This window comes from Dasypus novemcinctus, chromosome 6 (genome assembly GCF_030445035.2).
Source record: "Dasypus novemcinctus isolate mDasNov1 chromosome 6, mDasNov1.1.hap2, whole genome shotgun sequence".
Lineage (NCBI taxonomy): Eukaryota > Metazoa > Chordata > Mammalia > Cingulata > Dasypodidae > Dasypus > Dasypus novemcinctus.
Genome location: NC_080678.1, coordinates 123,247,898 through 123,392,076, shown reverse-complemented (window position 1 = coordinate 123,392,076; position 144,179 = coordinate 123,247,898). Strand labels below are relative to the sequence as shown.

At 38.3% G+C, this 144,179-nt stretch overlaps 1 protein-coding gene across 2 annotated transcripts; it reads left to right on the top strand.

The window, feature by feature from the left end:
* The first annotated feature begins 26,001 nt into the window (after positions 1 to 26,001).
* Positions 26,002 to 126,168, top strand: LOC105746989 (zinc finger protein 705F-like). Of its 2 annotated transcripts, XM_071215942.1 has the most exons (6): positions 26,002 to 26,094; positions 53,800 to 53,901; positions 55,625 to 55,751; positions 56,566 to 56,643; positions 118,610 to 118,719; positions 121,789 to 126,168. In XM_071215942.1, exons 2-5 carry the CDS (start codon positions 53,899 to 53,901, stop codon positions 118,681 to 118,683), a joined length of 282 nt encoding a protein of 93 aa, XP_071072043.1. In that variant the 5' UTR covers positions 26,002 to 26,094; positions 53,800 to 53,898; the 3' UTR covers positions 118,684 to 118,719; positions 121,789 to 126,168. The 2 variants fall into 2 exon arrangements, 1 of the variants encoding a protein (XP_071072043.1); XR_009186278.2 differs by lacking the exons at positions 26,002 to 26,094; positions 118,610 to 118,719; positions 121,789 to 126,168 and adding an exon at positions 57,155 to 57,246.
* Positions 126,169 to 144,179: the final 18,011 nt, after the last annotated feature.

Below are 144,179 nucleotides of genomic sequence, written 5' to 3'. Positions count from 1 at the left end.
GGGGATTTGGAAGTTTTTGGTCATTATTTCTGCAAACAGACTTTCTGCTTCTTTTTCATTCTCTTCTCCACTGATAATGCTTATATTTGTGCATTTCATGTTGTTATTCAATTTTCTGAGACACTGTTCCATTTTTTCCATTCTAGTCTCTTTCTTTTCTCATATCTTTTCCAGTTTAGATTATCTGTCTATGAAATCATTAATTCTGTCTTCAAGCAATCCAAATCTGCTCTTATATGCCTCTAAAATATTTTTAATCTCATTTATTGTATCCTTCATTCCCATAAGATCGATTAATTTTCTTTGCGGGCTTTCAAATTGTTCTTTATGCTCACCCAGTGTCTTCTTAATGCCCTTTATTTCTTTAGTTATAAATTTCTTAAATTCTTTGAAGTTATTAAGGAGAGTCGTGTGATTATGAACAATTGTCCTAAATCCTGCATCTCTTTGGTATATTTGGTTTGTTTCTTTGGGTGGGCCATCTTTTCCTGTTTCCTAGTATGGCTAGTAACATTTTGCTGATGTCTAGGCTTCTGAATATATTGGTGAATTTACTCTGATGGCCAGTTTCTATATCTTGCCTTTATTTCATAGGTCTTTTTTGATAAATGGTTCAACAGTTCTTTAAAATTTGCCAGCCTAAATGATCCAAATCATGCCAGGAACTTGCTAATGATTTGCAGAATTTCTCTCAGGAGTTAGGGCACAAAGAAACCCAAAATTAGTTTTTTCCATGCAGTTTCCAGACTGGCCAGGAGTTGGTGTTCATCAACACACCTTTCCGTGGATGTGTTTCACTCTGCTTTCCTTTATTTTCATCTGGCCAGAGCTGACGTTCAAACTGGTCCTGTTGGTCGAATTCACTGAAGAGAAGCCCCCTGACTTCCCCTCTCTCTTTCCTTGTAACAGCTTACAGGGAGCAAGATGTCTGTTCCCTTCTCAGTTGGCTGCAGTGAGCCTGGGGTTTTATCCCAGCTTAATTTATTTGGGATGTGGAGGGGGATTCCTTCCCAGTCACTGTATGAGTTTGGTGACTCAGGTTTCTTGATTTGAGTTGTTCTCTCTGTTCCTCAACCTCCTGGGAGTTGTGTATAGAGCTTTCCTGATCTGCTGACACCCAAAGCAGATCCCTTAGACAGATTTAGGTCTTTCCCCATTTTTTTGTGAGAGAGTGAAGAATTGCCTGCCTACATAGACACCAACTTCCAAGAACTCTTCACTTTATTTTTAATCCCAGCCTTCCTCCAAAGATTTCAGGCTCTGTGTCCACATAGAACCAGTATGTCTTGTTCCCTGCTGTATCTCCGGGACTTTGAATATTTCCTGTTACAAATAATGAGCTGTTAAGTACTTATTTAGTTAATTAATTAGGTAGCATTTCAGTCATCCTTCTTAATGGACTCATCTCTTCATTTTCCAGGATTTTAACTTTTTAATTATCTTCTAAGTCCAATCAAGTAGATGAGAATGCATCTCATTGAATGAAACCCTGATTATGTTTATTATCTGCAGTCTTTGCATTCAGGGATTGCTCCCTGAAATGCATCACTCATTGGATTTATTAAATGTTAAAAGGGAATACAAATAGAGATTGCATTTTGCCATAAATAAGCCAAACAGTGCCGAATTTTGGGAAAAGAGCAGAGTGGCTTTTCTGTGGAACTGGCCTCAGAATTGAGTAGACCTCAATATCCACTCTTAGGTTTAGGTTTTGCATTCTTTGTAATTCCCCAAACTATGAGATGTGAACTGGTCTTCCCCATTACTATTTATAAATACTGTCAATTTTCATACATTGGTTCTATCGAAGTATTACCTTAAAATATTTAAATTTTATTAGTACGTGATTTTTACTTCTCCAGTTATTCAATTATCTTACCAATTAAGGCCATACTTTTTCAGTGAGCCACAATTAGTTGACTTATCCTCACCTCCTCAGTGAACTCTTGTATAGCTTACATCTTCTGCATTTACAGGTACTGCCTTTGGACCCTCCTTACCTCCATTTCAATGAAACCACAGAAAGTCCCTTCTCCTTATAAGATTCCTCAACAAATTCCCTGATTTCCACCTTCCATCATCCATTTCTGTCCTGGTCTCCTAGGTCACAACACTCTTGAATTTTTTTCTGGCCCCATTTTACATATTTTCAAGCTATTTCTGAAACATTGTTGAAACTCATTAGAACACAGTTCCAGCCATTCTTTTACTTTAATCATTTGACCTAGGAAACATCTTCCACTTATTTGACTTATTTATCATCTCTGGTTATAGAACGTACAATTTCCTGTCCAATACAACTGAGTTCCATACCTGAAAATATATTCTGCCCTGATATTCTCATTGTTTTATCATCAGTTACTTAGATGGACTCTTGACCTTTTGAAAATCTTGCTGTTCTTTGATAATCCATACCAGATTGAATGAAATTACCTGCCATACAGTGACTCATAAAGAAATTTCGGTGCTTTTCTTCGTTCAAAATATCAGTATTTCTATGAGATATTTTCTATCTCCAAAAAAATAAATAAATCTAGATCATGTAACAAGTGACCTTGTTTTTTTTCCTTTAGATTTTCTCTTCTAAAGTGGCTCTTAAATGCCACATGGCCAGACTATGTTTTTTTTTTTTTTTTTTTTTTTTTAAAGATTTATTTATTTAATTTCCCCCCCTCCCCTGGTTGTCTGTTCTTGGTGTCTATTTGCTGCGTCTTGTTTCTTTGTCCACTTCTGTTGTCGTCAGCGGCATGGGAAGTGTGGGCGGCGCCATTCCTGGGCAGGCTGCTCTTTCTTTTCACGCTGGGCGGCTTTCCTCACGGGCGCACTCCTTGTGCGTGGGGCTCCCCCACGCGGGGGACACCCTTGCGTGGCACTGCACTCCTTGCGCGCATCAGCACTGCACATGGCCAGTTCCACACGGGTCAAGGAGGCCCGGGGTTTGAACCGCAGACCTCCCATATGGTAGACGGACGCCCTAACCACTGGGCCAAAGTTCGTTTCCCCGGACTATGTTTTATTTGCTCATATGACTCTCTAGTTTTGGATAGGCCTAGCTCAGAGTTGTCCTCCAACATATATACATTTTTGAAAAAAGAGAATCACTTTCTTGAAAAATATTGTCTGGAAATGACAGTGATCAGAAGGTTCTACAATCTCCTTGCTTGGCCTAGCATAGTAGCCATACTGAACTAGGGTAGGAACGCAAAGTGTCTTTATTGACCCAAAAGATTTAACTAATCTCCAATTTGCCTCCCTCTTTAGGGATTTTCCTATAGATTTTATATAGGTGTGAAGCAGAGAAAGTTAATCATTGAGTTGAGCTATCTGGGAATGGGCTGGGGAGATTCTCTATTGTTCTCCTCTGGTTAACATCAAGAATCTTAATACTCCTGGAGTCTCTAATTCTCATGGTGATAAAAACAATAGATTGTGTGAATCATTACATGTTTACATTATGCATTTTATTTACAAAGAAGAACTAAAAGGTCTTGTTAATATCAAGCAGGACAGGTCTATGTGCTTTCCTATAGAAACTTTGTATCTACTTTAAGATGCTTCGTAGGCTACACATACATTATATTTTTTAAATTAAAGATTTATTTATTTATTTCAACCCCCCTTGTTTGTGATCATTTTCCACTCTTGGTATATATTCATTGCATGCTCTCTGTGTCTACTCATCTTCTTTTCAGGAGGTACTGTGAACCAAACCCAGGGCCTCCTATATATGGCAGGAGGCACCTGATCATTTGAGCCACTTCCACTCCCTGTTTGTTGCATCCCTTATTGTGTTTTCTTGCTGTCTCTTGGTAGCATCCTCTCACTGCATCAGCTTGCTGTCTTGTTCACCTTCTTTAGGAGACACCAGGAACCAAACCTGGAGCCTCCCATGTAGAAGGCAGGTGCCCAACCTTTTGAGCCACATCCATTTCTCCATACATTACATTTTATTTATTTTTTATTTTTTTGATTTATTAAATTTATTTTGAATGGAAAGTACTTAAGTACAAAATTCAAAAGGTAAAAGATGTAAAAAGAGAATTCAGTCTCTTATTGACCTTTATTTCTTTTTTAAAGATAAATAGATCACATAAAGTGTTACATTAAAAGACATAAGAGGTTCCCATATATCCCACTCCCACCCCACCCCTGCTCTTCCCACATCAACATCCCCTTTTGTCAGTAAGGCACATTCATTCCATTTGTTGAATATACCTGGAACACTGCCACACCGAATGGACCATAGTTTATGTTGTAGTTCACACTCGCCCCCAGTCCAACCAGTGGGTTATGGCAGGAAATACAATGTCCTGCCTCTGTCCCTGCAGTATCATTCATGACAACTCCAAGTTCCAAAAATGGTCCATATCACACCTCTTTCTCCCTCTCTCTTCCCGCAGCAACTCCTGTGGTCACCATCCCCACATCAGTCGTACTGTTTCTTCCACTGCTAGAGTCACAGCAAGTCCATTCCAATCCATATTATATTCCTACATCTTGTGAACTCTGGGATGGTGATATCCACTCTACCTCTAAATCAAGAAGGGGCTTAGATCCCACATGGCTGATAGATGTGATTCTCCTGCTTGCAGTTGTAGACACTCTTGGTTCCCTGGTGTGGTGGGTGACCATTCTCACCTCCCCATCAGCTGATCTTGGTAAGTCCAATGAACTGGAGAGTAGGTGTTGCAATCTGCTGAGGCTCAGGGCCTAGCTGGCTCATGTCCAGAGATTCAAATCTCCTGAGCACACACAAACCTCAGTGCCAATCACAGGTTCAATAAAAGTGACAGAAGAGGCATGCATAGAGAGGTCACATCTGAGTCTAGCTCCATCACAGTCAGGAGCACAAATTCCAAAGTAGGGCCCACTGGCAAGGCAATGAACTCCAGAGCCATCTCTCATGACCATAGAACCTGTGTGTCTCTGTAGCTCTTGAGACATTACATTTTAATCATGCTACAGAAACTAGGCTGAGAATACATAAGGCTCTACAGTGGTACCTTGGTACTCATCATTAATTGGTTCCAGGAGGCATGATGAGTATCAAAAATGATGATACCAAACAGAATTTTCCCATAAGGAATAATGTAAATAAATTTAATGCATTCCTAAACCAAAGACAATGCACATTTTAAGGCAATATGTAAAAATATAGGGTTATATATCATTACTTTACATGAAAAATAAACCTAAAAATTAATAAATACTTAGATAAATTTAAAAAAAAAACTTCACTTTGCCTTTTCTGTGAAGAATCCATGGCATAATATGATGAGGGTAAGAGTGGTGAGAGTTTACATGAAATGTTGCTTGGAAGGAGAGTCCCCCTCCAGTGGAATATTGGGCACTTGCACTTCAGGTGTTTTCTCTTTTTTGCCTTTTAACTTGCACCACAGGCTCTGACACACTCTTTGTCAATTTCACTAATACTTACCCAATGATGACTTTCTGTCTTCTTTTCAGAATTCCTCAAGTTGAAAGTTTTTGGTCCTTCAATAAATTCATATTTCTGCTTCTCAGAGCTTTATCTAGTTAGTAATTCTCCACAAAGTTTTGAACTTCTGCCATTTTGTATACATTTCTTTTATCAAGGAACTGGGGACATCCTCCCTAATCTCATCATCTGAAGAAATCTCTTTAGCCACTTCTTGTTGCTGCTTCTTCTGTAGTTTCTGCAGCTCCTTAGTGCTGAGCTCTTTATGATGTTCCTCTACTAACTCAACATCAGCAGCATCAACCTCCAGACCCGTGGGTTAGCCCAAAGATACAGTTTCCTTAACCAATGTACCCTATGTACCTTCAGGCTTGGGGTCATCCTCAAACCCTTCTAAGTCTCTGTGAGTCACAGCTTCTGGCCAGAAAATCTTCCATGTTGAATTCATTGTCTGTAAGTGACTTTGTTCCAGGCCTAATCAATAAGGTTAAGGCATTGCAGAATATTGAAATGACCCTTCCAGAATTCTGTGAGGGTCAACTGAATGTCAGAGGTGATCTCAAAGCAGCTCTGGAAAAATACCTTGGTGTGCAGATTTTTGAAGTTTGAAATGACCTGCTCATCCAATGGCTGGATGAGAGGAGTAGTGTTGGTGGTGGACAGGAACCTTACAGTAATGAAGCCGAATTCCTCCAGTAAGTCATCCTCCAAGCCTGGAGGGTGGGTAGGTGCATTGTCCAAAAGTAGTAGAGGTTTCAGTGACAAATCTTCTTCCAGCAAATATTTTTTCTGAGGGACCAAACATTTCATTTATCCACTCAGTGAAAAATTGCCTCATGATCCAAGATTTGTTTGCCCCCCCATATCACATGAGTTTGCTTTTTATGCCATTATGGTTCTTGAAAACTCATGTTTTCTATATGATAGACTTGTAGAGGCTTGAGTTTTAAGTCCACACTAGCATTCTCACACAATAGAGTAAGCATGTCCTTCATTGCTTATGGCCTGGTATTGCCTTTTCTTCTTTTGTAATGTAGGTTCTACTTGGCATTTTTTCCCCCAAAAATCTCTGGTTTCATCACAGTTAAAAAACATTACGGGGAATAAAATCTCTTCCTCTACATAGTCTTGAAATTCACTTATGAATTCATCAGCAGCATTTTTATTAGCACTTACTGCCTCACCATGCCTCATGATACTATGGATGCCAGTCCTCTTTTAAAATTTAAAACCAGACATGGCTGGCCTTAAAAACTCTCATCACTCAATTCAAGTTTGTTTTTCAAAAGATCCACATGCCACCCTTTTGCTTTTTCAAATATCATGGCTTCCAATAAACTGCCACCCACTAACTGCTTCTTATTTACCCAAATTAATAACAGCTTTTAAACTTCCTTGAGTGTTTGGGAGCATTGCTTCATCACTGCTTTATGTCCTTTCACAACATCAGCCTTTTTAAAATCACTTCTTTATTCTTAACGATGATGGATACCATTGTTATAGGCATACTGTATTTTCTAGCAAGATCAGTAATGCAAATATCATTCTTGTATTTACCTATTATTTTTTTTTTTTTTTTGCTCAGTGGTGGCACAAAGTAATTTTCTTCTCTCTCACCACTATCACTGGTCATTTTCTTAGGACCTATGATGAGAAAACAACGCAAAAATACACAGAATCACCACAAATGCTCAGATAAGACTGCAATGGAATGTACACAGAGCAAAAGCTAATATGTAACTGATGTGTGACTCTTTGTTTTGGCTAAAAAGGGTAGTTCTGGCTTGCATGCTAAGTACCAAACAAATGGTTTATACTGGGACAAAATTTTCACATCAAAATGCATTGAGTACCAAATTCAAATACTTTCAGATCACTCAAGTACCAATGTATGACTGTATAAGAAAATTGTGAAAATGTAATGATTGATTGCCTAAAATGCATGCCACAAAAGTAATGAAATGCAATTATTTTCATTTCAGAAGAATGAATTTAAAAATGACAAAATAGATATTTGTATATAAATGCTTGTACTTAAAATGGAAATACATTGATTGATTTCCCTATAGAAATAATTTATTCTTCTATTTATCAACATATACCTAAATAATTTTGTAGTTAACTCATATGATTACTACTAACTGGAGATGTAATTAATAATAAGAGATTATACTTAGGAGATGACTTTTAACCTCCAAACCTTTTCAAAAGATCTTTGAATCAAGCCTGCCTCTAGGAAGACTGAAATGAAAAATAAAAGGAATGAGAGAGAAGCAGAAGGTTATGCCCTCAGTTTCTTACATTAACTCACCTTTAAAAGAAATAAGTGAAAATGACTGACACATATTAACTGTGAATGCTTTAGATTTTGCTCTTACGTTATTGTTTTGCTTTAGTGTATTAGCTCCAATAATGTCATGGTTTTCTGGTATTTTAGTAGTTTTTAATTTGTGCACTAAAATCCATGGGCCATAGAGTATTTATTAAGATTACCAGGTTGCTACCATTACTTGCTTTTTTATATGTCTTGAGGATTAAAAATCAAAAGAAAAGAAACATATTGGCCTCCTAATATCTGCTAGAACTTACAATATATGTATTTTATTTTTCTTTTATTTGAGGGATGTGACATTACCTTCTCTTTCACAAAGATCCATACTTAGGGGAACCACTCATCTGGGGGATGGATTGTAGAGCCATATGTTACAAAATGATATCCTGATAGAAATCAATGCCTAGTGTTTAAATGTATTCGATAGACCTAGTGCCTTAATATGTAGGATGTAGCCGTTATTACAGAAATGCATTTAAATGCTCATAAAGGAAAAATATTTTCTGGTACCTGGTTATTTGATAGATCCAGCAGTTATTTAGCACTCCTAAAATAGTAAGCTTTGCTGAAACTCAAAATAAGCTGAATGTACTGGTAAAGCATATATAAGCATACAATGATGATAATTTTATTATTTTTTTAAATCTTTATAAACCAACTTATTTACAGGAAAATCAGTGAAATGTAATCATTTATTTTGGGAAATCCTAATATTTTCAAGTTTGAAGGTTGATCTGACATAACAAGACCTATAATGGATGTTCTTTCCCTTGTGCAATAGTAAAATATTCACTCTAGAACAATTAAAATTTTCCTTGTGTATTTTGTCAGCACAAATGTTTCTACTTACATAGAGTCACATGGGTGACTCAGAAAATACTGGTAGATTTCTGTTCCTCTTAGATATACAGATTAGTAAGAATATTCTTCATGTAGATGCTTTAGAATACTTATCCAGCTCAACCACAATCTGTAAAAGTGTGCGTTATCTTTGTGAAACCAAGAAATTTCTGAGAGTTTTAGAAAGAAGTGAATGACACAATGTGTGCCTTGGGTAGATTTATCTTGACTAACATCTAAGTTAATCAAGATGTGTATTTGAATTATAGTACTGATGATGGTATCAACTACATAGAAAGAGAGCTTGCCATCAAAATTGTACTTTTTTCTAAAGAGAAAAAAACTCTGAACTACACGTGATGAAAACAGCCTCATTAAGACTTGGATTCCTTGTATTCTCAGTCCATTTGGATTTTCATAAATAAAGTAGAGATTTTTAACCAGGTGGAAGAGTCCTAATTTATTTTGTGAATTATTTTATTTTTAATCAGAAGGTATTATTTTTTAAAATAATTATTTATTTCCCCTCCTTCTCCTCCTCCCATCCTGCTGTTTTTGCTGTCTGTGTTGTCTTCTCATTTTCATTTTCCTCTAGGATTCACCAGAATTTGATCCTGGGGACCTCTGATATGGAGAGAGGTTTCCTGTCAATTGTGCCACCTCGGTTCCTGGTTTCTCCTATGCTTCACCTTGACTCTCCCCTTGTCTCTCTTTTGATGCATCATCATCTTACCGTGTGACTCACTTGTGTGGGCACTGGTTCACCATGCAGACACTCACGCAGGCATGGACTCACTGTGCAGGCACACTTTCTCTTCTTTTTTACCAGAAGGCCCCAGGGATAAAACCCAGGTCTTCCCATATGGTAGGCAGAAGCTGTATCACATGAGCCACCTCCACTTCCCCAGAAGGTATTTAATTTGATGCAGGCATTTGGGCCCAGGCCATATGAAGTGAGGATAACTTAGTGTGGATATACAATATTTCTGGATAAAATTGTTTGTTCATTTTCAAATGGACAAATGGAAGCTCATTTATTCAAATGGAAACTCATTATAATACCATTCAGTGAAGGATTTTACATAGTTAGACCAGGGGGAAAACAAACAAATGACAAACTAACATATAAGTATACAATAAAAAATTATGAGTGGCCTGAAAGAATAATAGAAGAGTAATATAGGCTATAGGAGGGACAAAGGATACCCCGGGTTGGAGCTCAGTGAAGGGATCGCTGAGGAAATGACAAAAGAGAAAATGAAGGAACATGAGTATGATGTGAGAAAGGTAAGGGATATCTGTGGAAATGAAGGTTGATTTTACTGTTCAGTGATGAAATAGTAGTTCAGCATAAATGTATTTGTGATGATTTCCTTGAATGCCTGTAGAAGTCATAATTTAAAATTGCTGAATTTGAAGGAAAATAATTTGTTAAAGACAAATACCTGGATTATATTATTTTTGATTGACCTCTAGGTTTATCAAAGAGTAAGTTCAAGAAGATGACATTTATTTAAGATTTCAGGGATTGTAGTGATCATAATGTCCTGAGTTATATTTGATTATTTTGCCGCTATCTATGAAAATAGAGATGCTTACTCTCATTTTAGAATCAACAGTGGAATAATTTGAAGCAATTGAATAAATGTGTGAGAATGTCATGACAGCATATGGAAATGGGAGAGGAAGAGAGCTACAAATCAGCCTTGAGATGTTCTAATATTGTTTGAGGAGTGCCATGGAGAACCAAAGAAGGTTTGACTAAAATAGCTTGAATACACTCAGGGAACTAGAGGTTAGAGAAATATTAGCCAGTCAAAGGAGTGCTGATGTAAAATACCAGAAATTGATTGGTTTTTATAAAGGGTATTTATTTGGGGTAGAAGCTTACAGTTACCAGGCCATAAAGCATAGGTACTTCCTTCACCAAAGTCTGTTGCCACATGATTGTGGTAAGAGAGAGATTGCTTCAAGGATTTCAGAAAGCAACAGGAAAGACAGGGATTTAGTTGGAGATATTCAACCTACTCAGGTGACAAGAAACTTCAATGAGAGAAGAATTAACTAATGGGTATGAATGCAGGAAAAATTGTACAAATTATGGTGGTATGTGGAGGTGATTTTTCAAAATTATATAATTCACTTGGTTATTAGGAGGTTAATCTCATCTGGTAAAAGTAATGTGAAAAGTGTGAATATCTGGTATTCAAAACTGTGGGACTTGAAGTAGTGTAGCAGTTTGATATGGTTAAGAATTCCAAAAGTAGATATTGGATTATGTTTGTAAACTGTACTGTACCTAGGCATGATTAGTTATGATTAGGGCTTTGATTGGGCAACATCATTAGGGCATTGACTCCCCACCCTTTGATCGGTGGGGACTCACATATAAAAGGCATGGCAAAGGACAGAGTTAAGGGTTTCTGATGTTGGAGTTTTGATGTTGGAGTTTGATGCTGAAGCCTTAAGCTAGAGCCCCAAGAAGTAAGCTCACAGAAGAAAGAGAAGCCAGCCCCAGGAAGAGAGGAAACCTAAGCCCAGGAAGAAGCAAGCCCTGGGAAGAAAGGAACCTTGAACGCAGAGAGAAGCAAGACCCTGGAAGGGAGGAACCCAGGAGCCTGAAACCTCACAGATGTTGGCAGCCATCTTGCTCCAATTCATGAAAACAGACTTTGTTGAGGGAAGTAACTTATGCTTTATGGCCTGGTATCTGTAAGCTCCTACCACAAATAAATAACCTTTATAAAAACCAATCGATTTCTGGTATTTTGCATCAGCACCCCTTTGGCTGACTAGTACAAGTGGTATGGAAGATGGAAGAATGACTCAATTATCAAGATATAATCTGTTTCCGAAATATATTTTAAAGCACTAGGAGTTGTGATTCTGCATTTAGACAAAGTAAGAGCTTAGTAATGTCCTGTGTCACATGCAGTAATAAACATGACAAGGAAACTTCTGAGAAAATGACACTGAGGTAGGCAGAATTGGGCCCTCTCAAAAAAAAGAGGAGAGGGAAGCGGATGTGGCTCATTCATTTGGCTCTTGTCTACCATATGGGAGGTCCTGGGTTTGCTTTCCAGGGCCTCCTTGTGAAGGCAAGCTGGCCCACTCCTGTAGAGACCTGATGGCCCACAGAGAGCCGATGACCCACACCTGCAGAGAGCTGATGGCCTGCGCCCATGGAGAGGTGATGCCCTGCACCTACAGAGAGCTGGTGCAGCAAAGTGGTGCAATAAAGAGAGACAAGCAGACACAGAAGAACACACAGGAAATGGACACAAAGAGCAGACAGCAAGGAAGTGGCAAGGGGGGATAAATAAATAAATATTTAAAATATAAAGAAAATAAAAGGGGGAGAGAAGGTAGGGTCCTATCTAAAGCGGTTGCTATGGATATATACAGAATAGGAAGGTGCTCTGAGTCATCTAGGAGGTTACTGGAAAGAAAGAAGTCAAAAGAAAACTGAGTTGCTGGCTCCTGTGGTGGATAACAGCACCTATACCCTACCCTCAGGACAAGTAGCCTCAGGGTTTCTGACTCACTGCTGCCAAATGACTGGGAGGGGCATTCCCTGGGAAAAAGGGGTCTGGCACAGGGTGGAGAGTGTTTTTTTAGTGGAGTGTTTGTCCAGCTGAGTCCACTTTGAATCTCAGAAAGGAACAGGACATGACAGGGAGAGGGAAGGGGTATGTGCTCAGGCAGGCTGTCACTCCCAGCCTACCAGGAAGAGAAAACAGCTAAATTAGAGAGGGGATGGGGATAGGCACCTAATCAGCAGGACTCTAGCAACTTGGAAAAATCTAAAATGCCTGGCAGAAAGGTGGCTGATAGCTTTCTGAAGACTAATTAACCAAGGAGACAATTTAGTTCAGTGGAGGAATTCGAACCTTGCACATATGAGGCCCCTGGTTTGATTCCCAGCTCAATCAAGGGAAGCATCCATGTGGTTATCATGCGGCCAGCTGATAACCAAGGAACAGATAGACATTCTTTTTATTTCAGACTTTCTTAGATTTTTTAAAAAAGGTTCCTTTTTTTTTTTCTTTCTTATTTTACTCACTAAAACAGAATACATCACCTGCTGAGGGCAGGCTGCAGGGTGATTGATGAACACCAGCAGCCTGAAAAGCTCCTTAGGGGTCTAAGAGGGAAGGCTGTTTTTCCTTGGTTGTGTGTTTTTTCCTACTTGCTGCTGTTTAATTTCTTGTTTGTTGTATTTCCCCATTCTTTATTTCCTCTTTTTTTCTATTTACCATTTCTTTTCTACCTGTGTTATTTCTTTACTCTCCTTCATTTTTCTATCTTCTGTTTTCTGTTGTTTTTAATTTGTTCCACTGCTTTTTGTTTGGTCTTGTACTTTTTCTTTTATTTCTCTCATTCTTTTTTTTTCTGTCTTCTTTTTTCACTTTTTCTCTTTTTTTCTTTTCTTTTCCCTTTTTCTTTTTCCTCTTTTCTCATAATTCTGGCCACTTAACTTGTTCTATTTTTTTTCTCTATTTTGTTTTTCATTTCATTTTTTCTATCCCTTTTTTATTACTATTCTCTGTAATTCTTATGACTTTTACTCATGTTAATTATTTCTATCCTAGGACTTCCTCTTCTGCCTTCTATTATTATTATTATTTCTTCTTATCTTTCCTTTTCTCTGGTTCTAATTTTTTTTCAAGGGTTCATAGACAATGGCAAGGTAATAGAATAAGAGGAATGAAGTATCAAAGTGAAACCTTATCATACAAAAACAACAAAATAAAACACTAGAATATGAAGAGAAGCTAACTTATGAATAAACTCATCAAGATAAATAGATGCCTAGACACCAACAAAAAATTACAAACCATACTAAGAAATAGGAACACATGACCCAGTCTAACAAACAAACTAAAAAACTGGAAGAGATACAGATAATAGAACAACTAATCAGAGATGTCCAAACAAAAATCATGAATCAACTTAATGAAGTGCAGGAAGAGATTAAGGATATTATGTAGACACTGGGAGATCATACCAAAGAAATTGTAAACATACATTAAAAGATAACTGATACAATGGTGATGAAGGGCATAATCCAAGAAATCAAAAATACACTGGAAGCATTTAACAGCAGATTTGAACATGGAGAGGAAAGAATAAGTGATATGAAAGACAGAACATCTGAAATCAGACAGATAGATAAAAGCTAGAGAAAATCCAGCAATGACTTAAGGACTTGAATGACTTCACAGAATGCACAAACATACACATTATAGATGTCCCAGAGGGAGAAGAGAAGGGAAAGGGGCCAGAAGGAGTGTTGGAAGAAATAATGCTGAAAATTTACCATCTCTATTGAGGAACATGGATGTGAATGTCCAGGAAGCACAGTGCACCCCAAACAGTATAAATCCTAACAGACCTACACAAAGACATATAATTACCAAATTGTCCAATTATCAAGACAAAGAATAGTGAAAGCAGCAAGAGAAAAGAGATCCATCACAAGCTAGGGAAGGCTGCTGAGATTAAGTGCTGATTTCTCATGTGAAACTCTGGAGGTAAGAACGAGTGGTTTGACATAGTGAAGGTGCTAAAAGAAAAAAAACTTCCAGCAAAAAATTCTCTATACAGCAAAGCTGGCACTCAAAAATTAGGGAGAATTCAAAATATTCAAATGTAAATAGAATCTGAAAGTTTGTCAAAAAGACACCTGCCTGGCAAGAAATAGTAAAGGGAGTTCTGCAAGCTGGAAGAAAGAAACAGAAGAGACAGAGTAGGAGAAGAGTGTAAGAATAACTAAAAAGATAAAAAGAAAAAAAAAATGTGGCATACATAAACCTAAAGAAAACATGACTAATATAAGTAATTCCTTGAAAATAATAACATTGAATGATGATGGCTTAAACTCTTCAATCAAGAGACACAGATTGGTAGAATGAGTAAGGAAATATGACCCATCTACATGCTGTCTACATGAATCTCAACTTAGTCCCCAGAATTCAAGGAGGCTAAAAGTAGAATGATTGGAAAATAATTTTACAAGCAAACTATAATAAACAAAAAAGGGTGAGAATAACTATATACTAATATCAGACAAAATAGAATTTAAATGCAAATCTGTTATAAGAGACAAAGAAAGACAATATATTAATAAAAGGGGTAATTTAACAAGAATAAAAAACCATTGTAACCATTTAGGCACCTAACCAGGGTACCTGAATATGTATGAGACAAATATTTTAAGAACTAAGTGTAGAAATAGATGCCTCTACAGTTATACTGGAGGATTTTAATACACAATTATCACCATTAGATAGAACATCCCAACAGAGAATCAATAAATCAATAAAGAACAAGGATCTTGAATAATATGTTAGAGAACCTGGACCTAATAGACATATACAGAACATTACATCCAATTACAGTGGGATATACATTTTTCTCAATTTCACATGGATCGTTCTTAGGATCAACAACATGCTAGGTCACAGGACAACTGTCAATGAATTCAGAAATATTGAAATACAAAGTAATTTCTCTGACCATAGTGGAATGAAGCTGGAATTCAGTTAGGGCCAGAGAAGTAGATTAGGTACAAATATATGGAAGGTAAATAATACCCCTAGAACATCAGTTGTCAAGGAGGAAAATGAATGAAATGAATGAAAACAACTACACAATGTATCAGAATATATGGTATACAGCAAAAGCTGTACTGAAAGGGAAATTCATAGCCATAAAAGCCTATATTAAAATAGAAGAAAAGCCTAAAATTTAAGACCTAACTGCACCCATGGAGGAGTTAGAAAAAGAACAACAAACTAACCCCAAAGAAAGAAGAAAGTAACAAAGATTAAAGCAGAGCTGAAGGAAATTGAAGATAAGTAAACACTAGAAAAAAATACACAAAACCAAAAACTGGTTCTTTGAGAAGATTAAAAATCTTGACAAACCCTTAGCTAGATTAAAAATGAAAAGAGAGGAGATACAAATAATTGTAAAATAAGAAATGAGGATGGCAATATCTCCACTGAACCCAAAGAAATAAAGAGTATCATAAGAGGATATTTTGAAGACATTGTATGTCAACAAGATGGATGATTTAGAGGAAATGGAAATTCCTAGAAACACACAGTAAATTGAACTCAACAGAACAATCACAAGCAATGAGATTGAATTAGTCAAGAAAATCCTCCCTATTAAGAAGAGCCCAGGACCAGATGACTTCACAGTTTAATTCTACCAAATATTCCAGAAAGAACTAACACCAATTCTGCTTGAACTCTTCCAAAAAATAAAAGCGGAGGGAATGTTGCTTAACTCATTCTGTGATTCCAACATCACTCTAATACCACACAAACACACCACAAGAAAGAAAAACTATAGACCAATCTTTATAATGAACTTGGATGCTAAAATCTTCAAAAAAATACATGCTAATCATATTCAGCAATGTATCAAATGAATTATGCACCATGATCAAGTACATTTCATTCTTGGTATGCAAGGATGTTACAAAATAAGCAGATTGAAAGAAAAAAATCACATGATCGTCTCTATAGGTGCAGGAAAAGTATCCTTAGGCAAGAAAAAGATGTAGAAGTCATTCAAATAGGAAAGAAAGAAGTAAACACTTCACTGTTTGCAGATTACATCATCCTATACATAGAAAGCCCTTAGAAATCTACAACAAAACTGTTAGATCTTACAAATGAGTTCAGTAAAGTGGAAGGTTATAAGATCAATGTGCAAAAATCAGTACCATTGCTCTACCCCAGTAACAAGCAATTTTAGGAGGAAATCAAGGAAACATCCCATTTACAATAGTAAGTAAGAGAATCAAATAACTAGGAATAAATTTAACTAAAGATGTAAATGACTTGTTTGCAGAAAACTACACAACACTGTTAAAGGAAATCAAACTAGACCTAAATAAATGGAAGAATATATCCTGTTCATGGATAAGAAGACTAAACACCATTAATATGTCTATCTTATCCAAACTAATTTATAGATTTAACAAAATCCCAATAAAAATTACCACAACATTTTTTACTGAATTGGAAGAGCTAACAATGAAGTTTATATGGAAAGGCAAAGGGCCCCAAATAGCCAAAGACATATTGAAAAAGAAAAACAAAATTGGAGCATTCACACTACCTGACTTTAAAACATACTACAAAGCTACAGTGGTCAGAACTCCATGATATTGGCACAAGGATAGACACATTGACCAACTGAACTGAATTGAGAGTTCTGATATAGAGCCTAACATAATACATTTGACTCATATTTGACAAAGCCATCAAAATCACTCAACTGGGAGAGAATGGCCTCTTAAACAAATGGTGCTTGGAGAACTGGATATCCATATCCAAAAGATTGAGAGAGGAACATCGTATCACACCTTATACAAAAATTAACTCAAGATTGATAAAAAAAATCTAAATATAAGGACCAAGATCATAAAAATATTGGAAAATAATGTTAGGGAAGCATCAACAGGATCTTGTATTAGGAAATGGTTTCATGAATTTTACACCCAAAGTACAAGCAACAAAAGAAAATATAGATAAATGGGACCTGTTTATATTTTAAAAGTTTTGCACCTCAAAGGAGTTTACCAAGAAAGTGAAAAAGTAGTCTACTCAATGGGAGAAAATATATGCCAATCATATATCTGATAGGAGCCTGTTATCCAGCATACATAAAGAAATCCAACACCTTGAAAATATAAAGACAACTCATTTTTAAAAATGGGCAAATGATTTGAAGAGACACTTCTACAAAGAAGAAATATAAATGGCTATAAAGCACATGAAAAGATGCTTGACATCACTAGATATTAGGGAAATGCAAAACAAAACTCTAATGAAATATCATTTTATGTACATTAGACTGGTGACTATTAAAAAGACAGGACTACAAGTTATGGACAGGATGTGGAGGGATGGGCACTGTATTAGCCAGCCAAAAGGGTGCTGATACAAAATACCAGAAATTGGTTGGTTTTTATAAAGGATATTTATTTGGAGTAGCAGCTTACAGATTCCAGGCCATGAAGCATAAATTACTTCCCTCACCGAAGTCTATTTTCACGTGTTGGAACAAGATGGCTGCCAACATCTGTGAGGTTTCAGGTTTCCTGGGTTTCTTCCAGAGTCTTGCTTCTTTCTGGGTTCACAGATCATCTCTTTCAGTGCTTCTCTTTCCTCTGTGATCTTACTTCTTGGGGCTCCAACTTAAGGCTTCAGCATCAAACTCAAAACATCAAAACTCCAACATCAAAAGCCCTCAACTCTGCCCTTTGCCATGTCTTTTATCTGTGTGAGTTCCCACCCATGAAGGGGTGGAGGACTCAATGCCCTAATGACATGACCCAATCAAAACCCTAATCATAACTTAATCATGCCCAGGTACAGGCCAGGTTACAAACATAATCCAATATGTATTTTTGGAATTCATAACCATATCAAATTGCTACAGGCACATTATCTTGTGCTGGTGGGAATTTCAGAATGTTGCAACGATTGTGGAGGACAGTTTGTCAGTTCTTCCAGAAGCTAACTATAGAATTGCCATATGATCCATCAATCCCACTACTGGGTATATATCCAGAAGAATTGAAAACAGGGCTATGAGTAGATATATGCACACCAATGTTAATATAGAATTATTCATCATAGCCAAAAATCAGAAACAACCAAATGTCTATGAACAGATGAATGAGTAAGCAAATTCTGATTATACATACAATGGAATATTACTCAGCTATAAGAAATGGAGTATCAACTCATGGGATAACATGGATTAACCTGGAAGACCTTATGTTAAATGAAGCAAGCCAGGCATTGAAGGACAAATATCACATGACCACAATGATGTGAATTAAGCAAATTGAGCAGAGTCACAGAGCTAGAGTCTGGGAGATGGATTTACAAGAGACCGAAAGGGAGTAGAGGGTTGTGAGCCACTGCCCATATGGGCAAAATCTTTGATTAGCTGGAAGGGTTTACATGTGCAGTTGATGGGCATGACAGTGGTGCTGTGATGCTATTGGGTAGTGTGGTGCTGGTCTCTGATGTAGTAGAGTTGGGGGTTCCACTGTCCATTGGCCTTGGGGGAGGATCAGGGGAGGGAGCAGATGACCTTGGGATTTGTGGGTATGTGGTTGAAAGTATAATGTTGGTTTTTTTAAAGCAAATATGCCAGGGGAGGATTACTGGTTTAGGGTGTTGTATTTGGGGGACATGTGGGAGAGGGTGTATGTGGGACAGGCTTCCAGGATGTATGTGTTCATCCTGTCATAGTGCATTGTATCAGTGGATAGAAACCCACACTGTGAATGGTAAAGTGTTGGACTCCCAGCCTGGGGAGCCCTGCTATGTTCTCAAATAGTGGGGTGGGAGTCACTCAAGAGCCTAGGCAGTGCCTAATAGGGGAAGACAGACAAGTATGTCAAGCCCTCAATGTTGTTGCAAGGAAATATGAATCTAGCTACTCAAGGAGTGAAAGTTGTAGTTGCTGTGGGTCTTGAGGGGCAGGGTATGACGGAATAGAATAGATGGAACATGGGTCATTTCTGGGGTTTTGGGATTGTTCTACATGATCTTGCAATGAAGGATACAGGCCATGTTAAATTTTGTGAAAATGTATGTAAGTGTATGTTCCAAACTGTAAACCATAATGTAAATCATTGACCATGGTTAGTAACAATGCTTCAATATTTGTACACAAATTTTAACAAATGTACCATCCACATGTAAAATGTCATTAATACAGGGAAAGGGAAGGGGGAGGATATTTGGTATATCAGAATCCCCTATATTCACTGTATCTTTATTATTTCAATTTCTTTTTTCATTTTTTGCATTTTATTTGTCATTTTAAAACCTATCATTTTTTTCATTTTCTTATTAATTTATTTGGTTATTTTGTTGGCTTCAGTTTTGAAGAAATTTTGGATCAAAGAAGGGTTCCAACTTTGGCAAAGAAGGATCATTGGTGTGGGGTGTCGGTGATGGGGGATGAATGGGAGGAGATTCAACTGGGTCATGTCTATAAGGCATGTGAAAGAGTTAAAGAGTTTACGGGATACTCTCATGGTGGATGGAGATTCCCACAATAACTGGACAAATATCAAATTGTCATCCAGGGGAGTTCTACCACATTCTCTAATGGAACAGCAATAATCCCCTGAGTACAGGGGAAGTGACTGATAAAGGAGGATGGACCATTGGTGACTGTACTTATGAACCTTTTCTTTTGAATTTGAAACTTAACCTAGTATTATAGGTTACCTAAGAATTACCTCATGAGAGCCTCCATGTTGCTCAAATGTGGCCTCTCTCTAAGCCAAATTCAGCCTATCAATGCTTTGCATTGCCTTCCCCACCCTGGTGTGGAACATGACACCCAGGGGTGAGCCTCCCTGCCACCAAGAGCTTACTACCAAGCACCAACTAGCAGGGCAACTGGAAAAAACCCTTGACCAAAACGAAGAAAGGGTAAAGACAAATGAGTTTATATGGCTAAAAAACTTCAGAGGTTACACTTATGCACAGCAAGATCTCATTGACTGCCACAATAAATATTTCCTCAAACAGCAGGGCTCCTGAGGACTATGGAGACATCCATTAACTATAGGCAGGGCTGGCTTCTCTGGAATTTGGCATACTGCCGGTGGGCTCTACTTCGGAGATTTGCTCCCTAGTGTGACAGAGTCTCACTAGGTTATAGTTTCTTTATATATGGCTCTTCTGTCCCTTCTATTTGAGCCAATAGTTAGTAGTAGGGTTGATAGGTTTATCTCTAAGGACTTAAATCTTGTGACTTTCATTGTGCTAGTCAGGCCTGAATCTCAACAGAGTTGCCACACCTACTCTCCAGTTAATTGGACTCACCCAGGACAACTAACAAAGAAATGATAAAGGACAACATCCATCCCAAGGAACAGAGAGTTTCTACAACTTCAAGCAAGATAGTCTCATCCATCTGCCCTGTGGGTTCTAAGCTCCCTCTCAATTAGAGGCAGAATGGGCACCATCATCCCAGAATCCCCAGGTTTGGGGAATAAATGATGGACTAGTGTAGACTTACTGTTATTCTACTATAGACTTATTGTGATTTTAGCAATGCGAAATTTCTATCATTGATGTGGAAGCAGTAGACCCTAGAGGTTCTGAGGTGAGGGAGAAGTGAAAAATAGGTGTAATAAGGAGGCATTTTCAGGATATTGGAGTCATCTTGAATGATGTTTCAATGACAGACAAAGGCCATGATATATTTTGTCTTAACTTATAAAATTGTGTGGGAGAGTGGTTAAACTGTAATGTAAACTGTAATCCACCCTTAGTGGCAATGCTCCAATATTTGTTCATCAATTGTAACAAAAGCACCACACTAATGAAAGATATTAATGTTGGAAAGTTTGTAAGGGTAGAGAGTGGGACATATAGGAACCTCCTATATTTTTTTATGTAACATTTATATAATTTAAGTATCTTTAAAAAAAGAACATTTTCACCCTTTAAAAAAATATGCTTCTAACACAATTAAAGATTACAGAAAGATTAGTAAGTTTTGAAGTCAAGACAATGAATTTGGCTTTGAAAAATAAAATTTGGTAGCGTAAGTTAGTCTGGGGAATGTCCAGTCTAAATACATAGCAATCTAAATAATATATATACTCTCGTTTACTATAATTATATACTACGTTAAAGTATAGTATATGATTATAGTAAATTATTTTTATACCATTCTATATATACTATAATTATATAGTATACTATAATTTATTGCCATATATATTATAACTTATACTATCTTATAAAAATTTAAAATAATTCACTTTTATAATTTTAAGTTTATATATTAATCAAAACAAGCCTAATCATTTGCTATCTGGTATACATCATTTAACTGTTTTAATAACTAAATAAAATTTATAATTAGCATATAAAAACATGACAGGAAATTAGAGTCACCTCCTATGTGGGCAGATATGGTAAATAGTAAGATATTTATTGACAGATGGGGAAACTACACTGACATCAGAAATGTTCTCAGGAAGTATATGCTGAAGTATGTATGCTTGGATTATATCTGGCAGTAAATATTACATGAGTTAGAAGCTATTTGATGTGGGTGCAATGCAAACGAGATTTCCTTGTGAGAGGAGAATCTGTATTAGGTGTAATTGTAACAAACTATATGAAGAGGAATTTCTGACAACAGGGTGAGGATCTGATTCTTGAAATGAGAGGAGACATTCCAGGTAATACCTAGTTGTGGTATGTAACCCTTAAGATATTTGAAATTAAGATAAAATTCAAACTCTAGGTGTGTCTTTTTTTGGCCATGTAAGTTTGCCATATTACTTCAACTCTGAACCACTATTTAGAACACTTGTCAAATGGGTAAATTAACACTTAGATGGGTTACTGAAAAGACTGAATTTAAAAATATGTAATTCTCCAAACAAATTGAATATAGTCAACTTCTTCCTTGATGTGAGGTACAAATGGCTAAGTTAATCTTAGCTCTGATCAACCCCATAATAATGTATATTATTAAGTTTCTTAGTTGATTTCCAAATACATTGTGGTGAGATGTAGTGTTGAGGGGATTGCATTGTTCGACATCACATATGGAAGAACCAAGATGATTTAGGACAAATGTATCCAGAAGGTCAGGATCATGGTAGAGCAGGAAAGAAATGAGGGACAAGAAGACAGAAATGCATGTGAGAGAACCAATGCTAGTACAAAAACCAAGAATAATTAGAACTGAGAAATTCCAGACTGCTTCCTCTTTTGTTGAGGGTTTAATTTTGGTCAGGGATTCCTATATTTTGGAATCAGGGGTGAATTAAAATTCTCTGAACATCATGGGTTAATTAATAAATACAATTAATGGATTTTCTTGTCCTTATCTGTAAAATTAAGGTAATGATATCTTTATTAGCCAGAAAAGAAAGAACCTCCAGCCTCTTTACCCTGGGAAAGTAAACCCCTTCCCTTATTTTCCTTGGAACACACTTCATGTTCATCTTCTTGATTGAGCTTGAGATACTCCCAGGTGAATGGTTTGGCATGCATGACAGCTGGGACTGAAAATAATAGTCAGAACTTGAGTCTTATGTCTTCTTTCTCTCTTATTAGCTTTGCACACCTTCTGGGTGTCTGACTGAGAGTGAAAATCTAGAGGAAGATAGAAGCCAACTAAGGTATTGACAGTGCACTCACAATAAGGAAGGAATTCTTGAACTGAAATTACACCACTGTTGCCAGCAGAGGGCATGATTTCTTCTATTGGTGTGGATATTTCAAGTGTATTCAGGAGCTATTCAAGTATCTGAGCTTCAGTTAAGTTTATACAAAACTCAGTAATTATTGTAATTTGAGACTGGTCAGTGAATAATCTTCCTACTATTACAAGAGTTGGTTCAAGTTTCCATATAGGCTGTGTATTCTCTGAAATGATGATAAATGTTTTCTTTTTCTCACCCACCTCATGTCCTCATTGAATAAGTAATAAATTCATGAATCATATTAATGCCTGAGATTGGCCTAGGCAGATGATGAATAGAAATGATAGAGATGAGTAACAGGAGAAGTTTACAGTGAGAAGGGAAGCTGAGTTTTCAGCCGCTGGATTTAGTCAATCCCACATTTAAGATACTGGGTGTAGGGGTAGGCATATTTGCCAGAAGCACATGAGAATTAGTAAATTAAGGGAAATGAAGAACCATTTATTTATTTTCCCCAATTTTAATTTTCTGAAAGTTTTGATGGAATGTATTTCCACATTTTGAAATGTTTTTAAAAAAGAAAACTAAAATTCCCTTATCACTGTTGTTCAAATTTCCCAACTTCAAGTTTCTCAAATTTATTCAAATTCTATAAATGGATACAATGTGTAGGAATTATTTTTTTCCTTCATTGTGGCTGTGGAATCAGGAGCTGTATAATAGGGAGAATACAATTTATGTCTCTTGAAAATTTTAAAGATTTGGAGAGAGCAGCAGCAGTGAAAAGGATTCTTTTAATCTTTTCACAGACAGATGAGATGAAGATAAAAGTGAGATAATGAAAATTTGTAGACCCCAGAAAAAGTTTAGATTGGCCAATATCCTGCAACAGGCATGGTCAGTACAGGCCTTGTATCAGTACAACTATCTCGAGTCCCTGGTATGGAGCACTGAGGAAAGTAGGCCTTACTGATCCTGAGGTCTGTATCAAATCTATTCAGTTTTGTAGAACTCTGGATATTTCTTCAAGCGTCCCTGCCATTTTAATGAGTAATAGACCTATGAATTGAATTTAGATAGAAATCAATTCACATATTACCTTATTGTATTTGTCAAAATTCTTAAATAATTTTTAAATGAGAGGAAAATGAGTTCATCTATACAGGGGAACAATGTAACCATACTCATTTTTTAAAATGATATATCTCGGGTATTGCTTGCCTTATAATAAGTGTAAATTTACTTAAAATTGTTGGGAATGATAGACATAGTTATGAATGCTTGAATGAAAGCTTTATAATCAGCAGCAAGAAGGCAGAATTACAAATTTATTTGGAAATTTCCAGGCGTATATGATCATATCATGTGATTTTTCTTTACAATGGAGTATGTGTTCAGAATGTTTGTGTCTGTGAGTGCATCTGAAAGGAAGTTGGCAGTTCAGCATTGATAATGATGTTATTGGAAAACCATGCACAGTTTGAGTTTTATATATGCAGTTTCTCCTTTAGTGCTGTTATTTTGTACTTCACATAAAAGACATTGGTAAGGATAGTCCTATGTGATGAAAAATTTCTGTGATATTTTAGGAGTTAATGACCTTCAAGGACATGGCTGTAGACTTCACCCAGTAAGCGTGGGACCTGTTAGGTACAACCCAGAGAAAGCTGTTCAGAGAAGTGATACTGAGAACATCAATAACCTGGTTTCAGTAGATGAGACCCTCAAAATTTATGTACTATCTCTATGTGTCTATCACTTGCTTATCTAGCATCTATCTAAACTGTCTACCTATATATTTATCATAAATCATCTTTCATTTATTCAGATATCTAAATCAGCTTTTCCATATCATATAATCTTTTTTGCTTATATTCTTATATTCTATAATTTTGCTAGATTTACATTGTTACAAAAATTAAAACTGCCTAAATGAGTTTCCTTTTTTTGTTTACATCTAGTTCTTTCCAATAGAATTTAATCTTCTTGACCACAGTTTAATGTCTTTATTTATTTATTTTTTTGCAATTCCACAAGTCTTTCATTATTTATTTGTTTATTTTTACATCATTTATGCTAAGAATTATAGGGAATAGGCTCCAGGAGCTCAGGTTCTTTTCCATTGGTTCTTACAAAGTGTGCTTCCCTGGGTGGAGCATTGCTGGTACTTCAGTTGGACCCAGTTACCTTTCTCTTTAGCTTCCTTCTTTTTCTGATCATTTTTTTTCACACATTTTAGGAAGCTATCTTGGTTCTTAAAGAGCTTGATATGCTCAATTCATACTTTAATTCTCTTGGCAAGAATTTTGCCCTTAACCAGTTGGTTTACCACTATACCAACAGTATGCTGTGTAACATTGTACACTCTTCCAGTTTTGTCATGGTAACATTTGTGGGGTGGGGGTGGGGGGCATTCCTTTTTGAACAGTGCCCTATACCCTTTATGTCTATGGTATCATCTTTCTTTTAGATTCACATATAGAATCTAAAAGAATTCTATAGCCACCAAGAATTCTGTGGCCAAAGGAACAACTCCCATGTTTTCTAAAAGGCCTAGAAAACATATAGTGGGTTTCTCTGCTCTTTCCCTTTGTATTTCTGGGTTTGGTGAAATACTGCAAGATGGGGTTTCTGGCCAAAAGGAAGTAATGTCTTTCATGAATCTGAAGTTCCAACACTCAGAGTTGTGCTGAGAACTCAATGAATACCTTTTGAATGGATAAGTAATTGACCTTGGTGAAATAAGTATTCTGTTCCAAGGGCTATGCTGTGATTCAGAAAACAGTAGTAAAAGCATTGCATATATCCTTTTCCACATAGAATTTAGATTATTCTGGTGGAATTTATGTTCATTGGATTGTTTTTGAACATAATATTCACTCATTATGAAAACATAGATTTCTTCCCTTTTTGAATATGTATGATTCTGCAGTCTCTCCTTATATTACTACTTGGGTAGCAACAACCACTGGTCCTCACTGAAATGTGTAAAAGGTCATGAGTTACTATTTCTGTTGAAATATTATCAATGATCTGAATTCAAGGTATTTTTGCATTGCTTACCTTCATTGCTTACCTTATTCTTTGGTAACCTGCCATGTATATCATGATCATGTTATGTTACTATCACAAATCAAAATCCGTTTAACTCTTACATACAAACAGGATATCAAGTCAGCAAAACATATGTGCTTTCCCAGCTGAAACAAGGAAAAGTATGGAGAAAAGGAATCAGATTTCTTCAAAATCAAAGTCCAGGTGAGCTTTAAAGAACTGTGCATCAGAAGAGGGGTCTCATGATACAGTGAATATATGTTTGACTATATTAACTCCTGGATTCCTAACATGAGTTTTGATTTCTTCATGTTTCTTTACATGGGCTATGATTTTAAAAATGTAGCTGAGGATATTGGGAAAATTTTAGTCACGTGTTTATTCTGTAACTTTTCAAGCTTTATTCAAGTGTCATTTGCTTTGGGAAAGGAATATTCAATTGTTATTGAAGTTAAATTATCACATAATGATCCTTGTCTTTGTCCTATTCTTGGAAGATTTTTCCCTCTTTTTAAAAATTAATCAATTTTAATGATAAATATTAATAAAGCATAGAATTTCTCCAAAGTATACAATCCATGGTATTTAGTGTAATCACATAGTTGTGCTTTCATCGCTTTCATCATTATTAAAGCAATTTCATTATTTCAGTAATTATAGTAATAAAACAGGGAAAGAAAATTCCTCACCTCTCAATTTCTGCTGTACATAGCTTCTGTTTCTGGATATTCTTGCATAATTATTTATTTCTTTATTAAGCAGTTAATAAAACTTAAATAAAAGATATATTCACATAACATATGATTTAGCAAAAGTATATAATGAGTGGCTCTTTTTTAGCTGTTAAAAAGTCCTTTATTGTAAAATTGTCAAATAAATAGAAAAATAGACTGAACGAAATTACAAATTTTAAAAGAAAATGCAAGACCAGATTAGATTTAATATAATCAATTACAAAAGGTAGCATAACAACAAACTCTTATAAATGTAAATAATAATTTCAATATAATAGAAAATTAATTTTAATATAATTCTAATTTTTATATTACAACTTTAGTGGACATAGTAATCTTTATGAATGAAATAAATTATTGGTTCAGTTTTTGGAATTCCATTTAGGCCATAATTCTTTCTAGATAATCAAATTCCTTTTTGGGAATCTTCAAATCTTATTGTAATGAATTGTAGAAGATAACAATTTGCCAACTCATAATTTTCTGAGGGTTCACATGCTTTCCATGAGTACCCTATGCCACCCCCTGTGTTCTTGAACATGGGTGGGCTGTGTGCATTTCTGGCAGAATGAAGGGAGATCAGTATTACTGCTTTGTATCTGGAATGTTGAGAAACACAAAATTTGTAAGTGCAGTTATTTTTGTCACAAGGAAATTTGAATTACAAATTTCAACCAGGAAAAAAAAATTTTTTTCTGGTTTTTCCTCAGCTTTTATATATTCCCCTATAATTTTTTTCATAAAACATGATTAAAAGCAACATCTGTTTGTGCAGAAAAGTCACATTTTAAATGAAAATTTATTGAAAAATGTTTAAATTTTACCAGCCTAGAGAAAGTGAGAAAATAAACCAATTAAGTATAATTTGTGTGTGTGGGTGGGTATGTTTCTTTGATTTGGATAATCAGGAATATTTCGTTTATAGAAGTTTTCCTTCCTATATTCCAGGAAATGTGTACTAAGCTTCAAACTTTTATATTTGTCAGATGAAAAATTTAAAGATTTCACTGAAAATGAAACCAATATCTCTTTGAAGTCTGAGATGGAAAATAGTGATATTCAAGAACTAAAAGCTGTGTAGAAAGTGTTCATTATGAAATACTGCTTCTTGTCATATATCTTTCAAGTACTTTAGAGGTGTGAAATAGAGAAAACCTTGCTAATTTATTTGACTATACAAATATACATGATAATTTTTTCATATATTCATAAAATTACTTTTACAAATGTAAAATTAGAGAATTTTGTTTATCCTTTGTATTGTATTCCATTGTACATCACTATAGTTTTTCAGTTTTATTTATTTTTTTTTTTATTTTTATTTTTTATTAATTTTTTTATTTTTTATTGACTTTGTAATAATATTACATTAAAAATATATATGTGAGGTCCCATTCAACCCCACCCCCCCACCCCCCCTCTCCGCCCCCCCAACAACACTCGTTCCCATCATCATGACACATCCATTGGATTTGGTAAGTACATCTTTGGGCACCTCTGCACCTCATATACACTGGTTCACATCATGGCCCATACTCTCCTCTATTCCATCATGTAGGCCCTGTGAGGATTTACAATGTCCGGTGATTAAGTTTTTCACTTTTATAGCACAAATTTCTGTTATGTGAATGTATTAGTCAGCCAAAGGATGCTGATGCAAAATACCAGAAATTGGTTGGTTTTTACAAAGGGGTAGGCGCTTATAGATATCAGGCCATAAAGCATAAGTTACTTCCCTCACCAAAGTCCATTTTCATGTGTTAGAGCAAGATGGCTGCTGATATCTTAGTGGGTTCCTTTCTTCCAGGTTCTTGCTTCTCTTAGGGTTCAAGGTTCCTTTCTTCCCAGGACTTGCTTCTCTTTCCTCTGTGTGCTTACTTCCCAGGGCTCCAACTTAAGGTTTCATCATCAAACTCCAACATCAAAGCTCCAATTTTAAGAATCCTTAACTCTGTCCTTTGCCATGCCCTTTATATGTGAGTCCCCACTCACCAAAGAGTGGAGGCTCAATGCCCAACTGGCACAAGAGGTTTATATAATTACTTAGTCAAGTAAACCTGTGAATCCAATATAATCTAATATGCCCAGAGGAAAAGATAAGTTTGCAAACATAATCCAAAATTTCTTTTCAGAATTCATCAATAATATCAAACTGCTAACACTCCAACCTCTGAATTCCAAAAAGACATTACAAAATTCAAAAAAGTCTTAAATCAGTTACAGTGCAAGTACTTGAGCATATCACAATCAATGTAAAGAAATACAGTTTGTCTTGTGAAACTTACAAAACAATTCATCTGCTTCCAATACACAAATGGACAAATGGAAAATATTTTCATTACAATAAGGAGAAATTGGAAGGAAAACATGAGGCACAGTTTCTCTACAGTTCAGTAGACCTATAGGGAATCCTCTGTTCAATTTTAAAGTCTGAGAAGTCATTCTTAAGAAGATGGTATCTTCTCCTTGGTGCCTTAAGGAAACCCATCCTTTTCATAGGCTTGCCCAATGGCCATTTTCTTGGTTCCACCCTCATCAGGCATCTGGATATTGACCAAATTCCAGAACTCTCCCTCCAAGTGTATTGGGGTGATTGCCACACCTTACCCCAATTTTTGGGTTAGAGTCTTAACCCCTCTTGTACAGTGATGTGAAGACAACATTCCCCCTAGCCTTTGGCATACAGGCTCAACCCTCTCAGAGCAACAAGTTGACCACCTGGCCTTCCCTAACATTTGGGGGACAGGTCTACCCATCTCAGACCTGTGTGGTGCCAAACTTAACTGCCCTAATCTTTGGGGAATGTGCTCCACCCTCTCTGTACCCTGGAGCAGCAAAACTCTCCCAGAACATCAGGCAGAAACATCCACCCTCTTCAATTGCCAGGGCAAACTCACCTTCTCTGTGCACGTAGGTAGGTTCTTCTCTTGGCCCAAGGTGATGTCTTAATTCCAGATCTCAGTTTCCATGGTTTTCCTCTTGAAGTAATTTCCACTTCAATTTCTCCTGTTCATATCCCTTTTATTCCAGGCTGACAGTAGTTTTGTTCATACAGCTCTCTCAAAAGCCTGTTGGTTTAGCATGCAGGAAGCAGGGGTCCAAGCCAACAGACAGACTTTCCACAAGTCTTGCATCTTCAATCCTTATTTACAAGTTCTAAGATTAGTTAAGTCCTACAATGGGGCACTTTTTTCTGGAAGCTTGATTTCCAGAGGCTTGGAATTTCCAGAATTAGTTTTGTTTTCTTTTTGCATGACAGTTCAGTTGTATGTCTCTCTCATCTAGCATTTTGCTATAAGTTGCAAGCAGCAGCCAAGCCACATTCTCTGGATTTACTTTGGAAATTTCTTCAGGTAAATGACCAGGCTCACCATTTTCAAATTCTTTCTTCCATAAAACACCATTAGTTAATCTTGCTAAGTTCTCTGCAACTTTAAAACACAGATTGCCTTTCTTCCAGTTTCCAATAATAGTTTCATCATTTCCTTCTAAGGCATCAAAAAAAGTCTCTTTAGTGTCCATATTTTTATCAATAGTCTCTTCAGAGTGTTCTAAGCCTTTTCCATCAAGCACCTCACAATTCCTCCAAAAAATAGCTTTCAACCATTTATAAAACTGTTACAGTATTTTGGTAAGTGCACAAGCACTTCCCCACTCCGTAGTACCAAATTCTTTATTAGTCAGCTGAAGGGGTACTGATGCAAAATACCAGAAATCTGCGGGTATTTATTTGGGGTAGGAGCCTACAGATACCAGACCATAACGGTTAAGTTAATCCCCTCACGAAAGTCTATTTTCATGTGTTGGAACAAGATGTCTGCTGATGTCTGCAAGGGTTCAGGTTTCCTGGGTTCCTCCCTTCCAGGGTCTTGATTCTCTCTGGTTCAAGGTTCCTTTCTTCCCAGGGCTTGCTTCTTTCTCAGTGTTCCTCTCTTTCTGTGGCTGGATTCTCTTTCTTCTGTGAGCTTATTTCCCAGGGCTCCAGCTTAAGGCTTCAGCATCAAACTCCAACATCAAAAACCCTTAACTCTCTCCTTTACCATTCATTTTATCTGTGAGTCCCCAAATACCAAAGGGTGGGGACTCAATGCCCTACTGGCACAAGAGATTTACATAATTACTTAATCAAGTAAACCTGTGACTCCAGTATAATCTAATATACCCAGAGGAAAAGATCAGTTCACAAACATAATCCAATATTTCATTTTGGAATTCCTCAATAATATCAAACTACTACAAAGAACATCGAGAACTTAGCAATGGGTGTTGCTGACCTTGCAGACTGAAGGTCATAGGTTGAACTACATCAAAGTTGGAACATGTTTCATCAAATAATAGGATGTGTAGTTTTTTTTTACATATAAAACAAACTTTTTGAATTTAATTACACAAATGTAAAAATCAAGTGTATTTCTCTAGGTCTGCTTGATAGAAATTTCTATAAATGATATTTTATATTGCAAAGTATATCCCTGTACATTAAAACATAGAACTTCATAGGTTTTGTTATTTGAAGTAGAATAAACATGTACAGAATGTTTATGTCTCAAAAAAAGGGTTAAAGAACAATGAATTTTCCAAAAATATATCTCTCCTTCAGTCCTCCTTAATTAAAAACAAGTGTTTATTTTGTATGAAAAAAAAATTACAAAATACTGCTCACAGGGATAATTTGCCAGTTGCAATGAGTAATTATTGTTCATATGATATAATGTTGTTATTTTACATTTATCTTGTCTACTCCAACTTTTTTTTTTGTTACTATTTTCATGGAATACCATTTTACAACCTTTCACTTTTAACCTGGCTGTGTCCTTATGTCTGAGGTGGGTCTCTTGTAGACAGCATATAGATGGCTTACATATTTTTTAATCCATTCTATAAGTCTATGTTTTTTGATTGGTGAGTTCAGTCCTTTAACTTTCAGTATTATTACTGCAAAGGCATTACTTCCTTTATCTATTTTGTATTTCAGCTTTTTTGTTTTCATATCATTCTATGGTCTGTCTTCTTATCTTTTAGTTTACCCTTCCTGATAATCTTCATTTCTAAACTTTTTTCCAAATCTCTTACCCTTGCTTTTTCCTTTCAAGCTGCAGCACCCCCTTTAGTATCTCTTATAAATATGGTCTCTTGGTAACATATTTATCAGTTTTTGTTTGTAAAGAATTTGAACTAACCCTTATTTCTGAAGGAAAACTTTGCTGAATACAAAATTCTTGGCTGGCAGTTTTTCTCTTCAGTACTTTAAATACACCATACCACTTTCTTCTCTATGTTTTCTGATGAGAGGTTGGCACATAATCATGAGTTTCCCTTGTATGTGCTGCTTTGCTTTTTTCCTATATGGTAGGCTTATGCTCTTTCAGTTGAGCCACATCCGCTTCCCTCATCTTTGATATTTGATTCAACTTATTCTTAGTCTTTAAAATTGCCCAGCTCACTCTTTTGCACAATGAGTAGTGCATTGGGCTTCTAAAATTACCCAGTTTATATATTCATTATCAGGCTAGCAACACACTAGTGAAGAGCAACTTTTCTCCCAGGGGTTAGATACAGAGATTGTGAACAGTATTTGTACATACAATTTCTAGTAGAGCCAGCAGTTGGCACAAGTGAGCACACCTATCCACAGAGGTGTTTCAGTCTCTGCTTTCCTGTATTCCTCTGCTGAGTCTTCAGATTAGAGATTCAAAGTGGCCTCTGCTGGCAGAAATCACTTAAGAAAATCACCCCAACCTCCCCTCCCCTTTCCCTTGAAACAGCTGCCAGGAAGGAAGATGTCTGTTCCCCCCTTAGTTGCCTGCAATGAGCCAGGGGTTTTACCCCAGCATAATATATTGGGGCAGGGGAGGGGAGGGGAACCCCTCCCACCCACAACAGGGCATGGTAACTCATGTTTGTTATTTCTGCTGCTTCTCTCCATCCCTTATTTACCCTTCTGAATGTTGTATAGCACTGTCCTGGTCTGCTGACGCACAAAGCAGGACCCTCAGACAGCTTTTGGCTCTTTCTTTGTTGTTGCTGTGAGAGAGCTGATCCCTGCCTGCCTACTTTGACACCATTTTGACAGAACACTTCACTTTATTTTTAATCCCAATCTTTCTCTAGAAAATTCAAGCTCTTTGTCCATTTAGAACCAGTGTATCTGATTCCCTGTTATATCTCTATGACTTTTAATATCTCCTGTTACAAAGAATGAACTGTAAGTATTTATTGGATTAATTAATAAAGTAGCATCCTTCGCAGTGGACTTACCTCTTTATTTTCCAACATCAAAGAGGATTTCAACTTCTTAATTACCTTGTAAATCCAATCAAGGTTAACAGAATGTATCCCATTGAATGAAAACCTGATTAAATTAGAGGTGGCTTCTGGAATGGATCACTCATTGGATTTATTAAATGTTTTCTTTATACAAAGCAAATACAAATAGAGGTTGCATTTTGCCATAGATAAATAAGCTGAATTCCGCAGAGCTTTGGGAGAAGAACAAAGTGTGACTTCTCTGTGGAACTTGCCTCAGAATTAACTAGATCTCCAGGTCTCCTCTTACTTTTTGTTTTCTTGGGAGTTCTCCAAACTATGAGATGTGACCTGGCCTTTATAAATACTTTATAAATACAGTATTTATAAATACTGTCGATTTTCGTATATTGATTCTATCAAAGAACTTTCTTAAAATATTTAAATTTTATTGGTATGTGATTTTTACTTCTCCAATTATTCATTTCTCTTTCCACTCAAGGCTGATCTTTTTCAATGAGCTGCAATTAGTGGGTTTATCTTCACCTCCTGCTCACACATCAGTACACTCTGATATGACTTTCCCCTTACAAGATTCCTCAACAAATTCCCTGATTTCTTCTTTCTACCATCCATTTCTGTGCTAGTCTCCTAGGTCACAACACTCTCTTGGATATTTTCTGACCCCACATTACATATTTTCAAGCTAGTTCTGAAGTATTAAATGTTGAAACTCATCAAAAACCAGTCCCAGTCCTTCCTTTTTTTCTATCTTTCTACCTTGGCAATATATTCCATTCCTTTGACTCATTTATTATCTATGGTTATAGAACTTACATGTTCCTGAGCAAATATCACTTCTGAGTCCCAGACCTGAAAATATATTCTGCCCTGAGATTCTCATTGTTTTATCAACAGTAACTTGGATGGACTCATCAACTTTTGAAAATCTTGCTCTTTTATAATAATCCAAACCACAATGAATGAAATTACCTGTCACCCACTTGCTCAATAAAGAAACTTTGGTGATATTCTTCATTCAAAATATTGGTATTTCTGTAAGAGATTTTCTATCCCCAAAAATAAAATAAATCAAATCATGTAACAAATAACCTTGTATTTTTTACTTTAAATTATTTTTTTAAAATTGTCTCTTAAACCCAATAGAGCCAGACTGTTTGTTTTATTTGCCAGTATGACTATGCTTTTGGACAGGCTTAGCTCATAGTTGTGTTCCAGCATATACACATTTATTATAAAAAGGAATCACTTTCTTGAAAAATATTGCCTGGAAATGACAGTGATCCAGAAGGATCTGTGGGCTCAATATTTGTAACAGCATAATGACACACTGAACAAAGCTAGGAAAGAATAGTGGCCTTCTGGGTGAGTGGAAGACAGAAGATCTAACCAATATCAAACTAGTCTCCCTGGTGAGGGTTTTTTTTAATAACTTTTATACAGGTTTGAAACAAGGAATCATTAAGTTGAGCTCTTTGTGATTGGGCTGGGGAGTTTCTTTAGTGTTCTCTTGTTAACATCAAGATATATAATATTCCTGGGGTCTCTAATTCTCATGGTGATAAAGAAAATAGATCAAGTGAAGCATTACATGTTTATGTCATACATTTTTCTTTGCAAAAAGTAACAGGTATGGTTAAGATCAAGCTAGGTAGGTCAATGTGCTCATCTACAGAAACTTTATGTGTATACTATGGTGGTTGGTAGGTTACACATACATTACATTTTAATCATGCAACAGAAACTAGGCTGAAAACACATAGGGCTATTTAATAAAACCATGAAGATGGAACAATTGATTACCTAAAATGCATGATACAAAAGTTATGAAATGTAATTATTTCAGTAGACTGAATTTAAAAATGAAAAATATGTATGTGTATATAAATACCTATACCTAAAATGGAAATACATTGCCTGATTTCTCTGCAGAAATAATTTCTATTTTTCAATATAAATCTGAATAATTTTGTAATCAACTCGTATGATTGCTACTAACTGGAGAGGTAATAAGTACTAGGCAAAGTGAGATCATAGAGGATGACTTCTACCTTGCAAACCTTTTCAAAAGACCTCGGTGTCAAGCCTTCTCTAGGAAGATTGAAATGAAAAATAAAACAGTGTGACAGAGAAGCAGGTTACTACCCTCAATTTCTTTCATTAATTGGCTTACCTTAAAAAGAAATAAGTGAAAATGACTGAGACATATTATCTATAAATGCTTTAGATTTTGTTCTTTTGTTCTTGTTTTGCTTTATTCTATTTGCTCCCTTAATGTCGTGGTTTTCTGTTACTGACAGTTTTTAATTTGTGCACTAAAATCCATGGTCCATTCAGTATTAAGTTTACCAGGTTGCTACCATTGCTTGTTCTTTTATATGTATTGAGTATTAAAAAGCAAAAGAAAATAAGCATATTGGTCTGCTAATGCTTGCTAGAAGTTGCAATATTTTTTTGGTTTATTTGAAGGATGGGACATTGCCTTCTTTTTCATAAAGATCCATATTTATGGGAACCGCTCATCTAAGGGATGGATTATAGAACCATATGTTACAAACTGGATATTCTAATAGAAATCATTGCGTACTGCTTAATTATATTCAATAGGCCTGGTTCATTAAAATATAGGATATAACTCTGATTACAGTAATGCTGTGATCAGCTCAGCTATAGGTTGGCTCGAAGGGAAGGCGATGCAGAACTTAAATAAAAGAGAGAGAGAGACACAAGAGAGTAGATAAAGATGGGACCAGGGGACTCACAGCTTCTGGAACTGAGAGCCTCGACCCTAGTTTCCACCTCGTATTTATTGGAAACTACTAAGCAGCTGTTTGCTATTAGAACTGCAGCATCATCTACAATAATAGGGAACAACTGCAACATCTACAGAACAGGTGTAACATTTACTATAAGGAACAGGTAGGCCAGTTTCCCACATTTCCCCCTTTTTGTTTTTGCAAAGTCTATGCAAATGACTTTTCACCGATTAACAAAGCTTCCTGCATATTTTCATTTTTGGGTTTGAACCATACTCATTAAATTTTTTTCTCAATACATTCAGTCCCAGGATTGTTCAAACTTAAATCAAGTGATTTATATATTCAACAAGGTACATAAATATATATCACTTAAGTACACAATGTTATATTAAAGTTCTGATTAGTATTCAAGCATTTTATGCATAATCCATAACTGCAACAACAAACAATTAGACTTCCAACTAGCAGACATTTAATGAATAGACTTTCATTTCTCATGGGCTTAAAATTCCCAGCCGACAAGGCTATATAGGCCAGTACTCGATATTACTGCTGGCTACATCCAACTCACAGGCTAAGTCATTACAAACTCCATTAATATGAGAAAACATTGTATTTATCAATTATAGCAGAGAGTATAGTTTTGTCTTACCCAACCAAACAACATTTAATAATTTGATAGAGTAGCAGGTGCCTTACAGTTTGTCCCAATTGTTTGTCTATTCCAGGCCTTTAATATATAATTGTCTCTGATGTTTCTTTGTTGGGTCGCTGCCACAGGTTTCTTCTATGCAGCCAGATTCATTGCGATTAGACCAGGGCAGAAAGCCTTGAGGAAGAACTGCAAAAGTCCATTGCTGACCTTTTCACACAGTTATTGTACTTTTTGTATTCATTCAGGTTCATCTTACTTTGACAAAACACATCTCACTGAATGCTACCACAATACTTTCACAATTGCTATATATATACTAGTTCTGTCCCACGTATATCCATTTCTAATTTTATAAAACTAACCATTTTATTTTAGGACACAGTACACTTTATTAAATTTTACTTAACATTCCCACAAACTTTTTACCATTTTCAATATTTGCATAACTTTTATATCTTCCATTTTATCCTTACTAGTTCTGCCATTTCTGATTTTATAAAACCATTTTAAGACAAAGTACACCTTATTACATGTCAGTTAGCATTCCCACAAACTTTTTACCCTTTTCAATATTGGCTTAACTTTTCTTTCTTTTTTCCTTCCTTTCTTTCTCTTTCTTCTCTTTCTTTCTGGGCACTCTCCCTGTTGTGGGCTCCCACCCTGCTCTGGGCACTCGCCCTTCTCTGTGTAGCCACCGTTTTTTTCTTTCTCTTTTTTCACACACACTGAAACAATTATAACACACACACTGACACTGAACAGAAATACAAAAGCAGTTCCAAATCTATTAATCTAGAATTTCTTCATTGCTTCCTTTTATAATTCAACAGTTCTTTTCCAGTTTTCCTCTTCTCAATTTCCTTCTTAATCTCTTTCTGTCCCCAAGTCATACTTGATTTATGATGTTGTGCTTGAGCAAGTTTTAGATACTTTGATGTAAAGCAATTTTGGTCTTTGGAATGAGACCCAGTCCTGCAGTTTCCAGCTTCCATTTCTCCATCTGCATTACTAGAGGTTCTGGTTTCCACAGGAAAATTTTGTCATCTCTTGGTGTTCTTGGTATAACTTTATCTGATGAGCTGGTACTCACCCGAGATGTTCTCCATCTCCTGGGGAAATATAAGCAAACCCTCGAGGATTTTGAAGGCGTTCCAAACCACTCAGGGCTCTGCATCATTACACCAACTTTAGATTCACTCGAGGTGATTCTTCTTCCTTTCAGGTCCCTGGTCCTGCCCCAGTTGCTGTGATCCTTCTTCCCTTCACGCCCCACGCTGGATGCCAGTTGCTGTGATCAGCTCAGTGATAGGTTGACTCAAAGGGAAGGCAATGCAGAACGTAAAGAAAAAGACAGAGAGAGAGACACAAGAGAGGAGATAAAGATGGGACCAGGGGACTTAACAGCTTCTGGAACTGAGAGCTTTGATCCTAGTTTCCTCGTATTTATTGGAAACTACTAAGCAGCTATTTGCTATTAGAACTGCAGCATCATCTACAATAATAGGGAACAACTGCAACATCTACAGAACAGGTGTAACATTTACAATAAGGAACAGGTAAGCCAGTTTCCCACAACACAGCAGTGCATCTAAATGTTCATAAAGGAAAAAATATTTTCTGTTAGCAGATAATTTAATAATGTCAGAAAATATTTAACATTATTAAAATAGTAAGCTTTGTTAAAATTCAAACTGAATGTACTGTTAAAGCATATACAAGCATACATTGATAATATTTCTAGTTTAAAAAATTCTTTACTTCAGAGCTTTGGTTATTTCCCATTTTGCAAGATATTGGATTAGAAGATTAATTCCAGTGTATACTCACGGAGGTTATTGAAACCTCAGGGAAACAAATTTCTCTCATGAATTGCTTTTTAAGAACACTCTAGTTGGGGGCCCCCACTCCTAGTCATTGGCCACTGGACTGTATGAGTGGACTTCAACCCTGAATGTAGAGAATTCCACCAGACTGCAAACACCTGGAGTCACAAGAGAAAGTAGGTAGGGTCACTGATATCAGGGGAAGGGCAGGAGACAGGAGTGTCAAGTTTGCTTTCTCCTGAGCCACAAGGAGCAGAAGATGTCCGTGAAATAACCATAAGCAAAGGCAAGGGTGAGGCTAGACCTAAAGTCAGCATAAGCAAAGGCAAACTCAGTTTATAATTACTATCATAATAGTTGAAGTCTAAGGGCTAGGTAAAACTTGTCACAAAATAACCATAATCCAAGGTAAGCTTAGTTAATAATTACCATTATAGCAAACACAAGTTAGGCCTGAAGTAACCATAAACAGAAGTAAATTAGTCAAAGATTTTCCTTACAATAGTTGAAATTTTAGGCTAAATCCATCCAGTTACAACAATTTTTAAATTATCCTTCTGCTGTTTTATAATGTAAAGGCATCTATATAATGATCTTAACTCTTGGTTGCAGTTTTTAGTAAGTTTCTCCTTTAAATCTGTTAGAGAAAAGGCACTCACTGGGACATGGAGACCGACAGTTGCAGGCAGGCAGGTTTATTGAGAAGCTCTCCCAGTGGAAGGAGTCTGAAGATTAGACTTCAGCCCATTCTTGGAAAGGATGATTAGAAATTTATACAGTATTCTAAAAGATGGGAAATTGTTTGAGGGGAGGGGTTTAGGGACTGAGTATAGCCTGGGGCCAATGCGGGGTTGCAAAAGCAAATTCTTTCTCTTAAACGGTTACTAGGGTAGTGGGCTAGGAAGTGATGTATTCTTGGACTGTAAGAGGGGTTGAAGGAGTTTTGGTTAGGAGGGAGTTGAGATTCTTATCTCTCCCTGTTCAGTCATCCTGTGGTTTCTTTGTTCTTGTGAGGAGATGGATGGTTGCATTTGCACACACCTAGGTTGTGGTTTTCTCTATCAGTCATGTGGCCCCTGGATGGGGTTTTGTCTTTGTGTCACAGGCTGTTAATCATAAACTGTGAACTTTATAATAGGAAACTTCTAATAAAAGCAGTTTGGGGAATTGGATTTGGCTTAACAGATAGAGCATCTGCCTACCACATGGAAGGTCCCGTGTTCAAACCCAGGGCCTCCTGAACTGGTGTGATGAGCTGGCCCACGTGCAGTGCTGATGCATGCAAGGACTGCCATGCCATGCAGGGGTGTCTCCCACATAGGGGAGCCCCACACACAAGGAGTGAACCCTATAAGGAGAACCGCCCAGCACAAAAAATGTACAGCCTGTCCAGGACTGGCACTGCTCACACAAAGAGCTGATGGAGCAAGGTGATGCAACAGAAATACACAGACGCCTGGTGCCACTGACAAGAATACAAGCAGACACAAACTGGGGTGGGAGGGAAAGAGAGAGAAATATATATAAAAAATAAATCTTTAAAAAATAGTAAAATTTAAGAAAAGCAATTTGTGTACTTCTGTTTATTAACTAAGCAACTAAAAGACTTTTAATAATAACTTTGCTAAGTTTTCTGCTTTTCTCAAAATTGCACTAATTCTACTTGGGACTTACACATCATTTTCAATTGCAAGACAGTATTGGTGTTCTAATACTCATTTTTCCACTGTTATCCGATTTGTAACAGGCTAACCCCAAATCTGATTTATGAGTTCCTAGCTTGAGCATACTAACAAAGTCAAAGCAAGCACAGATTAGAACAGAAAAGAGAATTTTACACTTACTTTCCTTAGGGAAAGACTTGACTTTAGAATCAACTAGACAACAAAACTTCTGGGTCTGTCCATGGCAAAAACCTCATGCAGGACCTTTCAGTTTAGGTCCTCCAGGGAAATCCCTGGGCAACTGGTAAGTACAGAGCTAAGTGGTCTAGAGAGGCCCTGCCACAGATGAGACACAACTTGGGATTTCCCTGAGGGGCGGATGCCATTAGTTATTTCCTGATTTCCTGGCAAGGAGTAAGACCCTGTGAAAGGCTTTTTTCCCACTGGAAAGTTTGAAATTGGAGAATTACAAGGAAATGGGCAGGGAGCTAGGGATAGTCAGGAACCTTTTAATCTTAGTGTTACCAGATTTTGTCTAGGTTCTTGACTATGCTGCAGAAATGAATTTCAAGAGCATATCAGGTGAGTTAGGCTAGTAATTTATTAACATAGGGAGGAAAGAGAAATGGGAGAATATAACAGATCAAACGTCCCAGGTAGAGAGGGAGGGGCTGAAAATTGATAAAACAGGATGATTTACAAGCAGAATATCCATGTCTACATAAAATACCATGACTTTAAAATGCTGTTTGACCTAAAGTAAGGGGGAAATGGAAAGGAGAAATGAGTTTATATGGCTACGAGTTTCTAAAAAAGAGTCTGGAGGCTGGCAGAAGGTTTGCCCTCATGCACAACTGAGCAGAGTCAGAGAGACAGATAAAGCAGATACAACCCCCAGATATTGGTTCCTTTGAGGGCTAAAGAGACCCATGGGAGTTATGGTCATGGCCGATGGGGTTAACTACCAGGGCAGATGGCCCCTCTTTGGAAATGGTGTTTATGTGTGATGAATCTGGACTCAGATGGGATCTCCCTTCATAAGACTTTCATGCTAATGTGCTGGAGGTGCAGTTAATGTTGGGGTTTAAGATATATTTAGGGGATTTGAATCTCTGGACTGACAATGTGATAGCCAGATCCTGAGCCTCAACAGACTCCAGCACCTACAATCTGATTTATTGGACTTACCACACTCAGCTAAGATGGAGGTGAAGAAGGACAACCACCACACCATGGAGCCTAGAGTGATTACAACTGAAAATGGGAGGATTGCATCCAGCATCCAGGTGGAATCTGAGCCTCCTCTTGACATAAAGGTGCAATGGACACAACCAATCCAGTGTCCACATAGAAGAGGTGGCATTGGATTGGGAAAAGTGGACATAATGGACAAAGGGTATGGGGAAAGGCAGGAAGAGATGAGAGGTGGAGGCGTCTTCAGGACATGGAGCTGCCCTGGATGGTGCTTCAGAGGTAATCACCGGACATTGTAAATCCTCACAGGGCCTACATGATGGAATAGAGGAGAGTATGGGCCATGATGTGAACCAATGTATATGAGGTGCAGAGGTGCCCAAAGATGTACTTACCAAATCCAATGGATGTGTCATGATGATGGGAACGAGTGTTGTTGGGGGGGGGGGAGAGGGGGGGTGGGGGGGTGGGGTTGAATGGGACCTCACATATATATTTTTAATGTAATATTATTACAAAGTCAATAAAAAATAAAAAAATTAAAAAAAAAACAAAAAAAAAACAGGATGATTTACAAACTACAATTCCCCATTGTAGGTTATAAATGCCCAGGTTTTACTTGCATGGCCATAATGGCAGGGGAAAAACTGCAAGAGCAGGGCCAGAGGACAGGAATAGGCACGTGGACTGGTACTGGGACATGGTAAAGGCAAGAGTGGGGGTCCAAAGGCAAGAGAGTGAGTTCAAGCAATCAATGCACCTGCTTTTTGAACTATTATTATTATTCCACCTCCTTGCTAATGGCAAGAGAGGGGTTCCAGCTATTGGCTGTTTTGATTGATTACCCCACCCATCAATCTCCTAGGAGGGCATAATGATAAAGTCCTTGGGGAATATCCTTGGCTTGTCTTGGCTTCCAGAGGAAATCTTGTTCTGAATGGCAGAATCTTGTGGAGGGTCTTCAAGCAGCCATCCTGGGGTTACTGATGTCCATGTGGACTTCTTGCCAGTTCCAGATCCATCTTTTGATTCCCTATCTTACTAGCCAGCTCATTCCCCCCTCAGAAAGTTTACACCTTTATTCTTAAAGGGGCGCTGAAGGGAGATGGTCTTTCTTCTGCAGCTACTTCATGCTGATTTGGGGCAGTAGACCCTACCTGACAAGGTGTAAAACCCTCTGGCTGTTTTATCTTGGTTGCAAGAAGACAGATCTGGCATCATGTGTGAAGCTGGAAGAAGTCCTCATATGACTAAAAAGATGTTGATTCTGGAAGCAATAGACTTGATTAGAATTTTGAAAACATATGGTCCCACTGAGAGGATACTGTACCACAAAGTAGAAAAGGCCAGTTGCCTGCAAAGGCTGCATTTTTCTGAAGTTGGTGGAAAACAGTATTTTTCCTTTAGTAATTTCATACTGTTAGTTAGCTCTAGAGAGGGATTTAAATAGATAACAGGGCTTGATATAAATAGCTAATCCCATTTCCTGTGGTAGAGGAGATGAATGAGAAGAGGCATTGCCCTTTTAGTTGTAATATAGGGAGAAATTACAGGAAGTGAAAACAGGCAAGATTTCTTAAAGGGGTGTCTGGTTTGTTCTCCCCCTAGCAATGGGCATTTGGGCTAGAGTTAGAGGGAACAGCTGACTTTGACATAGATGCTACTTAGCGTTTTCTCTTGAAGAGGTATTTCAGGCCATCTAATGACTGGCATTCCTACATCCCATCAGGTGCTTCTGGTAAGCTGGTACTTCCTTGGGCAACTGGTTTCACTCAGGATTAGTGTACAGAGCTGGAAATTCCTTTAACTTTAATAGTTGTGGGAATGATCAGACCTACAGAGTAAAGTTCCTTACATTTTGGCTCTAATTGAGAATGAGGCTTATTTTCTTACCATGTTTTGATGAGAACCTGGTTTCCAGGTCTAGGGTGAAGAAAGATTGCCCATGGGTCATCTCAAAGGGTATAAGATGAAGTGGGACTTAGTCACCTCATTTGCTGTTTCCTTTCTGGAAGGAAAATGCTTAACCCTGGTAAGATGGAATGTGGATATGCCAGTCCTCCCCAGAGTGTGAGTGGTATAGGTTCTGGAATAAGGGTTAGGAGGGAGACCTGGGTTAAGTGTGTTCTCCCATCTGGTGGGGTGAGGACTGAGAGGTCCTTCCCCCAAGTTAATTTGGTGGCTTTTTTTCTTCTTTATTTTCTTTTAAATGTTAAAAAAATATGAGGCCCCCATATACTCCCCATCCCAACCACCCCACCCCTCCCACATAACCTCTTCCATCATCGCAGCACATCCACTGCACCTGGCAAATACATTCTGGAGCACCTGTGGTCCACATTGTAGTCCACACTCTCCCACAGTTCACCCAGTGGGCCAAGGCAGGACACAATGTCCAGCATCCGTCCCTGCAGCACCACCCAGGACAACTCCAAATCCTGAAAATGCTCCAACACCATATCTCTTCCATCTCCCTACCATTAGCAGCCACCGTGGTCACCCTTTCTACATCACTATTACAATTTTTTCTCTTACTAATTACAATAGTTCCCCAGCAGAACACCAGTAAGTCCACTCTAATCCATACTCTATTCCTCCATCCTGTGGTCCTTGGGATGATTATGTCCACTCTCTACATCAAGAGGGGCCTTAGATTCCACATGGATGATGGATGCAGTTCTCCTGCTTGTAGCTGTAGGCACTCTTGGCTCCCTGGTGTGGTGGTTGACCCTTTTCATCTCACTGTCAGCTGGCCAGGGATAAGTCCAACAAACCAGAGGGTAGAAGCTGCAAGTCTGCTGATGCCCAGGGCCTGGCTGTCATGTGGAAAGTCCAGAGATTCAGGTCTCCTGAGTATACACCAACAATTTGGTGGCTTTTTAAATTCAAAGGACTGTTGCCCCCACTGCTTTCAGGCAAAGTGGCCATTCCTTTATCTTATAGGTACGCTCATTAACTATTTAGAAAATAAAGTTTACCAGGACATTTGTCATGTCCAATGTCCCTTTGCATATGACCTAAAATAGAAAAGATATCACTGTAATCATCAGGGATATATCTAGAATAGGATATAGGTACAGTATTTTACCATGAAGACTTTAATTAGCAAGTATTTTTCTTTAGTAGTACAGGAAAAACTACTTTTTCCATTTTTTAAAAAATGATCATTGAAGATTCCCAATGGAATCAAGGTAACTTTTCATTATCACCACTTGAAAATGCACAATGAGGTGACTTCCAGATTGGTTTCCTTGCTATGAAGTTACTTTCTGCCATTAATATCAATTTAGGTTTCTAGTTAATAATGGTTTCTTGGAACTACCCATTTAAATGCTGCAGTTTAGAAGATGCTTTTACAAACTCTTTATGATTGACCACAACCACATAGACTGGTTAATTTACCTTAGATTACAATTAGCAACCAATGGAATTTACTTTATGCATTTAAATAACCATATAGAAAGGCAAGGGATGAGGCTAGGCTTAAAGCGGCCATAAAGAAAGGTAAGGCCAGTTTAGAATTTACACTTACAATAGTAGGTTCATGCTAAACCTACCCATTTATAAATTCAGTTATTATCTTTCTGTTTCATTATATAAAGGCATCTATAAATGATCTTAACTCTTAGGTACAGTTTCTAGTAAGTTTTCACTTTAAGTGAATTGGGTACCCTTATTAACTAAGATACAAGAATTTTATTTGTAACAATTTTGTCAAGTTTCTCTGCTTTTCTATCATTTGAATCAATTCCACTTGTGATTTATACATTAAATCCACTCACAAAACAATAGTAACATTTAAAGAAGAGAGAATTTTATACCTTTAACATTTCTAGGGACTTTTTTATTTTAATTGATGGCACATGATTTTTCTTATTTTCTAGGAGAGGTTTAGTAACTGGTCTGGATCTTGATCTCTATTCACACCTTTTATAAGCACAACCAAGTTTAATGGACATTTGAGGTGTGGTTTCTCATTTCTCTAAGGGGACATGACATAAGGTTTCTGGGCCTCAGAACATCTGTCCTCTTTCCTTACACTGGCTTAACTGGAATTCAGGGTTTCATAGAGAGGCTGCTCTTGGCTATACTATGGCCATGTGGACCAGTAATAGGCAAATTTTCCTAATTCTTGAGAAGATATGCCTATGGGGAGTTTGCTGTTATGCTAGAGGCTGTGCCCATTATTCTAGGAAGAATGAAGAAGCACTTTTTAGTCAACTGATCTGGTGTCCCAGAATCCTAGTCTGACTGAAACATTTACCACATCACATAATTTGGAACTGATGCTCTATTCTCAGCATCCTGAGAATTTAAATTTTCAGAGCTTGGCCTACAGGCATCCCTGTGAGTGACCTAGTTCCTGGGAAATGTCTTAGTAAATTACAGAGATCAGACCAGTGCACCCAAGCTGAATTTGTGGGAGGCATTCTGAGCATTTACCCCAAATCAAATCTCCTGAGATAAGTCTCAGGGGATATTTGGCTGCCCACAGAATGGAAGGCCCAAGGAATGGGGACCATTCAGAGTTTACTGCTCTGGTTCTCAGCACCCTTAACATTTCAGGGTCCAAGACTGACTGCACCGTTACCCAAACAGAAGTGCCTGAAACCTCAGGGGATGTTTGACTGCTCTCTCAATTAAAGCACCCAAGCCTTCAAGTCTTGGGAGACATTCAGAGTTACCTCTCTGGTTCCTGCCACCCCGGAAATCAGAGACCCTGCCACTGGGTGTTTCCAGGGCCTTTCTGGACTTGGGAGGCAGGCCAGATAGATCTCAGGGTTGAACAGATTTCAACCTAAAGCTGCCAAACCAAATATTACTTCTCCTTGGAAAAGGGACAAAAAGCTTCTTCCTATTCTTCCAGAGGTCTTAGACACAATCCTAGTCTTACGACTTAACTATCTGATAGTTTCACAGAGCAGCCATCAAAAGGTCATTAAGTAATTAGAGCTCAATTTTTAGCTAACAGGCCTTGGGGCCCTGAGGCAGTCTCTTCCTTGCTAGCAAAGGCATTTTCAGTTTTATAGGTTTTAAGACATTGCAGAGCAATTTGACATGAACCTATAATGAGAAATTTGAGACAGTGGCCATGAGAGTTGTTGAAGGAAGAAGAGGTGTGATGTGGAGGTATTTTGGGGACTTGGAACTGTCCTGAATGATATTGCAGGGACAGATGCAGGAAATTATATATCCTGCCATAACCCATTGGATGGACTGGTGGAGAGTGGTAAACTACAATGTAAACTAAAATCCATGTGATGCAGCAGTGCTCCAAAATGTATTCACCAAATGCAATGAATGTATCACCATGATGAAAGAGGATGTTGACTTGGGAGAAGTGGGGGGTGAGAGGTGGGGAGTGGGGTATATGGGAACATCATATTTTATAATGTAACATTTTTTGTGATCTGTGTATCTTTGAAAAAAAGACTATTAAATAAAAATTAAAAAAAAAAAGTTGGAAAGTAAAAACATGGGTAAAAATTATGCAAGGGTATCCTGGCCTGTGAGTGCCTAGGGAAGGGGAATTCCTGTGACATCCATCTTTGACCCTGCCCACCACCTTCCTAGAAAGTCGGGTCTACAAAGGTATGATCCTGTGAAACCTCTGGCTCTCAGGCTCTCCATCACTGCCATGCACCCTCTTGGGGAGAGGGAGGAGAACAATGGTCACCAGTCGCAAGGGTAGAGCTGATGGCTGCTAAAAGGGCTTGAAAGAGTGGCACAGTAAGGCCCTGCTCTGCATCCCAACCCTCCCTGCTGGGGTCAGATGTCTTAAGCCTGGTTGTGCTGCATGGATGTAGAAAGTTCCCGTGTCCTGACCACTTCCTTCCCGTGATTACTTCCTGTGGGGGCTCATAGGCCATTTAAAATGGAGAAATAAAGAAAAGCATTAAACAGGCTGTAGGCCAGTTTTACTCACCAATAACCTCCTGGCTGTGGCTCAACAAATACATTACTGGATTTTGTCTAGATTCTTCTTGACTATGCTGCAGAAATGAATTTCAAGAGCACATTCGGTGAGTTAGACCAGTAATTTATTAAGGTAGGGAGGGAAGAGAAATGTGAGAAAATAACAGATCATAGGTCCCTGATAGAGAGGAAGGGGCTGAAAAGTGATAAAGCGGGCTGATTTACAGACTACAGTTACCCATTAAAGATTATAAATGCCCAGATTTTACTTGCATGGACATCATGGCAGAAGAAAAATGGTGAGAACAGGGCACAGAGGGCAGGAACAGGCACACAGACCAGCACCAGGACTGACACTGGGAAATGGTGAAGGCAAGAGCAGGGTCCAAAGGCAAGAGAGTGAGTTCAGGACTTGTGCCTGCTTTTGAACCGTTAATAATTTGACCCTTTTGCTAATGGCTGGGGAGAAGTTCCTGCTGTTTTGATTAATTACCTCACCCATCAATCCCTCAGATGGTCCCAATGATAAAGTCCTTGGGGAATACCTGTGGCTTCTCCTGGTTTCCAGAGGAAATTTTGTTCTGAATGGCAGAATTTTGGCGGGGCGGGGTCTTCCAGCAGCCATCTTGGTGTTACTAATGTCCATGTGGCCTTCTTGCCAGGTTCCAGATCCATCTATTGAGTCCCTATCTTACTAACCAGCTTCATTAGTGTATTCCTTCATTCCTGTAAGGAGACATGGCCATGTGTTTTCTGGCATTGAGGTCTTTTGTCTGCTCCTTTCTCCTTCACAGGTTTAACTGGAATTCAGAGTTCCATACAGAGCACATTCAACCACTCTGTGGCCATGTATTGAGGCTGGAAAAGACTAGCCTCTTTTAAGAGTAGGAGTATGTATATCATCCCCATTTAAGAGTTGCACATTATCTTAGGGAACATTTAAGTGCATTTATCAATCTGGATAGCATCCCACCACTAGACCTGGTTGAATGGATTGCTCACTGAGCCAGTGTCCTGGAATCAGAGCCCTGTTCACTAACCCCCTGTTCTGTAGATCAGGAGCCTTATGTCTCTAGGTGTCACCAGAGCCTAAGAGGTTTTGGGGGCATCTGGCTTTGGTTCTCAGACCAGATACCCAAGCAGGACTGACCCTAGGAAAGGGGGTGGCTAGGGACTTTTAAATGCTTTTTCTTACATTTCAGAGGCCTAATGAGCTGGCTATGAGTGAGCTCACCTCATAAATGCCCTGAGGGGCTGTTGTTCTGAACTAGAGACTTATTGTCCTTGACTTTCCAGCAAACAGTCTCAAGGATCCCCCCTCCTCCTGGACAATCTCTGGACCTCCCCATGGTGGAGAAGGAGCAAAGCCTCAGGGCATTGCTGAGAGTGGGGTTCCTTCCTCACTAAAAAATGAACCTCAGGTTGGTTGTCCTCTCTTCCAGTCCAGCAACTGAGGACTGAGGATAGGGGCTCCCACCTTGAGTGCTGATGTTACTGTAAAGCAACAATTTATGAGAAAAACCAGTTTCCCTGAGGCTTCAGTGACCTCAGTGAGTATATATTGGAATTAATGTTTTTCATCCAAGGTCTATCAAAATCAAAATGGAAAACAAGCAAAGCTCTGAAGTAAAGGAAATTATAAATTATATTTTAAAACATTAGGAAAAAATTGGTTACAAGGTGAAAAAAGGAACAGAATATTTGTGCAAAATTACATGGTCACAGTGCACATCAGATTAATTAAAAATAGCTTTCAAAAATCTTTCAAATGCTATTTTTGTAATAACAAATGTAAACATTTGTAAAAGAATAAAAGTTAAAAAAATTAGTGAGCTATATTTTTGTCTAACTCTAACTTTATTTGTGTCTATTTATCTCAGTGTATATCTTTGTATATTGGGATGGTAATATCAAATTAACAAATGAAAATTTTTGAAAGAGCTCTATTCAAATTTTAAAATTAAATATTTTTACTTATATATATAAGTATTCCTGGAGCTCAGAATAGGCTAAGCAGAATGGAAAGATCATGTAAAAATCTCAATATAGAAACTGCTGGGAAAGGAAAATAGTTTTTCCTAAGCTCTTTGACCTACCCAACCCCCAGGCCTCCTCTTTGCAAGAGCTCTGAGGGAGAGGTGCTAGATGTAACAGATAAAAATTATCTTCTATGCTGGTGAATTAAAAATCATAGTTTGCCCTGTAGTTACCTAATTTAAACCTTTTAATAGACTTAAAATTAAGGGTGGTTAATATATCTATTACCGGGAAGTGGATTTGACTCAACTGATAGAGCGTCTGTCTACCATATAGGAGGTCCAGGGTTTGAACCCTGGGCCTCCTGACCCGTGTGGTGAGCTGGCCCACACACAGTGCACAGTGCTGATGTGTGCAAGGAGTGCCATGCCATGCATGGGGCTCCCCCGCACAAGGAGTGCGCCCCATAAGGAGAGCCGCCCAGTACAAAAAAAGTGCAGCCTGCCCAGGGTGGCACTGCTCACAGAGAGAGCTGACACTGCAAGATAACACAACAAAAAGAGACACAGATTCCCAGTGCTGCTGAGAAGAATGTAAGCAGACACAGAACACACAATGAAGGGACACAGAGAGAAGATGAGGGGAGGGGAAGGGGATAGAAATAAATAAAAATCTTAAAAATTACATAAAAGATATTACATAAAAAAATTACATAAAAAGATAATTTTTATTCTATTTGAAATCTTCAGTCTTCATAAAATAATGGAGAAAGTAGTTTTTCCTGTGCTGCTTAAGTAAAATACTTGTTAATTAATGGAATCATGGTAAGGTATAAAAGTAAAAAAAGCAAAGTACTAAAATAGTTAAGTTCATTTGATATGTTATACATTGCTTTGGAAATATTTAGAAAGTCTATGAAAATTTAAGAAATAGACTTCAACATTGTGAAACTCTCTTTTACATTCAAACCAGTCCTTCAAACACTGCATTTTGTCTTTCAATTGAGTTATTGGCTGGGTTGGTCACTGATCACTAAAACAATAAATGTTTTTACTACCTCTCTGGTTATGCTTCTAAAATGGATGGAGAGTACATTGCAGTTTCAGACACCTCAGGAGCTTGCAATGGCTCAGTATGTCCAGATATGCAATGGACATTGCCCAAAGACAGACTCTGTTTCATAGAGCTTGAAGGGCACTATGTACCAGGCCAGTGAAACAGTGGAGCCTTACCTTCCTGGTTTCTATAGGATCAACTGTGCTGCAGCATGCTGTGTGAAGGACATACCAAGTGCATCAACAGTTAACCAGAGTACTGTGAGTAGAACTTACCACAATTGGCATATATGGTATTACAAACATGGAGCTTAATTAATTGTAGCTCAACAGTAGAATTATGCATTAATTAGTGCATTGGTTAGTATTAAATCCTGTACCTATATCTCTCCTATTCTAGATCTATAGCTGATGATTATGGTGATTTTTTTTTTCTATTCTATATCATATACAGAGGGTTATTGAACATGTTGAAAGTCCTAGAAAATTTAATTTATTTTCTAAGTAATTAATGAATGTGCCTATAAGACAAAAGAATGGCTCTCATAAGTACTTTATTTTGCTTGCCATATGCCTATCTTGTTGTTGCCTACACTGTCATTGTGAGTTTATGTCTAGGGCAGTGCCTCTATACCTTTCCTGGCTATCCAAAGCATAATCAGTGTTTTGGGTAATTAGCAATTTATACCCACACCCAGTAGATCTGCCACCACCTCTCCCTGGAGTTAACCAACAGAATAGAAGGAACTAGCCATGCTTAGAAGTCCTAAGACAGCAAACTATCTTGCTGCAGTGGTACTGCAAAATCACAGAGCTCTAAACATGCTAACAGCACCACGGGAGGGACATACCTGTTTTTCAAGGAAAAATGCTGTTTCTATGTAAATTGCTCTGGAATAGTCCTAGACAGCATTCAAAACCTGCAAGATGAAGTCCACCAACTTCATTAGGAGGCAGCCCCTGGAGGCATCTGGATTTTCTAGTATGTCATAGCTGACACCCTTTTGGAGCCCACTTACCACCATCTTCTTTATCCTTTTGATGGGGTCATGTATCTTCAAAATTATAACCAAGTTTATTTCTTTCAGAATCAGTGCCTTCCAGAACAAGGTATTAGTCACATGGGGATTTTAGGCAGTTCCAACCACAGTGTTGGACCCATCTTTCCTTGACCTCAGTAGAATAGTCAAAGATGTTTATGCTGTGTCAGGTAGGGACTACTGCCCTAACCAGCAGGAAGTAACTACTGAAGGACTGTTGCCTTTCAGCACTCCCTTAAGAATAAGGGCATGAACTCTCTGAGGGGGACCTGAGGCAGAATAGCCAGGAAAACAAAGAGAAGATGAGCCGCAACATGGCCAACAGAGAACATTGCTGCAAAGGCCTCACTGACTCTCACTGAGAGTTTAAATGTGAGGTCCCAGTTTCTCTTTGCAGGATCTCGCCTTGGCTTTGGAGATTCTAAATAGGCCTCAGCATTGGCCCCCACCATTGGTAGGGCAACTTGTAACAGCTGGGGCCTTTCCCCTTACCATTAGCAATGGGGAAGAATAATTAATAGTTTAAAAAGTAGTCACACAAGCCAGAGCTCACTCTGTCTGCTTGGAGGAGCCCACATCCATTCTTCGTGCATATTTCCATCCTTCTCTCCTACTTCTCAGCAAGCTCTGTTCTTTCCCCGATTCCCAATACTTTTTACTGGCCTAACCAAAAAAAATGTTAAAACCCAACTTAATCATAGGAAAATCAACAATGAAATGTAATCATTTCTTTTGGGAACCCCTAATACTTTAAAGTTTGAAGGTAGATCTGACATAACAAGATAGTCTTTCCCTTGCTTGATAGTAAAATATACATATTCTAGAACAGTTTAAAATTCCCCCTTATAATTTTTCAGCACAAATATTTCTTTATATAGAGTTACATAGATGATTGAGAAAATAATGGTAGATTTCAGTTCCTTTTAGATATACAGATTAGTAAGAAGCTTTTTGCTATAGGTGCTTTAGAATATGTGGCAGTTTGATATTGCTTATGAATTCCAAAAATAGATACTGGATTACGTTTGTAAATTGGTCTGTCCCTCCAAGCATATTAGATTATATTGGATTCAGAGTTTTCACTTTCACTTGGTTAAATAATGATTAAGTGTTTGTTGGGCCACTTCAGTAGGATGTTGCATCCCCACCCCCTTGGTGGGTGGGTGCTCACAAAGAAACTAAACCATGGAGAAGGGAGGTTGGATTCTTAATGCTGGAGGCCTGAGAAGTAAGCACACAGAGGAGCAGAGCAGCTGAGCCAAGAGAGAATCAAGCCCTGGAGAGAGAAACAGAGCTGTTCACCCGATAGTCTACAGCTGGCCTTTTGGAGACAGCAGGGCAGCTGAGCCTGGATAGAAACAAGCTCTGGGAAGAAAGGAACCCAGGAAGCCTGAACTCTTGGTAGACATCAACAGACTTCGGTGGGGGAAGTAACATGTATTATGGCCTGGTAACTGTAAGGTTCTACCCCAAATAAATACCATTTATAAAAAGCAACAGATTTCTGGTATTTTGCATGAGCGTCCCTTTGGCTGACTAATAGAGTTCTTACCCAGGACAACAAAAATCAATGAAGGTGTTAGGTATCAGGTATCTTTGAAAAAAAAAAAACAAAAAAAACCCAGGAAGATTTGTTTTGGGGTTCTAGAAGGAAGTGATTGCCACAAGTTGTGCCTTGAGTATATTTATCTTAACTAACATTGGGATTAATCAAGATGTGTCTTTTGAATTATAAAATGGATGATGTTATTCCTACATAAAAAGATAGTTTGCTATCAAAATGGTGGTTTTTCTAGAGAGAAAGTACCTCTGAACTTCACATGTGGTGAAAGCAGCTTCATTAAGATTTGGATTCCTTGCATTCTCAGTCCATTTGGGTTCTCAAGAATAAGAGAGAGAATTTTAACCAGGAGGGAGAGTCCTCATTTATTTTGTAAATGATTTACTTTTAAATCAAAATGTATTTTTAATTGACTGCAGGCAGTTTAACCTGCAGCTGTGGTCAGATTAACTTATTGCTGATATACAGTATTTCTGGATTTATAATTATTTGTTCATTTTCGAAGGGAAACTCATTCAATATATTACCATTCAAGGAAGGGTTTCATGCAGTTAGACCTGGGGGGAGAGACCAACATATGGACAAGTAAACAAATGATTGTACAGTGAAAAATTAATGAGTGACCCAAAGGAATAGTAGAGTTGTAAAATAGGCTATAAGAAGGGCAAAGGATATTTTAGGTTGGGGCTCAGCGATGAGATCTCTGAGGAAATAATGAAACAGAGACTAATGGAACATGAGCATGGTGTGGGAAATTGAGGGGATTTCCATGGAAATGAAGGATGGTAATAGTGTTCAGTGTTGAAATAATAGCTGACGTGACTGTATTTGTGTGTTTCTGAGTAATGATTTCTTATTCAGTCCTTGGATGCTGAACATCTTGGGCTAATTATTTTGTACGATTCATGGATTTTCATATAATCATATCTTTATTAGAAAGGACAAAACTTCCAGCCTCTTGATCCTGGGAAAGAAGAGCCCTCCCATTATTTTTCTTGAAGACATCTCATATTCTTTTTGTTGTTTGCGCTGGGAATACTTCTAGGTGAAAGGTGTGGCGTTCATGACAAGTGGGCCTGAAAATTTTGTTCAAGACTTGAATCTTCAGACTCCTTTCTCCATCTTAGCTTTGCTCACCTTATTCTTGTCTGGTTGTGGGTGAAAATCCTGAAGAAGATAGATGCCAGCTAAGGTATTGACAATGCAATCACATGTAAGTTGAGAATTCTTCTTCAATCTGAAATTGCACCTCTTTTGCCAGCAGATGGGAAGATTTCTCCTATTGGTATGGATATTCCAAGAAGTGTATTCAGTAACTATTCAAGGATCTGAACTTAAGTTTTTATAGGACTCTTTAATAATTATGGTAAGTTAGGTTCTGATCACTGAGTAATCTTCCAAGGTAATTGCAATAGTTGATTAAAGCTTCCATAAAGGCTGTGTATCCTCTGAGAAGATGACATGTTTTCTTTTTCTCATCCATCCCTTCGCTCATTGGGTAAATAATGAATTCATGGATCATGTAAGTGCTTGAGATTGGCCTGGACATATGATGAACAATGGTGACTGAGATGTGTAAGAAGAGATTTTTACAGTCAGAAGGGAGTCTATATTTTCAGCTGTGCATTCAGTCAATCCAACATTATAGGTACTGGAGTATAGGGGGAGGCATATTTGCCAGAAGCACATGAAAATTTTAGTTAATTGAAGAAAATGAGGAGTAATAGATTTATTTTCCTTAACTTCATTTTTTAAAAAGATTTGAAGGTATATATTTGCACATTTTATAGTACTTTTTAAAAAGATTTTTAAAATTTATTAGCAGTCCTTGTTTGTGCTAATTGTCTGCTCTCTGTGTCTGTTCATTGTGTGCTTATCAACTTTTTAAGTGGAACCAGGAACTGAACCCAGGACCTCCCATTTGGGAAAGAGGCACTATGCCACCCAATTATGTTAGCACCCTGTCTTGCTAATCTTCTTTAGGGGGCATGGGGAACTGAACCCAGTAACTCCTGTGTGGTAGGTGGGCACCCAACTTCTTGAGCTACATCTACTTCCCTTTAAATAAATTTTTTAAAAGAAAAAACTTCCCCTAACCACTGTTGCTCAGATTTCCCAACTTCAATTTTCTGAATCAAATTTATTCATTTTTTTCCCCTTCATTGTGGCTGTGGGTTCAGGATCTGTATAATAGGTAGAATAAAATTTATGTCTCTGAAAATTTTTGAAAATTTGTAGATTATTTTAATCTTTCACAGACAGATGAGATAAAGATCACAGTGAGATAATAAAAACTCATGTTTGCATAACACAAAAATGGTTGAGATTTGGCAGTCTAATACACAGATTGGTCAGTCTAAGACCATGTATCAGCACAACTGTCTCAGGAGTCCCTGGCTTGTGACCCTGCCGCATCTGTATTTATGCATTGCAATGGATACCTGAGTTACATTATACTGAGGAAAACAGTACTTACCTGATTTGAAACCTATTCAGTTTTGCAGAATTCTGGATATTTCTTCAAGGTTCCTTGCTATTTGAATGAATAATTGAACTGTGAAGTGAATTTAGATAGAAAGTAATTACATATTAACTTGCATTTATCAAAATGTATAACATATTCTTAAATGATTTTATAACCAAGAGGAAAGTGAGCTCATCTGTACAGGGGAATAATCTAACTGTACTCATTTTTTAAAATGATGTATTATGGATATTGCTTGCATTTCAGTAAATCTGTAGATTTACTTAAAATTTTAGGGAAATTTTGAGTTATGAGTATTCTAATGAAAACTTTATAATCAGCAGAAAGAAGACATAATAACAAGTTTATTGTGATATTGCCATGTGTATTTCACACCCCCATCATGTGATTTTCTTTTACAATGGGGTGTTATGTATTCAGAGTGTGTTTGTGTCTGTGAAAGGCAGATGGCAATTCAGCATTGATAACAATGTTACTGGATCCCCATACACATTTTGAGTTTTTCATACAGTTTCTGCTTCTTTAATGCTGTTATTTTGTACACCACACTCATGACATAGGTAAGGATAGTCCTGTGTGAACACAAATTTCTGTGATTTTTTAGGAGTTAGTGACCTTCAACGATGTGGCTGTAGACTCCACCGAGGAAGAGTGGGACCTGTTAGACACATCCCAAAGAAAGCTGTTTAAAGAAGTGATGCTGGAGAATATCAATAACCTGGTTTCAGTAGGTGAGACTCTCAAAATTAATCTACCTTCTATATCTGTCTATCTCTTATCTACCTACCATCTATCTAACCTTTCTATGTTAGAAAGTCATATTCCATTTCATATTCCATTTGTATGTTCAAATACCTAAATCAGCTTCTCTGTATATTAAGATATTTTTCTCTATTTTCATATTTTATAATTTTAATATATTTATAATTGTTTTATAAAAAATAACACTCCCTAAATGAATTTGTTTCCTAATTTTTTCAAAAACAAACATCTAGTCCACCCCAATAGAAATTAGTCTTCTTGACCACAACTTAATGTCTTTCTTGAATCTCAATTTCTTATACTTAGGGCTGAGATCTCAGTAAATACTTTTTAAATAGATAAATAATTGTGCCAAAATAAGTATACTCTTCCAAGGGCTATGCTGTGTTTCAGAACACAGTAGTAAAAACACTCCGTATATCGTTTTCCATATAGAATTTAGACCTTTCTGGTGGAATTTATGTTAATTAAGCTATTTTTGAACATAATATTCAGTCATTTTGGAAACAAATTTTGTCCCATTTAGAATTTAGACAATTCTGCAGTCTCTCTTTATACTAGTGCATGGCTAACAACAACCACCAGTGGTCCTCATTGAAATGGGCAAAGGTCAAGAGTTTCCATTTCTGTTGAAATATTATCAGTGATCTGAGTTCAAGGGATTGTTGCATTGCTGACATTCACTGCTTACCTTATTCTTTGGTAATCTGCCATGTACATCATGATTATGCTCTGTTGCTATCATAACTCAAAATCCAGGTAACTTTTTTTTATACAAAATAGGATATCAAGATGAGCTTTTCCAGCTGGAACAAGAAGTGTGGAAAGAAGGAGTATATCTTCCTCAATACCTGAATCCAGGTGAGCTCTAAGGACCTGTGCATCAGCAGAGGGGTCTCATGATATAGTATGTGCTTGAATATTTTAACTTCAGAATTTAAGTGAGTTATGATTTCTCAAGTTTTCCTTATATGAGTTATGATTTTTAAAATGTAGCTAAGGATTTTGGGGAATCATATTGTTTATTCCATATACTTCTCAAGCTTTATAAAGTTTCATTGGCATTGGCAAAGGAATATTTCATTTGTTATTGCAGTTAACCTTCCTGGTCCTCTTCCTGGAAGATTTTTCCTTCTTTTTTTCCTCCCTGACATTCCACCTTCTTTTTTCTCATATTCCATGCCCAAAAATCTTTTCTGATTGTAATGTCCTATTATGTTTTCTTATCCCTAAAATAGTCATTTATTTGATATTATTTTCCCAGCTAATTGTGAATGTGGGAAACATACTGAAAGGGATACTTGGAACTTTCCAAACTTTATCCCCCAAATGCTATTCTAAAAATTTATTCTTTTTTCCCCAACTACTACAGGGAGGAAAAGTGCCTTTAAAACCTGGGAAATGATAGAAATGATATTCGGCCAACCTACCTGTAGGAAAGACACTTGTAAAGTCATGTCATTGGTAAGCTTAATTTGGTGAATCCTAGTATTCCAAATAGATACCTAGGGAGATACCTAGGGATGGAATGAATTAGGAATTCAGTAAAATCCTGAAATTGTAATTAATGTTGGGATTAAGTGCTAATCCAGCAAAAATCTGTAACAGTTTGAATTTAGGTAAAAATTAACCTAAACTCAAACTCTAACCTGAGTTCTCATAAAAAACATTGTATAAACCAGTTTAGCATATGCAACCTTTGAAACACCATGAATCTCAAAATTGATCAGATACCTCTGCAAGGAATTTGTTATAATAGAGAAAATATGTATGTATGGAGAACAATGTGTATATGAAACAAACATGGCAAATATTTTAATTGGAGACATCACTAGTGGATTAGTCCAGGTTTCATATTAGGGAAATGAAGAAATTCATGTAAATGCACAAATGTTTTACAGTTTCTCATCTAATTCCCTACAGCAGAGATCTCACACCCAAAAGAATTCCTTTAAATGTAATTATTTGCAAGAAGATTCCTCTCACACATCAACAGTGAACCAATATGCATTAATTCACATGACAAAGAAATTCTATTTCAGGAAACCACCTGCAACAGTCCTCAGTGACTTTTCATATTTTAAACAACATAAGCACCTTCACCCTAGAAGTAAACCATATGAATGCTACCAAAGTGCTAAAAATTATATGCAGTGCTCTGACCTGAGAGAATACAGTGGAACTCCTGTTGGAGAGAAAACCCATGAATGCCAACTATGTGGGAAAGCATTCACTACATCCTCTTCCCTTAAACAACATGAGAGATGTCACACTGGAGAAAAACCACATGAATGTCATCTTTGTGGGAAAGCATTCAGTCGACATTCTCTTCTTCAACGACATGAGAAAACTCACACTGGAGAGAAACCTCATGAATGTCATTTATGTGGGAAAGCTTTCAGTCAACATTCTCATCTTCAACAACATGAAAAAACTCACACTGGAGAGAAGCCCTATGAATGTCATCTTTGTGGGAAAGCTTTCAGCCAACATTTCCATCTTAAACAACATGAGAGAACTCACACTGGAGAGAGACCCCATCAGTGCCATCTATGTGGGAAAGCCTTCACTACATCCTCTTACCTTAAGCAACATGAGAGATGTCACACTGGAGAAAAACCACATGAATGTCATCTATGTGAGAAAACCTTTAGTCATTATTCTTCCCTTAAATATCATGAGAGAACTCACACTAGAGAGAAACCCTATGAATGTCATCTATGTGGGAAAGCATTCCGTCAACATTCCAATCTTCAAAAACATAAGAGAACTCACACTGGAGAAAAGCCCTATGAATGTCATCTGTGTGGGAAAGCCTTCATTCAGTCATCATCCCTAAAACAACATGAAAGAACTCACACTGGAGAGAAACCCCATGAATGTCATCTATGTGGGAAAGCTTTCAGTCAACATGCCTATCTTCAACAACGTGCGAGAACTCACACTGGAGAGAAACCCTATGAATGTTTTCTATATAGGAAACCTTTTACCTGTAGTTCTGCTTTCCGGAAACATGAAAGAACTCATGTTGGACAGAAACCATAATGTCATATATATGGGAAAACCTTAATGTTTCTAGCCTTAGACAACAGGAGATTACTCCAACTGTAGAGAATCCCTATGAATGCCAAAAGTTTGAGAAAGCCATCAGTCAGTATTCTTACTTTAAATATAAAAACTCACACTATAAGGTTTTGGATATGAAGGGGCTCCATCCATAGATTTAACCTTTAAACACACCAAAGAACTAATGTAGTGAAGAAACACTCTTTTAAATCCATTCAGAAGTTCCTATAGTCATCCATACTCTTTCAAATAATCTAGTGACATTCATACAGGTGAGAATCCATATACATATACAAACCCCTCAGTAGATAGATATACAGTGTGAGAGAACACATAATGTAAATATAATCAAATTGGAGAGGACTTTTTACCACTCTGATAAGCTAACCAGAGAAACCACATGTGAGGAAGTCTACACCTGTATTCAGTGTGGTATTGATTATATTAATTCCTAATTTATCCTTTAAATTAAATGAGTGAATTCCATGATAGTGAAACACTGGGCCTGTAATCACTGTGCACTATCATTCAGTCAAACTAAGCCTTAGTGTGCTAAAGGAAACTCAGTTTAAGAATAACCACATGAGAGGGTTGGGGGTGTGTATGGGGACCTCATATTTTTTTAATGTAACAGTAAAAAAATAAAGAAAAAAAGAAAGAAAAAGAATAACCACAAAACAAATAAGAAGGAGAAGTCTCTATTAGGAAGATGAAACCCCTTGAGGGATTTCCAGAAAATTCATGGTGGAGAATGCAGTCATAGAAAAATCATGGGAAATCATTTATTCAGAGATTGGGGAGAATGTGTGCATTAGTAATTGTGTTTTTGTGATGGATATTGTTTCAGAGATTTGGACAAATAGTGGGTATCTGACTGCTGATTTTATGGATATCAACAGTGGAAAATTATAGCTTTGGGGATAGGAGGATATGTGAAGTCATTGATTTTTAGAGTCTTTCCCAAATAAATGAATACAACTTTCTGGGTGCCTTTCCTGGGAAAGGGATTAAATATCTGAAGGGGGGAAACTTATATGATCACTATGTTCCTAATATTAGAGGAAACAATGCTTCATCTCAGTAACTAGAATCTTTATTAGTGGGTGTGAGAATCATGCACACAGTAGTTCAGTGTGCCAGGCAGAGGTCCAGATCATTCCCACTGCCCCTCTCTAATGTTGCAGTAGGAAGTATCCAGGCAAAATGCCCCACAACAATCATCTTAATAATCAAATATCTAGTAGATTCCAAAACCCTAAATGCCCATAGGCAATGCCGTTATGATGGTTGACATGTGGAAATCCTGTCCTTGACATTAATTAATAAAAAAGTTAAGATCCTGAGCATGCAAATATTGAAAACTTACAGCTAAGTATTAAAAAAAAGATCAATTTTATTGATACATATTAGTAAAGCATACCATCCATCTGAAGTGGTATTTGTCATACATAGTTGTGTTTTCATCACTTCAATCATTATTAGAGCTTTTTCATTTTTCAATTATAATAAACGGACAAAGAAAAAATTCATCATCTCTCAATCTCTCTATTCTCCCCTTTCTGTAATTTCTGGCTATTCTTGCATATTTATTTATTTTAAAGCAGTTTCATTGAGATATATTCACATACCATACAACCTATCCTATGTGTGTAATCAATAGGTCTTAGTATAATCGCAAATTTATGCTTCATTGCCAAAAACGTTTTAGAGCATTTTCAAAAAAATACACTCCACACCCCTTATCACCCTCACAGCTCTCTATCCTTCCACAGCCCTACAAAACTAATCTAATTTCATCTTTATAAATTGGCTTATATTTACATATTAAATAATTAGAATCATACAATTTTGAGTTTATTTTTCCATGTCTTATGAAATAAAGGTCTACCTATTTTTTACTCATGGTGGTCAATTTTTCCCAGCACCATTTGTTAAAGAGACAATTCTTTCCAGATTGAGAGGTCTTTTCCATCTTGTCAATAATAGGTTGGCCAGAAATGTGAGGATTGAATTCTCAGTTCTCAAATCTATTTCATTGTTCTATATGTCTATCATTGCAATTGCTGGGTCTTTTAAGATTGGGAAGGGTGAATTCTTGAACTTCAGTTTTCAATTTCAAGATGGTTTTAGCTACTCAGGGCCCATTATGAAGCCTTATAAATTTTGTTATTTGCTTTTCCATTTCTGTGAAGAAAATTGTTTGAATTTTAATTGGGAGTGCATTAATCTACAAATTACTTAGGGTAGTATTGACATCAGGATGATATCCAACCCATTAACATAAAATTGCCTCCCATTTATTTAGATCCTTTAAAATTTCCTTCAGCAATGTTTTGTTATTTTCTGTGTAGAAGTCCTTTAGGTACTAGGTAAAATCTATTTTATTTTTTATTTTTAATTTATAAGTGTGAATGGATTTTTTCTTCACTTCCAATTGTTCATTGTTTCTGAATAGAAGCACTATTGATTATTGGATGTTGGTCTAGGAACCTGCCAATCTACTCAATTCTTTCATTAGTTCTAGGAATGTGTCATAGATTTTTTGGAATTTTCTGTATATAAGATATCATGTGCAAATAGGGAATGTTTTACTTTTTCCTTTTCAATTTGGATGACTTTATTTCTGTTTCATACCTAATTGCTCTGGTAAGAACTTTCAGTACAGTGTTGAATAACAGTGGATACAGTGCTCAACCTTGTCTCACTTGTGATCTTAGATGGAAGCCTTTCCTTCTTTCACCATTCAATAAGATGTTAGCTCTGTAATTTTCATTTATATGCACTCTTTCAAATGGAGGAAGTTTCTTTCTATTCCCAGTGTTCTAAGTGTTTTTATTTACAAAGGGTGTTGTATTTTGTCAAATGACTTTTCTGCCTTTTTTGAGATGATCAAAAATGGGTATTTTCTTTCATTCTGTTAATGTGGTGGATTACATAATTTATTTTCTCATGTTGAACCAATCTTGCATATCAGGAAAGATCACCACTTCATCATTGTATATAATTCTTTTAATATGTGGCTGGATTCAATTTGCTAGTATTTTGTTGAGAATTTTTACTTCTCAATTAATGAGATTTTGGTCTGTAGTTTTCCTTTCTTGTGGTATCTTTATCTGGATTTACTATAAAGATATGCTGGCCTCATAGAATGGGTTATATAGTTTTCCCTCTTCTTCAGTTCTTTGGAAGAGCTTGAGAAGAATTAAAGTTGTCTTCTTTGAATGTTTGTTAAAATATTTCATGAAGCCATGTGCTTCTGAATTATTCTTCATTGGGAGCATTTTGTTTATGGATACAGTGTCTTTATTAGTCACTGTTTTGTTGATATCTTCTATTTCTTTTTCAGTCAGTGTACCTAGAAATTACATTATTTAGATAATGTAATTTATTGGCATACATCTTGTGACACTTTGAAGTTCTTTTATGTCTCCCAAAAAGTAAAAGATTAAGTTTTTTGAACTTAGTCCATTCCTGGAGGTATAGGGCCCTTTTGGTTGGAGTATATCAGTGAAGTATGACACAGTTTGGGATTCTGCCCTCTAGGTGAGCATATATAAATGGAGACAAAGAGAAAAAAGAAGCTGTCATTTTTTACCCTGCCTTGTGTGAGAGGAATTGAGGATCATGAGCAGCCAGAATTTAAGCACAGTACCCCTAAGAGGATGGGCCACAGAATGCTTCAAGGCTGAAGAGATGAATCATATGCCTTTAGCCCATAGATGAACTTTGGAAGAAAGCAGAGTAGCCAAGAATAGAGAGGAGACCCAGAAAGAGAGTCCACAGGTGACCTCCAGGAGATGGTAGGTTCTATAAGGATAGGTGGGGAACTCAACAGAAAATGGTGACTATCTTGCTTTGGCACACAGGAGGATCCCAGTATCACCAGTAGCTCACATTGGTGAGAAAGCATCTCTGCTGATACCTTGATTTGGGCCTTTCTTACCCTCTGAATTGTTAGCTTTTACCCCAAATAAATTTCTCATTATAAAACCCAACCAATTCTTATACTTTGCATTAGCAGCCTGTGGCAAACTAAAATACCTCTGTTTATAATAATCCACATAATGACCCTTTTCTATTTCAGTTAAGATGGTAGTAAAGTCTCCCTTTTCATTTCTGATTTTCTTTATTTGTATCCTCTCTCTTTTCTTCTTTGTCATCTAGCTAAATGTTTGTCAATTTTATTGATCTTTATAAAGAATGAACTTATGGTTTTGTTAATGCTCTATTTTCTTTTCATTTATCCTGTTCTTATCTTATTTCCTTCTTTCTGCTTGCTATTGGTTTAGTTTGCTCTTCTTGTTCATATTCTTCCAGTTTTGAGGTTAATTCTCTGATTCGAAGTCTTTCTTCAATTTAATATAAATATCAAGAGGTACAAATTTCCCTTTCAGTACTGCCTTTGATGCATCCCAAAAGTTTTGGTGTGTAGTATTTTCATTTTCATTCGCCTAAGATATTTCCTAATTATGCTTTTGATTTCCTGTTTTCCCATTGGTTATTTTATTTATTTATTTATTTATTTTTAAGATTTATTTTATTTATTTCTCTCCTCTTCCCCCCATTGTCTGCTCTGTGTCCATTTGCTGTATGTTCTTCTGCATCTGCTTGCATTATTAGGCAGCACTGGGAAACTGTCTCTTTTTTGTTGCATTATCTTGCTGTGTCAGCTCTCCATATGTGTGGTGCCACTCCTGGGAAGGGTGCACTTTTTTCACATGGGGTGGCTCTCCTTGTGGGGTGCACACCTTGCATGTGGGGCAACCCTACAAAGGGGCACCCCTGTGTGGCATGGCACTCCTTGCATGCAGTAGCACTGCAGGTGAGCCAGCTTACCACATGGACAGGAGACCCTGGGGATCGAACCCTGGACCCTCTGTATGGTAGATGGATGCTCTATCAGTTGAACCACTTTTGCTTCCCCCGGTTATTTTATATTATATGTTTTATTTTTACATATTTGTGAATATCCCCTTTCTCTCTCTCTTATTTATTTCTAGCTTCATTCTGTTGTGTTGGAGAATATACACAGTAGGATTTCAATGTTATTGAGACTCATTTTGTGACCCAACCATATAGTCTATCATGGAGAATAATCCATGTACACTTGTGAAAAATATATACTTTCCTTTTTCCCTTCCAGTGCAATATTTTATATATGTCTGTTAGGTCTAGTTGGTTCCAAGTATCATTCAAGTCTTGTACTTCCTTTTTGACCTCACTACATGATCTATCCCTTATTAAGGGTGGTACGTTAAAGTCTCCTACTCTTACTGTAGAGCTTTTGATTTTTCCCTTTAAATCTCACAGTATTTGCATCATGTATAGGTGGGCTGTGCTGTTAGGTACGTAAATATTCATAATTATTATACCTTTTTATTGAATTGTTCCTTTTATCTGCATGTAATTACCATCTTTTTCCCTATATGTTTTTTATTTAAAGATGATTTTGCCCTACATTAGTATAGCCATCTCAGCTCTCTTTTGGTTACAACTTGCATGGTATATTTTTTCCATACTTTCAACCTCAACCTATTTGTATTTTGAATGTAAGATAAGTCTCTTGCACACAGCATATAGTTGGCTCCTGCTTTTTAACACATTTTGCCAATCCCTTCCATTTGACTGAAGAGATTATTCCACTTATATTTAAAGGCACTAATGGTAATATAGAAATTCTGTCTTTTTTCTATTTTACCTATAAGTAAAATAATAGAAGCACTGCTTTGTCTCTCACTGTGGCATGTATGGCTTTAAATTTTTCCCAGAACCCTTTCAGTGTTTTCCCCTTCTAGTCACAGAAGCATTTAATAGTTACACAGCAAGGCTTGAGAAATAATCATTTGTGAACTCAAGTAAAATGTATGCTTAGACTTCTCACCCAGAAACTCTAAGAATAATCTGACCTGTGAACTCTTAGATCACCTTTGTATCAATAGATCCCTTAGTAATTACTATAGTGATATAACTTCTTCTCTACTAACAAACATTGTAAATGTTCATTTTACATAGTTACTGTAAAAGGGTAATTTCTGCCCTGCTGGAAAACTCTGTGAATGTCTGGGCCTTGTTTATCTGTCTTGAGTACTGTACTTTAAAATCATGCCCCTCCATATCACCTCTCCATCTGCACATAGAAATATGGCATAAAAGACCCCTCTTGCTTTGTGGCAAGTTCAGCTTCAGTTTCAGATGTGTTATACTCTCCAACCGCTGCCACAGATGAGGAATTAGGACATGACCAGACTTAGAATCTCCAAGAGAGAGGATTGCCCCTCTGGACCATTGAGGATGAGGGCCCCCACAAAAGCCCCCTATTAAACACCCTCTGTTCACCAAGCCTGACTTGTGTGAGTCTTTCTGTCTGATGCATTCCTCTCAGTTTGGTCGGAAGCTGTCATTTTACATGGTTTTCTAATTGGAATGTTTTAATGTTAATTTGCTTTCTTGTGTTATATCATATTGAGTGACTTCTCAATTCTATCTGGATATGTTTTTCATTTGTTTATAACCAAGGGGTTTAGATTTAAGATACTAAATATGTTAAAAATTATCTTCAGTTTGATACTTCAGTAGCATGAGTGTATACTATAAGCCTCTGAACTGCCTAATTTTTTGTACTTGTTACCACTTATATGTTTGTATATTGTATGTATAAAAGCTTTGATTTACTATTACATTTATGTATTTGCCTTTTAGCACTTTTAGGAAACAAGAGGTAGAGTTACATACCAAACAGTGCAATACAATAATGCTGACCGTTTACAATTACCCAAGTAGTTGCTGCAGATCATTGTTTCTTTAGGCTGCTTTGAAGCACTTTCTAGTGTACTTTTATTTCAGTCTGAAAAAGTCTCATTAGCATTGCACAGGGCAGGACTGGTGGTGATGAATTCCCCCAGCTTTTATTTAACTGAGAATGTCTTCATTTCTCTCTTATTTTTGAGAGAGTGACTAACTATATAAATTTTTGACTGGCAGTTGTTTTTCTTCTGCACTTTAAGTATTTTAACTCACTGCTCTTTTGCCTCCATTGAGCTCTGATGAGAAATCAATCAGCACTAGTCCTAATTGAGATGCCCTTGTATATAAAATGTTGCTTTACTCTTGCAGCTTTCAGAACTCTCTCATTGTCCTTTGGATTTGTTGGTGTAATCAGTATATGGTGGGGTATTTTTTTTTCATGATTATCATGTTTGGTGACTATGAGCTTGGATTTGCATATTCACATCTTATAAGTCTGTGAAGTTCTCTATTATTTCTTTGAATATCCCTCTGGTCCTTTTTATCTCTCTTCTCCATCTGGCAGGCCCATAATGTATATATTGGTATGCATAGATGTTTTAGGTTATTTTCACTTGTAATATTTGTTTTCACTTTCTGCCTCTGAGCCTGACTCTTTCCAAGTGTCTTTATTCAAATTCGCTGCTAACTTCAATCTGCTCTTGAAACCCTCCTGGCCATTTCTCATACCAGTTATTGTGGTCTTGAACTCCAGTACTATTGTTTTGTTACTTCTTAAGATTTCCCTTTACTTAGACTGTCATAGCGTTTATTTATTGTTTTTCTGATATCCTTTAGTTCTTTCTCCATACTTTTCATTCACCCTCTTGAGAATTTTTAAGATCTCTTTTTAAAAGACTTGTTCAATATTTCCACATTCCTATTTTTTCAATGTTATTTTCTGTATTTTTTATCCTCTTTCTTTGAATGTACCCTCATTTCCTGATCCTCTGTATTGTGTTTTTTTATAGCACACTCTATGTGTTAATATTTAAAAAGCTAACTCTTGTATTTACACTCTGCAATTATTTTTTATTTTGTAACCAGCTGGTAAGAATACAGACATTTTCTTGGGTTTCAGCCCTCCTATTAGGAAGGTTTGCTAAAATCAAATGTAGTATGCAGGGCTTTCCTTGTCTTTCTGGGCCTCTTTTCTTGTCCTGTGACTTCATTTATTTGTTTTGTAGTCACTGTTTACAGGAGTTTATTTGCTCTTTTCCTAGGATAGAGACTGCTGTCTCCTTAGTATTTGAAGCTGACAGAACTTTGTCCCAGGCTGTCCATTTCTATAATTTTTTAATACTCCTTTCATTGTCTCATGCTGCCTTTGTATAGAGTGCAAATTATGATGGGTGCAGGGGTGGCCTGCTGTGAGATTGTATTATGGCACCAGGACTTACCACTCAGAGATAGTAATTACAGGTTTTTACCATAGTTTATTGGCCCCTTCCTCCTGCTCTTCCCTGGATGTTGGACAGTGTTCTTCTGGACTCTGGACATTTGAAATAGGTGTTTCAGATGGCACCTACCTATTTTATACTTGTAGAAGGGTTGAGTACTGGAGCTCCCTACTCTACCATCTTCCCCAAAGTCTCATAGTTTGTTTCCACCTCCACATCACCATCTTCAATTCTCATAGTCTCCTGAATAATAACTGGCCTTACACTCATCACAATATTAGTCTTGGGGGGCCTGATTGTGGGTAATCCTTGTTTCAGAATGAGACGATATATAAAAAGCCATGAGCCAGTGGAATGTATGCCAGGCATTGGAAACCCCAACTTCATTGATCTCAGTATTAAACCAGATAGCCAACTTCCTGGAATTCATGGGGGATTCTCAAAGTCCCATTTATTGATATTTTTCCTCCAGGATAGGTAGACAACATGCCATAGGTACCATAAATATGGGTCCTTACCTCTACCCAGTATGATAGACAAGGGTCAAGCCCTCACTTTAGCCCACAAATCCATCAGTCCTGTTTTGCTCAAGACACTACCACACAAAACTTTTAAAAGAATGATGAACTGCCAAAAAGCCAATTCCATTCCATAATTTGCGAGGTACTCTACTTTGCAGACCCAAAATCAGTGAAATGAGTTGCTCTACAGTTCATCTTGGGAACACAGGCTCAGTCACAAAAATTCCTTTCGTAAATGAGCAGTTTATTACTTAAAACAAATGGTCTAAAAGCAAGGGAAAAGATTCAGTCATGGTCAGTCTCCCAGGGAGGCCAACTGTTCAGGCCAGAGTTGATAGATGGCTGCTCTACATGCCGCAGTAGGATAGGAGAGCTTCTGTATCATTGGAGTGTTGAATATTTATACACTCTAAAGGGAAGAGGAAAATAAGTGTTGACAACTTTACTCTTATTCATTTCACAATCTCAAATCTTGTGCACTTAAATACACTGAAAAACTGACATTATGTTATATTACCATAAATTGCTGCTTTACTACCAGCAGGCCTATTTAAATGTCAGAAAAGATAGCCATTGTTCCATGCAAAGATTTGGAGGAATTAAGAGTATTATAGGGAAGCAGCTGTGACTCAATCAGTTGGGCTCCCATCTTCCAGGGAGGCCCTGGGTTCATGTCCTGGGGCCTCCTTGTGAAAGCAGGCTTTCTTACACGCTGTGGAGTGCCACCCGGCCCACAGGTGCCACATGGAGCACCGCCTGGCCTGCAGATGCCACAGAGCACTACCCAGCCTGCAGATGCCATGGAGCACCACCCAGCCCACAGGTGCTGCCCGGCCTGTAAGTGCTATGGGAGAGCTGACTCACCAAGGTGATAAAACAACAACAAAAAAGGGGGACAAGCAAAACAACAGAAAAGCATGCCACAAATGGACACAGAGAGCAGACAGCAAGCAAGCTGCAAGGGGGGAGGGGAAATAAAATAAATACAGACACAGAAGAATGCACAGCAAATGGACACAGAGAGCAGACAGCATGCAAAAAGCCACCAGGGGGAAAGCAGACTTGGCCCAGTGGTTAGGGCATCCGTCTACCACATGGGAGGTCCGCGGTTCAAACCCTGGGCCTCCTTGACCCATGTGGAGCTGGCCCACGTGCAGTGCTGATGCGTGCAAGGAGTGCCATGCCATGCAGGGGTGTCCCCCGTGTAAGGGAGCCCCACACGCAAGGAGTGTGCCCTGTAAGGAGAGCCGCCCAGCGAGAAAGAAAGTGCAGCCTGCCCAGGAATGGCGCTGCACACATGGAGAGCTTACACAACAAGATGACGCAACAAAAAGAAACACAGATTCCTGTTCTGCTGACAACAATGGAAGCGGACAAAAGAAGAACATGCAGCAAATAGACACAGAGAACAGACAGCTAGGGCGGTAAGGGAGGGAGGGGAAAAAAATAAATCTTTAAATAAAAGTCACAAGGGGGTATAAAAAAGTATTATAAATGTATGGCCCATGATTAGTAGTAATGCTTCAATATTGGCTGATCAATTGTAACAAATGGATCACACAAATCCTAAGATAATAATAGAGATAACAATGTGTGCATGCAGGGGGTGTTGTATGGGAATTCCCTATATTTTTAATTGTAATTTTCTGTAAACATGAATCTAAGTGTCTCTGTGTTAAAAAAAATTTAAAAAACTACACTAAAGAAAAAATAGGAAATCTAGAAAAACACTATTAGAAATATTAATAAATTGTGGGTGATTACAGAGATTTTCTTTCATGTGAGGAGATGAAGTGTCCTTCATGTTTAGCTCTGAAGAATTTGAAGGAAACAGCCATGCAAAGTAGTAAGGAAATAGCTTTCCCAGCAGCAAAGAAAGGGCAAATACCTAAAATGGGGAAATCAGGAGAGTAGGGAAAATTGTTTGGGGATGCGATTGGAGAGCTGAGAAGAAGGTAGACCACATGAGACATTGGTAGAACACCATAAGTTTGGATTTTATGTACGTAGAGGTGTGGGAACAAGGAAGAAGCAGCAGGGTGAGCAAGGCATTATTCTGGTAAAGTTAACCCCCATTTGTTCTAACCTACCCTTTTAAGAAATACTCAAATGGGTAAGATGTTTCTACGTAACTTACCAAATCTATCCTAAATATTGTGTCTTAGAGAAATACTAGTTGATGGGCAAGATACTAGAATAGGATAATTTTACTAGGCCTATTTCATTTGGCCTTGACTGTTTCTTCTCATCTTGTCAAACCCCTCAGATGTCTCCTCTTCCTCTCTCTGGCTTACCCTTGGTAAATAAGCATGCTCTCCGCTCTCTAACTCTCATCCAAAACTGAGATAACATCTTTGCTGAAGGCTTTCACAGTTCTCAATACTGCTCCCTCACTCTACTCAGCTAAGGTTCTTAGATGAGTCTTAGGCCATTACCTGGCACAAGTTATTCATTTCCAATTTAAGCAGCTGTGATCTTGTCATACTTTATCCAACAATTCCACTGAAACTGCTCTTCTAAGGTTACCATTAATTGTTTTTGAACTTTTTAAACTTTATTTTGTACATTTAATATTTGAGGGAAGCAGACTTGGCCCAGTGGTTAGGGTGTCCATCTACCACATGGGAGGTCTGCAGTTCAAACCCCGGGCCTCCTTGACCGGTGTGGAGCTGGCCCACGTGCAATGCTGATGTGCGCAAGGAGTGCCATGCCATGCAGGGGTGTCCCCCACGTAGGGGAGTCCCACATGCAAGGAGTGTTCCCCATAAGGAGAGCCACCCAGCATGAAAGAAAGTGCAGCCTGCCCAAGAATGGTGCCGTGCACACAGAAAGCTGACACAAGATGATGCAACAAAAAGAAACAGATTCCCGTGCCGCTGACAACAACAGAAGTGGACAAAGAAGAACACGCAGCAAATAGACACAGAACAGCCAACTGGGGCCGGGGGTGGGGGGGAAGGGGAGAGAAATAAAATAAAATAAATCTTTTTTAAAAATAGAAAATATAAACAATTAAAAACTAAAAGTGAAATACAGTTGAATAAAAATATAGATTTCTCAAATGTACTGGATACATAATTTTTTTGAATTATACAAAATATTGCACAATATATTTCATAGTAATGCAATCATACAGTATTTGTCTTTTTGTGTCTGGCTTGCTTCACTCAGCATAATGTCATCTAGGTCCATCCATGTTGTCACATGCTTTATGACATCATTTCTTCCTACAGCTGCATAATATCCCATCTGTGAATAGACCACAGTTCATCCATTCATCTGTTGATGAATACCTGGGGTTGTTTTCAACTTTTGGCAACTGTGAATAGTGTTGCTGTAAACACTGGTGTGCAGATGTGTATGCCACTGCTCAGTAGCAGTATTGCAGAGTCACATGACAACTCTACATTCAACTCCTATAGGAACTGACAAACCTTCCTTCACAGTGGCTGTACAATTCTTCATTCCCACCAACAGTGAATAAGTGTTCCTATCTCTGCACATCCTCTCCAGTTCTTGTAGTTCTGTCTTTTTAATAATGGCCATCTTGATAAGTGTAAAATGATATCTCATAGTTTTGATTTGCATTTCCCTAATCATTTGTGATATTGAGCATTTCTTTATGTGTTTTTTTTTTTTTTTTGCCATTTGTATTTCTTCTTTGGGCAAATGTTTACTCAAGTCTTTTTCCCATTTTTTAGTTGAGTTATTTGTCTTCTTATTGTTGAGTTGTAACATATCTTTAAATATCCTGGATATTGAATGCTTATCGGATATGTGACTTCCAAATATTTTGTCCCATTGAGTTGCTGTCTTTTCATCCTTTTGACAAAGTCCTGTGGGGTGCAAAAGTGTTTAATTTTGAGGAGGTCCCATTTATCTATTTTTTCTTTTGTTGCATGTGCTTTGGGTGTAATGTCCAAGAAACCACTACCTACTACAAGTCTTAACAATGTTTCCCTACATTTTCTCTAGTAGTTTTATAGTCCTGTCTTTTATATTTAGGTCTTTAGTCTATTTTGAGTTGATTCTTATATAGGGAATGAGATTGGGGTCCTCTTTCATTCTTTTGATTATGGATATCCAGTTGTCCCAGCACCGTTTGCTGAAGAGACTGTTTTGGCCTATTAACATTAACTTGGTAAGTTTGTCAAAAATAGATTGACTGTATAGGTTAGGGTTTATTTCTGGGTTCTCAATTGTTTTCTCCTGATCACTATGTCTTTCTTTATGCCAGTACCATGCTGTTTTGACCACTGTATTTTTGTAATATTTTTCAAGGTCAGACCATGAAATTTCTCCCATGTCACTCCTTTTTTAGAATGCTTTTGGCTGTCTGGGTGTACTTTCCCTTCCAAATAAATTTGGTAATTGCCTTTTCTACTACTGTAAAGTAAGTTTTTGGGATTTAGATTGGTATTTCATTGAATCTATAGATCAATTTGTGTAAGACTGACACCTTCACTATATTTATTCTTCTAATTCATGAACATGGAATGTCTTTCCATTTGTTTTAGGTCTTTTAAAATTTCTTTTAGCGTTGTTTTGTACTTTTTTTTGCATATAAATCCTTCACTTCTTTGGTTAAATTAATTCCTAGGTATTTGAGCCTTTTTATTTCTATTGAAAATGGAATTTTTCCCGATTTCCTCCTCAGATTGTTCAGTGCTAGTGAACAAAAACATAACTGATTTTTGTGTGTTGATCAGTTAACCTGCCACTTTGCTGAACTCATTTTTTAGCTTGGGTAGCTTTGTCATGGATACCTCAGGATTTTCTAAAGACAGGATCATGTCATTCACAGAGGTTTACTTCCTCTCTTCCTATTTGGATGCCTTTAGTTTTTTTCTTGTCTAATTGCCCTAGCTAGACCTTCTATTACAATATTGAATAACATTGGTGACAGTGGGCATCCTTGTCTTGTTTCTGATATTAGAGGAAAAGCTTTTAACCTTTCCTTATTGAGAATGATGTTGGCTGTGGGTTTTTCTTGTATACCTTTTATCATATTGAGAAATTTTCCTTCTATTCCTATCTTTTGAAGTGTTTTTATCAATAAAGGTTGCTGGATTTAGTCAAATGCCTTTTCTGCATTGATTGAGATGATCATGTGTTTTTTTCCCCTTCAATTTGGTAATGTGGTATATTAAATTGATAGATTTTCTTATGTTGAAGCAGCCTTGCATACCAGAAATAAATCCCACTTGGTTGTGATGTGGAAGTCTTTTGTTGGATTTCATTTGCAAGAATTTTGTTGACATCTTTTGCATCTCTGTTCATTAGAGAGATTCGTCTATAATTTTCTTTTTTGTCATATCTTTATCTTGCTTTGGTATTAGGGTGATGTTGGCTTCATAAAATATGTTGTGCGATTTTCCCTCTTCAATTTTTTGAAAGAGTTTAGCATTTAACATGATTGGTGTTATTTTTTTCTAAGTTCTTGGTAGAATTCACCTGAGAAACCATCTGGCCCTGGACTTTTCTTTGCTGGAAGATATTTGATGATGGACTCGATCTCCTTAAATGTGATTGGTTTGTTAAGTTCTTGTATTTCTTGTAGCATCAGTGTAGGTTGGTTGTGCATTTCTAGGAATTTGTTCATTTCATCTAGGTTGTTTGGTTTGTTGGCATACATTTTCTCATAATATCATCTTATAATTCTTTTTATTTCTTTTTTATATATTTTTTTAAATCTTCTTTTTTTTAAAGATACATAGATCACAAAAATTCTTTTTATTTCTGTGGGGTCAGTTGTAAGTTCCCCCCTTTCATTTTTGATTGTTCTATTTATTCGCATCTTCTCTCTTTTTTCCTTTGTTAGTCTAGCTAGGGGTTTGTCAATTATATTGATCTCACAGAACCAGATTTTGGTTTTGTTGATTTTCTCTATTATTTTATTTTTCTCAGTTTCCTTTATTTCTGCTCTAATCTTCATTTCTTTGTTTCTGCTTGCTTTGGGATGATTTGCTGTTCATTTTCTATTTTCTCTAGTTGTTCAGTTAAATCTTTCAGTTTAGCTCTTTCTTGTTTTTTAATGTAGGCATTTAGGGCTATAAATTTCCCTCTCAAGAATAGTTTTCACTGTATCCCATAAGTTTTGAGACATTGTGTTCTCATTTTCATTTGCCTCAATATATTTATTGATTTCACTTGCAATTTCTTCTTTGGCCCACTGATTATTTAGGCATGTGTTGTTCAGACTCCACACATTTGTGAATTTACATTTTTCCTGCCTATTATTTCCAGTTTTATTCCATTGTGACCCAAGAAGGTGTTTTGTTTAATTTCAGTCTTTTTGTATTTATTAAGAACTGCCTTAATATGTGTTCTATCTTGGAGAAATATCCATGGGCACTTGAGAAGAATGTTTAATCACTAAGTTTGGATGCAGTGTTCTGTGTATGTCTGTTGGGTCTGATTTGTTTATCATGGTGTTCAAGTTCTCTGTTTCTTTGTTGGTCTTCTGTCTGGTTGTTCTATCTAATTATATGGGTGGGATGTTGAAATCTCCAATTATTGTAGAGGCGTCTATTTTTCCCTTCAGTTTTCCCAGAATTTGTCTTATGCATTTTGGGGCACCCTGATTAGGTGCATAGATATTTATGACTGTTATATCTTCCCAGTGGATTGTCCCTTTTTATTAATATATAAACTCCTTCTGTATTTCATAATTTTTTGCATTTAAAGTCTGTTTTGTCTGAATTAGTATAGCTGCTACTCCTTTTTTCTGGTTACTATTCACGTAGAATATCTTTTTCCAACCTTCCACTTTAAGCCAGTTTATATCCCTGGGTCTAAGGTGAGTTTCTTGTAAGCAGCATATGGATGGCTCATGTTTTCTTTATCCACTCTGTCAGCCTGTTTCTTTTGACTTGAGAGTTTAGTCTATTCACATTCATATTACTGTAAATGCACTTTACCTCCTCCATTTTATTCTTTGGTTTTCATATGTCATATCCTATTTTTGTCTGTCCTTGTACTCTTTTGGTTATCCTTTTTGCTATTCTTTCTTCTATACACTCCTCCAAACATGTCTTTCCTGTTTTTTTCTTTCAGGTTCTAAGGCTTCCTTTAATATTTCCTGCAGAGCTGGATTCTTTTCTGCAAACTTTCTGTGTTTGTTTGTTTGTGTATATTTTATACTTACCTTCATATCTGAAGGACAGTTTTGCTGGATAAAGAATTCTCAGCTGGCAGTTTTTCTCTTTCAGTATCCTAATTGTAACATACCACTGTCTTCTTGCCTCCATGGTTTCTGAAGAGTAATCTGTGCTAAGTCTTACTGGACATCCCTTGTATGTGATGATTTGTTTCTTCCTTGCTGCTCTGAGAATTTTCTATTTATTTTTGACATTTGAAATTCTCGGTGGTATGTGTCTTGTAGTACATCTATTCAGATTTATTCTGATTGGGATATGGTGTCCTTCTTGGACATGCAAGTTCATTTCACTCAAGAGAGTTGGGAAATTTTTAGCTATGATTTCCTCAAATACTCTTTACTGTCCCCTTTCCCTTCTCTTCTCCTTCTGGAACTCCCATGACATGTACATTTTTGTGTTTTGTGTTATCATTTAGCTCTTTTATCCCCTGCTCATTTTTTTTTTCCATTCTTTTCCCTCTCTGCTCTTTCTATCTTCAATTTTAGCTGTTCTGTCCTTGGTAATCACTTTTTTTTATCATTTTAAGTCTGCTGTTGTATGCCTCAAATATTTTTTTTTATCTCACCTATTGTGTCTTTAATTCCCAAGAGCTCTGTTACTTTTCTATAAGGATTTCAAATTCTTCCTTTCACTCAATGGCTTCTTTTTTCTTTTTCTTTATTTTCTTTTAAATGTTACATTAAAAAAATATGAGGTCCTCATATACCCCCCCACCCACCCTACCCCTCCTACATCAACAACCTCTTTCATCATTGCAGTACATCCACTGCACCTGATGAATACATTCTGGAGCACCACTGCACCACATGGACAGTAGTCCACATTGTAGTCCACACCAGGACATACAACGTCCAACATCCATCCCTGCAGTACCACCTAGGACAACTCCAAATCCTGAAAATGCCCCCATACCATATGTCTTTTTCTGTCTCCCTACCATCAGCAGCCACCATGGCCACCCTCTCCAAACCACTACTACAATGTCTTCTTGATGTCATTTATCTCTTTGACCATACTGTTTTTCAACTCATTAATTTCATTTTGGAAATTTGTGTGCATCTCACTGATTAGTTTTTTTAAGTTCTGCATCTCTTCTGGGATTTGATATATTCTTTTTGTTGGGCCATATCTTCTATTTTCTTAGTATGGTCCATAATTTTTTGCTGATATCTAATCATCAGATTAGGATGTAGTTTACTCAGAAGCTCAATTTCTTTCTCTTTTGTAGGGATTTAGTGGCAGTAGGCTGTGTGTTACAACTTCTCTTTGTTCCCTTATGTAGGGATAGTAGTGGTGGAAGCTTCTGGTGTGACAGAATCAGTTTTGAGTTTAATTTTCTGGTGGTTCCTCACATGGCTGTGGTATATGGATGACTGGCAGTAATTTCTCTGGCAAAGGGAACATACATATAGCTTCTCTCCAGAGAGGATTTTCTCATGGGTTCATAAGTTGGTTTTTTGTCTGAAGCACTTTTCACCTGTGCTGTACTTGCAAAGCTTCCCCACTATGTGAATCTTCTGGTGTACATGGATGTCCGATGTCTGGAAGAAACCTTTGTGATACTTGGCACAAACAAATGATCTCATACTTCTGTGTCTTTTCTTGTGTGTGCCTAGCTGAGAAAGATACTTAAAGATCCTGGGACAATTCTCACAACCATATTATTTTGGGGGACTTTGGACTCAGTTTATCCCACATCTGGATGTTCTATCATTGCTTTGTTTGGTAAGGACAGGTTATGGCTGGCTTGATCTGTCCTGGGGAGAACTTATGCTTACACCTCCATTGGGACATCTTGAGAAGAGGGTGCTCATAGGGATTCTTCCTGGGATATGGAGGAATCAAGCTCTGCTCTTCTAAGTTATGCACATTCTCCCAAGAGCCACTCCCTCTTCAGGCTTAGGACTATCATCTTCCTGAATAATAATGAGGGAAAGTACTTGATTGCTTCAACTAGCAATGCTGTCATTTACTTGACTGGAATATCACAGGAATATTGATGATATTCATCTGCTTGTCCTACTTGAAGGGGAATATCTTGGGGACCTTGGAAGGGGGTCCTCATGCTCTATCCTGTTGACATTTGTTCCATGAGATGAATGACTTCTCTTAAGTGGCATTCCTGTACCTGCATGTGGATATGGACAAAATCAGGTGATTTCATACATTCATTGGTCAGATCTTCCATGAGTTTCTCCAGGTTTCTTCCACTTGAGTCCCAGTCCTTTGGGGGAGGGGAGGTGTTTGGGCTCAATAAATAAGTGGTGAAAGACTAAATAGTAGCACAAGGTGAGAAGTTAAGTGGCTGGAGAGAAGTTAACTCAGTCCATCCAGATTTGTCAGTCATTTTGGCTACTTGCCATGGCATTTACAGTGGATTCCCAAATCAGCACAAGGCATCATTTGGACAAGAATGAATATCATTGGAGCCCTTCCTGAAATGAGAAGAACCAGAAATGACAAGGGGAGAAAACTGAGGGTAAGATCCTATCTTGGACCTTACATTTAAATGGCTGGGATTCATACAGAAGAACAAAGTGACTATCATAAGGATAAATTGTGAAAAAATAGACTACATTGAGGGTAGGAAAATGAATTTTGTATTTTATTTTTCAAATATTTGTATCTCAGGGCAATGCTGACATCTCTTTGAGGAAACAGTTTATGGAATCTATGGTATATAAACTTATGTGTGACTGACCTTTGCCCTGGTGCATAAGCCTGGTACTTAAACCAATGCCCACACATTTTCTTGTCAAAGGTAGAGATTACTGTGCTTACTGATAGTTTGTGAGATGGGTGATTCATTTTTGAATTAGATTCATATTTATAACAGGATGGGTGGGAAGAAGCAAACCTTAGCTCTTCACCTCTAATATTTAATGCATACCCACTCTTCTGAGAAAATACAAAAATATTGTTCTGACAGATGACAAATGTCCCTAGAGTTGTAGAATTGGAAATCCAAACTACTTACCTAATGGCTGTCAGTTACAATGAACACATAAGGCTCAATAAACTACCTGTGTCTTATTCTGAAATTTCTCTTTTTATTAGAAATAAGGTAAATATTTAAGGTTCTTGGAGTTACTGAACAATTAAATGTTTAGAAAAACTGGATAAATATTACAAACAATTAAAAACAAAATATGTTAAAAGGAGTAAGAAAAATATTAAAATGCAATGAGACCTTTTCTCTTTACACATCATCTCTAGTAAAACCTATAACCTTGTTCAAATAAATTGTGCAGTGAATACAAAGAAGAACATATTTTAAAAATTGTAATGTTACAGTCTACAAGACATTTAGAAAGCTATCATAGGAACTGAAGCAAAGATGAAAACAATCACAAGCTTTAGGTTGGATAAAGAAAAAAGTTGAGATACCCTGTCCTGCCAAACTGGGAGAAAAAAATAATTTCTGCTTAACCATATTCATCCATTTTCTTAATCCACAGTTATGTGCTCAGCAGCCATCTTGAGCCTCCATGAATCCTATAAGCACTCTGTCCTGGACCCTAACCTTTACTCACAACTCCTGTGCCTTTGCTGTCTGCAGACTGGCTTTCAGGAAAAGCCTTGCCATACAATTACGACCCTGCGGTTTGTGGTAGGGTTAAGGCTGATGCTGTGAAACCAGCCCACATCCAGCAAGCTTGAACCAGCCCCATCCCCCCCCCCCACATACACTCAGGACCATCCCAGATAGGTCTCAGTGCCAAAGTTGATTCTGAGTTAGGTGGATGAAGACATTCTAAAGGTCCACCCAAGGAAGATGGGAACATGTTCTGTGCTGTATCTAAGACTTCAGGAAAGCATCAGTTGAGATATTCAGGTAATCTTTCTCCCAGTGGGCTATCAGTTGGACAGAGGAGTGCTACTTCTCACCTACAAGGGAGCCCAGTCTCCACAAACCTCCCAACCTCTGCACTATGCTCTGTTTCTCATTGGTCTTTACCTACTAAACTCTTAAGTTCAATGAGAGAAAGCCTCTTAGCCAGGTCTCCTTTCAGAGTAGCTCTGCAGCCAGCCTTGGTCCTCCAATCCAAAGGTAAGTAAGATCAGGGATGCAGCCAGATGTGGTAGAGGCCATTGGCCTTGGACCTGTGTTCTCTGATCCAGTGGATGGCTGTTGGACAAAGAAGGAGAGCTTGGGATGTAGAGGGACTGGTGAGATAGGAGTTAATGCTTGTACTAGATCCAGAGATGAAGGCACTGGCCTGGGCTGGGAATCAGTGAGGTTGGTTCCCCAGGATGTCCAACTGTTATCATTGGCAGTTTCTCATAGCATCTATTTTTTGTCTTTTTTTAGAAGATAAATAGATCACACAAAATGTTACACTAAAAAGCATGAGGTACCCATATACCCCACTTGCAACCCCCCTGCTCCTTTCATATCAGCATCCCTTTTCATCAGTAAGGCACATTCATTGCATTAAGTGAATATACCCTGGAGCACTGCCACACCACATGGGCCATAGTTTACATTGTAGTTCACACTCTTCACCCAGTCCATCCAAAGGGTTACAAGAGGATATACAATGTCCTGCGTCTGTCCCTGTGATACAATTCAGGACAATATCAGATCCCAAAAATGCCCCATATCACAACCTTCCTCCCTCTCCCATGGTCATCTCCACAGAAATGATACAATTTCTTCCATTGCTAGAGTCACAATAGTTCTATAGTAATATACCAGCAAGTCCACTCCAGTCCATATTATATTCCTCTATTCTGTGGACCCTGGGATGGTGATGTCCACTCCACCTCTAAATTGAAAAGGGGCTTAGATCCCACATGGCTGATGGATGTGATTCTCCTGCTTGCAGTTTTACACACTTGGTTCCCTGGTGTGGTGGTTGACCATCCTCAACTCCCCCCTCAGCTGACCTGGGTAACTGCAACAAACTGGAAAGTAGGTGTTGCAATTCTGCTGAGGCTCAGGGTCCAGCTGACACACGGACAGTCCAAAGATTCAAGTCTCCTGACCATACACAAACCCCAGCAACAATCACAGGTTCAGTAAAAGTGACAGAAAAGGCATGTGTAGAGAGGTCACATCTGAGTCCAGCTTAATCACAAGTAGGAGTACAAATTCCAAAGTACGGCACTCTGACAAGGCAATGAACTCCAGAGCCATCTGTCATGACTGTAGAACATGTGTGTCTCTGTAACCCTCAGGAGCACCAGTACCTGGGGTTGTGTCTACTTTGGCTGTCTCTGGGATCCTGCTGAGATGTGCATAAGCACAACCCCTCTGATGACCTCCCAACACATTTTGAAGTCTTTTAGCTGTATAAACTTATTTGTCTTTACTATTTACCCCTTACATTCAAGGTATTTTTCTAGTTACATCACCAGCTGATGGTTGTAGTAATCCCTTGGCTCCAGGAATGCTCATCCCCAGGAGACATGTCCCTCACTCTAGGGGCAAGGTAATGCATTTGCATACTGAGTTTGGCTTAGAGAGTGGCCATACTTGAGCAACATGGAGTCTCTCAGGAGGTAAGTCTTAGGCACCCTGCAGCTCTAGGCTGGTTGAAATTTCAAGCATACAGGCTCATGGGCTTAGTCATCACTATCAAGGTCCCATCATTGGACAATCCTTCACTTGTCTTTGCCCTTGCACTTGGTGGATTGTTGCAGTTCCATTGGGGAATGCGACAGAACTCCCCCAGCTGGGAACTCAGCACTCCCTCAGTTGTCATGTATAACTTTGTCCACTATTACAACATCCAAAGAATATCCAAACATATCTATATACCCTATATGCATGCCCTGAAGAACTCCCACCCAAGCATCCCCCATCAATAATACAAACACCAGTGCTCCTTCCCTGCCATGGTTGAACCCCTCTGTGGTCCAAAACTTAAAAAATGAAGCCCAATATATTGCCAAGTTCAATTAGTAGGCAAATGGAATAGTGTTGACAGGTTTAAAGGTTAGAAATAGAACACATAATAATTTGGAAAACTAAAAGTAAAAAAAAATTGGAGTATTAAAAAATGAAAAATATCCACGTCACCTCTAAATCGAGAGGGGACTCATATCCCACATGGTAAACTACAATGTAAACTATAATCCATATGGTGCAGCAATTGTCCAAAATGTAGTCACCAAATGCAGTGAATGTGCCACATTGATGAAAAAAGTTATTGATGTGGGACTAGTGGGGTGGGGTATGGGGTATATAGGAACCTCATATTTTTTAATGTAATGTTTTTCGTGATCTATGTATCTTCAAAAAATGCAACTAAATTTAAAAATTTTTAATGAGAAAACATTTTGATGTTTTGCCTTTCATCATAGTAATAGATGTCGCCTTGTATATACAGTGGAAAGGCAATCCCTTCCTCAGTGTCTACATCCTTTTTTAAAAATTTTTAATTTTGTCTTCTAAAAAGTTTTAGATCACAGTAAAGTCATATATGCAGTATAGGGCACTCCAAAATAAACATCAAACCATTTTCCCACTTCCCCAGCGATGATCTTTTTACATGTGGATGTTATATTTGCTACAGCTGAGTACAGATACTGAAACATAGCTACCAACCATGGTTCCATTATGGCTTACATTATGGTTTATATTTTACACTGTAAACTTCTCTAAAATTTTGGTTACATTATGGTTTACATTATGGTTTATACACTTTTATAGTATTTATACATTTTAGGCGACATTTAACATAGCTTATATCCATCATTGCACGATTTTGTGGAACACTTCCATTACCCCCCAGTTACTCCTTCATCTATTCAATTCCACTCTCCCGCTTCCCTCAGGATCTACAGAGACAACCAAGTTTCACTGCTTGAAGGACAAGATTCACAGATAAACAATGCTGAGGACATGACACTCTAGTCTCTCCTCCCCAATTGGGAGCCACCCATGCTCTCAAAAGACACCCTCTCCTCTGTTCGAGAACATCAGGCCTCCCAAGGACAGGGGTACAACAATTTCCTGCTTGTTGTATATGTCTCCACCCACTGATATAACACAATAAAACAAGATGAGCACTCACAATCCCTAGAAGACTGCCCCAGGTGCAGCATGTACCAGATGCCCCACATCAAACAACTTAAGCAAGTCACTCTTCCTTATATTTTCTAAAAAGTTTTCTCAACCTTATAGTTTCAAACATGTGCATGACAATCTCCCCGGTAGACCCACTACACTAAACCCTTCCCCCAATTCCATGGACCATCTGTCCCATCCTCCCAACCCAAGCCCCCTCAAGCCTGCAAAGCCCCACCTAATAATATACATATGCCCCCATCTTATCTCTTCACTGCACAAATACTTACCTCAACTTTATCATAAATTTCACCCAATAGGCATCAGCTCACAACTTTCATCTTCCCCCCATTTCCTGTAAGCCTATCATCCAGTCTCTAGCTCTCTGAGACAGCTTGATTTGCTTAATTCGTATCAGAGAGGTAGTATTTGTAGTATTTGTCCTTCAATACCTGACTTGCTTCATTCAACATAAGGTCCTCAAGATTCATCCTGCTATCCCGTGTGTTAGCACTGTATTTCTTTTTACAGCTGTGAATATTCCTTTGTGTGTATTTTGTTTATCCATTCATCTGTGGGTGGGCATTTGGGTTAATTCCAACTTTTAGCAATAGTGAATAATGCCGCTATGAACATTGGTGTGTATATATCAGTTCATGTCCTTGTTTTCAGTTCTGGATATATATCCAGCAGTGGAATTTCTTAGTGAAATTGAAACCTATAGCTAATTTTTGGAAATACTACCAAACTGTACTCCAGAATGGATGGATCCTTCTACATTCCCACTAGCAGTGGATGAGGGTTCCCATTCATCCGCATCCTCTCCAACAATTGTAGTTCTCTTTTCTTTATTATTTATTTTTTAATATTACATTAAAAAAATAGGAGGTCTCCATATACCCCCCACCCAACTCACCCCACTCCTACCCCCATAACAACAATCTCCTCCATCATCATGAGACATTCATTGCATTTGGTGAATACATCTCTGAGCACCGCTGCACCTCATGGTCAATGGTCCACATCATAGCACACACTCTCCCACATTCCACCCAGTGGGCCATGGGAGTACATACAGTGTCCGGTAACTGTCCCTGTAGCACCACCCAGGACAACTCCAAGTCCCCAAAACACCCACACATCTCATCTCTTCCTCCCACTCCCTACACCAGCAGCCACCATGGCCACTTTCTCCACACCAATGCCACATTTTCTTCGATTACTAATCACAATAGTTCATGAATAGAATATCAGTAAGTCCACTCTAATCCATACTCTATTCCTCTATCCTGTGGACCTTGGAATGTTTGTGTCCACTCCATATTTATCTCAAGAGGGGGCTTAGATTCGACATGGATGATGGATGCAATTCTCCTGCTTTCAGTTGTAGTCACTCTTGGCTTCATGGAGTGGTGGTTGACCTTCTTCACCTCCATGTTAGCTGAGTGGGATAAGTCCAATAAACCAGAGTGTAGGAGCTGAAGTGTGTTGAGGCTTTGGGTCTGGCTATCACATGGTCAGTCCAGAGATTCAGGTCCCCTGGGTATATATTAAACACCAGCACCAAATACAGTTCTGGTAAAAGTAACAGGAGAGGCTTGTGAACAAAGATCACATCTGAGTCCAGCTCCATCACACAGAAACACAAACTCCAAAGTAGGGCCAACTGACATGGCACTGAACTCCATCTGCCATGACCATAGAACCTGTGGGTCTCAGTAGCCCTCAAAAGAACCAATACCTGGGGTTGCATATACTTTATCTGTCTCTGGGACTCTGCTGAGGTGTGCATAAGGGCAACCTCTCTGATAACCTCCTAGCTCTTTTTGGAGACTCATAGCCACTTAAACTCATTTGTCCTTTCCATTTCCCCCTTTTATTCAGGTCAAAAAACATTTTTTAACTCCTGGTACTATATGTAGACTGAGATATTCTGCCGGTCTGAGTTGAACCTTTTATTCAAGGTCATTTTCTAGTTACATCATCAGCTGGTACTTGGTAGCAAACACTCGGCGCCAGGGAGGCTCATCCCTGGGAGTCATGTCTGACGCTGGGGGGAAGGCAACGTATTTAAATGCTGAGTTTGGCGTCAAGACTGGCCACATTTGAGCACATGGAGGCTCTCAGGAGGTAACTCTTAGGCACCCTGCAGCTCTAGGCCTTGTTCTTATTTCAGGTGCACAGGCTCACAAGCATAGTCATTAGTATCAAGGGCTCATTGTTGGACCTTCATTTTTTTGGTCTTTGCCATTGCACTCGGGGAATTGTTGCTGTTCCTTTAGGGACTGTGATAGAGCTCCCCTGGCTAGGAACTTGGCACTCCCTCAGTTGTTGTTTTTAATTGTATTCACTATAAAAATATCCAAACATTTTTATGTACCCTGGATATATGACTTGTAGAACTCTCTGCCAACTATGTGTCCCCTATCAAAAACATCCCACACCAGTATTCCTCCCCTGCCATTGTTTAACCTCTCTGTGATCCAAAACTTCTTGAAAAGTGAAGCCCGATATATTGCCAGGTTCCATTAATAGTAAAACGAATACAGTGATGAGTTTAAAGGCTAGATATAGAATACATATTAATTTAGAAAAATTAAGCTAAAAATAAATTGGGGTATCAAAAAAATTTTTTAATGCAAAAGCTTTGTTTTTTTTTTTTTTTTTTTTTTTTTTAATTTTTTTATTTTTTATTGACTTTATAATAATATTACATTAAAAATATATATGTGAGGTCCCATTCAACCCCACCCCCCCACCCCCCCTCTCCCCCCCCCCAACAACACTCGTTCCCATCATCATGACACATCCATTGGATTTGGTAAGTACATCTTTGGGCACCTCTGCACCTCATATACATTGGTTCACATCATGGCCCATACTCTCCTCTATTCCATCATGTAGGCCCTGTGAGGATTTACAATGTCCGGTGATTACCTCTGAAGCACCATCCAGGGCAGCTCCATGTCCCGAAGACGCCTCCACCTCTCATCTCTTCCTGCCTTTCCCCATACCCTTTGTCCATTATGTCCACTTTTCCCAATCCAATGCCACCTCTTCTATGTGGACACTGGATTGGTTGTGTCCATTGCACCTTTATGTCAAGAGGAGGCTCAGATTCCACCTGGATGCTGGATGCAATCCTCCCATTTTCAGTTGTAATCACTCTAGGCTCCATGGTGTGGTGGTTGTCCTTCTTCACCTCCATCTTAGCTGAGTGTGGTAAGTCCAATAAATCAGATTGTAGGTGCTGGAGTCTGTTGAGGCTCAGGATCTGGCTATCACATTGTCAGTCCAGAGATTCAAATCCCCTAAATATATCTTAAACCCCGACATTAACTGCACCTCCAGCACATTAGCATGAAAGTCTTATGAAGGGAGATCCCATCTGAGTCCAGATTCATCACACATAAACACCATTTCCAAAGAGGGGCCATCTGCCCTGGTAGTTAACCCCATCGGCCATGACCATAACTCCCATGGGTCTCTTTAGCCCTCAAAGGAACCAATATCTGGGGGTTGTATCTGCTTTATCTGTCTCTCTGACTCTGCTCAGTTGTGCATGAGGGCAAACCTTCTGCCAGCCTCCAGACTCTTTTTTAGAAACTCGTAGCCATATAAACTCATTTCTCCTTTCCATTTCCCCCTTACTTTAGGTCAAACAGCATTTTAAAGTCATGGTATTTTATGTAGACATGGATATTCTGCTGATCCGCATTGAACCTTCCGTATAAGGTCATTTTCCAGTTGCATCATCAGTTGGTAGTTGATAGTGGTCCCTCGTTGCCAGGGAGGCTCATCCCCGGGTGTCATGTCCCACGCTGGGGGGAAGGCATTGCATTTACATGCTGAGTTTGGCTTCGAGACTGGCCACATTTGAGTAACATGAAGGCTGACAGAAGGAAATTCCCAGGCACAAAGTTGCTCTAGGCCTTGTTATTATTTTGGGTTTATCAGCTCACAAGCATAGTCATTAGTATCAGGGGCTCACTGTTGAACCCTCACTCCCTCCCGGTCCCCACCACTGTACCTGGGAGACTGTCGCTGCTCCCCTAGGGACCACGACAGAGCACCACTGGCCAGGAACCCAGTACCCCCCCTACTGTGGTTTTTAATTGTTGCCACTATGAGTATATCCAAACATTACCATGCACCCTGGACATATGTTCTGTACAGCTCCCTGTCAGTCATATATCACCTGTCATTGGTATCCCATACCAGTATCCCTCCATTGCCATTGTTGAAACACTCTGTGATCCAGAACTCCCCGAAATTTGAAGCCCAATATAATGTCATGGTCCCTTACTAGGGAATGGCATATAGCGATGAGTTTAAAGGATAGATAAAGAACTTGGATAAAGTTAGATAAAGAACTTAGATAGAGAATGTTGACTTGAAAAAATTCCACATCCTATTTTTTTATTTTTTTTTTCTTCCCCCCCCCCCCCCCTAATTATTCAGCTTTTCTTCACAGGAGTCCTAGACCACAGCAATGTATATATATAATATACAGCACTCCCACACATCCACCAGAAAACCTTTTCCCTTCCACAGTGATACTCTTACGCCCTATTCATATCATATTTACTTAAAGTGATGTACAGAGTCTGAGACATTAGCTTTCTAACAAGGTGACATCTGTGTTTACATTATGGTGCATACTTTAGGATACACAGTTCTTTACATTTTTAGTTATCCTATGTTTTACATTATGGTTTACATTATCAGTCTGTCATCTCCTATATGTTATGGTGTAATATTACATGTTTTATATCCATCCTTGTGTACTCTCAAGAAACTCCTCTCTTACCCCCCATTTACTTTGGTTCCACACATTTAACGTCCATTTTCCCTTCCACCTTGGTGCCCTCAGTGATAGCCAACCTCCGTTTCCTGAGGAGCCACTTCCAGAGATAGATGGAATAGTGTTCAGGGCCTAACTTGCTCAACTGCCCCAATGCCCTGGGAGCCACCCTTTCTCTCGAGGGATACAGTTCCCTCTATTGGATGGCATTAGTCCTCCCCAGGATGTGGGTCCACCCCCACTCTCACTACTTGGGTTTCTACCCCATGGTGTCACCCACTCTGGCAGAATGAGCATTTAGACATTCCCCAGGAGCCCGTCCTGCATCAGACCCTCCCCTCCGAGCATTCTAAACAGGTAACCCTCTTTATTATATTTTGATATGATTTTCTCGGCATTTTACTCTCCACCAACACCTGACCCTCTCCTGGTTCGTATGCTACCCCTCCCTCCCCCCACTTTTGGGCAACGTTACCCACCCGTCCCTCCCCAGCCACCCTCAAACCCGCAAAGCCCCAAGCAAAGGCAACCCCTTGCCCCCCTTTTATCTCTTCTTTGTGTTCATACTTACCACCATCTCGTCTTAAATTCCACCCCTGCAGACATCGGCTCATATCCTTCCTCCACCCTCCGATTTCCTGCAAGCCTATCGTTCAGTCTCTTGCTATCTAGGGCAGCTTGTTTATTTCATATCATTGAGGTCATGTAGTATTTGTCCTTCAATGTCTGGGTTGCTTCACTCAACATAAGGTTCTCAAGATTCATCCATGTTATCACATGTGTTTGTAGTGTGTTTGTTCTTACAGCCGAGTAGTATTCCATTGTGTGTATATACCACATTTTATTGATCCACTCGTCTGTTGATGGGCATTTGGGTTGATTCCAACTTTTGGCAATAGTGAACAATGCTGCTATGAACATTGGTGTACATATATTGGTTTGTGTTCTTGTTTTCAGTTCTGCTGGGTATATTCCCAGCAGTGGTATTGCTGGGTCATATGGCAAATCTATGGCTAGTTTTTTGAGAAACCGCCATACTGTTCTCCAGAATGGTTGGATCCTTCTGCATTCCCACCAGCAGTGGATGAGTGTTCCCCTTCCTTCACATCCTCTCCAGCACTTGTATTCTTCTGTTTTTTTCATAGCTGCCAATCTTATGGGTGTAAGATGGTATCTCATTGTGGTTTTGATTTGCATTTCCCTGATAGCTAGAGATTTGGAACATTTTTTCATGTGCTTTCTTGCCATTTGTATTTCTTCTTCGGAGAAGTGTCTGTTTAAGTCTTTTTCCCATTTTTTAAATGGATTGTTTATCTTTTTATTTTCAAGATGTAGGAGTTCTTTATATATGCAAGTTATAAGTTTCTTATCAGATATATGATTGCCAAATATTTTCTCCCACTGTGTGGGCTCCCTTTTTACTTTCTTGACAAACTCCTTTGAGGTGCAGAAGGCTTTAATTTTGAGGAAGTCCCATTTATCTATTAGTTCTTTTGCTGCTCGTGCTTTTGGTGAGATATTCATAAATCCATTACCTATTACAAGGTCCTGTAGATGTTTCCCTACACTGCTTTCTAAGGTTTTTATGGTCTTGGCTCTTATATTTAGGTCTTTGATCCATCTTGAGTTGATCTTTGTATAAGGTGTGAGATGGTAATCCTCTTTCATTCTTCTACATATGGCTATCCAGTTCTCCAGACACCATTTGTTGAATAGGCCACTCTCTCCCAGTTGAGAGGGTTTGGTGGCTTTATCGAATATTATGTGGTTGTATATGTGAGGTTCTATATCAGAGCTTTCAATTCGATTCCATTGGTCTATATGTCTCTCCTTATGCCAATACCATGCTGTTTTCACCACCATAGCTTTATAGTATGTTTTGAAGTCAGGTAGTGTGATTCCTCCAATTTCGTTTTTCTTTTTCAGTATGTCTTTGGCTATTCGGGGTCTCTTTCCTTTCCAAATAAATTTCATAGTTAGTTTTTCTAGTTCCTTAAAGAAGGCTGCATTGATTTTTATTGGGATTGCATTGAATGTGTAGATCAATTTTGGTAGGATAGACATCTTAATAATGTTCAGTCTTCCTATCCATGAACAAGGAATAGTCTTCCATTTATTTAGGTCTTCTTTGATTTCCTTGAACAATCTTGTATAGTTCTCAGTGTATAAGTTCTTTACCTCTTTAGTTAAATTTATTCCTAAGTATTTGATTTTTTTATTTACTATTGTGAATGGTATTTGTTTCTTGATTTCCTCCTGATCTCGCTCATTATTGGTGTACAGAAATGCTACTGATTTTTGCGCATTGATCTTATAACCTGCGACTTTACTAAACTCATTTATGAGTTCTAGAATCTTCGTTGTAGATCTCTCAGGGTTTTCTATGTATAGGATCATGTCATCTGCAAATAATGAAATTTTGACTTCTTCCTTTCCAATTTGAATGCCTTTTATTTCTGGTTCTTGCCTCAGTAAAGCTTTGTTTTTGATGTTTTGCCTTCCATCACTGCAATAAGTGTGCCCTGTATGCAACTTGGCAAGGCAGCTACTTCCGTCTTTTCCTCAGTGTCTATGTCCTTTTTCTTTTTTTTCTCTAATTATTAAGCTTATCTTCACAAAAGTTTTAGATCCCAGTAATTCATATATACGATATACAGTACTCCCACATATCCAACATAAAACCCTTTTCCCTTCCACAGCAATAATCTTTTTACATATTCATACTATATTTACTGAAACTGATGTACAGATACTGAGACAATAGCTTTCAAACAGGGTGACATTTGGGTTTACATTGTGGTTTATATTTTAGACTATCCAATTTTCTAAATTTTTAGTTATGTTTTACATTATGATTTACATTTTAGCCTATCAGCCCCTATGTATTTTTGGTGTAACTTTACATGTCATAGCCATCCTTGCATACTCTTGTGGAACACTTCTATTGCCCACACAGTTACATTGGTTCAATCTATTCAATACCTCTTTCTCCCTCCCCTTAGGGCCCACAGTGACAGTTAATCTTCATTGCTTGAAGGGCCATGTTCACAGATACTTGCAACAGTGTTGAGGGCTTGACATGCTCAACTGACCTAATGCACTGGGAGCTACCATTTCTCTTGAGAGATACAATTCCCTCTATTTGAGAGCATCAGTCCTCCACAGGATGTGGGTAGGCCTTCACTCTCATTATATGGGTCTCTATCCAATGATATAACCCACTCTGGCAAAATGAGCACTCACACTCCCTAGGAGCCTGTCCTGCATCAGATTATCCCCTTTAAGCATCTTAAACAGGTAACCTTCCTTATTATATTTTTGAAACAGTTTTCTCAGCATTATACTCTCAACGAAATACCTGACAATCTCCTATGTTCATATGTTGCCCTACCCTTCCCCCAATTTCTTGGGCAATATTACCCATCCTCCCATCCCTATTCCCCCTCAAGCCTGCAAAGCCGCACCCAAAGGTAACCCTATGCCCCCATTTTATCCCTTCCTTGTACAAATACCTCCAGCTTATCATAGATTTCACCCATGTAGGTGTCAGCTTACATCCTTCCTCTACCTCCCACTTTCCCTTAAGCCTATCATCCAGTCTCTAGCTCTCTGAGGCAGCTTGGTTTACTTATTTCATATCATCGAGGTCATGTAGTATTTGTCCTTCAATGCCTGGGTTGCCTCACTCAACATAAGGTTCTCCAGATTTATCCATGTTATCACATCTGTTCATACTGTATTTGCTCTTATAGCTGAGTAGTATTCCATTGTATGTATATACCACATTTTATTTATCCACTCATCTGTTGATGGGCATTTGGGTTGATTCCTACTTTTGGCAGTAGTAAATAGTGCTGCTATGAACATTGGTGTGCATATATCAGTTTGTGTCCTTCTTTTCAGATCTTCTGCATGTGTACCCAGCAGTGGAATTGCTGGGTCATATGGCAAATCTATGGCTAGTTTTTTTTTTTTTGAGAAACCTCCAAACTGTCCTCCAGAATGGCTGGTTTCTTCTGCATTCCCACCAGCAGCGGATGAGTGTTCCCATTCCTCCACATCCTCTCCAACAATTGTAGTCTTCTGATTTTTTTTAAAGACTTATTTTTATTTATTTCTCCCCTTCCTCCCCCCCAACCCGGCTAGTTTTCTGTTCTCTGTGTCCATTTGCTGTGTGTTCTTCTTTATCCTCTTCTGTTGTTGTCAGCGGCATGGGAATCTGTGTCTCTTTTAGTTGCATCAAGATGCGTCATCTTGCTGTGTCAGTTCTCCCTTTGTGCAGCGCCATTCCTGGGCAGGCTGAACTTTCTTTCATGCTGGGCAGCTCTCCTTTCGGGGCACACTCCTTGTGCATGGGGCTCCCCTATGCAGGGGACACCCCTCCATGGCACAGCACTCCTTGCACGCATCAGCACTGCGATGGGCCAGCTCCACACGGAGCAAGGAGGCCCGGGGTTTGAACCACGGACCTCCCATGTGGTAGATGGACACCCTAACCACTGGGCCAAGTCCACCCCCTCTTCTGATTTTTTGCCAGTCTTATGGGAGTAAGATGGTATCTCGTTGTTTTGATTTGCATTTCCCTAATAGCTAGTGATTTTGAGCATTTTTTCATGTGTTTTTTAGCCATTTGTATATCTTCTTTGGAGAAGTGTCTGTTAAAATCTTTTTCCCATTTTTGAAATGGGCTGTTTGTTTTTTCATTTTCAGGATATAGGAGTTCTTTATATATGCAAGATATAAGTCTCCTATCAGATATAAGTTTACCAAATATTTTCTCCCATTGTGTCAGCTCTCTTCACTTTCTTGAAAAACTCCTTTGAGATGCAGAAGGCTTTAATTTTGAGGAAGCCCCATTTATCTATTTGTTCTTTTGCTGCTCATGCTTTTGGTGTGAAGTTCATGAAGCCATTTCCTACTACAAGATCCTGTAGATGCTTCCCTACATTGCTTTCCAAGGTCTTTACTGTCTTGGTTCTTACATTTAGGTCTTTGATCCATCCTGGGTTGATTTTTATATAAGGTGTGAGTTGGTAATCCTCTTTCATTCTTTTACATATGGATATCCAGTTCTCCAGGCACCATTTGTTGAAGAGGCCAATCTCTCCCAGTTGAGAGGGTTTGGTGGCCTTGTCAAATACCATATGGCTGTATATATGAGGATCTATATCAGGACTCTCAATTCTGTTCCATTGGTCAGTATGTCTATTCTTGGGCCAATACCATGCAGTTTTCACTACTGTAGCTTTGTAGTATGTTTTGAAGTCAGGTAGTGTGATTCCACCAATTTCATTTTTCTTTTTCACTATGTCTTTGGCTATTTGGGGCCTCTTTCCTTTCCAAATAAATTTCATAGTTAGTTTCTCTAGTTCATTAAATAATGATGTGTTGATTTTTTTGGGATTGCATTGAATGTGTAGATCAGTTTTGGTAGGAGAGACATCTTAATAATATTTAGTCTTCCTATCCATGAACAGGGAATATTCTCCCATTTATTTAGGTCTTCTTTGATTTCGTTGAACAGGGTTATGTAGTTTTCTGTGTATAAGTCTTTTACATCTTTAGTTAACTTTATTCCTAGGTATTTGATTTTTTTATTTACTATTGTGAATGGTATTTGATTCCTGATTTCCTCCTCAGAATGCTCATTTTTGGTGTATAGAAATGCTACTGATTTTTACGCATTTATCTTGTAACCTGTGACTTTACTGAACTCATAAGTTCAAGAAGCTTTGTTGTAGACTTCTCAGGGTTTTCTATGTATAGGATCATATCATCTGCAAATAGTGAAATTTTGACTTCTTCCTTTCGAATTTGGATGCCTTTTATGTCTGGTTCTTGCCTCAGTGCTCGAGCAAGTACTTCTAAGACTATGTTAAATAGAAGAGGTGATAGTTGGCATCCTTGTCTTGTTCCTGATCTTGGAGGAAAAGATTTTAGGATTTCACCATTGTAAATAATGTTAGCTGTAGGCTTTTCATGTATACTCTTTATCATGTTCAGAAAGTTTCCTTCTATCCTAATCTTTTGCAGTGTTTTTATCAAGAAAAGGTGCTATATTTTGTCAAATGCTTTTTATGTATCTATAGATAAGATTATGTGATTTTTTTCTTCAATCTGTTTATGTAGTGTATTACGTTAATTGATTTTCTTATGTTGAACCATCCTTGCATACCAGGAATAAATCCTACTTGTTTGTGGTGTATAATTTGTTTAATGTGTTGTTGAATATGATTAGCAGGTATTTTGTTGAGGATTTTTATGTCTTGGTTCATTAGAGAGATTGGTCTGTAATTTTCCTTTCTTGTGGTGTCTTTGGCTTTTGTACTAGAATTAATATTGGCATCATAAAATGAATTAGGCAATGTTCCTTTTGTTTTGATTTTTTGGAAGAGTTTAAGCAAGATTGGTGTTTGTTCTTTCTGGAATGTTTTGTAGAATTCAGCTGTGAAGCCTTCTGGCCCAGGGCTCTTCTTAGTTGGGAGGTTTGTAATGACTGATTCTATCTCTTTACTTGTGATTGATTTGTTGCGATCATCAATTTCTTCTTTCATCAATGTAGGCTGCTTATGTGTTTCTAGGAATTTGTCCATTTCCTCTGAATTATCATTTTTGTTGGAATATAGTTTTTCAAAATATTCTCTTATGATAGTCTTTATTTCTGTGGGATCAGTGGTGATATATCCTTTCTCAGTTCTTGTTTTGTGTATTTGCATCTTCTCTCTTTTTTTCTTTGTTAATCTTGCTAAGCATTTGTCAATTTTATTTCTCTTCTCAAAGAACCAGCTCTTGGTCTTGTTTATCTTTTCAAGTGCTTTCTTATTTTCTATTTCATTTAGTTCTGCTTTTATCTTTGTTATTTTTCTTTCTTCTTCCTGTGGGGTTACTTTGTTGTTTTTTTACTAATTCCTCCAAATGTACAGTTAGTTCTTCAATTTTTGCTCTTCTTTTTGGATGTGTGAATTTATGGCTATAAATTTCACTCTCAGTACTGCTTTTGCTGTATCCCATGAGTTTTGGTATGTTGTGTTATCATTTTCATTAGTTTCAAGGTAGTTATTTCTTTTGAGATTTCCTCATTGAACCACTGTTTTTCTAAGAGTGTGTTGTTTAATTTCCATATCTTGGTATGAAGTCTGGGTCTCTGACCCTTGCAGATTTCCAGCTTCACTCCACTGTGGTCAGAGATATTATTTTGTATGATTTCGATCTTTCTGATTTCATTGAATCTTTCTTTGTGGCTTAGCATATGGTCTATCTTTGAGAATGATCCATGTGCACTTGAGAAAAATGTATATCCTGCTGTATTCGGGTGTAATGATGTGTGTATGTCTATTAGATCCAGCTCCTCTAATATACTGTTCAAAGTTTTTGTTTCTTTATTGATTCTCATTTGAGATGTTCTGTCCAAAGTTGATAGTGATGTATTAAAATCTCCCAATATAATTGTAGAGGCATCTATTCTTTCACTTAGTTTTTCCAGTGTTTCCCTCACGTATTTGGAGGCACCCTTGTTAGGAGCATAAATGTTTATGATTGTTCATTCTTCTTGAAAGATTATCCCTTTCACTAATATGTAGTATCCATCTTTGTGTCTCACAATTCTTTTGCATTTAAAGTCTATTTTGTCTGATATTAATATAGCTACTCCTGCCTTTTTTTGGTTATTGTTTGCTTGTAAGATTGTTTTCCAGCCATTTACTTTCAACCTCCTTCAATTCCTGGGTCTAAGATGTATTTCTTTTAGACAGCATATGTATCAGTCATATTTCCTTATACAATCTTCCAGTCTGAGTCTCTTGACAGGTGAGTTTAATCCATTGTCATTCAGTGTTGTTACTTTCAAGGAGTTACTTATATTAGCCATATTTTCTTTAGATTTGTCTTTGTCATATTTTGTTGATTTTCTTTCTTTTTCTTTTTTGTCTTTTCAGCTGTTCTTACACTCTCCTCCAACTCTGTCTCTCTCTCTCTTTTTTTTCTTTCTTCCTGCAGAACTCCATTTAGTATTTCTTGAAGGGCAGGATTCTTGTTGGCATACTCTCTTAGTTTCTGTTTATCTGTGAAAATTTTGAGCTCTCCATCATTTTTGAATGCTAATTTTGCTGAATAGAGTATTCTTGGTTGGAAATTTTTTTCTTTTAGTACCTTGTCTATGTCATACCACTCTCTTCTTGCCTCCATGGTTTCAGATGAGAAATCAGCACTTAATCTTATGGAGCCTCCTTTGTATGTGATGGTTCTCTTTTCTCTTGCTCTTTTTAGTATTTTCTCTTTGTCTTGAGCATTGGATAATTTGACAAGTATATGTCTTGGGGTAGGCCTGTTGGGATTTATGCTATTTGGTGTGCATTATCCTTCCTGGACATGTACATCCATCTCCCTCAGTAGGTTTTGGAAGTTTTCAGCCATTATTTCCTCCAACACCCCTTCTGTCCCCTTTCCCTTCTCTTCTCCTTCTGGGATGCCTATAATACACATGTTTGTGCATTTTGCATTGTCATTTAGGTCCCTTAATCTTGCTGAATTTTTTCTATCTTTTTATCAATCAGTTCTACTATCTCTTTGAGTTCAAATGTATTTTCTTCCACATCACAAATCCTCTCCTCTGCCTCTTCAAATCTGCTCTTATTTACTGGGTGTGTATTTTTTATTTCTTGAATTGTGCTGTTCATCACCGTCATATCTCTTATCTTTTTGTATATGATTGCAATTTCTTCTGTATTCTCTCCAATTGTTTTCTTCATATTCTTAATGTCTTTCTTCACTTCATCAAATTGGCCCCTAATATATGTTTTGAGAGCCACAATTACTTGTTTGATGTTCTGCTCCTCTTCCTGATTTTTCATTTGTTCATTGGATTGGAGTATGTTTTCCTGATTATTGGTTTGGTTTGTAGTTTTTTGTTGCTGTCTGGTCATCATTTTATCTTGACAGGTTCATCAGTTGCTTAGCTTCTTGGTCTAGTTTGGAGTTCAATTAATTGTTGTTTTTGCATGTGTGTTAATTCTTCTTTTTCACTTTTTTCTTCTTTTTCTATTTCCTTCTTTTGGCTAAGTTCACTTGAAGGAAAATATTAAGGCCAGAGAAAGCAAAAGCAGTAAGAAAAGAAAATGAATAATAGTAGGGTTTATAGTAAATATTAACAGAAGAACCATGTTAGATCTAAGAGAATGGATATTAGACTCATGTAAGGTATGTAGAGTTATAACAGTAAGAAAAGGACAGTATCTATAATGAGAAATAAACTGAATATGGGGAGGAATATAGTGTGAATTAAAAGGACAGTGTATTCAGGAGAGAGGGAAAGAGGAAAGAAAGGACAATAATATAAACAATGAATATAAGACAGAAAGCAGAACAAAGGTATTAGAAGTAAAAAGTCAGAAAAATAGGGGGCAAACAAAGAGAGGTGTAATGTAAGAAAAATTACAGTGATGGAGGACAGAAAGATATAGTAGAAAGGGAATTGTGTTTGTGGCCAAAATCAATACATACAGAAGAGAGTAAATGGAGGATGAGGAAATACAGCAAATGTGAAGCTCTCCCTGCAGCACCTAATGTAAAAAGAATAAAAAAAAGAGAAAGAAAGAGAGAGAGAGAGAGAAAGGGACAAAAGGGAGTGGGGAAGTAAGCAAGAAAAAGAAAAAGAGAAAAAAAGAAAACAGAAAGAAAAGTGGCTCAGATGCCATCTTGCCCCACCTTCCTTTATTGACTATTTCTATCACTTTACTTGTGATTGGTTTCCTGAGATCATCAATTTCTTTTTTTTTTTTTTTTTTTGTCATTGTAGGCAGCTTATATGTTTCTGGAAATGTGTCCATTTCTTCTAAATTGTCCTTCTTGTTGTCATATAGCTTTTCAAATTATCCTCTTACGTTAGTCTTTATTTCTGTGGGGTCAGTGATGATACCACCTTTCCTGTTTCTTATTTTGTGTATTTGCATCTTCTCTCTTTTTTTCTTTGTTAGTCTAGCTAATGGTGTGTCAATTTTATTTATCTTCTCAAAGAACCAGCTTTTTCTTTTATTTTTTTCTAGTGATTTCTTATCTTCTTTTTCACTTACTTCTCTTCTGGTTTTTGTTATTCCTTTCTTTCTTCTTCCTTTGGGGTTAGTTTGTTGTTGTTTTTTTTACTAATTCCTCCAAGTGTGTGGTTAGGTCTTCTATTTTAGCTCTTTCCTCTTTTTTGATGTATGAATTTATGCTTATCAATTTCCCTCTCAGAACTTTTCCTGCATCCCATAAGTTTTGATATGTTGTGTTGTGATATTCATTAGTTTCAAAGTAATTACTGATCTCTTTTGAGATATCTTTCTTGACCCTCTGTTTGTCTAAGAATATGTTGCTTAACTTCCATTGTGCCTAATCTGGTTTTCTGGCCCTTGCAGATTTCCAGCTTCATTCCACTGTGGTCAGAGATATTATTTTGTATGATTTAAGTATTTCTGAATTCACTGAGACTTTTTCTGTGGCCTACCATGTTGTCTATCTTGGAGAATGATCCATGTGTGCTTGAGAGGAATGTATATCTTCCTGTATTTGGGTGTAGTGTTCTGTATGTCTGTTAGATCCAGATCTCCTAATATATTATTCAAAATCTTTCTTTATCGATTCTCTCTATTGAAGTGTTCTTTCTAATGGTGATAATTATGTATTAAAGTCCCCCACTATAATTTTAGAGTCTTTTATTCCTCCACTTAGTTTTCCCAGTGTTTGCCTTACATATTTTGAGGTTCCCTGATTAGGTTCATAAATGTTTATGGTTCTTTCTTCTTGAAAGATTACACCTTTTACTAATAGGTAGTGTCCATCTTTGTTTCTCAAAATAGTCTTGCATATAAAGTCTATTTTGTCTGATATTAGTATAGCTAATCCTGCCCTTTTTCAGTTAATGTTTTGTTGTAAGATTGCTCTCCAGGAGTTCGAGTTCACTTTCAGCCTCCTTGAATCCCTGGGTCTGAGGTGGTTTTCTTGTAGACAGCATATAGATGGATTATATTTCCTTACCCATTCTGCCACTTCATGTCTCTTGATATGTGAGTTTAATTCCTTAACATTCAGTGTTATTACTCTCAAGGAATTACTATATTAGCCATATCTTCTTTGGATTTGTGTATGTCATATGTTGTTTTTATGTCTCTTTTTGTCTTTTTGATTGTTCTTACAATCTCCCCCCAACTCTGTCTCTCCTGTTTTTTTCTTTCCTCCTGCAGAACTCCCTTTAGTATTTCTTAAAGGACATGTTTCTTATTGGAATATTCTCTTAGTTTCTGTTTTTCTATGAAATTTTGAAATCTCTGTCATTTTTTAATGCCAGCTTTGCTGGATAGAGTGTTCATGGCTGTAATTTTTTTTTTTCTTTTAGTACCTTGAATATGTCATAGGAAATCTGTAAGGGCCAGAGAACCAGATTGGGCACAAAGATATGAAAGTTAAGCAACACACTCTTAGACATATGCCTTCTTGCCTCCATGGTTTCAGATGAGCAATCAGCACTTAATTCTTATTCTTTCATTGTATGTGATGGTTCTCATTTTTCCTGCTGCCTTCAGTATTTTCTCTTTGTCTTGAACATTGGATGATTTGACAAGTATATGCCTTGGGGTAGGCCTGTTCCTGTTTATACTGTTTTGGGTGCACTGCACTTCCTGGACATGTACATCCATCTGCATCAATACGTTTGGGAATTTTTCAGCCACTATTTCCTCCAACATCCCTTCTGTTCCCTTTCCCTTCTTTTCTCCTTCTGGGATGCCTATAATGCATATGTTTGTGTGTTTTGTGTTGTCATTCAAGTCCCTAAGTCCCAGCTGGATTCTTTCTATCTTTCTTTTTTTCTATCAATTCTACAACATTTTTTTCAGATGTACTGTCTTCCACATCACTAATTCTTTCCTCTGCTTCTTCAAATCTGTTATTTGCTTAGAGTGTATTTTTTATTTCTTGAATGGTGCCATTCATCACCATTATATCCATTATCTTTTGGTGTATGTTTACAATTTCTTCATTAGGCTCTCCAAGTGTTTTCCTAATATCTTTAATCTCATCCTTCATTTCATTAAGTTAGTCCATGATATTTGATTGGAGAGCTTTTGTTAATTTTTTGATGTTCTGCTCCTCTTCCTGGTTTTTAATTTTTTTCATTTGACTCAGCCATGTCTTCCTAATTATTGGTTTGGTTTGTACTTTTTTGTTGCTCTCTGGTCATTATTTTTTCTTGGTGAGTTCATTCAGTTGATTAGCTTCTTCCTTTAGTTTCAGGTTTTTTAGGTGCTGTTTGTGTGTGTGTATTAATTTTCCTCATTGACGCTTTCTTCTTATTATTCTGTTACCTTGTTGTTGTCTAAGTTACATTTAAGGGAAAAGACTAGGGCCAGGGAAAGCAAAAGAGATAAGAAAATAAAAAGTATAGTAGTAGTATTGGTAGTAAATGTTAGCAGAAGGACTGTATAAGACCTAGGAGAATAAATATTCTACTCATGAAAGCAGTGTATAGTTATAGGAATAAGGAAGTGGAGTACCTACAATTAAATGGGAGACTGAATTTGAAGAAGTCTATAGTATGAATTAAAAGGCTAATGTGTTCAGGAGAGAGGGAAAGAGAAATAAAGGACAATAAGATAAAGAGTTCATAAAAGATAAAAAAACAGAATAGAAGTATTAGAAATAAAAAGCCAGAAAAATTAGAGGCTATACAAAGTGTGGGAATTTAAGAGCATCAACAGAAGGTGGGAGATAGATATAGGAAGGAAAAGAGGAGGTTGAGGATGAGGAAGCACAGCAAACAATAAACAAGCAGCAGCACCCAATTGAAAAAAAGGCAAAAATAAATAAATAAGAATAAAAGGGGATAAAGAAGAAGGAAAGACACGATAATAAGAAAAGAAAACATAGGCCCTAAAGCAAGGAGTCAACCAAACAATTAAAAAACCAGACTTACCTCTTAAGCTGTTATTTAGGGAAAATAAAAGACCCAAGGAAAGCTAATACAAGGGTATTATCTATGTTTTCCCTTTCTCAAAGTATCCACGCTAATATCTAAGAGGAGCTGGGTACTGAACCAGAGACCTTGCCCATTTAAGGCTGAAACTCCTCTACTGAACCAAACCCTCCTTCAGGGTCAACCTGCTCCTCAAAAAAGTCCCCTTCCAGGGGACAGGATAAACTCTTTGCAATTGAATAAACAGATTAGGAATCTGTCCTTCCCCCCTTCTCACTTCCCTGTCTCTCTCAAGGCAGCAGGAAGCCCATGTGAGAGCTCCCCTCCAAAATTCAAGTGGGACCCTGGTGAACCAACTCACCATGGAAAATAATGACTCTGAGTCTTTTTGAGAGAGTATCCACACCTTGCTGGGTACCCTAAATATGCCCTTGGAAGTCTACCAATTACTTCCTACTGTCCCACTCCCTTAGTGTATTGCACAGGATTTGTTAATTGCCTGTATCCACCTCCTCCCAGACGTAACCCACAGAGGTTAGATAAATCTGGCTGCCTCTGCAGATTTGCCTCTCCCTGGTTTTTCCTGAAGCCAGCTGGTATGCTCCTCAAAGCTCAAAAAGGGGGGTCCAGACAATTGAATCTGCACTCATTGGACCACTCTACACCCTTCACCAGAACCTTCCCACTCTTGGAGTTTTTCTCCTCCTTCTGTGTGATCAGCAAGGTTCAGGGTAAGCTGAGGCTTCTTGCCTATGGGAAGGACAGAAACCCATGGTATTTCCTTGAGTTACCACTCTTGTCATGCTCTCTCCTGATCCATGTCCAGTAGCCTCCTCCTTTGTGGGTTTCCAAAACAGCTCACTCAGGCAGGATTTTGCCCCCACTCAGCTGTTTTTTTGTAGGAGTGATATTATGGGTGCTCTTACTCTGATACCACCTTGCCCCACCTCTCGTTTCATAGTATCTTTATTTCCAAATTTTACCAGCTTGTGAAGGAGGGCTGTTGGGACCCTGGTGTGTGACTATCTGTGTGCTTGTCTGTCCATTTCCTAGACTGTTTGCTGTTTCTCCTTCATCTACATTTGACCCGAAATTGCTGAAAATGCCACATCTACATTGGGGTAATTGTGTGGATGATTTCTGCTGCTTTTCTCTTTCAGGCAGAGCTGGAGGAGCTGGCACAGGTTAGGTCTTTTGGGTCTGTCTGGGCTATGTATGTGTGTGTAATCATTTCTTTGAAAGTCATGTGTGTGTGTGTGTGTGTGTGTGTGTGTATTTATCTGAAGCTTCCAAGTTTTGTCTTTGGCCTTCTCTTAATTTCCTCTTTTCATTGTATTTATGGTTTCATTGTCTTTTGCTTTTTGGATGTCCAGAAACAAAAAGACATAAAGCATAATAGGAATTATATATCATGATGAAAGCATACAAAACAATTCAATATACTTTTTGGTAACATTTAAATGGGATAAACACCTAAGAAACAGCAAGAAAATAAACTACTACTCCTGGGGATTATGTCTGGGGGTGATGGAAAGGCATGTAATGAGTAGGGGGAGACATTCCAAATATCCAGATACTGATAAGATTTATCTGCTAAGAAGAGTGGGTGAATGTTCTGAATTTCTTTATTCTTGTAGCTGTTATAAGTTTATTTTTTCTTGAAAGGGGGGTAGTGAACTGCATTTTTAATTTTTAAATTAATTTCTAATCAAATAGCTACAGCCACATTACATAAAAAGTGGCTAATGTACTGACATCCAAGTTTTCAGGTGTCAGATATATCATTTAATATTGTAATTGGGAAAAAATAGAAACATCACTGGGTTGGAACTTGATGGAAGATAAGTTGCCTAATAGAAAGAAGGGATATGAAAAGGAAAGCAGGACCATGTCTAAACAATGATACTAGGGAAATGGAAATGGAAAAAAAACAAAATTTAGCTGAGGAAACTCATAAGGAAATAATACATCAGACAGAATAAAAACTATGATCAAAATTAGGTACCAAATAATAGGAAAAAGGAAGCCATCACCTCTTTGAAGGTGACCCCAATACAGAGATCCCAGGCTCAGAAAAATACAGGGTAAAAAGGGAAGGAAGAGAAATGTCGGTAACAGCACCAAGGAAAAGCATGAGGAGATACAGAAGAAGTGGCCAAAGATGAAAAGAGTGTGTGGGAAAAGAAAATGAGATGAAGGGTGGGAAGGTCCTGTGGTTGTTTTAGCTAAAAATTACTTGTTCTTTAAATTGTGTGAATACAAAATTTGGCTGAAAGATAAAAATATAAATGTTAAGCAAGACCACAGATCTTTCCCACACCTACAATAGCTGTTTCCCCAGACTCTGTTCCTGCCAGGATCATGCAAAGGCAAAATACATAGTGAAGAATTTGTTTATGCCTCTTCCAGCTTAATTATGTGCAATCCTTGGAGTTCCTTGGCTTGTGGCAATATGACTCCCTCTCTTTCTACATCACATGGTGTCTTCTTTCTCTGTGTACAATTCTTTCCTTCTTAAAGGACACCATTCATACATGATTAGTGCAGACCCTAATCCAGATTGGCCTCATCTTAACTAATAACATTTTCTAATGTCCTATTTCCACTTAAAGTCATTCTCAGGCCTGGGGGTTAAGATTTGAACATAGCCTTTTGGGGGAACACAATTTAACCCATAAGAAGCCACAAGTGAAATAACCTAAAAGTCTGCCTGTAAATTGGACATAGTCATTAAATTAAATTTGCATTCTAGATTGACATTGGTGAGATTTTGTGATTTTGATAGGCACAGCTTCCAATGAAATAATTTTTGAGCATGTATTATGCCAGAGTGCCAGAGAACAGAAAGTCAAAATTTTAACAGTATAAGAATCCCATCTTTATCATTTTGCATCTTACTTTGTACATGGGGCGATGAAGCCAGAAGTAGAAAAAAAAAGAAAGAAAAGAAAGAAACTGTGGACTGCACCATAATGGTAGAGGTTCAGGCTCAAAATTTGAGTTTTCTCATCAATAAGATTGACCCACTGACATTTGGAATAAGAGCTAGTGAGATCAGAGAGTTCAAACACAAAAAGAGTGGAACTAAGATGTGAGAGAGACTCACCTATATATCATGGATATTGTGGGGGATGACAGATAACTCAAAGGGTTCAGCAGATGCCTTCTGTCTTCCCTCCACAGTCCTCAGAAGTGACCTTCAGATTCTATTCTCAGTGTCAAAAACTGAAAAAAAAAAATATGTGCAGGAAGTTGTTGGTTTTTTTTTGGATCTTACATCTTTAGTAAGTGATTCATGAATTCTGTTACATTCAACTGAAAATCAAGGTCATATAGAGAGAACACGTTTGCCTTAAAGAAAATAACTGTATTGATTGGTACAAGGTAATTTTTCTTCCTTAGCTTAGCATCGATTTAGAGAAACCAAGCTAAAGAAGAAAAAGAGACCTGGCAAGATATTACTGGCTGTTTCTAGATTTCAGTTTCTTGGAGAAGGAGTGCTTGAAAGAGATAGGAACTTAGTTAAGCTTTGGTGTGCTGACATGGGCTTACCATGAGGGACTCCATATTGGGCCTATTAACTTGTTTTTCTACTATACTTGTGTGTCTTACCTCTTTTGATAATATAAGTCCTTCCTGCTTCCTAAGAAAAAGTAAAATAAATTCCATAATAATTCAACAAATGTATACATGAAAGTACCACATCAAAAAAAAACAAAACAAACACCTCTTTTTAAAAAGCTCATGGACCTGCAATAAAAATGGTTCATAAAATAAAATGGAGGAAAAGTGCAAAAATTTGAAAGGGTTAACCAACATTCCCTATTCAAAAGAAAATAAAACCAGAAAATAATGACAAACAAAAAACATAATCCATGAACTGAAATTTAAGGAGGAAATTCAAATTAACCTTAGGAAAAAAAATGTAGATTATGTAAAATAATAGTTGAATATATTGCATAAAATTACCAAAGTCACAAAGTTAAAGCAATATTCCCAGGAAAATTCTTGACCATTTATTGTGAAAATACTTGTATTATATAAAACAAATAAATTATATAAACTCCTACCTTAAAAAGTTAAAAGAAATACAATAAAACATTTTTTGAGGAAAAGCAGATAAGGAAACTAATAGAGAAACACAAAATGAATCACTTGTAAATATAAAAAAGAAGAAATATCCACAATCAAGATCAGCATGCCTAATAGTACTTTCTACAATGAAAATACTATTCTGTGTCTTCACAGTTCATTACAGAAGCCACTACCCTCAAGTGGTTATTGGACACTTGAAATTTGACTAGCGCTACTGAAGAATGGAATTTTTAATTTTATTTCAATTTAATTGAAATTGTATAACCCCATGTAGCTAGTGTGGACAATATTGAACAGCAAAGAAATAGAATCTTCAACGAATATAATTAAAAGCAGTAGAATAGACTCAGGATAAAAATGGGGAAAAAACCCCACAAATAATTTAAAAAGTGAGTGAGTATGGTGAGGCAAAAAGTTGACACAAGACAATGTAAGATGTCATTTTGGTATTTTAAAAGCTTGAATATAGTCAGAACTTATAAAAATGTGAGTAAATAAAGTTTCTTCACATCTACTGATTGGAGAACTCATCAGAAGACAAAAGTTGATAGACATGGTGAAGTCTACTAGGTTCTGAAACATGTTGCAAAGGAAAGCAATACTTTGCTCTTCTCCCAAAGTCCTGCCCTGTTCAGCTTTTCTTCTCAAGGGGAATGTAACTTTTGGTTTCAATTCCCTTAAAAGTGCTCAATAAATCTAATAAGGGCTATGTTCCAGGGGCCACACCTTGATTACAGAGATAATAGTCCTAGTTAGTTCTTCATTCTCTAGGACATCACTGTTCATCTTGATTAGATTACCAGACAATGACAGAATTATAGCCCTCATATGATGTTGGATATGTAAGATCACTGTGAAGAACAATTTGAAAATTCATTCATTTCTTTACTCATTCATAAATCCTTCTGACTACATTATGTGTACCGGTAAATACGCCAGGCCCTGGACGTTCAGCAGGGAATCTAACACATTGGTTCTCTACATATAAAAGGCTGGAATTCTCTGAAATATATCTGTAAATAAAAATAATGGGCAGATGAATGAATGCAAACATTTTCAGCATTCATAATGATGTGAAAAATATAAAACAGGTTATTCAGATAAAGAATGGAGGATGACAATGGTATGGAAGAGACCACATAGTACTTTCTAGAACAGCCTAAAAATGCATTTAAATATCTTAAGGAAAATTGGAAGCCAATTTTATACTTGGTTTCGATAATGGGAAATGTTTTGGTTTGCCAAAGGGCTGCTGATGCAAAGTACAAGAAATGTATTGGATTTTCTAACAGGGATTTATTATGAGTAAAAACTTCACATGTTGTGGACTAAGAAAAGTCAAAACTGAGGCATCATTAGAGATGTGTTCTCCCCAAAGTAAGCTACCATGTGTGGAAGCAAGATGGCTTCCTAGCTCAGCTGAGAGCAACCAGGAATATGGCTTGTCTCTTTCCAGACCTCCTATATCAGTCTTGGCTGTTCTGCTTTCTTCTGGAGTTCAGCTATAAGCTCTGAGGTAAATAGCAGAACCAATCTATTCAGCTGATCTGTGGGCCAACCTCTTGGGGCTTCATGCTTAAATGATTCTCTATCCCTCTCTTATAGGACTGGATCAAATATGGCAGCTTTCTTTTTTTGTGCCTGTCTGTGTTTTTCTGAGTTTATATCAGACCCAGCAAGGGGGCAGAGACTGAACCCATGCTTCACTGACTTGTCCAATCAAAAGCCCTAAATTGATCTTGTCAAGTAATCTAATCAAGGGACCCCCAACCAAATTTATTGCAATCAGAGAGTGTCACACCCACAGGAATAAATGACTTGAAAAGTATAATCTTTCTCTTTTGGGGATTCATAAAATAATTTCAAACTGCTACAAAGAATTATATAAAAATTATAATATCTTACAAAGTGAAGGACATAAGCATTATCATTTTACTCACAATTGAATTGGCCATCTGAGAGGAACTGGAAGTGTGTTGTGTTTTTTTTAAATTTTAAAACATGAGACTTCGTATTTTCCTTTTGTACTAACTCAAAACCTAAATAAACAAATTATACAAATTTTAATCAGAAGAGTAAAGCTTTATGGGCAATTATATAGGTATATGCATTTTTTCCAGTAACACACTTTTTATCTTCTGGCTAAATATATAATCTTACCTACAAAGCCACTTTTCACTATTCAATAAATGAGATGCAGTGACTTGACTGAACTCTCCTGCTTCTCTGGGACAATGCACCAGAATAGACCTTACTGAATATAGCTTCCAAATACTGAACAAGTGTATGTGTTAAAGCTAAAGTTCATTTATAATAAAGAAATCGCTCATGAAAAGCAGTTTATAAATAGTTTATCCTGTTTATATTATGGAGAACTTCAATATCATCTATAGTGTTGGTACAAGAACTGAAACAATAAGGAGAAAGTGGGGGCAGCAAATGTTCAAAGTGTGGCCTGACATGTTCTAATTGTTCTCTCCAATAGTATGCCCATCCTGCAAGCAAGTAATATCAGTTCATTGCTTTTAGACACAAAGTAGACTGTCCAGGATTCATTTATTATTCAGATGCCATATCCAAAGTGTGATAAAATATGATTACATTAAATAATGAATACCTGATATTAAACCAATTTAACTATAATGAAATATATTTTTCTTTTTATCACAAATGTCTCAGAGGCCTCAATCTGTCTTAAAAATTAATTTATTTTATCAAAAGTTAAGACACAATTAACTATACCTTATTAATACCCTCAAAAGCAAAAAAAAAAAAATACATATGTACCAGGAAGCAGATATTGCTCGACCTGTTGAGTATCCATCTACCACATGGGAGGTCCAGGATTCAGGTCCTGGTACCTCCTAAAAGAAGACAAGGAGATGCTATCTCCCATCCCAGTTAGCTAGACACTGCCTCCTGATGCAATAAGTTAAGACACCATCCCCACTGCAATGTTCAGATACCACAAGTCAGCAGACACTGCAGCCCATGGGGGAGAAGATGTGGCTCAGGCCATTGGGCATTCACCTCTCATGTAGCAGATCCTGGGTTTGGTTCCTCATGCCTCCTGGACAAGGTGAGAAAACAATGAGCAGACAGATGAGAGAACCATCTGAGGTAGGGGGAATAAATAAAAAGAAAAATAAAGTAAAATAAACCTTAACACAAAAATTATATGTACCATTCAGCATAAAAATATTATAGTTTAAAAGAGCACATATCTTAATCAGTCTGCTATTTTAAATTTGGTCATCCTTACTTTTAACATGCACATTATTTTTCATATAAATGTAGGTCACAATATACATTAAAAATATTACTTCAGCACAAAACATGTTTCCTTGTTGAAATCTTAACCTTGATCAGTTCTCAATCATTGTAAACTTGGAAGAGTAACAAAAAGAAACAAAAACAAAAGTTTGTTTCTCTTAGTTTGTTAAACAGTTAACATAGAGACAAACATTACAAATTTTACAAAAATTTTGTATCAACTCTTCTCCTATTTGCCCCTTGAAATGAAAATTAAATTAGAAAGAAGCAGTGTATTGCCATAACTTATCTTAATAGAACTTTGACTGGAGACATTCCACTCTAATACAAATGTTTTTAAGCATAACATTTGTCATAGCATAGAACAAACCCTGTAAAATTCATTTTTTCTAAAATAATGGCAGCTCTTTTGGAAACATTAGTATCTTCACTTATCAGTATTACCGCATTATGGATCTAGTGCAGTCCTGCATAGACTTGGTGAAAATGACAAGAAACAATAATAAATTTAAAGTATTATTTAAACAAGAGAAGTCATTGAAGATAATTTAAGGCCTTGAAGTGAATTAAGAATATAATCAGTCTAATTTAAAGCTGAAGAATAAACCATAATTTATCCACCTGAAAAGCTAATAATATGCTTTTTCAGCTTCTGTTCTGTGGACAATATCAAGGAAAAAAACTTTTACTTATGGCTGTGTATTAGAATCCTTCTGGACCTGGAGAAGTAAAAGTCAATTCCTCTGTTCCATTGTTTTACTGTTCATGGAAGCTTTCAGGACTGTTTTTGATGTTTGGGTGAAATGCCAAACAGTGGACTAGTGCTCAGTGGGCTTCAGCTACTGGATAAGGGTGAGACTGAATCACAGACTTCCATGCTGATGTGTCCATTATATCCCCTGCTTGACAGCTGTTCCAGTTTTAACAATCTTTACACACAAATTATCAAAGAGCACTGCAACTATTAATAAAGTCTCTGGCGTGTGCTTTCAACTGCTCTGCAGTGTGCAAATCAACATTTTCTACTGTGAGGTTACTACACAAAGCTTTACACACTACCTTCAGCAGTTCCAGGGCATATTTGGCTGCAGCTGCCAAGTTGACAGCCATTTTGTCAAGGTTTGGTGCTTACCCTGTGTAAAATGAATCTCATTTCCTTGAAAAACTCAGGGACCATATCATTTATTTCCACTCGATCTTTCTGCTTTCTTCCATTTCATGTTCAAAAATTGCATTAAAAACTGGAGAACAGCTGACAAAATAATGTAAGCTTGTCATCTCACAAAAGACCATTAGTTTTGTCTAGAAAAAAATCCTTTCTAATGAGATTTTTTTAATGAACTTTTTAAAGAACAGTTTTAGATTTACAGAAAATTTGTGAAGGAAGTACATGGAGTGCCTATATACCCCATACCCAGTTTCCCCTATCTTTAACATCTTCCGTTAGTATGATATATTTGCCACAATTAATGAACCAGTATTGATACCTTATTATTAATAAAGTTATTACTTTATTCAGAGTTCATTAGTTTCTCCCTATTTTTTTTTCCCTCAGAGTTGGGAATTGAACCCAGGACCTCAAATGTGGGAAGCAGGTGCTCAACTGCTTGAATCACATCTGCTAATCTCTAATGAGTTTTTTATTTATTTATTTATTTTTGTTTTTTTTGTTTTATTTTATTTTATTTTTTTACTTTGTAATAATATTACATTAAAAATATATATATATGAGGTCCCATTGAACCCTACCTCCCCCACCCCACCTCTCCCCCGCCTCAGCAACACTCCCTCCCATCATCATGACACAGCCATTGCATTTGGCAAGTATATCTCTGGGCACCCCCGCACCCCATGGTCAACGGTTCACACCATGGCCCACACTCTCCCCCATTCCATCCAGTGGGCCCTGTGAGGATTTACAATGTCCGGTGATTGCCCCTGAAGCACCAGCCAGGGCAGCTCCATGTCCCAAAGACGCCTCCACCTCTCATCTCTTCCTGCCTTTCCCCATACCCATCAGCCATCATGTCCACTTTTCTCAATCCAATGCCACCTCTTCTTTGTGGACATTGGATTGGTAGTGTCCATTGCACCTCTATGTCAAGAGGAGGCTCAGATTCCACATGGATGCTGGATGCAATCCTCCCATTTTCGGTTGTAATCACTCTAGGCTCCATGGTGTGGTGATTGTCCTTCTTCAACTCCATCTTAGCTGAGTGTGATAAGTCCAATAAATCAGATTGTAGGTGCTGGAGTCTGTTGAGGCTCAGGACCTGGTTATCACATTGTCGGTCCAGAGATTCAAATCCCCTAAATATATCTTAAACCCCAACGTTAACTGCACCTCTATCACATTAGCATGAAAGCCTTATGAAGGGAGATCCCATCTGAGTCCAGATTCATCACACATAAACACCGTTTCCAAAGAGGGGCCATCTGCCCTGTTAGTCAACCCCATCGGCCATGACCATAACTCTCATGGGTCTCTTTAGCCTTCATAGGAGCCGATATCTGGGGATTGTATCTGCTTTATCTGTCTCTCTGACTCTGCTCAGTTGTGCATAAGGGCAATCCTTCTGACAGCCTCCAGACTCTTTTTTAGAGACTCGTAGCCATATAAACTCATTTCTCCTTTCCATTTCCCCCTTACATTAGGTCAAACAGCATTTTAAAGACATGTTATTTTATGTAGACATGGATATTCTGCTGATCCGCGTTGAACCTTCCGTATGAGGTCCTTTTCCAGTTGCATCATCAGTTGGTAGTTGATAGTGGTCCCTCGGTGCCAGGGAGACTCATCCCTGGGTGTCATGTCCCACGCTGGGGGGAAGGCATTGCATTTACATGCTGAGTTTGGCTTCGAGACTGGCCACATTTGAGTAACATGAAGGCTGACAGGAGGAAATTCCCAGGCACAATGCTGCTCTAGGCCTTGTTCTTATTTTAGGCTTATCAGCTCCCAAGCATAGTCATTAGCGTTATGGGCTCACTGTTGAACCCTCACTCCCTCCCGGTCCCCGCCGCTGCACCAGGGAGACTGTCGCTGCTCCCCTAGGGACCACGACAGAGCACCACTGGCCAGGAACCCAGTACCCCCCCTGCTGTGGTTTTTAATTGTTGCCACTATGAGTATATCCAAACATTGCCATGCACCCTGGACATATGTTCTGTACAGCTCCCGGTCAGCCATATATCCCCTGTCAATAGTATCCCATACCAGTATCCCTCCATTACCTTTGTTGAACCACTCTGTGGTCCAGAACTCCCTGAAATTTGAAGCCCAATATAATGTCAGGGTCCCTTACTAGGAAATGGTATATAGCTATGGGTTTAAAGGTTATATAAAGAATACGTGTTGACTTGGAAAAAATTCTACATCCTATCTTCCCCCCCCCCTAATTATTGAGCTTCTCTTCACAGGAGCCCTAGACCACATCAATGCATATATATAGTATACAGCACTCCCATACATCCACCACAAAACCTTTCCCTTCCACAGCGATACTCTTACACCCTATTCACATCATATTTACTTAACATAATGCACAGAGTCTGAGACAATAGATTTCAAACAAGGGGACATTTGTGCTTACATTGTGGTGCATACTTTAGGATACACAGTTTTTTACATTCTTAGTTATCCTATGTTTTACATTATGGTTTACATTATCAGTCTGTCATCTCCTATATGTTATGCTGTAATATTACATGTTTTATATCCATCCTTGTGTACTCTCACGAAACTCCTCTCTTACCCCCCATTTACCTTGGTTACACACATTTAACGTCCATTTTCCCTTCCACCTTGGTGTCCACAGTGACAGCCAGCCTCCGTTTCCCGAGGAGCCACTTCCAGATATAGATGGAATAGTGTTCAGGGTCTAACTTGCTCAACTGCCTGAATGCCCTGGGAGCCACCCTTTCTCTCGAGGGATACAGTTCCCTCTATTTGATGGCATTAGTCCTCCCCAGGATGTGGGTCCACCCCCACTCTCACTACTTGGGTTTCTACCCCATGGTGTCACCCACTCTGGCAGAATGAGCATTTAGACATTCTCCAGGAGCCCGTCCTGCATCAGACCCTCCCCTCCGAGCATTCTAAACAGGTAACCCTCTTCATTATATTTTGATATGATTTTCTTGGCATTTTACTCTCCACCAACACCTGACCCTCTCCTGTGTTCGTATGCTACCCCTCCCTCCCCCCACTTTTGGGCAATGTTACCCATCCGCCCATCTCCAGCCTCCCTCAAACCCGCAAAGCCCCAACCAAAGGCAACCCCTGCCCCCCTTTTATCTCTTCTTTGTGTTCATACTTACCACCATCTCGTCTTAAGTTCCACCCCTGTAGACATCGGCTCACATCCTTCCTCCACCCTCCGATTTCCTGTAAGCCTATCGTTCAGTCACTTGCTATCTAGGGCAGCTTGGTTATTTCAAATCATTGAGGTCATGTAGTATTTGTCCTTCAATGCCTGGGTTGCTTCACTCAACATAAGGTTCCCAAGATTCATCCATGTTATCACATGTGTTTGTAGTGTGTTTGTTCTTACAGCCGAGTAGTATTCCATTGTGTGTATATACCATATTTTATTGATCCACTCATCTGTTGATGGGCATTTGGGTTGATTCCAACTTTTGGCAATAGTGAACAATGCTGCTATGAACATTGGTGTACATATATCGGTTTGCGTCCTTGTTTTCAGTTCTGCTGGGTATATACCCAGCAGTGGTATTGCTGGGTCATATGGCAAATCTATGGCTAGTTTTTTGAGAAACCGCCATACTGTCCTCCAGAATGGTTGGATCCTTCTGCATTCCCACCAGCAGTGGATGAGTGTTCCCCTTTCTTCACATCCTCTCCAGCACTTGTATTCTTCTGTTTTTTTCATAGCTGCCAATCTTATGGGTGTAAGATGGTATCTCATTATGGTTTTGATTTGCATTTCCCTGATAGCTAGAGATTTGGAACATTTTTTCATGTGCTTTTTTGCCATTTGTATTTCTTCTTTGGAGAAGTGTCTGTTTAAGCCTTTTTCCCATTTTTTAAATGGGTTGTTTATCTTTTATTTTCAAGATATAGGAGTTCTTTATATATGCAAGTTATAAGTTTCTTATCAGATATATGGTTGCCAAATATTTTCTCCCACTGTGTGGGCTCCCTTTTTACTTTCTTGACAAATTCCTTTGAGGTGCAAAAGGCTTTAATTTTGAGGAAGTCCCATTTATCTATCAGTTCTTTTGCTGTTCATGCTTTTGGTGAGATATTCATAAATCCATTACCTATTACAAGGTCCTGTAGATGTTTCCCTACACTGCTTTCTAAGGTTTTTATGGTCTTGGCTCTTATATTTAGGTCTTTGATCCATCTTGAGTTGATCTTTGTATAAGGTGTGAGATGGTAATCCTCTTTCATTCTTCTACATATGGCTATCCAGTTCTCCAGACACCATTTGTTGAATAGGCCACTCTCTCCCAGTTGAGAGGGTTTGGTGGCTTTATCTAATATTATGTGGCTATATATGTGAGGTTCTATATCAGAGCTTTCAATTCGATTCCATTGGTGTATGTGTCTCTCCTTATGCCAATACCATGCTGTTTTCACCACCGTAGCTTTGTAGTATGTTTTGAAGTCAGGTAGTGTGATTCCTCCAATTTCGTTTTTCTTTTTCAGTATGTCTTTGGCTATTCGGGGTCTCTTTCCTTTCCAAATAAATTTCATAGTTAGTTTTTCTAGTTCCTTAAAGAAGGCTGTGTTGATTTTTATTGGGATTGCATTGAATGTGTATATCAGTTTTGGTAGGATAGACATCTTAATAATGTTCAGTCTTCCTATCCATGAACAAGGAATAGTCTTCCATTTATTTAGGTCTTCTTTGATTTCCTTGAACAATCTTGTATAGTTCTCAGTGTATAAGTTCTTTACTTCTTTAGTTAAATTTATTCCTAAGTATTTGATTTTTTTATTTACTACTGTGAATGGTATTTGTTTCTTGATTTCCTCCTGATCTTGCTCATTATTGGTGTACAGAAATGCTACTGATTTTTGCGCATTGATCTTATAACCTGCAACTTTACTAAACTCATTTATGAGTTCTAGAATCTTTGTTGTAGATCTCTCAGGGTTTTCTATGTATAGGATCATGTCATCTGCAAATAATGACATTTTGACTTCTTCCTTTCCAATTTGAATGCCTTTTATTTCTGGCTCTTGCCTCAGTGCTCGAGCAAGTACTTCTAAGACAATGTTAAATAGGAGTGGAGACAGTGGGCATCCTTGTCTTGTTCCTGAGTTTAGAGGGAAGGAGTCTAGAATTTCTCCATTGTACACAATATTGGCTTTAGGTTTTTCATATATACTCTTTATCATGTTCAAAAAATTTCCTTGTATTCCAATCTTTTGGAGTGTTTTTATCAAGAAAGGGTGCTGTATTTTGTCAAATGCTTTTTCTGCATCAATAGATATAATCATGTGATTTTTTTCCTTCAATCTGTTTATATGGTGTATTACGTTGATTGATTTTCTTATGTTGAACCATCCTTGCATACCTGGGATGAATCCCACTTGGTCGTGGTGTATAATACGTTTAATGTGTTGTTGAATACGATTAGCAAGTATTTTGTTAAGTATTTTTGCATCTAGGTTCATTAGAGAAATTGGTCTGTAATTTTCCTTTCTTGTGATGTCTTTGTTTGGCTTTGGTACTAGGGTAATGTTGGCATCATAGAAGGAGTTGGGTAATGTTCTTTCTGTTTCGATTTTTTGGAATAGTTTCAGCAGGATTGGTGTCAATTCTTTCCGGAATGTTTTGTAGAATTCACCTGTGAAGCCATCTGGCCCTGGGCTCTTCTTAGTTGGGAGATTTTTAATAACTGATTCTATCTCTCTGCTTGTGATTGGTTTGTTAAGTTCATCAATTTCTTCTTTTGTCAATATGGGCTGCTTATGTGTTTCTAGGAATTTGTCCATTTCCTCTAGATTGTCATTTTTGTTGGAATATAGTTTTTCAAAATATCCTCTTATGATAGTCTTTATTTCTGTGGGGTCAGTAGTGATATCGCCTTTCTCATTTCTTATTTTGTGTATTTGCATCTGCTCTCTTTTTTTCTTTGTTAGTGTCGCTAAAGGTTTGTCAATTTTGTTAATCTTCTCAAAAAACCAGCTCTTGGTCTTGTTTATCTGTTCAAGTGCTTTTTTATTTTCTATTTCATTTAGTTCTGCTCTTATCTTTGTTATTTCCTTCCTTCTTCTTCCTGTTGGGTTACTTTGTTGTTGTTTTTCTAATTCCTTCAAATGTGCAGTTAGTTCTTCAATTTTTGCTCTTTCTTCTTTTTTGATATATGAATTTATTGCTATAAACTTCCCTCTCAGTACTGCTTTTGCTGCATCCCGTAAATTTTGGTATGTTGTGTTATCATTATCATTTGTTTCAAGGTAGTCATTGATGTCTTTTTAGATTTCCTCTTTGACCCACTGTTTTTCTAAGAGTGTGCTGTTTAATTTCCAAATCGTGGTGTGAAATCTGGGCTTCTGTCCCTTGCAAATCTCCAGCTTGACTCCACTGTGGTCAGATATAATGTTTTGTATGATTTCAATCTTTCTGAATTCGTTCAGCCTTTCTTTGTGGCCTAGCATATGATCTATCTTGGAGAATGATCCATGTGTGCTTGAGAAAAATGTATATCCTGCTGTGTTTGGGTGTAGCGATCTATATATGTCTATTAGATCCAGCTCCTCTAATATACTGTTCAGATGTTTTGTTTCTTTGGTGATTCTCTTTTGAGATGTTCTGTCCAGAGTTGATAGTGGTGTATTAAAATCCCCCACTATAATTGTAGATGTATCTATTGTTTCACTTAGTTTTTCCAGCGTTTGCCTGACATATTTAGAGATACCCTTGTTAGGGGCATAAATATTTATGATTGTTCAATCTTCTTGACAGATTTTCCCTTTCACTAAAATGTAGTATCCTTCTTTGTCTCTCACAATTGTTTCACATTTAAAGTCTATTTTGTCTGATATTAATATAGCTACTCCTGCCTTTTTTTGGTTATTGTTAGCTTGTATGATTGTTTTCCAGCCATTCACTTTCAATCTCCATGCGTCTCTGGGTCTAAGATGTGTCTCTTGTAGACAGCATACGGATGGGTCATATTTCCTTATCCAATGTCCCAGTCTGAATCTTTTGATAGGTGCGTTTAATCCATTGACATTCAGTGTTATTACTATCAAGGAATTATTTGTGTTAGCCATATTTTGATTGGATTTGTGTTTGTCATATTTTGTTTGTATATATTTTTTTTGTCTTTTTTGTTGTTGTTGTTGGTCTTATACTCTCCTCCAACTCTGCCTTTCCTGTTTTTTCCTTTCTTCCTGCAGAACTCCCTTTAGAATTTCTTGAAGAGGAGGTTTCTTGTTGGTATACTCTTTCAGTTTCTGTTTGTCTGCGAATATTTTGAACTCTCCATCATGCTTGAATGCTAGTTTAGCTGGATAGAGTATTCTTGGTTGGAAATTTTTTTCCTTTAGTATCTTGACTATATCATACCACTGCCTCCTTGCCTCCATGGTTTCAGAAGAGAAATCAGCACTTAATCTTATGGAGCTTCCCTTGTATGTGATGGTTTTCTTTTCTCTTGCTGCTTTTAGGATTTTCTCTTTGTGTTGAGCATTGGATAATTTGACGAGTATATGTCTTGGGGTTGGCCTGTTGGCGTTTATGACCAGTGGAGTGCGCTGTGCTTCTTGGATATGTACGTCTGTCTCTTTCAGTAGATTTGGGAAGTTTTCAGCCATTATTTCCTGCAACACTCCTTCTGACCCCTTTCCCTTCTCTTCTCCTTCTGGAATACCTATAATACGTATATTTGAGCGTTTTGCATTGTCATTCAGGTCCCTAAATCCTAGCTGGATATTTTCTATCTTTTTATCGACCCCTTCTACTATCTGTTTGATTTCTGATGTACTGTCTTCCACATCACTAATTCTCTGCTCTGTCTCTTCTAGTCTGTTGATATTTGCTGCAAGTGTATTTTTGATTTCTTGAACTGTGGTGTTCATTCCCATCATGTCTGTTATGTTTTTGCGTATGTCTGCAATTTCCCCTCCCAGTGTTGTCTTCATGTTGTTAACCTCTTTCATTACTTCATCAAATTTGTTGGTGATAAATGTTGTGAGATCTTTCATTGCTTGTGTGAAGTTCTGCTCCCCTTCCTGATTTTTAGTTTGTTGATTGGATTCAGCCATGTTTTCCTGATTACTGATTTGGTTTGTCAATTTTTGTTGCTTTCTGGTCATCCTTTTATCTTGACGGGTTTAATCAGTTCCTTAGCTTCTTTGTCTAGTCTTGGAGATTAATTAGCTGTTATTTTTGTGTAAGTGTTATATCTTCTTTTTGTCACTTTGTTCTTCTTATTCTAATTTCTTGTTGCTGGTTAAGTTCACTTTAAAGGAAAGTATTAGTGCCAGGGAAAGGCAATTGTGTAAGCAAGGAAAAAGTGTAGAATTGTATTGGTGATATATGTTAACAAAGCAAGAATATGAGGTCTGGGAGGATGCAGGTTAGATTCATGTAGATTGTGTAGAGTTATAGCTGTAGGTAGAGTACCTTTTATGAGGTAGATGACTGAATATGGGAGGAATATGGTATGAACTACAAAGCTATTGTTTTCATGAGAGAGGGAAAAAGAAAAGAAAGGTAATAGTTTCAAGAGTGGATGCCAGACAGAAAACAGAACAAAGGTATTAGAAATTAAGAGTTAGACACTTTGTGGATCAAAGAACGGGAGGTGGGGGGTGGAATATAGGAGAGACAGTAGATGATAGTGGATATCAAGATGCAGGGGAAGGGGGATAGTGTAGTTAGCCTAAATCAGTTCACACAGAAATGAGGCAGTGGAGGATGGGAAAACCCAGCAAATGTGAGGTGTTCCCTGTAGCACCTATTGTATACTTGAATTAAAATAAAATAAGTGGAAAATGAGGGACAAGAGGGAAAGAGAAAACCGAAAAAGAAAAACTAATTATAATAAAGAAAAAAAGAAAGACAAGAAGAAAGGAAGAAAAAGAGGATGGGCAAACGGTGGGGAACAGATAGGGGGAAGAGAGATACAGGTATACACGTGTCACAATTGCAACACTATCTAAAACAACAACGAAAAAAACCCCTAAATAACTGTATAAAAAAAAAGGACTTTGGGGGTCACGCTAGGAGAAAAGACAAGGGAATAATGCAATATTAGCAATCAGGGTGTCAAAAAGAGTAAAAAATAAGATAAAGTGAAAATAAAAACAAAACAATATGAACCAATAAAGATAAAACGCAAACGTTAAGGTCTAGGGCACTCAAGGACCCCAGGTAGACCCCAGGGCGTGATGGATTCAGGGGTGGAAAGTCTGAGACACTGAAGACTCAAGAGGTGTGAGTCTGGGGTGTGGACCGCCAGAGTCCAGGGGACCCAGACCTGGCAACCTCAAATCTGGTCCACAGGAAGCTTAGGAGCCCTGCAGTGCAACACAGCCCTCAGGGATCCCTGTAGCTGGGTGCCAGCCCCGTGGGGGAAGCCAGGTCCGCAAACTCTATATTAAATGTCTGATGCCTGCAATTAACCTACTCCTCAGGGTTTCAGCCTTTGGACAGCTCCCTCCCTGTGCTCCCACGCAACGGCCACTTGAGGGCGCCTCTACACCACAGCCAGTTCAATGACCCAGATCCCAAGCCCTGCCGGGTGGGGTGGGCTTCAGCTGGAAACGCCGAAAACAGACTCCGAGACCGGAAACCCCAAACTTTGCAAAATATTCCCCAATCGGCTTCCAGACGTGTCCCCCTCCCTCACTGCACCCTACAACAGTCTCCCAATTGTGTCCCCTTATTGCCAAAAATCCAATTCCGTTGCAGATCGGCAGCCGGACCTGTGGGGATGGAGCTCCAGGCGGAAGCGCAACCCCCCCTGTCCGGCGACCAAAACGTCCCCCGCTTCACAACAAAACACCGTCTGTCTCCCCAAATCGATCTGCAAAGGAGTCTTGTCCCATCAACCCCTCACCAGCCAGCCCAGTATCCGCGAATTCCTCAGCACCACTAAGCCTCCAGAAAAAGGAAAAAAAAAAAAAAAAAAAAAAACCCTGGCCGCGGCGGCTCCCGGAGCTGCAGGAGCGCCCGCTACCGCGGCTCCGCCCACCCAAGGAGGGAACTTCCCGCGCCCAGCTTTGACCTCCGTTTATATATTATAGACGTATCCTCTCTGTTACCTTCCCACCAAATTGATGTCCAGACACCTTCCAACCAGCAAAAATCCCCGAAACAGCGCGGTCCCAAAGAGCCTTCAACGCTGCCCAGCCGCCCCTTGCAGAGACATTACCAGGCAAGCTCACTCAGCCACCATCTTCCTGATGAACCCCTAATGAGTTTTTTAAAACCAAAATCTTTCCCCATTAAAAGTCTATAGGCATCCCCGAAGTAATATGCAGAGCTCAAGCCACATTGCTAAGGAGGATCAATGTCACAGAGAGGTGAGGGTGTGATCAGCTGTTTCTGTACCTGCAAGTAAGCAGAAAGGAGCTAATGTCCTGATAAGAAGAAACTCTAAGAAAACCCTTCTCAAAGAACTTCATTCCTGATAGCCCCTGCTCTGAGAACAATGACCTAGTTAACTGCTTTAAACAAAGCTTGTGGTGTCAGCTCGGGGCCTTGGTTTTGCCATCAGCTAGCCCTGGCGCACCTGGTCCCCTCTAATCCTGTCTTTGACTCTATGTGTCTTCTTTCAGCTCCCATTGCCTCCCCTCAGGTTCTCAGTTCACCCGCACAGGTTGCAGCAAATGGTGCCCAAACAGGGACTTGAGTACAGGACCTGAAGGTGGAGGAAGATAATGAGAAGGTAAGGAGTCTCCCTGTGAAGAGTGGTAAGTACAGGGAGGAAGCACTGGGTATAAAAATGGGGAATCATGGTTTGTTGCAGCATAGCTTGTATGTCCAAAGGTTGAAAGCTGTGTTAGCTGATAGAGGTTCAAAAATGACTCCCTCACAACTGAAAACGTTTTTAGATTTTGGGCAACAGACCTGCCCTTGGTTTCCTGATGAAGGCATTGTAAATGAAGAGACATGGTGGAAGGTTGGGCAATACCCTCAGGACCAGCCACAGGGCATGCCAGTGTGCACCTTTACTTTGTGGGACTTAATAAGGTATTCCCTGGATCCTCTGAGGGAGTTGGAATGCAAACCTGTGATTGAAACTTTAGCATTTACAGTTAATAAAGGGTCAAAGGAGTCCTCTCTGGTTGCTGCCAAGGATTCTGAGGAAAAGGGAGAAGAGATTACCATGCGCTTGACCTCTGGATTAGGGGGACTACAAAGCCAAATGTCTCAATGTCTGTGTAGGATCAGAACTTGTTAGCTGCAGCTCTCCCTTCTGCCCCTGTGGTGCCCAAGCATAAAGTGGAGGTTCCTTTGGTATCTCCACTGCAGCAAGGCTGTGCACAGCATGTCTTGGTGGGGAAAACATCACAGGGTTCCAATTGTTCCCTGTAAGAGCACCCCTACCCTATTAATCCTGATCAGGTCTTGCACTCTCATGACCCCATTCCTTTTAAACTGCTGAAAGAGTTAAAAATTGCTTGCAGTACTTATGGTCCTACTTCACCTTTCACCATGTCCTTTTTGGAATCCATGAGTACTGACCCCCGTTGCCCAAAAAGGGCCTGTGAAAACAACAGCAGGGTTTGTTGGAACCTGTGCAAACTCAGACTTATCCTCCTCAATGGGGGTTAGGGTACTCAACATTTTTAGCTGGGGTCACTGATACTTCAACCCAGCCAACTGCAGCACCCATAGTTTGGTTATGCAATGAACCTGTCTGGGTGGATCAGTGGCCCCTTACACAGGAGAACTTAACTGCTGCAGAAATGCTAGTGAATGAACAGACTGCTGCTGGCCATCTCTCTGAAAATTTTAGTCCATGGAATACTACCATTTTTTTTGTTATTAAAAAGAAATCAGGAAATTGGCAGTTGTTACAAGATCTGCATGCAGTAAATAAAACCATGCGAATTCTGGGTCTATTACAACCCAGACACCCATCTCCAACCACTATCCCTTTACCATATCACCTTTTGATACTAGACCTAAAGGATGCCTTTTTCACTTTTCCCTTGCACCCTGCTGACCACCCCCGTTTTGCCTTTTCCTGGCTGAGCCCTAATTGTCAACAACCTTTATGTCATTTCTGTTGGACTGTACTGCATCAAGGCATGGCCAACAATCCTCCTCTCTGACAAGCTTATGTAGTAAGGCGCTAACCCAAGAGTGAGAAAAATACCCTTCTGCCTATATTATTCACTATATGGATGATATCTTATTGGCTTATGCAACAGAAAAACAGTTGCTTTCACTTTTCCCTGACGCTCAACAGCTGCTTATGCAGTGAGGTCTGCAAATTGCTCCAGAAAAAGTTCAAAAAGACTTTCCTTTCACTTACTTAGGTCATCTAGTAGAAAACTGTGAGTAGTGCCAACAAAAGCCAACTATTCATGGTCACATTTAGCTACTTTAAATGAGTTCCAAAAATTGTTAGGGGACATTAATTGGTTGTGATCCTCTTTGGGACTAACCACAGGTGATTTAACCCCTTTATTTGACATTCTCTGAGGAGACTCTGATCCCATGTCCCCATGGACACTGTCACTGAAGCTGAGTCTTCTCTAGGTCTTTTGGAGCAAAAACTAGTGGATGCCCAACTAACATGAGCTGATACTACCTTGCCTGCTGAATTACTGATTTGTGCCACTACTTTTTCCCCTACAGGTGTTTTGTGGCAATCAATAGGCATCCTGGAGTGAATTGACATTTTTCATAGTCCACAAAAAAAATGTGTGCTTCCCTATACAGAAGCGGTTGCCACCCTTGTTGGTAGGGGCCATGCTTGTGCAATTCAGTTATTTGGCATGGAACCCCAATGGATTGTTCTTCCATACTAAAAAAAAAAAAAAAGTTTGATCAATTGGTAATGTTCTCCATCCCTTGGCAGGGCACACTGGCACAATTCCTAGGAGAAATTAACAATCATTATCCAGAACACCCTCTATTACAGTTTCTCTTGTTAACCCCTTTTGTGTTTCCCAGTCATACTTCTGCCTCTGATTCCACATGGCCATACTGTCTTTACAGATGGTTCTAGTTCAGGTCAGTCCACCGTTGTTTCATCTTCCTTCTCTCGCATCCAGCAAATGCCTTACACTTCTGCTCAGTGAGTGGAGCTCTGTGCGTTTTGTGATACTCTGCAATATTTTCCTCATGAGTCCCTTAATGTTTATTCTGACAGACACTATGTGATTGGCGTGGCCCTGCATATTGAAACTGCTCATTTAAAACAATCCTGTCTGAAGAGCTTTTTGTTTTGTTTTCGTTTGCAAACTCTTATCCACCAACGTCCTTGTCCCTGTTGTATTGGTCACCTACACACATATGTGTCGTTACCTGGACCCCTAGTGGAAGTTAATGTCCAAGCCAATCACTTAGTAGCCCCCACCTTTGACAAGGTTTCATAAGCCCAGTGCTCGCATGCTATGTTCTATCAAAATGCAAATAGTTTGTGGAAACAATTTCAGCTAACCCCTGAACAAGCCCGGTAGTTAGTAAAGCAATGTCCTAACTGTCTTCCTTTCAATTCTGTCCCCACTGTTGGAGTTAATCCCCGTGGCCTGTGCCCCAATCACCTCTGGCAAATGGATGTCACCTATTTTGCCCCTTTTGGCCATGTTCGGTGGGTTCATGTAACTGTAGATACTCACTCCCATTTTCTCCATGCTACCTGCCAAATGGGAGAAAGTGCATGGCACGTTATCAACCATTGTTTGCTAGTATTTGCAGTTATGGTTTGCCCCGTCATGTAAAAACTGATAACACTCCTGCTTCTTGCAGCCATTCACTGCACCATTTTTTTCCTCCTTAGGGTATCTGCCACTCAACTGGCATTCCATACAATTCAACCGGACAAGCAATTGTTGAGAGGACCAATCGCACTATAAAAATGCAGCTCTTAAAACAAAAAGGCGGGAAATGAGGAGGCAGCGAGGAGTCCACAGCGTCAATTAACTGCTGCTCTTTCTACCCTTAATTTTAAAAATTGTGATGCTTCAGAGACCTCTGAAGCTAAACAGCATTTCACTAGGACCCTGCGGGAGGCAAAAGGGCACATTATGTGGAAGGATCTCCTTATGGGCCATTGGCATGGTCCTGACCCTGTGTTATTATGGGGCCGAAGCTATTGTTATGTGTTCCCTGAAATAGCAGATCAGCTGCTGTGGGTTCCTGATCGTGCAGTCCGGTCAGCCACAACACCGGCAACCCTGCCCTAAGCTGAACAAGAAATTTCAGAAAACCAAGAAAGGGGCCAGCAGGATGCTCACTGAGTAAGGAGATGGGGTGGTTGTGGTTGCTGCAGTTAACTTCTGTCCAAGCATCTTATTCCTATTGGATGTTTTTTCCCAGGCCTCCCCTATTGCACCTGGTCACTTGGTATGACCCACCTGTGCCTGTGTTTGTCAATGATACCACCATGATAGAGGCTCGTTGACAGATCGTATCAAACCTCACGTTGTCTACTCATTTAACTACAGTGGCCTCACAGCCAAAGTGCCTCTTTGTTTGTCCCCCTGGGAAACTATGGGTGTCCACCTACCCAGCAGGAAAATCAGACAGCCTATGGAGGCAGACGTGTAGCCATTGTCGCTGGCCCATGGGATGTCTATAAATACATTCAAACTGTAAGCAAATGGGGATTTGATGATAATCCAGTGGCCACGGACCATTGGCCCCCATTGCCACTCTGTGCTAAAAGCACTAATTTAGAGTTTAAGGGCTTTCCTCTTTGGGTCTCATGTGCTTATGTCCCAGCCTGTGCTCATAACGTCTTAGGAGGCTTGGGTACTTTATATATCTAAGTGTACTGTGCAGACCCCCAGCATCCAATTTTTCATTATATGTCTGCTAGAGGTTTTGTTGCTAAAGTCATCACTTCTTCAAAGTTTGTTTTGCAGGATAAGCTGTGGCATTTAGTTGCTGTGACCCATTATGTCAATTTCACAGGTGCTGTAGTCTCCAGTTTTGATGTGGATTGAAGGCCAGTGGCCCCAGCCCATATGCAGTTTTAGTGGGCCAAGTAAATATTTCCTTTCAGGGTTCTTACTAGGTGGTAGAATGCCCCCTCTGTAACCTTAACAACTGCATTACCACTGCTAACTAGGATGATGATCTACTCATTGTCTGACAACCTAGCTTTGTCATGCTCCCAGTGACCCTAGATGAGCCCTTGTATGATGACCCTGGGTAATGAACATTGCAGCTCATGCAGCACACACTAGAGTCATGACATCGTAGCACCCTTGGCCTGATCATTGCTGCCAGTGTGACCTTAGCAAATAGCATTCAAACAGCTCATTTTGTAAATGATTTGGCTAAAAACATTTTGCTAACATTAGAAAATCAGGAACATAGTTACCAAAAATTGGAAGCAAAATTAAATGAATTGGAAGAAATGGTCCTTTCTTTAGGAAATCAGTTGGAGGCATTGCAGTACCATATATGGCTACAATGCCATCTGCAGTACATGTTTGTTTGCATGAACTCTGTCCAATTCAATGAAACTTCCTGGAATTGGATGGTATTGAAACTGTACCTACAAGGGGTATGGAACATGAAGAAATTAGTGTGGATCTAAAACACTTGCACAATGAGATCTTAGCTCTCCAAACTGCTCATTGACTTGGTTAGGGACCCCAAATAATTGGCCAAGTACCTCCTATATACTTTACACAGTTTCAATCCTTGGAACCTGTGTAGCATAACTTTTGGTATTTAGCGGTCTTATTGTCTGTGTTCTTGTGTTGTGGTGCATGTTTTCTCTATTTTGCAACCAAACTTGCCAAGTGCTCTGACATTTGCAAACTGAAACCACACACCTTAAACTTGCACAAAAGGCTCAGCATGGGCTCTAATCACTCCCGTGGCACCCCATGCACAATAGTTTGTAGCCGGCTGGTAGTCAATGATGGGTAGGCATTTCAGAGGAAACCAACCAAAGACAGGCACAGCTAATATCCACACAAAAAAGAAAAGGGGGACCTGTATGGTCCCCAAAGTAATGTGCAGGGCTCAAGCCATTGTTGCTAGGGAGGATCGATGTGCACAGAGAGGTGAGGGTGTGATCAGCTGTGTCTGTACCTGTAAATAAGCAGAAAGGAGCTGATGTCCTGATAAGAAGAAACTCTAAGAAAACCCTCCTCAAAGAACTTCATGCCTGATAGCCCCTGCTCTGAGAACAGTGACCTAGTTAACTGCTTTAAATAAAGCTTGTGGTGCCAGCTTGGGGCCTTGGTTTTGCCATCAGCTAGCCCTGGCCCACCTGGTCCCCTCTAATCCTGTCTTTGTCTCTATGTGTCTTGTCTCTATATGTCTTCAGCTCCCATTGCCTCCCCTCAGGTTCTCAGTTCACCTGCACAGGTCACAGCACAAGTCAATATGCTTTTTGGCTTACATTACAGTTTGTATTTGGCCAGATGAAAATGTTGAATTTTTAACACTTCACCCAATTCATCTGGACAAAAACTGAAGTTATTAATGGTCCGTTAATACATTTCCTCTAAAATGCAGGAAATTTTTACTACTTTAACCTTTATGTAACACCAACTTTTGGCAATAGGACCTGCAGTTATCTTTTCAGGTAGAGGTGGGATTGGTTCCAGAGACATTGCCACTGTATTGCTGCCTTTTTGGGTGTATGCAGTTTCCCACACAGTTGAGTATTTTACCTGGATGAGGAGGCAGCATTGGGCAATCCTCGTTGTGGCTTCTCTATGGCTGACACAGCAGCTCCTTGAACTTGAGACTGCAGGGCAGAGGTGATGTTGGTAAGTCCCTGTGACAGCGGCCTCTGCCCAGCTGAACACCTTCCCACCTGGCTTGCCCTTCTTCCTTGGCATAAACAAACCCCCCACCAGAGGCCACCACTTCCACCACTCCTAGCCCCACTCAGGCCACACACACCACCCCACCTTCCACCAGTCTTGGGCCCCTCCAGGTTCCAACTCCCCAAGGGTTTCTTTTTAATTTGCCATTTTTATTTTATTTTTCTCTGAATGTCGTCTCATTTTGGTATGAAAAATAAATATGAGACTATAAATGTTTATACTCACATATATATGTTAAAATATATATGTTTTGGAACTGTATAACAAAGTGAAACTTCACATGAAAAGTGATTATGGATAATAGTGCATATATCAGACTCTATATAAAATGAAAATACAGATAAGCTAGTGAGGGAAACAGAATAGCAACTATATATGGTAGAGGAAGCATTGAGTGAGAAATGATGAGGTTTTTTGCTTTTTTGTCTATTTTTTGTTTTTTATCATTATTAGAGTAATGAAGATGCTCTAATAATTGAAGTACTGAATGAACAACTATATGATTATACCAAATACCATCAATTGTACACCTTGGATGGATTTATGCTTTATTAATATGTATCAATAAATTTGATTTGTTAAAAATGTATATGATCTATATGCCAAAGAAAATCTGATTTCTTTGAATAATATATCATGCAGTTACTGTACTTTTTCATATTTGCATATTTTTATGAGGTGAAATTCACAAAACATAAAATTAATTCTTTTAGAGCATATAATCAGTGGCATTTAGTACAAACACAATGTTGTACATCAGCTTTATTTAGTTTCAGAGCATTTTCATCACCTCCATAGGAGAGTGCATACCCACAAAAGCAACCACTCCCCATTCCACACTCCCCTCAACCCTTATCAAACATTAATCTTCTGTCTCTATGGATTTACAGATTCTGGATATTGCATATATCAGAATATTTTTTAAAAATGTGAACTTTTAATCTGTCTTCTTTCACTTGTCATGATTTTGAGATTTGTCAATGTTATAGCTTGTGACATTACTTCATTCCTTTTTATGCCTGAACAGTATTCCACTTTAAGGATATAAGATATTTTGGTTGTGCCTTCATTTGATGATAGATAGTTTTGGGTTGCTCCCACCTGTTGGTAGTTGTGAATAGTGTTACTATGAACATTTGTGTACAGTTATTTGTTTTCAATTGTGGTAGGTATAAATCAAGTAGTAGGGTTGCTGGACCACCAGCTAACTGTGTATAACTTGTTGAGGAACTCTCCAAATGTTTTCCACCATGCTTGCCCCATTGTACATTCTCACCTTCAGTGTATGAGGATTCTAATTTGTGCACATCCTCACCAGCAGGAATTTTAGGTTTTCAAAAATAAACCATCCTAGTGGAAATGAATTGGTGTTTCAGTGTCGTTTATTTTTCCCTTATTCACATGATGGTTTCATTTTTATTGCTTAAATAGCTAAGTTATAAATCCAACTATCATGCAGTAATTTCTTAATTTTTAATATTCATATCTGCAATAACATTGTGAGATTTTCTTACTGTGGATTGACACACAATACTCATGGTTTTATCATATTTTCTCTAGGTAAATAATAAATATTTTAAAATTCCTTAAATATACCATTTTGAGCCATTTCATTTCACCAGGGAAATACGTTTTTCCTCTCTTTAAAATAAATTAAATACAAAAATAAACTACATTTAAATAAATAATATTATGATGATAACATGTAAAAATTCACATTAAGACCAAAGCCCTCTTTCTACTGTCATGGATGCTCTTCTCTCACCCCCCAGAACATTCAGGAAAGGGGAGTGCCTTTCCTTCTGAGGCATGAGGGCTGAAGCCTGGCCAGTCCTTCCACTTCCCACCCACCTTTGTTTCCTGTCCTCTCACTTTTATTTTCTGGAGGAGAGAAGTCAGCCTTAGTATCAAACTCAGTTTGGGAAGGTAGAGGAAATTTCCTATTACAAATCAGAAAACAACCAAGAGGTTTCAAATCCCCGACTTCAGGATGCTTGGTTCCAAGGATTGTCACTGACATGCAGCTTCTGCTCCACCCAGTGGCAGTGGCTCTTGCTGGAGGAAGTGATGAAGGGCAGTAAGTGGGGCCCCCAGTCACTCTCATGGATGAGCTGCTGGACTCCCCAAGAACTGGGTGATTGTGGGGAGCCCTGCAAAGCAAGACTCCCAGTGCCCTGCAAACCAGGCTCCAAGGTTCACAGAAAGAATGTGGATAAAGAAGGAAGTGCACATGGAGAGATTGGAGGTAAAGAAGGAGGCACCCCTGAGCAAAGTTATGTGTTGATCAAAGCTATGTTAATTATGGATAATGGAGTCTAGGAAAACTGTGTTATCAGAAGGCTAATAATAACAAAGAATAACTTGTGTATTCATAATGACCTAGTAACAAGAGCTTCCTGTGAGAACAGCTGTATGCCCTGTTTGTACTAAGGGTATTAAAAAACTGCATAATTAAGCTGGGCGCTTGTGGTAGCTGTTGCACTCCTGCAGCTACTCACAGCTCACCTGATCCCCACTTTTTTGTGTCTTTCATTTCTCTATCCCCTCACCACTCCCTCCTCAGGACTGCACAGACCCTGTTTGACTGTGACTACACTGTGCGGGTCACAACAAGTGATGCCCAAACAGGGACCTGAGGCAAGGGGAAAATTGTAAGGAGTCTGAATATATCAGGTGATGGGATCCTATCCTTAGGTTGTCAGCTTCAACAAAACCGGTTGAAGGGATAGATTCATCAGCCACCAATCCATAGTTTAGAGGTAAGTTCAGGACTGTTCATCAAATGTTAAGCATGCGGAATTGCAACTCTTCTCAGCACAATTTGTAAGTCTAGATGTTGAAAGCGTTGTTGTCTGACAGAGGTTCTAAGGTAACCACCCAACAGAACAGTTTTTAGATTTTGTTCAACAAATTTGTCCTTGGTTTCTGGAGAAAGGAACTGTTAATGAGAAAACTTGGCAAAAAGTGGCACAGAAATTAAGAAACCGGTATACTATGGAGGGCCTGAGCAATATTCCAGTAACACTTTCACTTTGTGGGCTTTAATTTGTGATTCACTAAATAGGGTTCGTGAAAGCGAAAAAGGTGCTGCCACTCCCCTTTCATCTGTAGCTACCACGGTGCATGGTAATGAAACTTTGTTAAAACAGTCTTCCACTCCTCCAATAGACCCAGATAATAATAAGAAAGGTGAGAAACATAACAGGGACTCTTTTTCATGCCGCTGTTCAATAGCAGCTGTCGCAGTTGTCTTTGAAGTATCAGTAAGTACTGCAAAAAGCCACCTGTTGGTCAACAATGCCTTCCGCCTACTGTGGGTTCTCCTCCCTCAGTGCCCGCCCTGTTCTATCTCCTTTACAGGCTGGTCTCCTGTATGCCTGGATGCAGGGCCATGATATTTCTGAATTTACTGTTTTTCCTGTCATAGAGAGCCCTGATCCCAATAATTCTGGCCAATATGTACATCTGCTTGAACCCATTCCTTTTAAGTTGTTAAAAGAATTGAAATCTGCTTGTAGCACATATAGGCCCACTGCCCCATTCACTTTCTTCATAATAGAATCCGTAAGTCAAAATCTTCTTTGTCCTAAAGATTGCATGGTTTTTAGCTAAAGCTTGCTTGATGGAAGGCCACTATTTGTTATGGAAAAGTAATTGGTTTAAAGAATGCAGTGCTCAGGCTAAACATAATTGGGCTCACAATATTGCTATTACTTTGGACATGCTTACGGGCACTGGAGCCTATGAGCCTTTGCAACAAGTATGACATCCCGTACAGGCAAAAGTGTTAAATAAAGTCCTTGTTCATGAAATCAGGTTTGTAAGAAAACTCTCTGTTAAAGTGTTAGCTAAGATAAGGAAACTATTCTGGCAGCAACTCTGCAAACCCCCTGCTGTCTATATGATAATGTAGCTGTGGGCTAGTAAGTGTTAATAGAATTAAGCCACTGGAAGAGGAGAAAAACATAGCAACATGGTGTTGTGTTTTGTTTCCATGCTGATTCTGATTGGGCCTATTTAGCCAAGTTAATAAAATTAGTACAAAACTTTCATCAAGGTGTTAAAAATAATTTTCAGTTTTGAATCAATAGCTTACTCCTGAACTTCAAGTCTCAGTGTAGTGCTAAAGAGTAGTAATCCAAAAAATGTGTGTTAACTGTCTGCCTAAACTGCTAAATAAAAAGCTTAATTACATTTATGCTGCTCAAATTATCTTAACTGGTTGCTGACAACTAATCAAAGTGTTTCCAAAAACAAACTTGCATGTTACAGGCAACATGAATTCCAAAAGAAATTTTAAGAATAGTAAAATCTAAGATATAAAATGGAAAGCTTAAAAACAACTAAACCAAAAGGGTAAGAATTATGAGTCAAATTGTAAACTCTATGTTTCTATTGGTATGTTGTACGTGTTTTGTGTTTGTCTGTTTGTTCAATGTCAGTGTATATTTTGATACCTCTAGATGGTAATATAAGTTAATAAATAAAAATTTCTAAAAAAGCTCTATTCAAATGGCCAAAATTAGTTTCTAAAAGACTGTTTCTAGTGCTGCATGCTATCAAGTATTTAAAATAAAGAAAAGTTCATTATTTTAACAAGTTTGTTTAGTGTTGATGATAATTATATGTTGTAAGACATTTGCCTGGAGACAGTTTCCAAAATTGTTTTGGTAACTTATGTATGTAGGATGTATAGAATGTGTTTTTATTTTTAAGAAAACAGAAAATAATTTTGTCCTAAAATAAAGTGATTGGTTATTAAGAAAGAGTAAAATGTGGGACAAAACCTGAATAAGTACAGAAAGTGCAAAAGGTTCATGGAAAAAGAAGTTTTATGGTTAAAGTTAAATTAAATTTGATAGATCTATCTATAAAGTCTTAAAAGGTTTAGTATCAAATAGTACACTAATGCAAAGTTAAAATTTTGTTTTTCCTCAAAGTTTCTCGGGTTATTGGTCTGTTTTAGTAAAAGTTTCTGAAGAGTTTTTATCCCAAGTAATCAATATACAAAGAGGATCTGTTTTATCAAATAGCTTCTTGTGCTTTAACCTTATCATGTCTTTAGTGTTCTAAGAAGAAAAGGTCTTATCACTTTTAAAGGAACATAATGTTCAAACCTGCTTTCTCAGAAAGTATCTTTTTATTTCAAACTAGTTACAAAAGATTCGTTCTTTTACCTTGAAAGAAAAATTAAAGTAATGAAACAGTTGAGTTCATTTAATATGTTATAAGTTAAGTAGGAGGTGTTTAAAAATGTTATAAAATTAAAAGGATTCTTTAACCCTCTGTTAAAGTTGTATGAGTAAAAAGTTCATATGAATACTTAAGAGCATATAAATTTACCAATATTTCAGCATAATAAACAAAAGTACAGTATGGTTAATTATGGTTTTAATTATTATAAAAAAGTATGTGTCACAAAAACAACCTCTTATCATAAATTAAAGTAACAACACTGTAGTATGCGGCCATCTCAATTACTGCTAGTTTGTTGCAAGAAATTAATATCCAACTGTGTCACTATCACTTTGTTTTAAAACTTGCTAAGACTTTCTTTAGTATCTTCTTAAGCAAGTCAAGCCAGCCTGCATTCCCCTGTCTGTGGAAAACTCAACAATGGACTTTTGCAGTGCTTCCCCAAAGCTGTGTGCATAGACCAATCATTTCTCCTGGCATGATAATTAAAAATCTGGCTGTGTAGGAAAAATCTGTGGCTAAAACCTTACTGATAACATTATGTTAACCAGTAATCCTTTTTCCAAAATTAAAAGAAACATCAGAAATAATAGTATCTTATCTTAAAATCCTAAAATAGGCAAACAATTAGAATGGGCTGCAAAGTCCCTGTTGCTCTGTCAAATTCTTAAATGTTTGGTTAAGTAAAACAAAACTATACCCTCTGCTGTAATTAATAAAGTACAATATTTTCTCATGTTAATAGACTTTGTAATATTGTTAAAATATTAAAATCTTTCATCCCTCCTTTAGCTGAAATATTAAAACCATTGTATGTACTAATTGGGTAAGATCCTTCCTGGGAGTAGGAAAATATCCAGCAAGCTGCTTTAAATAATAATAAAAGGGAGGGAAAAGGTGGACATTAACTTAGCCTGTGAATTGGATGTGGCCAGCACCAGTATTGGCTTTGGGTGGGGTTTGTGGCAAAGGCAAAATTCTAAACAAGTACCCCTTGGATTCTAATCACAATTCTAGAAAGAGGCCAAAATTACAATGTAAAAAAGTAATTATGTGCAGCAAAGGAGGCCCTGTTGAAAGTGAAAGATTTAACCCAATAGTGTCTGGCCACTCTGAAGACTGCCATCCCTATTCAGGGGTGGATTGCAAATACTAAAAGCATGATAGAAATGATAGACTGTTGTAAATCACCCTCAGATCTATGGAAAAACATCCAGGATACTTTCTGGTAGTAACAGGTAACTGTCATGTCCCTGCCCACTCCTCTAACATCACTTTTCAGGACTATTGAGGCAGATGCTTTCATAAAAATCGAGAGTCATATACCATCGAAACTTGAAAAATGCCGAGTGGCTCCACCAGCTCATGAATATCACTTATGAGTGCCCTTTATGCTCACTCCAAGGACTGTGACATCAGGTCCCTCCTGCTCTTAGGAGGGATAAAGTATGCTTTCACTGCTACAGACACTACATCAGAACTCATAACAAAACAGCTACTATTTCCTGGCATATAACTGGTGTGACATACAATCCCCAAGGATAGGCTATCATTAAACATGCCAATAACATTCTTAAAACTTTGCTTAATGAAACAAAAAGGGGAAGAAGTGTGGGAAAAGCTAACAAGCCCACAGCACTGCCTGACAGCTGCATCATTCATTCTTACTGGCACTGTGGTTATGTTCATAATATCACTGGACTCCATAAGGAAGTGTATACCTGGGCACAGCATATTATCGTAAGCACTGGCATGTCCATCTTCTGTCTGCTGGAGGTTTTGTCGGCAATGTTTTCACCAGCCCAAAATAAGTACTCCAAGGAGGCCTTTGGCAATTGGTGACTGCCCCACATCATGTTGATTTTACAAATCCTGGAACTTCAAGCTTAAGATATAAGTCTGCCTATGAACTTTGGTCCTGTGTGCCCTCTCCATAGCTATCATAGCAGGAACTGTTAACATTTCAAAGGTAAAAGGGTATTATGTATATTTGCATTGTAATTTAACTGTTACTTCTGCTAATTGGCATGATGATCTCTTGAACGTCAGCCTACTTTTGTTATACTTCTGACATGCTTAAACACCCCCTGCTATAGTGACACTGGAGAAAGAGTACTACAAATTATTCAACAGCAATTAGCTCCCCGACACCCTTGAGCCTTAGGTTTAATTGTGGCCGGCATTATCACACTTACAACAGTCATTGCATCCTCCATTACTGCCGGACTTGGGCTTTCTCAAAATATTCAAACCGCACATTTTGTTAATTCCTTAGCACATAATACTTCTGTAGGTCTTCAAGACCAGGAACATATTGATCACAAATTGGAACAAAAACTAAATGTTTTAGAAGAAACTGTAATCTCCTTGGGTAATCAACTTGATGCTTTACAGTATAGAATGCATTTACAGTGTTATCCTCAATATATTTTTGTTTGTGTTACCTCCATATATTCAATGATACAAAGTGGAATTGGACTGCTGTCCATCTCTATTTATGAGAGATTTGGGATCATGAAAATATCCTTCCATGATGAAATCCTAGTCCTTCCATCGGCTCATCTCACTACCTTAAATCCTGAAGCTATTGCTAACAGTCTGTTAAATAGTTTGCATATTTTGCCCCTTGGGACCTCCTCCATAACTACTTTTGGTATTTGTTAGCCCTGGCCAGTTTTTTGCTACTTCTCTGGTGCCTATTGTCTATAATCCATGCACATTTACAATGGCAAATACACCGCATACAAACTGAACGCACCCAGTTACACGTCTAACTCAAAAGACCTTGTGGCATAATAAAATGTAGACAATCCCTGTGAAAAGGAGCTGCCTGGGGCAAATTTACTGTCCTTGCTGGCTGGTAGTCAAATGACAGGTAAGAGCCTCAGAGGAGGCCAACCTAAGACAGGCACAGTCATAGCTGGCAGCCTTTTCTTAATTTTATTTTAAAAAGGGGGCATATGTGGGATCCCTGCAAAGCAAGACTCCCAGAGGCCTGCAAAGCAGGCTCCAAGGTTCACAGAAAGAATGTGGATAAAGAAGAAAGTGCACCTGGAGAGACTGGAGATAAAGAAGGAGGCACCCCTGAGCAAATTCATGTGTTGATCAAAGCTATGTTAATTATGGATAATGAAGTCTAGGAAAACTGTGTTATCAGAAGGCTAATAAAAACAAAGAATAACTTGTGTATTCGTAATGACCTAGTAACAAGAGCTTCCTGTGAGAAGAGTTGTATGCACTGTTTGTACTAAGGGTATAAAATAAACCGCATGATTAAGCTGGGCGCATGTGGTAGCTGTTCCACTCCTGCAGCTACTCACAGCCCACCTGATCCCTGCTTTTTTGTGTCTTTCATTTCTCCATCCCCTCACCTCTCCCTCCTCAGGACTGCATGGACCCTGTTTGATTGTGACTACACTGCGCAGCAGGTGATGCCACCTAAAATAGCCAAAGATGGCAGAGAGGACTTGGATCTGTGTTTGAAAAGGGTGTGGTGGTAAAAGATTGAATCTTTTTTCTAAAAGAAGTAGCAATAGTTGTGTTTTTTTAAACATACACAATATTTAGAGAGACTTGTTTTAATTAAGAGTAGAGAATTTTGCCAGGGACAAAGACAACACAAAGAAACAATAAAAAGTAGCAAGAAAGAAACCATTATGTGTGGCTCCATGAGTTCCCACTGTTCTTCCCCATAGTCCCACTTCAGTCTTCAGGGTACATGTGGTATGGATGCTGGTGCCAAGGCAGACAGAGGTGAGGAAATTCATCAGGAAGCTGCTCCACCACAATGCACTGAGGGAGGCAAAGGAGCTTCATCTGAACTTTAAACAGGTTACACAAAAGTCACCCTTTCCATAGGCTGAATGAAAACAACAAAAACTACATTGTTTCTTTTCCCAAATGAAATTTCATATGAGAAGTACTGTGTAATTCCAAAATTTCTAGAGGAGAAATGGAGTGATTTGAAATATCAGGCCCCATTATTTTGTAAAGAAAGAAAAGTACACATCAGAATATTCTAATTTCTCACATGAACAAGGAAATACTTTCTGCCTCCCAGGACCTGTGGTGGCGGGTCACAGAGGGCAGTGTCGGTGGTGGTTCCAGCTGGTTCCTCGTGAGGTCCCCTTGCTCCAGGCGTGGATGTGATTCGGGAGATGCTCTGGAACTTTACTGTTATTTCAAAGCTGAGCCCTCAAAAGTGGAAGCTCAGGAGTGCCTGACAGAAGGATACCACGGCCCTGGAACAAGTTTGTTGTGTGGTTTTTTCAATTTGATTTCTATTTTTTAATTAAGGCATTTCTAAGCCACCTTGGTTTTGTGAGTTCAGTGCTGAGAGGTAAAACCCAACCACAGGGTTCCGCAGCAGGTAAGACCATGCTGTGTGTCACATGAGTGCAAATATCTCCTTTTGGAACCATATTAGCAATTCTTAAAACAGGAGGTGTCTCCCAGGGTTTAGTTTTGGATGCCCTTTCCCCTCATGGCTGCAGGCAGCATGTCTACCTCACCACAATGACAATACTTTCACTGTCCTCTGTTTTGATGTCCTTCGGCTTGGGTTACTCTGACTGGCTGTGGTTCTGATGCTTTCTGGCCATGGTGGCTGATGATGAAGCATGGGTCACCAACATGTACAAGGGACTTGCAGCTGCATTGTTCCCCTGTCCTTGGGTCACAGCAGTGATGGGCATGATGTGAGTCCCATTATGAGTTATGGTTTTTATGGGGAGCTGGTGCTGTCCACAGGATGAGTGCTGCATTATGGTGACCATCAGGCCAGGGGCAGTCCAGACTGTGTGAATCACCCAGCCGGTGGTTCCCAGTATGGTGTGGCCAATCACAGAAATAGGCTGTATTTTCACTTTGACTTCCTTGTGGTCTCCATTCTCTTGTGTCTCTGCCTCTGGAGGGGGGACCATGGCCACATGGGTGACCACTGCCTGCCTGGCCACAGTATATGTATTTGTGGGGTCAACTCAGCCATGCTGGGAGCCAGTACTGCTGGCACCTGGTGGGTCACATGGATTGTCTGTGTGATGGTCCACTGGGAAGGTGCTGCCACCACCATATAAGTAACTGGCTTTAGGGCTGGTGGCAGTTGCCACTGTATGATTATCAAAACTGGCTGACACATGCATAAGCGTAAACTCTGGAATGACCTCCTGACTGACTTTGAAGTCTCTTAACCATATAAACTCAATTGTCTTTACCTTTTCCCCCTCTTGTCAAGGAGTTTTTCCAGTTGCATTGCTAGTTAGTGCTTGGTAGGAATCCATCAGTGCCAGGGAGGCTCATCCCCAGAGTCATGTCCAATGCTGAGGGGAGGGTAATGTATTTATATACTGAGTTTGGCCAGCATATAAATCTCAAAAGAGGTCACACTTGAGCAACTGGTATTCTACTATAGACTTATTATAATTCTAGCAATGGAAGAAATTATATCAATGATGTGGAGACATTGACCACTGGAAGTTCTGAGGGTAGGGAGAGGGGAAATCATGTACAATGGGGGCATTTTGGGGACTTCAGAATTGTCTGAATGGCATTGCAATGACAGATATAGGCCATTATAAATCTTGCCATAAATCACAGAATTATGTGGGAGAGAGTGTAAACTACAAAGTAAACTTTAATCCAGGCTTAGTGACAGTACCCCAAAATGTGTTCATCAATTGCAATGAATGTACCTCACTAAATGAAGGATGTTGTTAATGTGGGAAAATGTGGGAAGTGTGCAGAGCAGGGCATTTGGGATTCCCCAATATTTTTATGTGACATTTGTATAATCTAAGTATCTTTTCAAAAATTTTTTGAAAATAAGATGAAAAAATGGAAGTGAAAAAAAAAAAAAAAAAACAAAACCTGGCTGACCAGAAAACAGAGAACCTGGGGGCTCCAGGCAAACCATGCCTCTTTTTTTTTTCCCCAAATTCTACTCAATTTATTCATTTTTTAAAAAAGATATTATATTTAAAAAAATGAGGTCCCCATTCACCCCCACCGCGCCCACCCCACCACTCCCCCCACAATAACACTCTCCCCCATCATTATGTCACATCCATTGCGTCTGGTGAGTACATCCCTGGGCATCGCTGCATGCCATGTCCCATGTTCCACACCATAGCCCACACTTTCCCTCGTTCCATCCAGTGGGCCATAGTAGGACATACAACATCCGGCAATTGTCCCTGGGGCACCATCCAGGACAACTCCAAGTCCCGAGAATGCCTCCACATCTCTTCTCTTCCTCCCCTTCCCCACACTCAGCAGCCACCATGACCACTTTTTCCACATCAATGCCACATTTTGTCGAATATTAACCTCAATAGTTCATGAATAGAATATCATTAAGTCCACTCTGATCCTTACTGTATTCCTCCTTTCTGTGGACCTTGGCTTGGTTGTGTCCATTCACATCTATGTCAAGAAGGGGTTTAGATTCCACATGGATATTGGATGCAATCCTCCTGCTTTCAGTTGTAGGCACTCTAGGCTCCATGCTGTGGTGGCTGACATTCTTCAACTCCATGTTAGCTGAGTGGAGTAAGTCCAATAAATCAGAGTGTAGGAGCTGAAGTCTGTTGAGATCAGGGCCTGGCTATCATGTTGTCCAGAGATTCAAATCCCCTAGATATATCTTAAGCCCCAGCACCAACTACAATTCTAGTAAAGTAGCATGAAAGTCTTGTGAAAAGAGATCCAATCTGAGTCCAGCTCCATCACACAGAAACACCAGCTCCAAAGATGGGTCAACTGGCATGGCAGTGAATCTCATCTGCCATGAACCTAGAACCTGTGGGTCTCTTTAGCCCTCAAAAAGACCAATACCTGGGGTTGTATCTACTTTATCTGTCTCTGAGACTCTGCTCAGGTATGCATAAGGGGAATCCTTCTGACAACCTCCAGACTCTTTTTTAGAGACTCATAGCCATATAAACTCATTTGTCCTTTCCATTTCCCACTTAATTTAGGTCAAACAGCATTTTTAACTCCTGTTATTATATGTAGACAGGGATATTCTGCTGGTCCGCATTGAACCTTTAATTCAAGGTCATTTTCTAGTTGCATCATCAGCTGGTACTTGGTAATGATCCCTCGGTGCCAGAGAGGCTCATCCCCGGGTGTCATGTCCCATGCTGGGGGGAATGCATTGCATTTACATGCTGAGTTTGGCTTCGAGACTGGCCACATTTGAGTAACATGAAGGCTGTCAGGAGGAAACTCCTAGGCACAGTGCTGCTCTAGTCTTGTTCTTATTTCAGCCGTATAGGCTCACAAGCATAGTCATTAGTATCAGGGGCTCACTGTTGGACCCTCATTCCTTCCTGGTCCTTACCGTTGCACCTGAGGGACTGCTACTGCTCCCCTAGGGACCACGACAGAGCCCCCCATCCCCGGCCAGGAACCCAGTACCCCCCCAGCTGTTGTTTTTAATTGTTTCTACTATGAATATATCCAAACATTTCCATGCACCCTGGACATATGCCCTGTATAACTCCCTGTCAACCATATATTGCCTGTCAATAACATCCCATACCAGTATTCCTCCGCTGCCATTGTTGAACCACTCTGTGATCCAAAACTTCCTGAAAAGTGAAGCCCAATATAATGTCAGGTTCCCTTACTAGTAAAATGGAATATAGCAATGAGTTTAAAGGTTAGATCTAGAATACATATTGATTGGGAAAAATTCTACATCCTATCTTTTTCTTTTCTTTTTTCCTAATTATTGAGCTTCTCTTCACAAGAGCCTTAGATCACAGTAATTCATATATACAATATACAGTACTCCCACACATCCACCATAAAACCTTTTCCCTTCCACAGCAATAATCTTATAACTTATTCATATCATATTTACTTAAACTGGTGTACAGACTCTGAGACAATAGCTTTGAAACAAGGTGACATCTGTGCTTACATTGTGATCCATACTTTAGGATATACAGTTTTATAAATTTTTAGTTATCCTATGTTTTACATTATGGTTTACATTATTAGTCATCCCCTATATGTTTTTGGTGTAATGTTACATGTTTTATATTCATCCTCGTGTACTCTCGCAAAACTCCTCTCTTGCCCCCACATTTACCTTGGTTCCATCCATTCAACATCCATTTTCCCCTCCCTTTGGGGCCCACAGTGACAGCCAATCTCCATTTTCCTAGGAGCCATGTCCAGAGATACTTGCAACAGTGTTCAGGGCCTGACTTGCTCAACTACCCTAATGTCCTGGGAGCCACCCTTTCTCTCAAGAGATACAGTTCCCTCTTTTTTGATGGCATTAGTCCTCCCCAGGATGTGGGTCCACCCCCACTCTCACTACTTGGGTCTCTACCCAATGGTACAACCCACCCTGGCAAAATGAGCATTCAGACATTCCCCAGGAGTCTGTCCCATGTCAAACCATCCCCTCTGAGCATCCTAAACAGGTAACCCTCCTAATTATATTTTGATACGGTTTTCTCAGCATTTTACTCTCAACCAATACCTGACACTCTCCTATGTTTGTATGTTGCCCCTCCCTCCCCCCAATTTTTGGGGCACTATTACCCATCCGCCCAGCCCCAGCCCCCCTCAAACCTGCAAAGCCCCACCCAAAGGCAACCCCTTGCCCCCATTTTATCTCTTCTTTGTGCTCATACTTACCACCAGCTCATCATAGATTCCACCCCTGCAGACGTTGGCTCACATCCTTCCTCCACCCCCCAATTTCCTGTAAGCCTATCTTCCAGTCTCTAGCTCTCTGAGGCAGCTTGCTTATTTCATATCATTGAGGTCATGTAGTATTTGTCCTTCAATGCCTGGGTTGCTTCACTCAACATAAGGTTCTCAAGATTCATCCATGTTATCATGTGTGTTTGTAGTGTATTTGTTCTTACAGCCGAGTAGTATTCCATTGTATATATATACCACATTTTATTGATCCACTCATCTGCTGATGGGCATTTGGGCTGATTTCAACTTTTGGCAATAGTGAACAATGCTGCTATGAACATTGGTGTGCATATATCGGTTTGTGTCCTTGTTTTCAGCTCTGCTGGGTATATACCCAGCAGTTGTATTGCTGGGTCATATGGTAAATCTATGGTTAGTTTTTTGAGAAACCACCAAACTGTCCTCCAGAATGGTTGGCTCCTTCTGCATTCCCACCAGCAGTGGAAGAGTGTTCCCATTTCTTCACATCCTCTCCAGCATTTGTATTCTTCTGTTTTTTTCATAGCTGCCAATCTTATGGGAGTAAGATGGTATCTCATTGTAGTTTTGATTTGCATTTCCCTGATAGCTAGAGATTTGGAGCATTTTTTCATGTGCTTTTTAGCCATTTGTATTTCTTCTTTGGAGAAATGGCTGTTTAAATCTTTTTCCCATTTTTTAAATGGGTTGTTTATCTTTTTATTTTCAAGATATAGGAGTTCTTTATATAATCAAGTTATAAGTCTCTTATCAGATATATGGTTACCAAATATTTTCTCCCATTGTGTGGGTTCCCTTTTTACTTTCTTGACAAATTCCTTTCAGGTGCAGAAGGCTTTAATTTTGAGGAAGTCCCATTTATCTATTTGTTCTTTTGCTGCTCGTGCTTTTGGTGTGATATTCATGAAGCCATTTCCTATTACAAGGTCCTGTAGATGTTTCCCTACACTGCTTTCCAAGGTCTTTATGGTCTTGGCTCTCATATTTAGGTCTTTGATCCATCTTGAGTTGATCTTTGTATAAGGTGTGGGATGGTAATCCTCTTTCATTCTTCTACATATGGATATCCAGTTCTCCAGGCACCATTTGTTGAATAGGCCACTCTCTCCCAGTTGAGAGGGTTTGGTGGCTTTATTGAATATTATATGGCTATATATGTGAGGTTCTATATCAGAACTTTCAATTTGATTCCATTGGTCTGTGTGTCTCTCCTTATGCCAATACCATGCTGTTTTCACTACTGTAACTTTGTAGTATGTTTTGAAGTCAGGTAGTGTGATTCCTCCAATTTCGTTTTTCTTTTTCAATATGACTTTGGCTATTCGGGGCCTCTTTCCTTTCCAAATAAATTTCATAGTTAGTTTTTCTAGTTCCTTAAAGAAGGCTGTGTTGATTTTTATTGGGATTGCATTGAATGTGTAGATCAGTTTTGGTAGGAGAGACATCTTAATAATATTTAGTCTTCCTGTCCATGAACAGGGAATATTCTCCCATTTATTTAGGTCTTCTTTGATTTCCTAGAACAGTCTTGTATAGTTCTCAGTGTATACATTTTTTACATCTTTAGTTCAATTTATTCCTTAATATTTGTGAATGGTATTTGTTTCTTGATTTCCTCCTGAGCTTGCTCATTATTAGTGTACAGAAATGCTACTGATTTTTGCGCATTGATCTTATAACCTGCGATTTACTAAACTCATTTATGAGGTCTAGAAGCTTTGCTGTAGATCTCTCAGGGTTTTCTATGTATAGGATCATGTCATCTACAAATAATGAAATTTTGACTTCTTCCTTTCCAATATGAATGCCTTTTATATCTGGTTCTTCCTTCAGTGCTTGAGCAAGTACTTCTAAGACAATGTTAAATAGAAGGGGAGACAGTGGGCATCCTTATCTTGTTCCTGACTTTAGAGGGAAGGATTTTAGGATTTCTCCATTGTAAATGATGTTGGCTGTAGGTTTTTCATATATACTCTTTATCATGTTCAAAAAATTTCCTTGTATTCCGATCTTTTGGAGTGTTTTTATCAAGAAAGGGTGCTGTATTTTGTCAAATGCTTTTTCTGCATCTATAGTATAATCATGTGATTTTTTTTCCTTCAATCTGTTTATATGGTGTAATACATTGATTGATTTTCTTATGTTGAACCATCCTTGCACCCCTGGAATGAATCCCATTTGGTCGTGGTGTATAATTCGTTTAATGTGTTGTTGAGTATGATTAGCAAGTATTTTGTTAAGTATTTTTGCGTCTAGGTTCATGAGAGAAATTGGTCTGTAATTTTCCTTTCTTGTGGTGTGTTTGTTTGGCTTTGGTACTAGGGTAATGTTGGCATCATAGAAGGAGTTAGTCAATGTTCCTTCTGTTTCGATTTTGAGATGTTCTGTCCAGAGTTGATAGTGGTATATTAAAATCCCCCACTATAAATGTAGATGCATCTATTCTTTCACTTAGTTTTTCCAGCGTTTGCCTCACGTATTTAGAGGTGCCCTTGTTAGGAACATAAATATTTATGATTGTTCGTTCTTCTTGAGAGATTGTCCCTTTCACTAAAATGTAGTATCCTTCTTTGTCTCTCACAATTGTTTTGCATTTAAAGTCTATTTTGTCTGATATTAATATAGCTACTCCTGCCTTTTTTGGTTATTGTTTGCTTGTATGATTGTTTTCCAACCATTCACTTTCAACCTCCATGAATCTCTGGGTCTAAGATGTGTCTCTTGTAGACAGCATATGGATGGGTCATATTTCCTTATCCAATGTCCCAGTCTGAATCTTTTGATAGGTGAGTTTAATCCATTGACATTCAGTGTTATTACTTTCAAGGAATTATTTATATTAGCCATATTTTGACTGGACTTGTGTTTTCCATATTGTGTTTGCTTTTTTTTCCCCTTCTCTTTTTGTCTTTTTTGTTGCTCTTACACTCTCCTCCAACTCTGCCTGTCTTGTTTTTTCCTTTCTTCCTGCAGAACTCCCTTTAGAATTTCTTGAAGGGGAGGTTTCTTGTTGGCATACTCTTTCAGTTTCTGTTTATCTGTGAATATTTTGAACTTTCCATCATTTTTGAATGCTAGTTTAGCTGGATAGAGTATTCTTAGTTGGAATTTTTTTTCCTTTAGTACCTTGAGTATATCATACCACTGCCTTCTTGCCTCCATGGTTTCAGATGAGAAATCAGCAATTAATCTTATGGAGCTTCCCTTGTATGTGATGGTTTTCTTTTCTCTTGCTGCTTTTAGAATTTTCTCTTTGTCTTGAGCATTGGATAATTTGACAAGTATATGTCTTGGGGTGGATCTGTTGGGGTTTATGATGATTGGGGTGTGCTGTGCTTCTTGAATATGTACATCTGTCTCTTTCAGTAGATTTGGGAAGTTTTCAGCCATTATTTCCTGCAACACTCTTTCTGACCCCTTTCCCTTCTCTTCTCCTTCTGGAATGCCTAGAATATGTATGTTTGAGCATTTTGCATTATCATTCAGGTCCCTAAGTCCTAGCTGGATTTTTTTCTATCTTTTTATTCACCAATTCTACTATCTGTTTGATTTCCGATGTACTGTCTTCCACATCACTAATTCTCTGCCCTGCCTCTTCTAGTTTGCTGCTATTTGCTGCGAGTGTATTTTTGATTTCTTGAACTGTGGTGTTCATTCCCATCATATCTGTTATCTTTTTGTGTATGTCTGCAATTTCCCCTCCAATTGTTGTCTTCATATTGTTAACCTCTTCCTTTACTTCATTAAATTTGTCTGTGATAAATGTTCTGAGATCTTTCATTACTTGTGCAAAGTTCTGCTCTCCTTCCTGCTTTTTAGTTTGTTCATTGGATTCTGCCATGTTTTTCTGATTACTGGTTTGGTTTGTTGATTTTTGTTGCTGTCTGGTCATCATTTTATCTTGTCTAGTCTTGTGGATTAATTAGCTGTTGTTTTTGCGTAAGTGTTATATCTTCTCTTTGTCACTTTGTTCTTCTTATTCTAATTTCTCATTGCTGGTTGAGTTCACTTTAAAGGAAAGTATTAGGGCCAGGGAAAGGCAATTGTGTAAGCAAGGAAAAAGTGTAAAATAGTGTTGGTGATAAATGTTAACAGAGCAACAATATGAGATCTGGGAGGATAGATATTAGATTCATGTAAGTTGTGTAGAGTTATAGCAGTAGGTAGAGTACCTATAATGAGGTAGTCGACTGAATATGGGAGGAATATGGTATGAATTAAAAAGCTAGTATTTTCGTGAGAGAGGGAAAGAGAAAAGAAAGGCAATTGTTTCCAGAGTGGATAACAGACAGAAAACAAAACAAAGGTATTAGAAATTAAGAGTTAGACACTTTGTGGATCAAAGAAAGGGAGGTGGAATTATAGGAGAGACAGCAGATGATGGAGGATATGAAGATGTAGGGGAAAGGGGATAGTGTAGGTAGCCAAAATCAATTCACACAGAAATGAGGCAGTGGAGGATGAGGAAACCCAGCAAATGTGAGGTGTTCCCTGCAGCACCTATTGTATAATTAAGATAAAATAAAATAAGAAGAAAATGAGGGACAAGAGAGAAAAAAAAAAAGAGAAGAAAGGAAGAAAGGAAAAGGGGGTGGGTAAAGGGCGGGGAACAGGTAGGGAAAAGAAAAAAAAGATATACACCAGCCACAACAGCAACAACAACAACAAAATCCTAAATAACTGGAAAAAAAAAAAAGACTTTGGGGGATACACTGGAAGAAAAGACTAGGGGATAATGCAATGTTAGCAATCAGGACAGTAAAAAAAATAAAAAAAATAAAAATAAAAATAAAAACAAGACAAAACTAAACATAAAAGAAAAAATGTAAATGTTGAGGGCTAGGACATTCAAGGACCTCAGATGGACCTCAGGGCGTGATGGATTCAGGGATGGAAAGTCTGAGATATTGAAGACTCAAGAGGTGTGAATCTCAGGGGTGTGGGCCACCAGGGTTTAGGGGACTCAGACCTGGCAACCTCAAGTCCGGTTAACAGGGAGCCTGGGAGCACCGCAATGCATCACAGCCTTCAGGGATCCCCGCAGCTGGGTGCCAGCCCTATGGGTGAGGTCACATCCGCAACCTCTATCCTGTGTGTCTGAACCCCACAATTCACTCACTCACTGGGGTCTATTCTGTGGATGTATCACCAATTCGACTTCAGGACCCCTCCCACCCTGTAAGCCCCTGGAATGGCCACCTGGGGGAGCTTCTACACTGCAGCCAATTTAATGACCCAGATCAATAGCCAGGCCTGGGGGTGGGGTTCCAGCCGGAAACGCTGATAACAGAGTCCAAAACCGAAATTCCCATGCTTTGCAAGATATTCCCCTAATCGACTTCCAGACGTCTCCCACCCTGCCAGACCCTGGTGGCGTCTCTTTATTGCTATCAATTTAAGTCCACTGCAGATCAGCAGCCGGGCTTGGGGGGGGCGGGGCTCTAGGCGGAAGTGCTATTATTTGTGTCTGCAATCAAAA

Coding starts and splice junctions, on each gene's coding strand:
- LOC105746989 (XM_071215942.1), top strand. Junction 55,752..56,565: donor CAATAACCTGGTTTCAGTAG/GTGAGACTCTCA, acceptor TATACAAAATAG/GATATCAAGATGAGCTTTTC. Junction 56,644..118,609: donor TCCTCAATACCTGAATCCAG/GTGAGCTCTAAG, acceptor GTCTTCTTTCAG/CTCCCATTGCCTCCCCTCAG.